Genomic DNA, 144,179 nt, shown 5'->3' on the forward strand with positions numbered 1-144,179 from the left:
ATGTTTTTTTGGACTTAGTCATTTTTCCGGCGTTTATCAGACTTTCAGATAAGGGAAATGTCAGTGAGCATTCCGATTTCAGTTCCAGAGCGATTCGCCCAATGAGTCCTTGATATTTAGTCGTTTTCAGCCAATTTTCTGGACTTTTGAAAATTTCACTTTTTTGTGAAAATATCCACTAAATGAGAGAATAATATGTGTGAGGGTACCCCAGGAGAGTTCCAAATGTGTGTGGGTAGAATATATATCCCACGAGGGTAAAATTGAAAAAAGCTTAAAAAAATTTTTTTTGGACTTAGTCATTTTTCCGGCGTTTATCTAACTTTCAGATAGGGGAAATGTCAGTGAGTGTTCCGATTTCAGTTCCAGAGCGATTCGCCCAATGAGTCCTTGATATTTAGTTGTTTTCAGCCAATATTTTGGATTTTTGAAAATTTTACTTTTTTGTGAAAATATCCACTAAATGAGGAAATAATATGTTTGAGGAAACCCCAGGAGAGTTCCAAATGTGTGTGGGTAGAATATATATCCCACGGGGGTAAAATTGAAAAAAGTTGAAAAAATTTTTTTTTGGGACTTAGTCATTTTTCCGGCGTTTATCAGACTTTCAGATAGGGGAAGTATCAGTGAGCGTTCCGATTTCAGTTCCAGAGCGATTCGCCCAATGAGTCCTTGATATTTAGTCGTTTTCAGCCAATTTTCTGGATTTTGAAAATTTCACTTTTTTGTGAAAATATCCACTAAATGAGGGAATAATATGTGTGAGGGTACCCCAGGAGAGTTCCAAATGTGTGTGGGTAGAATATATATCCTACGGGGATAAAATTGAAAAAGGTTGAAAAAATTTTTTTTTGGGACTTAGTCATTTTTCCGGCGTTTATCAGACTTTCAGATAGGGGAAATGTCAGTGAGCGTTCCGATTTCAGTTCCAGAGCGATTCGCCCAATGAGTCATTGATATTTTGTCGTTTTCAGCCAATTTTCTGGACTTTTGAAAATTTCACTTTTTTGTGAAAATATCCACTAAATGAAGGAATAATATGTGTGAGGGTACCCTAGGAGAGTTCCAAATGTGTGTGGGTAGAATATATATCCCACGGGGATAAAATTGAAAAAAGTTGAAAAAATTTTTTTTTGGGACTTAGTCATTTTTCCGGCGTTTATCAGACTTTCAGATAGGGGAAATGTCAGTGAGCGTTCCGATTTCAGTTCCAGAGCGATTTGCTCAATGAGTCCTTGATATTTAGTCGTTTTCAGCCAATCTTCTGGACTTTTGAAAATTTCACTTTTTTGTGAAAATATCCACTAAATGAGGGAATAATATGTGTGAGGGTACCCCAGGAGAGTTCCAAATGTGTGTGGGTAGAATATATATCCCACGGGGGTAAAATTGAAAAAAGTTGAAAAAAATTTTTTTTTGGACTTAGTTATTTTTCCGGCGTTTATCAGACTTTCAGATAGGGGAAATGTCAGTGAGCGTTCCGATTTCAGTTCCAGAGCGATTCGCCCAATGAGTCCTTGATATTAAGTCGTTTTCAGCCAATTTTCTGGATTTTTGAAAATTTCACTTTTTTGTGAAAATATCAACTAAATGAGGGAATAATATGTTTGAGGGTACCCCAGGAGAGTTCCAAATGTGTGTGGGTAGAATATATATCCCACGGGGGTAAAATTGAAAAAAGTTGAAAAAATGTTTTTTTGGACTTAGTCATTTTTCCGGCGTTTATCAGACTTTCAGATAAGGGAAATGTCAGTGAGCATTCCGATTTCAGTTCCAGAGCGATTCGCCCAATGAGTCCTTGATATTTAGTCGTTTTCAGCCAATTTTCTGGACTTTTGAAAATTTCACTTTTTTGTGAAAATATCCACTAAATGAGAGAATAATATGTGTGAGGGTACCCCAGGAGAGTTCCAAATGTGTGTGGGTAGAATATATATCCCACGAGGGTAAAATTGAAAAAAGCTTAAAAAAATTTTTTTTGGACTTAGTCATTTTTCCGGCGTTTATCTAACTTTCAGATAGGGGAAATGTCAGTGAGTGTTCCGATTTCAGTTCCAGAGCGATTCGCCCAATGAGTCCTTGATATTTAGTTGTTTTCAGCCAATATTTTGGATTTTTGAAAATTTTACTTTTTTGTGAAAATATCCACTAAATGAGGAAATAATATGTTTGAGGAAACCCCAGGAGAGTTCCAAATGTGTGTGGGTAGAATATATATCCCACGGGGGTAATATTGAAAAAAGTTGAAAAAATTTTTTTTTGGGACTTAGTCATTTTTCCGGCGTTTATCAGACTTTCAGATAGGGGAAGTATCAGTGAGCGTTCCGATTTCAGTTCCAGAGCGATTCGCCCAATGAGTCCTTGATATTTAGTCGTTTTCAGCCAATTTTCTGGATTTTGAAAATTTCACTTTTTTGTGAAAATATCCACTAAATGAGGGAATAATATGTGTGAGGGTACCCCAGGAGAGTTCCAAATGTGTGTGGGTAGAATATATATCCCACGGGGGTAAAATTGAAAAAAGTTGAAAAAATGTTTTTTTGGACTTAGTCATTTTTCCGGCGTTTATCTGACTTTCAGATAGGGGAAATGTCAGTGAGTGTTCCGATTTCAGTTCCAGAGCGATTCGCCCAATGAGTCCTTGATATTTAGTTGTTTTCAGCCAATATTTTGGATTTTTGAAAATTTTACTTTTTTGTGAAAATATCCACTAAATGAGGGAATAATATGTGTGAGGGTACCCCAGGAGAGTTCCAAATGTGTGTGGGTAGAATATATATCCTACGGGGATAAAATTGAAAAAGGTTGAAAAAATTTTTTTTTGGGACTTAGTCATTTTTCCGGCGTTTATCAGACTTTCAGATAGGGGAAATGTCAGTGAGCGTTCCGATTTCAGTTCCAGAGCGATTCACCCAATGAGTCATTGATATTTTGTCGTTTTCAGCCAATTTTCTGGACTTTTGAAAATTTCACTTTTTTGTGAAAATATCCACTAAATGAAGGAATAATATGTGTGAGGGTACCCTAGGAGAGTTCCAAATGTGTGTGGGTAGAATATATATCCCACGGGGGTAAAATTGAAAAAAGTTGAAAAAATGTTTTTTTGGACTTAGTCATTTTTCCGGCGTTTATCTGACTTTCTGATAGGGGAAATGTCAGTGAGTGTTCCGATTTCTTTTCCACAGCGATTCGCCCAATGAGTCTTGATATTTAGATGTTTTCAGCCAATATTTTGGATTTTTGAAAATTTTACTTTTTTGTGAAAATATCCACTAAATGAGGAAATAATATGTTTGAGGAAACCCCAGGAGAGTTCCAAATGTGTGTGGGTAGAATATATATCCCACGGGGGTAAAATTGAAAAAAGTTTTAAAACATTTTTTTTTTGGACTTAGTCATTTTGCCGACATTTATCAGACTTTCAGATAGGGGAAATGTCAGTGAGCATTCCGATTTCAATTCCAGAGCGATTCGCCCAATGAGTCCTTGATATTTAGTCATTTTCAGCCAATTTTCTGGACTTTTGAAAATTTCACTTTTTTGTGAAAATATCAACTAAATGAGGGAATAATATGTTTGAGGGTACCCCAGGAGAGTTCCAAATGTGTGTGGGTAGAATATATATCCCACGGGGGTAAAATTGAAAAAAGTTGAAAAAATGTTTTTTTGGACTTAGTCATTTTTCCGGCGTTTATCAGACTTTCAGATAAGGGAAATGTCAGTGAGCATTCCGATTTCAGTTCCAGAGCGGTTCGCCCAATGAGTCCTTGATATTTAGTCGTTTTCAGCCAATTTTCTGGACTTTTGAAAATTTCACTTTTTTGTGAAAATATCCACTAAATGAGGGAATAATATGTGTGAGGGTACCCCAGGAGAGTTCCAAATGTGTGTGGGTAGAATATATATCCCACGAGGGTAAAATTGAAAAAAGTTTAAAAAAATTTTTTTTGGACTTAGTCATTTTTCCGGCGTTTATCTGACTTTCAGATAGGGGAAATGTCAGTGAGTGTTCCGATTTCAGTTCCAGAGCGATTCGCCCAATGAGTCCTTGATATTTAGTTGTTTTCAGCCAATATTTTGGATTTTTGAAAATTTTACTTTTTTGTGAAAATATCCACTAAATGAGGAAATAATATGTTTGAGGAAACCCCAGGAGAGTTCCAAATGTGTGTGGGTAGAATATATATCCCACGGGGGTAAAATTGAAAAAAGTTGAAAAAATTTTTTTTTGGGACTTAGTCATTTTTCCGGCGTTTATCAGACTTTCACATAGGGGAAGTATCAGTGAGCGTTCCGATTTCAGTTTCAGAGCGATTCGCCCAATGAGTCCTTGATATTTAGTTGTTTTCAGCCAATATTTTGGATTTTTGAAAATTTTACTTTTTTGTGAAAATATCCACTAAATGAGGGAATAATATGTGTGAGGGTACCCCAGGAGAGTTCCAAATGTGTGTGGGTAGAATATATATCCCACGGGGATAAAATTGAAAAAAGTTGAAAAAATTTTTTTTTGGGACTTAGTCATTTTTCCGGCGTTTATCAGACTTTCAGATAGGGGAAATGTCAGTGAGCGTTCCGATTTCAGTTCCAGAGCGATTCGCCCAATGAGTCCTTGATATTTAGTTGTTTTCAGCCAATATTTTGGATTTTTGAAAATTTTACTTTTTTGTGAAAATATCCACTAAATGAGGAAATAATATGTTTGAGGAAACCCCAGGAGAGTTCCAAATGTGTGTGGGTAGAATATATATCCCACGGGGGTAAAATTGAAAAAAGTTGAAAAAATTTTTTTTTGGGACTTAGTCATTTTTCCGGCGTTTATCAGACTTTCAGATAGGGGAAGTATCAGTGAGCGTTCCGATTTCAGTTCCAGAGCGATTCGCCCAATGAGTCCTTGATATTTAGTCGTTTTCAGCCAATTTTCTGGATTTTGAAAATTTCACTTTTTTGTGAAAATATCCACTAAATGAGGGAATAATATGTGTGAGGGTACCCCAGGAGAGTTCCAAATGTGTGTGGGTAGAATATATATCCTACGGGGATAAAATTGAAAAAGGTTGAAAAAATTTTTTTTTGGGACTTAGTCATTTTTCCGGCGTTTATCAGACTTTCAGATAGGGGAAATGTCAGTGAGCGTTCCGATTTCAGTTCCAGAGCGATTCGCCCAATGAGTCATTGATATTTTGTCGTTTTCAGCCAATTTTCTGGACTTTTGAAAATTTCACTTTTTTGTGAAAATATCCACTAAATGAAGGAATAATATGTGTGAGGGTACCCTAGGAGAGTTCCAAATGTGTGTGGGTAGAATATATATCCCACGGGGGTAAAATTGAAAAAAGTTGAAAAAATGTTTTTTTGGACTTAGTCATTTTTCCGGCGTTTATCTGACTTTCTGATAGGGGAAATGTCAGTGAGTGTTCCGATTTCTTTTCCACAGCGATTCGCCCAATGAGTCTTGATATTTAGATGTTTTCAGCCAATATTTTGGATTTTTGAAAATTTTACTTTTTTGTGAAAATATCCACTAAATGAGGAAATAATATGTTTGAGGAAACCCCAGGAGAGTTCCAAATGTGTGTGGGTAGAATATATATCCCACGGGGGTAAAATTGAAAAAAGTTTTAAAACATTTTTTTTTTGGACTTAGTCATTTTGCCGACATTTATCAGACTTTCAGATAGGGGAAATGTCAGTGAGCGTTCCGATTTCAATTCCAGAGCGATTCGCCCAATGAGTCCTTGATATTTAGTCATTTTCAGCCAATTTTCTGGAATTTTGAAAATTTCACTTTTTTGTGAAAATATCAACTAAATGAGGGAATAATATGTTTGAGGGTACCCCAGGAGAGTTCCAAATGTGTGTGGGTAGAATATATATCCCACGGGGGTAAAATTGAAAAAAGTTGAAAAAATGTTTTTTTGGACTTAGTCATTTTTCCGGCGTTTATCAGACTTTCAGATAAGGGAAATGTCAGTGAGCATTCCGATTTCAGTTCCAGAGCGATTCGCCCAATGAGTCCTTGATATTTAGTCGTTTTCAGCCAATTTTCTGGACTTTTGAAAATTTCACTTTTTTGTGAAAATATCCACTAAATGAGGGAATAATATGTGTGAGGGTACCCCAGGAGAGTTCCAAATGTGTGTGGGTAGAATATATATCCCACGAGGGTAAAATTGAAAAAAGTTTAAAAAAATTTTTTTTGGACTTAGTCATTTTTCCGGCGTTTATCTGACTTTCAGATAGGGGAAATGTCAGTGAGTGTTCCGATTTCAGTTCCAGAGCGATTCGCCCAATGAGTCCTTGATATTTAGTTGTTTTCAGCCAATATTTTGGATTTTTGAAAATTTTACTTTTTTGTGAAAATATCCACTAAATGAGGAAATAATATGTTTGAGGAAACCCCAGGAGAGTTCCAAATGTGTGTGGGTAGAATATATATCCCACGGGGGTAAAATTGAAAAAAGTTGAAAAAATTTTTTTTTGGGACTTAGTCATTTTTCCGGCGTTTATCAGACTTTCACATAGGGGAAGTATCAGTGAGCGTTCCGATTTCAGTTCCAGAGCGATTCGCCCAATGAGTCATTGATATTTTGTCGTTTTCAGCCAATTTTCTGGACTTTTGAAAATTTCACTTTTTTGTGAAAATATCCACTAAATGAGGGAATAATATGTGTGAGAGTACCCCAGGAGAGTTCCAAATGTGTGTGGGTAGAATTTATATCCCACGAGGGTAAAATTGAAAAAAGTTTAAAAAAATTTTTTTTGGACTTAGTCATTTTTCCGGCGTTTATCTGACTTTCAGATAGGGGAAATGTCAGTGAGTGTTCCGATTTCAGTTCCAGAGCGATTTGCTCAATGAGTCCTTGATATTTAGTCGTTTTCAGCCAATTTTCTGGACTTTTGAAAATTTCACTTTTTTGTGAAAATATCCACTAAATGAGGGAATAATATGTGTGAGGGTACCCCAGGAGAGTTCCAAATGTGTGTGGGTAGAATATATATCCCACGGGGGTAAAATTGAAAAAAGTTGAAAAAAATTTTTTTTTGGACTTACTAATTTTTCCGGTGTTTATCAGACTTTCAGATAGGGCAAATGTCAGTGAGCGTTCCGATTTCTGTTCCAGAGCGATTCGCCCAATGAGTCCTTGATGTTTAGTCGTTTTCAGCCAATTTTCTGGATTTTTGAAAATTTCACTTTTTTGTGAAAATATCCACTAAATGAGGGAATAATATGTGTGAGGGTACCCTAGGAGAGTTCCAAATGTGTGTGGGTAGAATATATATCCCACGGGGGTCAAATTGAAAAAAGTTGAAAAAAATTTTTTTTGGGACTTAGTTATTTTTCCGGCGTTTATCAGACTTTCAGATAGGGGAAATGTCAGTGAGCGTTCCGATTTCAGTTCCAGAGCGATTCGCCCAATGAGTCCTTGATATTAAGTCGTTTTCAGCCAATTTTCTGGATTTTTGAAAATTTCACTTTTTTGTGAAAATATCCACTAAATGAGGGAATAATATGTGTGAGGGTACCCCAGGAGAGTTCCAAATGTGTGTGGGTAGAATATATATCCCACGGGGGTAAAATTGAAAAAAGTTGAAAAAATGTTTTTTTGGACTTAGTCATTTTTCCGGCGTTTATCTGACTTTCAGATAGGGGAAATGTCAGTGAGTGTTCCGATTTCAGTTCCAGAGCGATTCGCCCAATGAGTCCTTGATATTTAGTTGTTTTCAGCCAATATTTTGGATTTTTGAAAATTTTACTTTTTTGTGAAAATATCCACTAAATGAGGGAATAATATGTGTGAGGGTACCCCAGGAGAGTTCCAAATGTGTGTGGGTAGAATATATATCCAACGGGGATAAAATTGAAAAAGGTTGAAAAAATTTTTTTTTGGGACTTAGTCATTTTTCCGGCGTTTATCAGACTTTCAGATAGGGGAAATGTCAGTGAGCGTTCCGATTTCAGTTCCAGAGCGATTCGCTCAATGAGTCATTGATATTTTGTCGTTTTCAGCCAATTTTCTGGACTTTTGAAAATTTCACTTTTTTGTGAAAATATCCACTAAATGAGGGAATAATATGTGTGAGAGTACCCCAGGAGAGTTCCAAATGTGTGTGGGTAGAATTTATATCCCACGAGGGTAAAATTGAAAAAAGTTTAAAAAAATTTTTTTTGGACTTAGTCATTTTTCCGGCGTTTATCTGACTTTCAGATAGGGGAAATGTCAGTGAGTGTTCCGATTTCAGTTCCAGAGCGATTTGCACAATGAGTCCTTGATATTTAGTCGTTTTCAGCCAATTTTCTGGACTTTTGAAAATTTCACTTTTTTGTGAAAATATCCACTAAATGAGGGAATAATATGTGTGAGGGTACCCCAGGAGAGTTCCAAATGTGTGTGGGTAGAATATATATCCCACGGGGGTAAAATTGAAAAAAGTTGAAAAATTTTTTTTTTGGGACTTAGTCATTTTTCCGGCGTTTATCAGACTTTCAGATAGGGGAAGTATCAGTGAGCGTTCCGATTTCAGTTCCAGAGCGATTCGCCCAATGAGTCCTTGATATTTAGTCATTTTCAGCCAATTTTCTGGATTTTGAAAATTTCACTTTTTTGTGAAAATATCCACTAAATGAGGGAATAATATGTGTGAGGGTACCCCAGGAGAGTTCCAAATGTGTGTGGGTAGAATATATATCCCACGGGGGTAAAATTGAAAAAAGTTGAAAAAATGTTTTTTTGGACTTAGTCATTTTTCCGGCGTTTATCAGACTTTCAGATAGGGGAAATGTCAGTGAGCGTTCCGATTTCAGTTCCAGAGCGATTCGCCCAATGAGTCATTGATATTTTGTCGTTTTCAGCCAATTTTCTGGACTTTTGAAAATTTTACTTTTTTGTGAAAATATCCACTAAATGAGGGAATAATATGTGTGAGAGTACCCCAGGAGAGTTCCAAATGTGTGTGGGTAGAATTTATATCCCACGAGGGTAAAATTGAAAAAAGTTTAAAAAAATTTTTTTTGGACTTAGTCATTTTTCCGGCGTTTATCTGACTTTCAGATAGGGGAAATGTCAGTGAGTGTTCCAATTTCAGTTCCAGAGCGATTTGCACAATGAGTCCTTGATATTTAGTCGTTTTCAGCCAATTTTCTGGACTTTTGAAAATTTCACTTTTTTGTGAAAATATCCACTAAATGAGGGAATAATATGTGTGAGGGTACCCCAGGAGAGTTCCAAATGTGTGTGGGTAGAATATATATCCCACGGGGGTCAAATTGAAAAAAGTTGAAAAAAATTTTTTTGGACTTAGTCATTTTTCCGGCGTTTATCTGACTTTCAGATAGGGGAAATGTCAGTGAGCGTTCCGATTTCAGTTCCATAGTGATTCGCCCAATGAGTCCTTGATATTTAGTCGTTTTCAGCCAATTTTCTGGATTTTTGAAAATTTCACTTTTTTGTGAAAATATCCACTAAATGAGGGAATAATATGTGTGAGGGTACCCCAGGAGAGTTCCAAATGTGTGTGGGTAGAATATATATCCCACGGGGGTAAAATTGAAAAAAGTTTTAAAACATTTTTTTTTTGGACTTAGTCATTTTGCCGACAGTTATCAGACTTTCAGATAGGGGAAATGTCAGTGAGCGTTCCGATTTCAGTTCCAGAGCGATTCGCCCAATGAGTCCTTGATATTTAGTCGTTTTCAGCCAATTTTCTGGACTTTTGAAAATTTCACTTTTTTGTGAAAATATCCACTAAATGAGGGAATAATATGTGTGAGGGTGCCCCAGGAGAGTTCCAAATGTGTGTGGGTAGAATATATATCCCACGGGGGTAAAATTGAAAAAAGTTGAAAAAATGTTTTTTTGGACTTAGTCATTTTTCCGGCGTTTATCAGATTTACAGATAGGCGAAATGTCAGTGAGCGTTCCGATTTCAGTTCCAGAGCGATTCGGCCAATGATTCCTTGATATTTAGTCGTTTTCAGCCAATTTTCTGGATTTTTGAAAATTTCACTTTTTTTTGAAAATATCCACTAAATGAGGGAATAATATGTGTGAGGGTACCCCAGGAGAGTTCCAAATGTGTGTGGGTAGAATATATATCCCACGGGGGTAAAATTGAAAAAAGTTGAAAAAAATTTTTTTTTGGACTTACTAATTTTTCCGGTGTTTATCAGACTTTCAGATAGGGGAAATGTCAGAGAGCTTTCCGATTTCAGTTCCAGAGCGATTTGCCCAATGAGTCCTTGATATTTAGTTATTTTCAGCCAATATTTTGGATTTTTGAAAATTTCACTTTTTTGTGAAAATATCCACTAAATGAGGGAATAATATGTGTGAGGGTACCCCAGGAGAGTTCCAAATGTGTGTGGGTAGAATTTATATCCCACGAGGGTAAAATTGAAAAAAGTTTAAAAAAATTTTTTTTGGACTTAGTCATGTTTCCGGCGTTTATCAGACTTTCAGATAGGGCAAATGTCAGTGAGCATTCCGATTTCAGTTCCAGAGCGATTTGCCCAACGAGTCCTTGATATTTAGTTGTTTTCAGCCAATATTTTGGATTTTTGAAAATTTTACTTTTTTGTGAAAATATCCACTAAATGAGGGAATAATATGTGTGAGGGTACCCCAGGAGAGTTCCAAATGTGTGTGGGCAGAATATATATACCACGGGGGTAAAATTGAAAAAAGTTGAAAAAATGATTTTTTGGACTTAGTCATTTTTCCGGCGTTTATCTGACTTTCAGATAGGGGAAATGTCAGTGAGTGTTCCGATTTCAGTTCCAGAGCGATTCGCCCAATGAGTCCTTGATATTTAGCTGTTTTCAGCCAATATTTTGGATTTTTGAAAATTTTACTTTTTTGTGAAAATATCCACTAAATGAGGGAATAATATGTTTGAGGGTACCCCAGGAGAGTTCCAAATGTGTGTGGGTAGAATATATATCCCACAGGGGTAAAATTGAAAAAAGTTGAAAAAAATTTTTTTTTGGACTTACTAATTTTTCCGGCATTTATCAGACTTTCAGATAGGGCAAATGTCAGTGAGCGTTCCGATTTCAGTTCCATAGTGATTCGCCCAATGAGTCCTTGATATTTAGTCGTTTTCAGCCAATTTTCTGGATTTTTGAAAATTTCACTTTTTTGTGAAAATATCCACTAAATGAGGGAATAATATGTGTGCGGGCACCCCAGGAGTGTTCCAAATGTGTGTGGGTAGAATATATATCCCACGGGGGAAAAATTGAAAAAAGTTGAAAAAAATTGTTTTTTGGACTTAGTCATTTTTCCGGCATTTATCAGACTTTCAGATAGGGGAAATGTCAGTGAGCGTTCCGATTTCAGTTCCAGAGCGATTCGCCCAATGATTCCTTGATATTTAGTCGTTTTCAGCCAATTTTCTGGATTTTTGAAAATTTCACTTTTTTGTGAAAATATCCACTAAATGAGGGAATAATATGTGTGAGGGTACCCCAGGAGAGTTCCAAATGTGTGTGGGTAGAATATATATCCCACGGGGGTAAAATTGAAAAAAATTGAAAAAATGTTTTTTTGGACTTAGTCATTTTTCCGGCGTTTATCAGACTTTCAGATAGGGGAAATGTCAGTGAGCGTTGCGATTTCAGTTCCAGAGCGATTCGCCCAATGAGTCCTTGATATTTAGTCATTTTCAGCCAATTTTCTGGACTTTTGAAAATTTCACTTTTTTGTGAAAATATCCACTAAATGAGGGAATAATATGTGTGAGGGTACCCCAAGAGAGTTCCCAATGTGTGTGGCTAGAATATATATCCCACGGGGGTAAAATTGAAAAAAGTTGAAAAAAAAATTTTTTTGGACTTAGTCATTTTTCCGGCATTTATCAGACTTTCAGATAGGGGAAATGTCAGTGAGCGTTCCGATTTCAGTTCCAGAGCGATTCGCCCAATGATTCCTTGATATTTAGTCGTTTTCAGGCAATTTTCTGGATTTTTGAAAATTTCACTTTTTTGTGAAAATATCCACTAAATGAGGGAATAATATGTGTGAGGGTACCCCAGGAGAGTTCCAAATGTGTGTGGGTAGAATATATATCCCACGGGGGTAAAATTGAAAAAGTTTTAAAACATTTTTTTTTTGGACTTAGTCATTTTGCCGACAGTTATCAGACTTTCAGATAGGGGAAATGTCAGTGAGCGTTCCGATTTCAGTTCCAGAGCGATTCGCCCAATGAGTCCTTGATATTTAGTCGTTTTCAGCCAATTTTCTGGACTTTTGAAAATTTCACTTTTTTGTGAAAATATCCACTAAATGAGGGAATAATATGTGTGAGGGTGCCCCAGGAGAGTTCCAAATGTGTGTGGGTAGAATATATATCCCAAGGGGGTAAAATTGAAAAAAGTTGAAAAAATGTTTTTTTGGACTTAGTCATTTTTCCGGCGTTTATCAGATTTACAGATAGGCGAAATGTCAGTGAGCGTTCCGATTTCAGTTCCAGAGCGATTCGGCCAATGATTCCTTGATATTTAGTCATTTTCAGCCAATTTTCTGGATTTTTGAAAATTTCACTTTTTTTTGAAAATATCCACTAAATGAGGGAATAATATGTGTGAGGGTACCCCAGGAGAGTTCCAAATGTGTGTGGGTAGAATATATATCCCACGGGGGTAAAATTGAAAAAAGTTGAAAAAAATTTTTTTTTGGACTTACTAATTTTTCCGGTGTTTATCAGACTTTCAGATAGGGGAAATGTCAGAGAGCTTTCCGATTTCAGTTCCAGAGCGATTTGCCCAATGAGTCCTTGATATTTAGTTATTTTCAGCCAATATTTTGGATTTTTGAAAATTTCACTTTTTTGTGAAAATATCCACTAAATGAGGGAATAATATGTGTGAGGGTACCCCAGGAGAGTTCCAAATGTGTGTGGGTAGAATTTATATCCCACGAGGGTAAAATTGAAAAAAGTTTAAAAAAATTTTTTTTGGACTTAGTCATGTTTCCGGCGTTTATCTGACTTTCAGATAGGGGAAATGTCAGTGAGTGTTCCGATTTCAGTTCCAGAGCGATTCGCCCAATGAGTCCTTGATATTTAGCTGTTTTCAGCCAATATTTTGGATTTTTGAAAATTTTACTTTTTTGTGAAAATATCCACTAAATGAGGGAATAATATGTTTGAGGGTACCCCAGGAGAGTTCCAAATGTGTGTGGGTAGAATATATATCCCACAGGGGTAAAATTGAAAAAAGTTGAAAAAAATTTTTTTTTGGACTTACTAATTTTTCCGGCATTTATCAGACTTTCAGATAGGGCAAATGTCAGTGAGCGTTCCGATTTCAGTTCCATAGTGATTCGCCCAATGAGTCCTTGATATTTAGTCGTTTTCAGCCAATTTTCTGGATTTTTGAAAATTTCACTTTTTTGTGAAAATATCCACTAAATGAGGGAATAATATGTGTGCGGGCACCCCAGGAGTGTTCCAAATGTGTGTGGGTAGAATATATATCCCACGGGGGAAAAATTGAAAAAAGTTGAAAAAAATTTTTTTTTGGACTTACTAATTTTTCCGGTGTTTATCAGACTTTCAGATAGGGCAAATGTCAGTGAGCATTCCGATTTCAGTTGCAGAGCGATTTGCCAACGAGTCCTTGATATTTAGTTGTTTTCAGCCAATATTTTGGATTTTTGAAAATTTTACTTTATTGTGAAAATATCCACTAAATGAGGGAATAATATGTTTGAGGGTACCCCAGGAGAGTTCCAAATGTGTGTGGGTAGAATATATATCCCACGGGGGTAAAATTGAAAAAAGTTGAAAAAAATTTTTTTTTGGACTTACTAATTTTTCCGGTGTTTATCAGACTTTCAGATAGGGCAAATGTCAGTGAGCATTCCGATTTCAGTTCCAGAGCGATTTGCCCAACGAGTCCTTGATATTTAGTTGTTTTCAGCCAATATTTTGGATTTTTGAAAATTTTACTTTTTTGTGAAAATATCCACTAAATGAGGGAATATTATGTGTGAGGGTACCCCAGGAGAGTTCCAAATGTGTATGGGTAGTATATATATCCCACGGGGGTAAAATTGAAAAAATGTTTTTTTGGACTTAGTCATTTTTCCGGCGTTTATCAGACTTTCAGATAGGGGAAATGTCAGTGAGCGTTGCGATTTCAGTTCCAGAGCGATTCGCCCAATGAGTCCTTGATATTTAGTCGTTTTCAGCCAATTTTCTGGACTTTTGAAAATTTCACTTTTTTGTGAAAATATCCACTAAATGAGGGAATAATATGTGTGAGGGTACCCCAGGAGAGTTCCAAATGTTTGTGGGCAGAATATATATCCCACGGGGGTAAAATTGAAAAAAGTTGAAAAAAAATTTTTTTTGGACTTAGTCATTTTTCCGGCATTTATCAGACTTTCAGATAGGGGAAATGTCAGTGAGCGTTCCGATTTCAGTTCCAGAGCGATTCGCCCAATGATTCCTTGATATTTAGTCGTTTTCAGGCAATTTTCTGGATTTTTGAAAATTTCACTTTTTTGTGAAAATATCCACTAAATGAGGGAATAATATGTGTGAGGGTACCCCAGGAGAGTTCCAAATGTGTGTGGGTAGAATATATATCCCACGGGGATAAAATTGAAAAAAGTTGAAAAAATTTTTTTGGGGGACTTAATCATTTTTCCGGCGTTTATCGGACTTTCAGATAGGGGAAATGTCAGTGAGCATTCCGATTTCAGTTCCAGAGCGATTCGCCCAATGAGTCCTTGATATTTAGTCGTTTTCAGCCAATTTTCTGGACTTTTGAAAAGTTCACTTTTTTGTGAAAATATCCACTAAATGAGGGAATAATATGTGTGAGGGTACCCCAGGAGAGTTCCAAATGTGTGTGGGTAGAATATATATCCCACGGGGGTAAAATTGAAAAAAATTGAAAAAATGTTTTTTTGGACTTAGTCATTTTTCCGGCGTTTATCTGACTTTCAGATAGGGGAAATGTCAGTGAGTGTTCCGATTTCAGTTCCAGCGCGATTCGCCCAATGAGTCCTTGATATTTAGTTGTTTTCAGCCAATATTTTGGATTTTTGAAAATTTTACTTTTTTGTGAAAATATCCACTAAATGAGGGAATAATATGTTTGAGGGTACCCCAGGAGAGTTCCAAATGTGTGTGGGTAGAACATATATCCCACGGGGATAAAATTGAAAAAAGTTGAAAAAATTTTTTTGGGGGACTTAATCATTTTTCCGGCGTTTATCGGACTTTCAGATAGGGGAAATGTCAGTGAGCGTTCCGATTTCAGTTCCAGAGCGATTCGCCCAATGAGTCCTTGATATTTAGTCGTTTTTAGCCAATTTTCTGGACTTTTGAAAAGTTCACTTTTTTGTGAAAATATCCACTAAATGAGGGAATAATATGTGTGAGGGTACCCCAGGAGAGTTCCAAATGTGTGTGGGTAGAATATATATCCCACGGGGGTAAAATTGAAAAAAATTGAAAAAAAATTTTTTTTGGACTTAGTCATTTTTCCGGCATTTATCAGACTTTCAGATAGGGGAAATGTCAGTGAGCGTTTTGATTTCAGTTCCAGAGTGATCGCCCAATGAGTCCTTGATATTTGGTCGTTTTCAGCCAATTTTCTGGACTTTTGAAAATTTCACTTTTTTGTGAAAATATCCACTAAATGAGGGAATATGTGTGAGGGTACCCCAGGAGAGTTCCAAATGTGTGTGGGTAGAATATATATCCCACGGGGGTAAAATTGAAAAAAGTTTAAAAAATTTTTTTTTGGACTTGGTCATTTTTCCTGCATTTATCAGACTTTCAGATAGGGGAAATGTCAGTGAGTGTTCCGATTTCAGTTCCAGAGCGATTCGCTAAATGAGTCCTTGATATTTATTCGTTTTCAGCCAATATTTTGGATTTTTGAAAATTTTACTTTTTTGTGAAAATATCCACTAAATGAGGGAATAATATGTTTGAGAGTACCCCAGGAGAGTTCCAAATGTGTGTGGGTATAATATATATCCCACGGGGGTAAAATTGAAAAAAGTTAAAAAAAATATTTTTTTTGACTTAGTCATTTTTCCGGCGTTTATCAGACTTTCAGATAGGGGAAATGTCAGTGAGCGTTCCGATTTCAGTTCCAGAGCGATTCGCCCAATGAGTCCTTGATATTTAGTCGTTTTCAGGCAATTTTCTGGACTTTTGAAAAGTTCACTTTTTTGTGAAAATATCCACTAAATGAGGGAATAATATGTGTGAGGGTACCCCAGGAGAGTTCCAAATGTGTGTGGGTAGAATATATATCCCACGGGGGTAAAATTGAAAAAAATTGAAAAAATGTTTTTTTGGACTTAGTCATTTTTCCGGCGTTTATCTGACTTTCAGATAGGGGAAATGTCAGTGAGTGTTCCGATTTCAGTTCCAGCGCGATTCGCCCAATGAGTCCTTGATATTTAGTTGTTTTCAGCCAATATTTTGGATTTTTGAAAATTTTACTTTTTTGTGAAAATATCCACTAAATGAGGGAATAATATGTTTGAGGGTACCCCAGGAGAGTTCCAAATGTGTGTCGGTAAAATATATATCCCACGGGGGTAAAATTGAAAAAAGTTGAAAAAAATTTTTTTTTGCACTTAGTCATTTTTCCGGCATTTATCAGACTTTCAGATAGGGGAAATATCAGTGAGCATTCCGATTTCAGTTCCAGAGCGATTCGCCCAATGAGTCCTTGATATTTAGTTGTTTTCAGCCAATATTTTGGATTTTTGAAAATTTTACTTTTTTGTGAAAATATCCACTAAATGAGGGAATAATATGTTTGAGGGTACCCCAGGAGAGTTCCAAATGTGTGTGGGTAAAATATATATCCCACGGGGGTAAAATTGAAAAAAGTTGAAAAAAAATTTTTTTTGGACTTAGTCATTTTTCTGGCATTTATCAGACTTTCAGATAGGGGAAATGTCAGTGAGCGTTCCGATTTCAGTTCCAGAGCGATTCGCCCAATGAGTCCTTGATATTTAGTCGTTTTCAGCCAATTTTCTGGACTTTTGAAAACTTCACTTTTTTGTGAAAATATCCACTAAATGAGGGAATAATATGTGTGAGGGTACCCCAGGAGAGTTCCAAATGTGTGTGGGTAGAGTATATATCCCACGGGGGTAAAATTGAAAAAAGTTTAAAAAATTTTTTTTTGGACTTAGTCATTTTTCCGGCGTTTATCTGACTTTCAGATAGGGGAAATGTCAGTGAGTGTTCCGATTTCAGTTCCAGAGCGATTCGCCCAATGAGTCCTTGATATTTAGTTGTTTTCAGACAATATTTTGGATTTTTGAAAATTTTACTTTTTTGTGAAAATATCCACTAAATGAGGGAATAATATGTTTGAGGGTACCCCAGGAGAGTTCCAAATGTGTGTGGGTAAAATATATATCCCAAGGGGGTAAAATTGAAAAAAGTTGAAAAAAAATTTTTTTTGGACTTAGTCATTTTTCCGGCATTTATCAGACTTTCAGATAGGGGAAATGTCAGTGAGCGTTCCAATTTCAGTTCCAGAGCGATTCGCCCAATGCTTCCTTGATATTTAGTCGTTTTCAGCCAATTTTCTGGATTTTTGAAAATTTCACTTTTTTGTGAAAATATCCACTAAATGAGGGAATAATATGTGTGAGGGTACCCCAGGAGAGTTCCAAATGTGTGTGGGTAGAGTATATATCCCACGGGGGTATAATTGAAAAAAGTTTAAAAAATTTTTTTTTGGACTTAGTCATTTTTCCGGCGTTTATCTGACTTTCAGATAGGGGAAATGTCAGTGAGTGTTCCGATTTCAGTTCCAGAGCGATTCGCTAAATGAGTCCTTGATATTTATTCGTTTTCAGCCAATATTTTGGATTTTTGAAAATTTTACTTTTTTGTGAAAATATCCACTAAATGAGGGAATAATATGTTTGAGGGTACCCCAGGAGAGTTCCAAATGTGTGTGGGTATAATATATATCCCACGGGGGTAAAATTGAAAAAAGTTAAAAAAAATATTTTTTTTGACTTAGTCATTTTTCCGGCGTTTATCAGACTTTCAGATAGGGGAAATGTCAGTGAGCGTTCCGATTTCAGTTCCAGAGCGATTCGCCCAATGAGTCCTTGATATTTAGTCGTTTTCAGGCAATTTTCTGGACTTTTGAAAAGTTCACTTTTTTGTGAAAATATCCACTAAATGAGGGAATAATATGTGTGAGGGTACCCCAGGAGAGTTCCAAATGTGTGTGGGTAGAATATATATCCCACGGGGGTAAAATTGAAAAAAATTGAAAAAATGTTTTTTTGGACTTAGTCATTTTTCCGGCGTTTATCTGACTTTCAGATAGGGGAAATGTCAGTGAGTGTTCCGATTTCAGTTCCAGCGCGATTCGCCCAATGAGTCCTTGATATTTAGTTGTTTTCAGCCAATATTTTGGATTTTTGAAAATTTTACTTTTTTGTGAAAATATCCACTAAATGAGGGAATAATATGTTTGAGGGTACCCCAGGAGAGTTCCAAATGTGTGTCGGTAAAATATATATCCCACGGGGGTAAAATTGAAAAAAGTTGAAAAAAATTTTTTTTTGGACTTACTAATTTTTCCGGTGTTTATCAGACTTTCAGATAGGGCAAATGTCAGTGAGCATTCCGATTTCAGTTGCAGAGCGATTTGCCAACGAGTCCTTGATATTTAGTTGTTTTCAGCCAATATTTTGGATTTTTGAAAATTTTACTTTATTGTGAAAATATCCACTAAATGAGGGAATAATATGTTTGAGGGTACCCCAGGAGAGTTCCAAATGTGTGTGGGTAGAATATATATCCCACGGGGGTAAAATTGAAAAAAGTTGAAAAAAATTTTTTTTTGGACTTACTAATTTTTCCGGTGTTTATCAGACTTTCAGATAGGGCAAATGTCAGTGAGCATTCCGATTTCAGTTCCAGAGCGATTTGCCCAACGAGTCCTTGATATTTAGTTGTTTTCAGCCAATATTTTGGATTTTTGAAAATTTTACTTTTTTGTGAAAATATCCACTAAATGAGGGAATATTATGTGTGAGGGTACCCCAGGAGAGTTCCAAATGTGTATGGGTAGTATATATATCCCACGGGGGTAAAATTGAAAAAATGTTTTTTTGGACTTAGTCATTTTTCCGGCGTTTATCAGACTTTCAGATAGGGGAAATGTCAGTGAGCGTTGCGATTTCAGTTCCAGAGCGATTCGCCCAATGAGTCCTTGATATTTAGTCGTTTTCAGCCAATTTTCTGGACTTTTGAAAATTTCACTTTTTTGTGAAAATATCCACTAAATGAGGGAATAATATGTGTGAGGGTACCCCAGGAGAGTTCCAAATGTTTGTGGGCAGAATATATATCCCACGGGGGTAAAATTGAAAAAAGTTGAAAAAAAATTTTTTTTGGACTTAGTCATTTTTCCGGCATTTATCAGACTTTCAGATAGGGGAAATGTCAGTGAGCGTTCCGATTTCAGTTCCAGAGCGATTCGCCCAATGATTCCTTGATATTTAGTCGTTTTCAGGCAATTTTCTGGATTTTTGAAAATTTCACTTTTTTGTGAAAATATCCACTAAATGAGGGAATAATATGTGTGAGGGTACCCCAGGAGAGTTCCAAATGTGTGTGGGTAGAATATATATCCCACGGGGATAAAATTGAAAAAAGTTGAAAAAATTTTTTTGGGGGACTTAATCATTTTTCCGGCGTTTATCGGACTTTCAGATAGGGGAAATGTCAGTGAGCATTCCGATTTCAGTTCCAGAGCGATTCGCCCAATGAGTCCTTGATATTTAGTCGTTTTCAGCCAATTTTCTGGACTTTTGAAAAGTTCACTTTTTTGTGAAAATATCCACTAAATGAGGGAATAATATGTGTGAGGGTACCCCAGGAGATTTCCAAATGTGTGTGGGTAGAATATATATCCCACGGGGGTAAAATTGAAAAAAATTGAAAAAATGTTTTTTTGGACTTAGTCATTTTTCCGGCGTTTATCTGACTTTCAGATAGGGGAAATGTCAGTGAGTGTTCCGATTTCAGTTCCAGCGCGATTCGCCCAATGAGTCCTTGATATTTAGTTGTTTTCAGCCAATATTTTGGATTTTTGAAAATTTTACTTTTTTGTGAAAATATCCACTAAATGAGGGAATAATATGTTTGAGGGTACCCCAGGAGAGTTCCAAATGTGTGTGGGTAGAACATATATCCCACGGGGATAAAATTGAAAAAAGTTGAAAAAATTTTTTTGGGGGACTTAATCATTTTTCCGGCGTTTATCGGACTTTCAGATAGGGGAAATGTCAGTGAGCGTTCCGATTTCAGTTCCAGAGCGATTCGCCCAATGAGTCCTTGATATTTAGTCGTTTTTAGCCAATTTTCTGGACTTTTGAAAAGTTCACTTTTTTGTGAAAATATCCACTAAATGAGGGAATAATATGTGTGAGGGTACCCCAGGAGAGTTCCAAATGTGTGTGGGTAGAATATATATCCCACGGGGGTAAAATTGAAAAAAATTGAAAAAAAATTTTTTTTGGACTTAGTCATTTTTCCGGCATTTATCAGACTTTCAGATAGGGGAAATGTCAGTGAGCGTTCCGATTTCAGTTCCAGAGTGATCGCCCAATGAGTCCTTGATATTTGGTCGTTTTCAGCCAATTTTCTGGACTTTTGAAAATTTCACTTTTTTGTGAAAATATCCACTAAATGAGGGAATATGTGTGAGGGTACCCCAGGAGAGTTCCAAATGTGTGTGGGTAGAATATATATCCCACGGGGGTAAAATTGAAAAAAGTTTAAAAAATTTTTTTTTGGACTTGGTCATTTTTCCTGCATTTATCAGACTTTCAGATAGGGGAAATGTCAGTGAGTGTTCCGATTTCAGTTCCAGAGCGATTCGCTAAATGAGTCCTTGATATTTATTCGTTTTCAGCCAATATTTTGGATTTTTGAAAATTTTACTTTTTTGTGAAAATATCCACTAAATGAGGGAATAATATGTTTGAGGGTACCCCAGGAGAGTTCCAAATGTGTGTCGGTAAAATATATATCCCACGGGGGTAAAATTGAAAAAAGTTGAAAAAAATTTTTTTTGGACTTAGTCATTTTTCCGGCATTTATCAGACTTTCAGATAGGGGAAATATCAGTGAGCATTCCGATTTCAGTTCCAAAGCGATTCGCCCAATGAGTCGTTGATATTTAGTTGTTTTCAGACAATATTTTGGATTTTTGAAAATTTTACTTTTTTGTGAAAATATCCACTAAATGAGGGAATAATATGTTTGAGGGTACCCCAGGAGAGTTCCAAATGTGTGTGGGTAAAATATATATCCCACGGGGGTAAAATTGAAAAAAGTTGAAAAAAAATTTTTTTTGGACTTAGTCATTTTTCTGGCATTTATCAGACTTTCAGATAGGGGAAATGTCAGTGAGCGTTCCGATTTCAGTTCCAGATCGATTCGCTCAATGAGTCCTTGATATTTAGTCGTTTTCAGCCAATTTTCTGGACTTTTGAAAACTTCACTTTTTTGTGAAAATATCCACTAAATGAGGGAATAATATGTGTGAGGGTACCCCAGGAGAGTTCCAAATGTGTGTGGGTAGAGTATATATCCCACGGGGGTAAAATTGAAAAAAGTTTAAAAAATTTTTTTTTGGACTTAGTCATTTTTCCGGCGTTTATCTGACTTTCAGATAGGGGAAATGTCAGTGAGTGTTCCGATTTCAGTTCCAGAGCGATTCGCCCAATGAGTCCTTGATATTTAGTTGTTTTCAGACAATATTTTGGATTTTTGAAAATTTTACTTTTTTGTGAAAATATCCACTAAATGAGGGAATAATATGTTTGAGGGTACCCCAGGAGAGTTCCAAATGTGTGTGGGTAAAATATATATCCCAAGGGGGTAAAATTGAAAAAAGTTGAAAAAAAATTTTTTTTGGACTTAGTCATTTTTCCGGCATTTATCAGACTTTCAGATAGGGGAAATGTCAGTGAGCGTTCCAATTTCAGTTCCAGAGCGATTCGCCCAATGCTTCCTTGATATTTAGTCGTTTTCAGCCAATTTTCTGGATTTTTGAAAATTTCACTTTTTTGTGAAAATATCCACTAAATGAGGGAATAATATGTGTGAGGGTACCCCAGGAGAGTTCCAAATGTGTGTGGGTAGAGTATATATCCCACGGGGGTATAATTGAAAAAAGTTTAAAAAATTTTTTTTTGGACTTAGTCATTTTTCCGGCGTTTATCTGACTTTCAGATAGGGGAAATGTCAGTGAGTGTTCCGATTTCAGTTCCAGAGCGATTCGCCCAATGAGTCCTTGATATTTAGTTGTTTTCAGCCAATATTTTGGATTTTTGAAAATTTTACTTTTTTGTGAAAATATCCACTAAATGAGGGAATAATATGTTTGAGGAAACCCCAGGAGAGTTCCAGATATGTGTGGGTAGAATATATATCCCACGGGGGTAAAATTGAAAAAAATTGAAAAAATTTTTTTTTGGACTTGGTCATTTTTCCTGCATTTATCAGACTTTCAGATAGGGGAAATGTCAGTGAGTGTTCCGATTTCAGTTCCAGAGCGATTCGCTAAATGAGTCCTTGATATTTATTCGTTTTCAGCCAATATTTTGGATTTTTGAAAATTTTACTTTTTTATGAAAATATCCACTAAATGAGGGAATAATATGTTTGAGGGTACCCCAGGAGAGTTCCAAATGTGTGTGGGTATAATATATATCCCACGGGGGTAAAATTGAAAAAAGTTAAAAAAAATATTTTTTTTGACTTAGTCATTTTTCCGGCGTTTATCAGACTTTCAGATAGGGGAAATGTCAGTGAGCGTTCCGATTTCAGTTCCAGAGCGATTCGCCCAATGAGTCCTTGATATTTAGTCGTTTTCAGGCAATTTTCTGGACTTTTGAAAAGTTCACTTTTTTGTGAAAATATCCACTAAATGAGGGAATAATATGTGTGAGGGTACCCCAGGAGAGTTCCAAATGTGTGTGGGTAGAATATATATCCCACGGGGGTAAAATTGAAAAAAATTGAAAAAATGTTTTTTTGGACTTAGTCATTTTTCCGGCGTTTATCTGACTTTCAGATAGGGGAAATGTCAGTGAGTGTTCCGATTTCAGTTCCAGCGCGATTCGCCCAATGAGTCCTTGATATTTAGTTGTTTTCAGCCAATATTTTGGATTTTTGAAAATTTTACTTTTTTGTGAAAATATCCACTAAATGAGGGAATAATATGTTTGAGGGTACCCCAGGAGAGTTCCAAATGTGTGTCGGTAAAATATATATCCCACGGGGGTAAAATTGAAAAAAGTTGAAAAAAATTTTTTTTTGGACTTAGTCATTTTTCCGGCATTTATCAGACTTTCAGATAGGGGAAATATCAGTGAGCATTCCGATTTCAGTTCCAGAGCGATTCGCCCAATGAGTCCTTGATATTTAGTTGTTTTCAGCCAATATTTTGGATTTTTGAAAATTTTACTTTTTTGTGAAAATATCCACTAAATGAGGGAATAATATGTTTGAGGGTACCCCAGGAGAGTTCCAAATGTGTGTGGGTAAAATATATATCCCACGGGGGTAAAATTGAAAAAAGTTGAAAAAAAATTTTTTTTGGACTTAGTCATTTTTCCGGCGTTTATCTGACTTTCAGATAGGGGAAATGTCAGTGAGTGTTCCGATTTCAGTTCCAGAGCGATTCGCCCAATGAGTCCTTGATATTTAGTTGTTTTCCGACAATATTTTGGATTTTTGAAAATTTTACTTTTTTGTGAAAATATCCACTAAATGAGGGAATAATATGTTTGAGGGTACCCCAGGAGAGTTCCAAATGTGTGTGGGTAAAATATATATCCCAAGGGGGTAAAATTGAAAAAAGTTGAAAAAAAATTTTTTTTGGACTTAGTCATTTTTCCGGCATTTATCAGACTTTCAGATAGGGGAAATGTCAGTGAGCGTTCCAATTTCAGTTCCAGAGCGATTCGCCCAATGCTTCCTTGATATTTAGTCGTTTTCAGCCAATTTTCTGGATTTTTGAAAATTTCACTTTTTTGTGAAAATATCCACTAAATGAGGGAATAATATGTGTGAGGGTACCCCAGGAGAGTTCCAAATGTGTGTGGGTAGAGTATATATCCCACGGGGGTATAATTGAAAAAAGTTTAAAAAATTTTTTTTTGGACTTAGTCATTTTTCCGGCGTTTATCTGACTTTCAGATAGGGGAAATGTCAGTGAGTGTTCCGATTTCAGTTCCAGAGCGATTCGCCCAATGAGTCCTTGATATTTAGTTGTTTTCAGCCAATATTTTGGATTTTTGAAAATTTTACTTTTTTGTGAAAATATCCACTAAATGAGGGAATAATATGTTTGAGGAAACCCCAGGAGAGTTCCAGATATGTGTGGGTAGAATATATATCCCATGGGGGTAAAATTGAAAAAAATTGAAAAAATGTTTTTTTGGACTTAGTTATTTTTCCGGCGTTTATCTGACTTTCAGATAGGGGAAATGTCAGTGAGTGTTCCGATTTCAGTTCCAGAGCGATTCGCTAAATGAGTCCTTGATATTTAGTCGTTTTCAGCCAATATTTTGGATTTTTGAAAATTTTACTTTTTTGTGAAAATATCCAGTAAATGAGGGAATAATATGTTTGAGGGTGCCCCAGGAGAGTTCCAAATGTGTGTGGGTAGAATATATATCCCACGGGGATAAAATTGAAAAAAGTTGAAAAAATTTTTTGGGGGGACTTAGTCATTTTTCCGGCGTTTATCAGACTTTCAGATAGGGGAAATGTCAGTGAGCGTTGCGATTTCAGTTCCAGAGCGATTCGCCCAATGAGTCCTTGATATTTAGTCGTTTTCAGCCAATTTTCTGGACTTTTGAAAATTTCACTTTTTTGTGAAAATATCCACTAAATGAGGGAATAATATGTGTGAGGGTACCCCAGGAGAGTTCCAAATGTTTGTGGGCAGAATATATATCCCACGGGGGTAAAATTGAAAAAAGTTGAAAAAAAATTTTTTTTGGACTTAGTCATTTTTCCGGCATTTATCAGACTTTCAGATAGGGGAAATGTCAGTGAGCGTTCCGATTTCAGTTCCAGAGCGATTCGCCCAATGATTCCTTGATATTTAGTCGTTTTCAGGCAATTTTCTGGATTTTTGAAAATTTCACTTTTTTGTGAAAATATCCACTAAATGAGGGAATAATATGTGTGAGGGTACCCCAGGAGAGTTCCAAATGTGTGTGGGTAGAATATATATCCCACGGGGATAAAATTGAAAAAAGTTGAAAAAATTTTTTTGGGGGACTTAATCATTTTTCCGGCGTTTATCGGACTTTCAGATAGGGGAAATGTCAGTGAGCATTCCGATTTCAGTTCCAGAGCGATTCGCCCAATGAGTCCTTGATATTTAGTCGTTTTCAGCCAATTTTCTGGACTTTTGAAAAGTTCACTTTTTTGTGAAAATATCCACTAAATGAGGGAATATGTGTGAGGGTACCCCAGGAGAGTTCCAAATGTGTGTGGGTAGAATATATATCCCACGGGGGTAAAATTGAAAAAAGTTTAAAAAATTTTTTTTTGGACTTGGTCATTTTTCCTGCATTTATCAGACTTTCAGATAGGGGAAATGTCAGTGAGTGTTCCGATTTCAGTTCCAGAGCGATTCGCTAAATGAGTCCTTGATATTTATTCGTTTTCAGCCAATATTTTGGATTTTTGAAAATTTTACTTTTTTGTGAAAATATCCACTAAATGAGGGAATAATATGTTTGAGGGTACCCCAGGAGAGTTCCAAATGTGTGTGGGTATAATATATATCCCACGGGGGTAAAATTGAAAAAAGTTAAAAAAAAAATTTTTTTTGACTTAGTCATTTTTCCGGCGTTTATCAGACTTTCAGATAGGGGAAATGTCAGTGAGCGTTCCGATTTCAGTTCCAGAGCGATTCGCCCAATGAGTCCTTGATATTTAGTCGTTTTCAGGCAATTTTCTGGACTTTTGAAAAGTTCACTTTTTTGTGAAAATATCCACTAAATGAGGGAATAATATGTGTGAGGGTACCCCAGGAGAGTTCCAAATGTGTGTGGGTAGAATATATATCCCACGGGGGTAAAATTGAAAAAAGTTGAAAAAAATTTTTTTTTGGACTTAGTCATTTTTCCGGCATTTATCAGACTTTCAGATAGGGGAAATATCAGTGAGCATTCCGATTTCAGTTCCAGAGCGATTCGCCCAATGAGTCCTTGATATTTAGTTGTTTTCAGCCAATATTTTGGATTTTTGAAAATTTTACTTTTTTGTGAAAATATCCACTAAATGAGGGAATAATATGTTTGAGGGTACCCCAGGAGAGTTCCAAATGTGTGTGGGTAAAATATATATCCCACGGGGGTAAAATTGAAAAAAGTTGAAAAAAAATTTTTTTTGGACTTAGTCATTTTTCTGGCATTTATCAGACTTTCAGATAGGGGAAATGTCAGTGAGCGTTCCGATTTCAGTTCCAGAGCGATTCGCCCAATGAGTCCTTGATATTTAGTCGTTTTCAGCCAATTTTCTGGACTTTTGAAAACTTCACTTTTTTGTGAAAATATCCACTAAATGAGGGAATAATATGTGTGAGGGTACCCCAGGAGAGTTCCAAATGTGTGTGGGTAGAGTATATATCCCACGGGGGTAAAATTGAAAAAAGTTTAAAAAATTTTTTTTTGGACTTAGTCATTTTTCCGACGTTTATCTGACTTTCAGATAGGGGAAATGTCAGTGAGTGTTCCGATTTCAGTTCCAGAGCGATTCGCCCAATGAGTCCTTGATATTTAGTTGTTTTCAGACAATATTTTGGATTTTTGAAAATTTTACTTTTTTGTGAAAATATCCACTAAATGAGGGAATAATATGTTTGAGGGTACCCCAGGAGAGTTCCAAATGTGTGTGGGTAAAATATATATCCCAAGGGGGTAAAATTGAAAAAAGTTGAAAAAAAATTTTTTTTGGACTTAGTCATTTTTCTGGCATTTATCAGACTTTCAGATAGGGGAAATGTCAGTGAGCGTTCCAATTTCAGTTCCAGAGCGATTCGCCCAATGCTTCCTTGATATTTAGTCGTTTTCAGCCAATTTTCTGGATTTTTGAAAATTTCACTTTTTTGTGAAAATATCCACTAAATGAGGGAATAATATGTGTGAGGGTACCCCAGGAGAGTTCCAAATGTGTGTGGGTAGAGTATATATCCCACGGGGGTATAATTGAAAAAAGTTTAAAAAATTTTTTTTTGGACTTAGTCATTTTTCCGGCGTTTATCTGACTTTCAGATAGGGGAAATGTCAGTGAGTGTTCCGATTTCAGTTCCAGAGCGATTCGCTAAATGAGTCCTTGATATTTAGTCGTTTTCAGCCAATATTTTGGATTTTTGAAAATTTTACTTTTTTGTGAAAATATCCAGTAAATGAGGGATTAATATGTTTGAGGGTGCCCCAGGAGAGTTCCAAATGTGTGTGGGTAGAATATATATCCCACGGGGATAAAATTGAAAAAAGTTGAAAAAATTTTTTGGGGGGACTTAGTCATTTTTCCGGCGTTTATCAGACTTTCAGATAGGGGAAATGTCAGTGAGCGTTGCGATTTCAGTTCCAGAGCGATTCGCCCAATGAGTCCTTGATATTTAGTCGTTTTCAGCCAATTTTCTGGACTTTTGAAAATTTCACTTTTTTGTGAAAATATCCACTAAATGAGGGAATAATATGTGTGAGGGTACCCCAGGAGACTTCCAAATGTTTGTGGGCAGAATATATATCCCACGGGGGTAAAATTGAAAAAAGTTGAAAAAAAATTTTTTTTGGACTTAGTCATTTTTCCGGCATTTATCAGACTTTCAGATAGGGGAAATGTCAGTGAGCGTTCCGATTTCAGTTCCAGAGCGATTCGCCCAATGATTCCTTGATATTTAGTCGTTTTCAGGCAATTTTCTGGATTTTTGAAAATTTCACTTTTTTGTGAAAATATCCACTAAATGAGGGAATAATATGTGTGAGGGTACCCCAGGAGAGTTCCAAATGTGTGTGGGTAGAATATATATCCCACGGGGATAAAATTGAAAAAAGTTGAAAAAATTTTTTTGGGGGACTTAATCATTTTTCCGGCGTTTATCGGACTTTCAGATAGGGGAAATGTCAGTGAGCATTCCGATTTCAGTTCCAGAGCGATTCGCCCAATGAGTCCTTGATATTTAGTCGTTTTCAGCCAATTTTCTGGACTTTTGAAAAGTTCACTTTTTTGTGAAAATATCCACTAAATGAGGGAATAATATGTGTGAGGGTACCCCAGGAGAGTTCCAAATGTGTGTGGGTAGAATATATATCCCACGGGGGTAAAATTGAAAAAAGTTGAAAAAAATTTTTTTTTGGACTTAGTCATTTTTCCGGCATTTATCAGACTTTCAGATAGGGGAAATATCAGTGAGCATTCCGATTTCAGTTCCAGAGCGATTCGCCCAATGAGTCCTTGATATTTAGTTGTTTTCAGCCAATATTTTGGATTTTTGAAAATTTTACTTTTTTGTGAAAATATCCACTAAATGAGGGAATAATATGTTTGAGGGTACCCCAGGAGAGTTCCAAATGTGTGTGGGTAAAATATATATCCCACGGGGGTAAAATTGAAAAAAGTTGAAAAAAAATTTTTTTTGGACTTAGTCATTTTTCTGGCATTTATCAGACTTTCAGATAGGGGAAATGTCAGTGAGCGTTCCGATTTCAGTTCCAGAGCGATTCGCCCAATGAGTCCTTGATATTTAGTCGTTTTCAGCCAATTTTCTGGACTTTTGAAAACTTCACTTTTTTGTGAAAATATCCACTAAATGAGGGAATAATATGTGTGAGGGTACCCCAGGAGAGTTCCAAATGTGTGTGGGTAGAGTATATATCCCACGGGGGTAAAATTGAAAAAAGTTTAAAAAATTTTTTTTTGGACTTAGTCATTTTTCCGGCGTTTATCTGACTTTCAGATAGGGGAAATGTCAGTGAGTGTTCCGATTTCAGTTCCAGAGCGATTCGCCCAATGAGTCCTTGATATTTAGTTGTTTTCAGACAATATTTTGGATTTTTGAAAATTTTACTTTTTTGTGAAAATATCCACTAAATGAGGGAATAATATGTTTGAGGGTACCCCAGGAGAGTTCCAAATGTGTGTGGGTAAAATATATATCCCAAGGGGGTAAAATTGAAAAAAGTTGAAAAAAAATTTTTTTTGGACTTAGTCATTTTTCTGGCATTTATCAGACTTTCAGATAGGGGAAATGTCAGTGAGCGTTCCAATTTCAGTTCCAGAGCGATTCGCCCAATGCTTCCTTGATATTTAGTCGTTTTCAGCCAATTTTCTGGATTTTTGAAAATTTCACTTTTTTGTGAAAATATCCACTAAATGAGGGAATAATATGTGTGAGGGTACCCCAGGAGAGTTCCAAATGTGTGTGGGTAGAGTATATATCCCACGGGGGTAAAATTGAAAAAAGTTTAAAAAATTTTTTTTTGGACTTAGTCATTTTTCCGGCGTTTATCTGACTTTCAGATAGGGGAAATGTCAGTGAGTGTTCCGATTTCAGTTCCAGAGCGATTCGCCCAATGAGTCCTTGATATTTAGTTGTTTTCAGCCAATATTTTGGATTTTTGAAAATTTTACTTTTTTGTGAAAATATCCACTAAATGAGGGAATAATATGTTTGAGGAAACCCCAGGAGAGTTCCAGATATGTGTGGGTAGAATATATATCCCACGGGGGTAAAATTGAAAAAAATTGAAAAAATGTTTTTTTGGACTTAGTTATTTTTCCGGCGTTTATCTGACTTTCAGATAGGGGAAATGTCAGTGAGTGTTCCGATTTCAGTTCCAGAGCGATTCGCTAAATGAGTCCTTGATATTTAGTCGTTTTCAGCCAATATTTTGGATTTTTGAAAATTTTACTTTTTTGTGAAAATATCCAGTAAATGAGGGATTAATATGTTTGAGGGTGCCCCAGGAGAGTTCCAAATGTGTGTGGGTAGAATATATATCCCACGGGGATAAAATTGAAAAAAGTTGAAAAAATTTTTTGGGGGGACTTAGTCATTTTTCCGGCGTTTATCAGACTTTCAGATAGGGGAAATGTCAGTGAGCGTTGCGATTTCAGTTCCAGAGCGATTCGCCCAATGAGTCCTTGATATTTAGTCGTTTTCAGCCAATTTTCTGGACTTTTGAAAATTTCACTTTTTTGTGAAAATATCCACTAAATGAGGGAATAATATGTGTGAGGGTACCCCAGGAGAGTTCCAAATGTTTGTGGGCAGAATATATATCCCACGGGGGTAAAATTGAAAAAAGTTGAAAAAAAATTTTTTTTGGACTTAGTCATTTTTCCGGCATTTATCAGACTTTCAGATAGGGGAAATGTCAGTGAGCGTTCCGATTTCAGTTCCAGAGCGATTCGCCCAATGATTCCTTGATATTTAGTCGTTTTCAGGCAATTTTCTGGATTTTTGAAAATTTCACTTTTTTGTGAAAATATCCACTAAATGAGGGAATAATATGTGTGAGGGTACCCCAGGAGAGTTCCAAATGTGTGTGGGTAGAATATATATCCCACGGGGATAAAATTGAAAAAAGTTGAAAAAATTTTTTTGGGGGACTTAATCATTTTTCCGGCGTTTATCTGACTTTCAGATAGGGGAAATGTCAGTGAGTGTTCCGATTTCAGTTCCAGCGCGATTCGCCCAATGAGTCCTTGATATTTAGTTGTTTTCAGCCAATATTTTGGATTTTTGAAAATTTTACTTTTTTGTGAAAATATCCACTAAATGAGGGAATATGTGTGAGGGTACCCCAGGAGAGTTCCAAATGTGTGTGGGTAGAATATATATCCCACGGGGGTAAAATTGAAAAAAGTTTAAAAAATTTTTTTTTGGACTTGGTCATTTTTCCTGCATTTATCAGACTTTCAGATAGGGGAAATGTCAGTGAGTGTTCCGATTTCAGTTCCAGAGCGATTCGCTAAATGAGTCCTTGATATTTATTCGTTTTCAGCCAATATTTTGGATTTTTGAAAATTTTACTTTTTTGTGAAAATATCCACTAAATGAGGGAATAATATGTTTGAGGGTACCCCAGGAGCGTTCCAAATGTGTGTGGGTATAATATATATCCCACGGGGGTAAAATTGAAAAAAGTGAAAAAAAAAAATTTTTTTGACTTAGTCATTTTTCCGGCGTTTATCAGACTTTCAGATAGGGGAAATGTCAGTGAGCGTTCCGATTTCAGTTCCAGAGCGATGCGCCCAATGAGTCCTTGATATTTAGTCGTTTTCAGGCAATTTTCTGGACTTTTGAAAAGTTCACTTTTTTGTGAAAATATCCACTAAATGAGGGAATAATATGTGTGAGGGTACCCCAGGAGAGTTCCAAATGTGTGTGGGTAGAATATATATCCCACGGGGGTAAAATTGAAAAAAATTGAAAAAATGTTTTTTTGGACTTAGTCATTTTTCCGGCGTTTATCTGACTTTCAGATAGGGGAAATGTCAGTGAGCGTTCCGATTTCAGTTCCAGAGCGATTCGCCCAATGATTCCTTGATATTTAGTTGTTTTCAGCCAATATTTTGGATTTTTGAAAATTTTACTTTTTTGTGAAAATATCCACTAAATGAGGGAATAATATGTTTGAGGGTACCCCAGGAGAGTTCCAAATGTGTGTGGGTAAAATATATATCCCACGGGGGTAAAATTGAAAAAAGTTGAAAAAAATTTTTTTTTGGACTTAGTCATTTTTCCGGCATTTATCAGACTTTCAGATAGGTGAAATGTCAGTGAGCATTCCGATTTCAGTTCCAGAGCGATTCGCCCAATGAGTCCTTGATATTTAGTCGTTTTCAGCCAATTTTCTGGACTTTTGAAAATTTCACTTTTTTGTGAAAATATCCACTAAATGAGGGAATATGTGTGAGGGTACCCCAGGAGAGTTCCAAATGTGTGTGGGTAGAATATATATCCCACGGGGGTAAAATTGAAAAAAGTTTAAAAAATTTTTTTTTGGACTTGGTCATTTTTCCTGCATTTATCAGACTTTCAGATAGGGGAAATGTCAGTGAGTGTTCCGATTTCAGTTCCAGAGCGATTCGCTAAATGAGTCCTTGATATTTATTCGTTTTCAGCCAATATTTTGGATTTTTGAAAATTTTACTTTTTTGTGAAAATATCCACTAAATGAGGGAATAATATGTTTGAGGGTACCCCAGGAGAGTTCCAAATGTGTGTGGGTATAATATATATCCCACGGGGGTAAAATTGAAAAAAGTTAAAAAAAAAAATTTTTTTGACTTAGTCATTTTTCCGGCGTTTATCAGACTTTCAGATAGGGGAAATGTCAGTGAGCGTTCCGATTTCAGTTCCAGAGCGATTCGCCCAATGAGTCCTTGATATTTAGTCGTTTTCAGGCAATTTTCTGGACTTTTGAAAAGTTCACTTTTTTGTGAAAATATCCACTAAATGAGGGAATAATATGTGTGAGGGTACCCCAGGAGAGTTCCAAATGTGTGTGGGTAGAATATATATCCCACGGGGGTAAAATTGAAAAAAATTGAAAAAATGTTTTTTTGGACTTAGTCATTTTTCCGGCGTTTATCTGACTTTCAGATAGGGGAAATGTCAGTGAGCGTTCCGATTTCAGTTCCAGAGCGATTCGCCAAATGATTCCTTGATATTTAGTTTTCAGCCAATATTTTGGATTTTTGAAAATTTCACTTTTTTGTGAAAATATCCACTAAATGAGGGAATAATATGTGTGAGGGTACCCCAGGAGAGTTCCAAATGTGTGTGGGTAGAGTATATATCCCACGGGGGTATAATTGAAAAAAGTTTAAAAAATTTTTTTTTGGACTTAGTCATTTTTCCGGCTTTTATCTGACTTTCAGATAGGGGAAATGTCAGTGAGTGTTCCGATTTCAGTTCCAGAGCGATTCGCCCAATGAGTCCTTGATATTTAGTTGTTTTCAGCCAATATTTTGGATTTTTGAAAATTTTACTTTTTTGTGAAAATATCCACTAAATGAGGGAATAATATGTTTGAGGGTACCCCAGGAGAGTTCCAAATGTGTGTCGGTAAAATATATATCCCACGGGGGTAAAATTGAAAAAAGTTGAAAAAAATTTTTTTTTGGACTTAGTCATTTTTCCGGCATTTATCAGACTTTCAGATAGGGGAAATGTCAGTGAGCATTCCGATTTCAGTTCCAGAGCGATTCGCCCAATGAGTCCTTGATATTTAGTTGTTTTCAGCCAATATTTTGGATTTTTGAAAATTTTACTTTTTTGTGAAAATATCCACTAAATGAGGGAATAATATGTTTGAGGGTACCCCAGGAGAGTTCCAAATGTGTGTGGGTAAAATATATATCCCACGGGGGTAAAATTGAAAAAAGTTGAAAAAAAATTTTTTTTGGACTTAGTCATTTTTCTGGCATTTATCAGACTTTCAGATAGGGGAAATGTCAGTGAGCGTTCCGATTTCAGTTCCAGAGCGATTCGCCCAATGAGTCCTTGATATTTAGTCGTTTTCAGCCAATTTTCTGGACTTTTGAAAACTTCACTTTTTTGTGAAAATATCCACTAAATGAGGGAATAATATGTGTGAGGGTACCCCAGGAGAGTTCCAAATGTGTGTGGGTAGAATATATATCCCACGGGGATAAAATTGAAAAAAGTTGAAAAAATTTTTTTGGGGGACTTAATCATTTTTCCGGCGTTTATCGTACTTTCAGATAGGGGAAATGTCAGTGAGCATTCCGATTTCAGTTCCAGAGCGATTCGCCCAATGAGTCCTTGATATTTAGTCGTTTTCAGCCAATTTTCTGGACTTTTGAAAAGTTCACTTTTTTGTGAAAATATCCACTAAATGAGGGAATAATATGTGTGAGGGTACCCCAGGAGAGTTCCAAATGTGTGTGGGTAGAATATATATCCCACGGGGGTAAAATTGAAAAAAATTGAAAAAATGTTTTTTTGGACTTAGTCATTTTTCCGGCGTTTATCTGACTTTCAGATAGGGGAAATGTCAGTGAGTGTTCCGATTTCAGTTCCAGCGCGATTCGCCCAATGAGTCCTTGATATTTAGTTGTTTTCAGCCAATATTTTGGATTTTTGAAAATTTTACTTTTTTGTGAAAATATCCACTAAATGAGGGAATATGTGTGAGGGTACCCCAGGAGAGTTCCAAATGTGTGTGGGTAGAATATATATCCCACGGGGGTAAAATTGAAAAAAGTTTAAAAAATTTTTTTTTGGACTTGGTCATTTTTCCTGCATTTATCAGACTTTCAGATAGGGGAAATGTCAGTGAGTGTTCCGATTTCAGTTCCAGAGCGATTCGCTAAATGAGTCCTTGATATTTATTCGTTTTCAGCCAATATTTTGGATTTTTGAAAATTTTACTTTTTTGTGAAAATATCCACTAAATGAGGGAATAATATGTTTGAGGGTACCCCAGGAGAGTTCCAAATGTGTGTGGGTATAATATATATCCCACGGGGGTAAAATTGAAAAAAGTTAAAAAAAAAAATTTTTTTGACTTAGTCATTTTTCCGGCGTTTATCAGACTTTCAGATAGGGGAAATGTCAGTGAGCGTTCCGATTTCAGTTCCAGAGCGATTCGCCCAATGAGTCCTTGATATTTAGTCGTTTTCAGCCAATTTTCTGGACTTTTGAAAACTTCACTTTTTTGTGAAAATATCCACTAAATGAGGGAATAATATGTGTGAGGGTACCCCAGGAGAGTTCCAAATGTGTGTGGGTAGAATATATATCCCACGGGGATAAAATTGAAAAAAGTTGAAAAAATTTTTTTGGGGGACTTAATCATTTTTCCGGCGTTTATCGGACTTTCAGATAGGGGAAATGTCAGTGAGCATTCCGATTTCAGTTCCAGAGCGATTCGCCCAATGAGTCCTTGATATTTAGTCGTTTTCAGCCAATTTTCTGGACTTTTGAAAAGTTCACTTTTTTGTGAAAATATCCACTAAATGAGGGAATAATATGTGTGAGGGTACCCCAGGAGAGTTCCAAATGTGTGTGGGTAGAATATATATCCCACGGGGGTAAAATTGAAAAAAATTGAAAAAATGTTTTTTTGGACTTAGTCATTTTTCCGGCGTTTATCTGACTTTCAGATAGGGGAAATGTCAGTGAGTGTTCCGATTTCAGTTCCAGCGCGATTCGCCCAATGAGTCCTTGATATTTAGTTGTTTTCAGCCAATATTTTGGATTTTTGAAAATTTTACTTTTTTGTGAAAATATCCACTAAATGAGGGAATATGTGTGAGGGTACCCCAGGAGAGTTCCAAATGTGTGTGGGTAGAATATATATCCCACGGGGGTAAAATTGAAAAAAGTTTAAAAAATTTTTTTTTGGACTTGGTCATTTTTCCTGCATTTATCAGACTTTCAGATAGGGGAAATGTCAGTGAGTGTTCCGATTTCAGTTCCAGAGCGATTCGCTAAATGAGTCCTTGATATTTATTCGTTTTCAGCCAATATTTTGGATTTTTGAAAATTTTACTTTTTTGTGAAAATATCCACTAAATGAGGGAATAATATGTTTGAGGGTACCCCAGGAGAGTTCCAAATGTGTGTGGGTATAATATATATCCCACGGGGGTAAAATTGAAAAAAGTTAAAAAAAAAAATTTTTTTGACTTAGTCATTTTTCCGGCGTTTATCAGACTTTCAGATAGGGGAAATGTCAGTGAGCGTTCCGATTTCAGTTCCAGAGCGATTCGCCCAATGAGTCCTTGATATTTAGTCGTTTTCAGGCAATTTTCTGGACTTTTGAAAAGTTCACTTTTTTGTGAAAATATCCACTAAATGAGGGAATAATATGTGTGAGGGTACCCCAGGAGAGTTCCAAATGTGTGTGGGTAGAATATATATCCCACGGGGGTAAAATTGAAAAAAATTGAAAAAATGTTTTTTTGGACTTAGTCATTTTTCCGGCGTTTATCTGACTTTCAGATAGGGGAAATGTCAGTGAGCGTTCCGATTTCAGTTCCAGAGCGATTCGCCCAATGATTCCTTGATATTTAGTTGTTTTCAGCCAATATTTTGGATTTTTGAAAATTTTACTTTTTTGTGAAAATATCCACTAAATGAGGGAATAATATGTTTGAGGGTACCCCAGGAGAGTTCCAAATGTGTGTGGGTAAAATATATATCCCACGGGGGTAAAATTGAAAAAAGTTGAAAAAAATTTTTTTTTGGACTTAGTCATTTTTCCGGCATTTATCAGACTTTCAGATAGGGGAAATGTCAGTGAGCATTCCGATTTCAGTTCCAGAGCGATTCGCCCAATGAGTCCTTGATATTTAGTCGTTTTCAGCCAATTTTCTGGACTTTTGAAAATTTCACTTTTTTGTGAAAATATCCACTAAATGAGGGAATATGTGTGAGGGTACCCCAGGAGAGTTCCAAATGTGTGTGGGTAGAATATATATCCCACGGGGGTAAAATTGAAAAAAGTTTAAAAAATTTTTTTTTGGACTTGGTCATTTTTCCTGCATTTATCAGACTTTCAGATAGGGGAAATGTCAGTGAGTGTTCCGATTTCAGTTCCAGAGCGATTCGCTAAATGAGTCCTTGATATTTATTCGTTTTCAGCCAATATTTTGGATTTTTGAAAATTTTACTTTTTTGTGAAAATATCCACTAAATGAGGGAATAATATGTTTGAGGGTACCCCAGGAGAGTTCCAAATGTGTGTGGGTATAATATATATCCCACGGGGGTAAAATTGAAAAAAGTTAAAAAAAAAATTTTTTTTGACTTAGTCATTTTTCCGGCGTTTATCAGACTTTCAGATAGGGGAAATGTCAGTGAGCGTTCCGATTTCAGTTCCAGAGCGATTCGCCCAATGAGTCCTTGATATTTAGTCGTTTTCAGGCAATTTTCTGGACTTTTGAAAAGTTCACTTTTTTGTGAAAATATCCACTAAATGAGGGAATAATATGTGTGAGGGTACCCCAGGAGAGTTCCAAATGTGTGTGGGTAGAATATATATCCCACGGGGGTAAAATTGAAAAAAATTGAAAAAATGTTTTTTTGGACTTAGTCATTTTTCCGGCGTTTATCTGACTTTCAGATAGGGGAAATGTCAGTGAGCGTTCCGATTTCAGTTCCAGAGCGATTCGCCCAATGATTCCTTGATATTTAGTTGTTTTCAGCCAATATTTTGGATTTTTGAAAATTTTACTTTTTTGTGAAAATATCCACTAAATGAGGGAATAATATGTTTGAGGGTACCCCAGGAGAGTTCCAAATGTGTGTGGGTAAAATATATATCCCACGGGGGTAAAATTGAAAAAAGTTGAAAAAAATTTTGTTTTGGACTTAGTCATTTTTCCGGCATTTATCAGACTTTCAGATAGGGGAAATGTCAGTGAGCATTCCGATTTCAGTTCCAGAGCGATTCGCCCAATGAGTCCTTGATATTTAGTTGTTTTCAGCCAATATTTTGGATTTTTGAAAATTTTACTTTTTTGTGAAAATATCCACTAAATGAGGGAATAATATGTTTGAGGGTACCCCAGGAGAGTTCCAAATGTGTGTGGGTAAAATATATATCCCACGGGGGTAAAATTGAAAAAAGTTGAAAAAAAATTTTTTTTGGACTTAGTCATTTTTCTGGCATTTATCAGACTTTCAGATAGGGGAAATGTCAGTGAGCGTTCCGATTTCAGTTCCAGAGCGATTCGCCCAATGAGTCCTTGATATTTAGTCGTTTTCAGCCAATTTTCTGGACTTTTGAAAACTTCACTTTTTTGTGAAAATATCCACTAAATGAGGGAATAATATGTGTGAGGGTACCCCAGGAGAGTTCCAAATGTGTGTGGGTAGAGTATATATCCCACGGGGGTAAAATTGAAAAAAGTTTAAAAAATTTTTTTTTGGACTTAGTCATTTTTCCGGCGTTTATCGGACTTTCAGATAGGGGAAATGTCAGTGAGCATTCCGATTTCAGTTCCAGAGCGATTCGCCCAATGAGTCCTTGATATTTAGTCGTTTTCAGCCAATTTTCTGGACTTTTGAAAAGTTCACTTTTTTGTGAAAATATCCACTAAATGAGGGAATAATATGTGTGAGGGTACCCCAGGAGAGTTCCAAATGTGTGTGGGTAGAATATATATCCCACGGGGGTAAAATTGAAAAAAGTTTAAAAAATTTTTTTTGGACTTAGTCATTTTTCTGGCATTTATCAGACTTTCAGATAGGGGAAATGTCAGTGAGCGTTCCGATTTCATTTCCAGAGCGATTCGCCCAATGAGTCCTTGATATTTAGTCGTTTTCAGCCAATTTTCTGGATTTTTGAAAATTTCACTTTTTTGTGAAAATATCCACTAAATGAGGGAATAATATGTGTGAGGGTACCCCAGGAGAGTTCCAAATGTTTGTGGGCAGAATATATATCCCACGGGGGTAAAATTGAAAAAAGTTGAAAAAAAATTTTTTTTGGACTTAGTCATTTTTCCGGCATTTATCAGACTTTCAGATAGGGGAAATGTCAGTGATCGTTCCGATTTCAGTTCCAGAGCGATTCGCCCAATGATTCCTTGATATTTAGTCGTTTTCAGGCAATTTTCTGGATTTTTGAAAATTTCACTTTTTTGTGAAAATATCCACTAAATGAGGGAATAATATGTGTGAGGGTACCCCAGGAGAGTTCCAAATGTGTGTGGGTAGAATATATATCCCACGGGGATAAAATTGAAAAAAGTTGAAAAAATTTTTTTGGGGGACTTAATCATTTTTCCGGCGTTTATCGGACTTTCAGATAGGGGAAATGTCAGTGAGCATTCCGATTTCAGTTCCAGAGCGATTCGCCCAATGAGTCCTTGATATTTAGTCGTTTTCAGGCAATTTTCTGGACTTTTGAAAAGTTCACTTTTTTGTGAAAATATCCACTAAATGAGGGAGTAATATGTGTGAGGGTACCCCAGGAGAGTTCCAAATGTGTGTGGGTAGAATATATATCCCACGGGGGTAAAATTGAAAAAAATTGAAAAAATGTTTTTTTGGACTTAGTCATTTTTCCGGCGTTTATCTGACTTTCAGATAGGGGAAATGTCAGTGAGCGTTCCGATTTCAGTTCCAGAGCGATTCGCCCAATGATTCCTTGATATTTAGTTGTTTTCAGCCAATATTTTGGATTTTTGAAAATTTTACTTTTTTGTGAAAATATCCACTAAATGAGGGAATAATATGTTTGAGGGTACCCCAGGAGAGTTCCAAATGTGTGTGGGTAAAATATATATCCCACGGGGGTAAAATTGAAAAAAGTTGAAAAAAATTTTGTTTTGGACTTAGTCATTTTTCCGGCATTTATCAGACTTTCAGGTAGGGGAAATGTCAGTGAGCATTCCGATTTCAGTTCCAGAGCGATTCGCCCAATGAGTCCTTGATATTTAGTCGTTTTCAGCCAATTTTCTGGACTTTTGAAAATTTCACTTTTTTGTGAAAATATCCACTAAATGAGGGAATATGTGTGAGGGTACCCCAGGAGAGTTCCAAATGTGTGTGGGTAGAATATATATCCCACGGGGGTAAAATTGAAAAAAGTTTAAAAAATTTTTTTTTGGACTTGGTCATTTTTCCTGCATTTATCAGACTTTCAGATAGGGGAAATGTCAGTGAGTGTTCCGATTTCAGTTCCAGAGCGATTCGCTAAATGAGTCCTTGATATTTATTCGTTTTCAGCCAATATTTTGGATTTTTGAAAATTTTACTTTTTTGTGAAAATATCCACTAAATGAGGGAATAATATGTTTGAGGGTACCCCAGGAGAGTTCCAAATGTGTGTGGGTATAATATATATCCCACGGGGGTAAAATTGAAAAAAGTTAAAAAAAAAAATTTTTTTGACTTAGTCATTTTTCCGGCGTTTATCAGACTTTCAGATAGGGGAAATGTCAGTGAGCGTTCCGATTTCAGTTCCAGAGCGATTCGCCCAATGAGTCCTTGATATTTAGTCGTTTTCAGGCAATTTTCTGGACTTTTGAAAAGTTCACTTTTTTGTGAAAATATCCACTAAATGAGGGAATAATATGTGTGAGGGTACCCCAGGAGAGTTCCAAATGTGTGTGGGTAGAATATATATCCCACGGGGGTAAAATTGAAAAAAATTGAAAAAATGTTTTTTTGGACTTAGTCATTTTTCCGGCGTTTATCTGACTTTCAGATAGGGGAAATGTCAGTGAGCGTTCCGATTTCAGTTCCAGAGCGATTCGCCCAATGATTCCTTGATATTTAGTTGTTTTCAGCCAATATTTTGGATTTTTGAAAATTTTACTTTTTTGTGAAAATATCCACTAAATGAGGGAATAATATGTTTGAGGGTACCCCAGGAGAGTTCCAAATGTGTGTGGGTAAAATATATATCCCACGGGGGTAAAATTGAAAAAAGTTGAAAAAAATTTTGTTTTGGACTTAGTCATTTTTCCGGCATTTATCAGACTTTCAGATAGGGGAAATGTCAGTGAGCATTCCGATTTCAGTTCCAGAGCGATTCGCCCAATGAGTCCTTGATATTTAGTTGTTTTCAGCCAATATTTTGGATTTTTGAAAATTTTACTTTTTTGTGAAAATATCCACTAAATGAGGGAATAATATGTTTGAGGGTACCCCAGGAGAGTTCCAAATGTGTGTGGGTAAAATATATATCCCACGGGGGTAAAATTGAAAAAAGTTGAAAAAAAATTTTTTTTGGACTTAGTCATTTTTCTGGCATTTATCAGACTTTCAGATAGGGGAAATGTCAGTGAGCGTTCCGATTTCAGTTCCAGAGCGATTCGCCCAATGAGTCCTTGATATTTAGTCGTTTTCAGCCAATTTTCTGGACTTTTGAAAACTTCACTTTTTTGTGAAAATATCCACTAAATGAGGGAATAATATGTGTGAGGGTACCCCAGGAGAGTTCCAAATGTGTGTGGGTAGAGTATATATCCCACGGGGGTAAAATTGAAAAAAGTTTAAAAAATTTTTTTTTGGACTTAGTCATTTTTCCGGCGTTTATCGGACTTTCAGATAGGGGAAATGTCAGTGAGCATTCCGATTTCAGTTCCAGAGCGATTCGCCCAATGAGTCCTTGATATTTAGTCGTTTTCAGCCAATTTTCTGGACTTTTGAAAAGTTCACTTTTTTGTGAAAATATCCACTAAATGAGGGAATAATATGTGTGAGGGTACCCCAGGAGAGTTCCAAATGTGTGTGGGTAGAATATATATCCCACGGGGGTAAAATTGAAAAAAGTTTAAAAAATTTTTTTTGGACTTAGTCATTTTTCTGGCATTTATCAGACTTTCAGATAGGGGAAATGTCAGTGAGCGTTCCGATTTCATTTCCAGAGCGATTCGCCCAATGAGTCCTTGATATTTAGTCGTTTTCAGGCAATTTTCTGGACTTTTGAAAAGTTCACTTTTTTGTGAAAATATCCACTAAATGAGGGAATAATATGTGTGAGGGTACCCCAGGAGAGTTCCAAATGTGTGTGGGTAGAATATATATCCCACGGGGGTAAAATTGAAAAAAATTGAAAAAATGTTTTTTTGGACTTAGTCATTTTTCCGGCGTTTATCTGACTTTCAGATAGGGGAAATGTCAGTGAGCGTTCCGATTTCAGTTCCAGAGCGATTCGCCCAATGATTCCTTGATATTTAGTTGTTTTCAGCCAATATTTTGGATTTTTGAAAATTTTACTTTTTTGTGAAAATATCCACTAAATGAGGGAATAATATGTTTGAGGGTACCCCAGGAGAGTTCCAAATGTGTGTGGGTAAAATATATATCCCACGGGGGTAAAATTGAAAAAAGTTGAAAAAAATTTTGTTTTGGACTTAGTCATTTTTCCGGCATTTATCAGACTTTCAGATAGGGGAAATGTCAGTGAGCATTCCGATTTCAGTTCCAGAGCGATTCGCCCAATGAGTCCTTGATATTTAGTCGTTTTCAGCCAATTTTCTGGATTTTTGAAAATTTCACTTTTTTGTGAAAATATCCACTAAATGAGGGAATAATATGTGTGAGGGTACCCCAGGAGAGTTCCAAATGTGTGTGGGTAGAGTATATATCCCACGGGGGTATAATTGAAAAAAGTTTAAAAAATTTTTTTTTGGACTTAGTCATTTTTCCGGCTTTTATCTGACTTTCAGATAGGGGAAATGTCAGTGAGTGTTCCGATTTCAGTTCCAGAGCGATTCGCCCAATGAGTCCTTGATATTTAGTTGTTTTCAGCCAATATTTTGGATTTTTGAAAATTTTACTTTTTTGTGAAAATATCCACTAAATGAGGGAATAATATGTTTGAGGGTACCCCAGGAGAGTTCCAAATGTGTGTCGGTAAAATATATATCCCACGGGGGTAAAATTGAAAAAAGTTGAAAAAAATTTTTTTTTGGACTTAGTCATTTTTCCGGCATTTATCAGACTTTCAGATAGGGGAAATGTCAGTGAGCATTCCGATTTCAGTTCCAGAGCGATTCGCCCAATGAGTCCTTGATATTTAGTTGTTTTCAGCCAATATTTTGGATTTTTGAAAATTTTACTTTTTTGTGAAAATATCCACTAAATGAGGGAATAATATGTTTGAGGGTACCCCAGGAGAGTTCCAAATGTGTGTGGGTAAAATATATATCCCACGGGGGTAAAATTGAAAAAAGTTGAAAAAAAATTTTTTTTGGACTTAGTCATTTTTCTGGCATTTATCAGACTTTCAGATAGGGGAAATGTCAGTGAGCGTTCCGATTTCAGTTCCAGAGCGATTCGCCCAATGAGTCCTTGATATTTAGTCGTTTTCAGCCAATTTTCTGGATTTTTGAAAATTTCACTTTTTTGTGAAAATATCCACTAAATGAGGGAATAATATGTGTGAGGGTACCCCAGGAGAGTTCCAAATGTTTGTGGGCAGAATATATATCCCACGGGGGTAAAATTGAAAAAAGTTGAAAAAAAATTTTTTTTGGACTTAGTCATTTTTCCGGCATTTATCAGACTTTCAGATAGGGGAAATGTCAGTGATCGTTCCGATTTCAGTTCCAGAGCGATTCGCCCAATGATTCCTTGATATTTAGTCGTTTTCAGGCAATTTTCTGGATTTTTGAAAATTTCACTTTTTTGTGAAAATATCCACTAAATGAGGGAATAATATGTTTGAGGGTACCACAGGAGAGTTCCAAATGTGTGTGGGTAGAATATATATCCCACGGGGATAAAATTGAAAAAAGTTGAAAAAATTTTTTTGGGGGACTTAATCATTTTTCCGGCGTTTATCGGACTTTCAGATAGGGGAAATGTCAGTGAGCATTCCGATTTCAGTTCCAGAGCGATTCGCCCAATGAGTCCTTGATATTTAGTCGTTTTCAGCCAATTTTCTGGACTTTTGAAAAGTTCACTTTTTTGTGAAAATATCCACTAAATGAGGGAATAATATGTGTGAGGGTACCCCAGGAGAGTTCCAAATGTGTGTGGGTAGAACATATATCCCACGGGGATAAAATTGAAAAAAGTTGAAAAAATTTTTTTGGGGGACTTAATCATTTTTCCGGCGTTTATCGGACTTTCAGATAGGGGAAATGTCAGTTAGCGTTCCGATTTCAGTTCCAGAGCGATTCGCCCAATGAGTCCTTGATATTTAGTCGTTTTTAGCCAATTTTCTGGATTTTTGAAAATTTCACTTTTTTGTGAAAATATCCACTAAATGAGGGAATAATATGTTTGAGGAAACCCCAGGAGAGTTCCAGATATGTGTGGGTAGAATATATATCCCATGGGGGTAAAATTGAAAAAAATTGAAAAAATGTTTTTTTGGACTTAGTTATTTTTCCGGCGTTTATCTGACTTTCAGATAGGGGAAATGTCAGTGAGTGTTCCGATTTCAGTTCCAGAGCGATTCTCCCAATGAGTCCTTGATATTTAGTCGTTTTCAGCCAATATTTTGGATTTTTGAAAATTTTACTTTTTTGTGAAAATATCCACTAAATGAGGGAATAATATGTTTGAGGGTACCCCAGGAGAGTTCCAAATGTGTGTGGGTAAAATATATATCCCACGGGGGTAAAATTGAAAAAAGTTGAAAAAAAATTTTTTTTGGACTTAGTCATTTTTCCGGCATTTATCAGACTTTCAGATAGGGGAAATGTCAGTGAGCGTTCCAATTTCAGTTCCAGAGCGATTCGCCCAATGATTCCTTGATATTTAGTCGTTTTCAGGCAATTTTCTGGATTTTTGAAAATTTCACTTTTTTGTGAAAATATCAACTAAATGAGGGAATAATATGTGTGAGGGTACCCCAGGAGAGTTCCAAATGTGTGTGGGTAGAATATATATCCCACGGGGATAAAATTGAAAAAAGTTGAAAAAATTTTTTTGGGGGACTTAATCATTTTTCCGGCGTTTATCGGACTTTCAGATAGGGGAAATGTCAGTGAGCATTCCGATTTCAGTTCCAGAGCGATTCGCCCAATGAGTCCTTGATATTTAGTCGTTTTCAGCCAATTTTCTGGACTTTTGAAAAGTTCACTTTTTTGTGAAAATATCCACTAAATGAGGGAATAATATGTGTGAGGGTACCCCAGGAGAGTTCCAAATGTGTGTGGGTAGAATATATATCCCACGGGGGTAAAATTGAAAAAAATTGAAAAAATGTTTTTTTGGACTTGGTCATTTTTCCGGCATTTATCAGACTTTCAGATAGGGGAAATGTCAGTGAGTGTTCCGATTTCAGTTCCAGAGCGATTCGCTAAATGAGTCCTTGATATTTATTCGTTTTCAGCCAATATTTTGGATTTTTGAAAATTTTACTTTTTGTGAAAATATCCACTAAATGAGGGAATAATATGTTTGAGGGTACCCCAGGAGAGTTCCAAATGTGTGTGGGTAAAATATATATCCCACGGGGGTAAAATTGAAAAAAAATTTTTTTTGGACTTAGTCATTTTTCTGGCATTTATCAGACTTTCAGATAGGGGAAATGTCAGTGAGCGTTCCGATTTCAGTTCCAGAGCGATTCGCCCAATGAGTCCTTGATATTTAGTTGTTTTCAGCCAATATTTTGGATTTTTGAAAATTTTACTTTTTTGTGAAAATATCCACTAAATGAGGGAATAATATGTTTGAGGGTACCCCAGGAGAGTTCCAAATGTGTGTCGGTAAAATATATATCCCACGGGGGTAAAATTGAAAAAAGTTGAAAAAAATTTTTTTTTGGACTTAGTCATTTTTCTGGCATTTATCAGACTTTCAGATAGGGGAAATGTCAGTGAGCATTCCGATTTCAGTTCCAGAGCGATTCGCCCAATGAGTCCTTGATATTTAGTCGTTTTCAGCCAATTTTCTGGACTTTTGAAAAGTTCACTTTTTTGTGAAAATATCCACTAAATGAGGGAATAATATGTGAGAGGGTACCCCAGGAGAGTTCCAAATGTGTGTGGGTAGAATATATATCCCACGGGGGTAAAATTGAAAAAAATTGAAAAAATGTTTTTTTGGACTTAGTCATTTTTCCGGCGTTTATCTGACTTTCAGATAGGGGAAATGTCAGTGAGTGTTCCGATTTCAGTTCCAGCGCGATTCGCCCAATGAGTCCTTGATATTTAGTTGTTTTCAGCCAATATTTTGGATTTTTGAAAATTTTACTTTTTTGTGAAAATGTCCACTAAATGAGGGAATAATATGTTTGAGGGTACCCCAGGAGAGTTCCAAATGTGTGTGGGTAAAATATATATCCCACGGGGGTAAAATTGAAAAAAGTTGAAAAAAAATTTTTTTTGGACTTAGTCATTTTTCTGGCATTTATCAGACTTTCAGATAGGGGAAATGTCAGTGAGCGTTCCGATTTCAGTTCCAGAGCGATTCGCCCAATGAGTCCTTGATATTTAGTCGTTTTCAGCCAATTTTCTGGACTTTTGAAAACTTCACTTTTTTGTGAAAATATCCACTAAATGAGGGAATAATATGTGTGAGGGTACCCCAGGAGAGTTCCAAATGTGTGTGGGTAGAGTATATATCCCACGGGGGTAAAATTGAAAAAAGTTTAAAAAATTTTTTTTTGGACTTAGTCATTTTTCCGGCGTTTATCTGACTTTCAGATAGGGGAAATGTCAGTGAATGTTCCGATTTCAGTTCCAGAGCGATTCGCCCAATGAGTCATTGATATTTAGTTGTTTTCAGCCAATATTTTGGATTTTTGAAAATTTTACTTTTTTGTGAAAATATCCACTAAATGAGGGAATAATATGTTTGAGGGTACCCCAGGAGAGTTCCAAATGTGTGTGGGTAAAATATATATCCCACGGGGGTAAAATTGAAAAAAGTTGAAAAAAAATTTTTTTTGGACTTAGTCATTTTTCCGGCATTTATCAGACTTTCAGATAGGGGAAATGTTAGTGAGCGTTCCAATTTCAGTTCCAGAGCGATTCGCCCAATGATTCCTTGATATTTAGTCGTTTTCAGCCAATTTTCTGGATTTTTGAAAATTTCACTTTTTTGTGAAAATATCCACTAAATGAGGGAATAATATGTGTGAGGGTACCCCAGGAGAGTTCCAAATGTGTGTGGGTAAAATATATATCCCACGGGGGTAAAATTGAAAAAAGTTGAAAAAAAATTTTTTTTGGACTTAGTCATTTTTCCGGCATTTATCAGACTTTCAGATAGGGGAAATGTCAGTGAGCGTTCCAATTTCAGTTCCAGAGCGATTCGCCCAATGATTCCTTGATATTTAGTCGTTTTCAGGCAATTTTCTGGATTTTTGAAAATTTCACTTTTTTGTGAAAATATCAACTAAATGAGGGAATAATATGTGTGAGGGTACCCCAGGAGAGTTCCAAATGTGTGTGGGTAGAATATATATCCCACGGGGATAAAATTGAAAAAAGTTGAAAAAATTTTTTTGGGGGACTTAATCATTTTTCCGGCGTTTATCGGACTTTCAGATAGGGGAAATGTCAGTGAGCATTCCGATTTCAGTTCCAGAGCGATTCGCCCAATGAGTCCTTGATATTTAGTCGTTTTCAGCCAATTTTCTGGACTTTTGAAAAGTTCACTTTTTTGTGAAAATATCCACTAAATGAGGGAATAATATGTGTGAGGGTACCCCAGGAGAGTTCCAAATGTGTGTGGGTAGAATATATATCCCACGGGGGTAAAATTGAAAAAAATTGAAAAAATGTTTTTTTGGACTTGGTCATTTTTCCGGCATTTATCAGACTTTCAGATAGGGGAAATGTCAGTGAGTGTTCCGATTTCAGTTCCAGAGCGATTCGCTAAATGAGTCCTTGATATTTATTCGTTTTCAGCCAATATTTTGGATTTTTGAAAATTTTACTTTTTGTGAAAATATCCACTAAATGAGGGAATAATATGTTTGAGGGTACCCCAGGAGAGTTCCAAATGTGTGTGGGTAAAATATATATCCCACGGGGGTAAAATTGAAAAAAAATTTTTTTTGGACTTAGTCATTTTTCTGGCATTTATCAGACTTTCAGATAGGGGAAATGTCAGTGAGCGTTCCGATTTCAGTTCCAGAGCGATTCGCCCAATGAGTCCTTGATATTTAGTTGTTTTCAGCCAATATTTTGGATTTTTGAAAATTTTACTTTTTTGTGAAAATATCCACTAAATGAGGGAATAATATGTTTGAGGGTACCCCAGGAGAGTTCCAAATGTGTGTCGGTAAAATATATATCCCACGGGGGTAAAATTGAAAAAAGTTGAAAAAAATTTTTTTTTGGACTTAGTCATTTTTCTGGCATTTATCAGACTTTCAGATAGGGGAAATGGCAGTGAGCATTCCGATTTCAGTTCCAGAGCGATTCGCCCAATGAGTCCTTGATATTTAGTCGTTTTCAGCCAATTTTCTGGACTTTTGAAAAGTTCACTTTTTTGTGAAAATATCCACTAAATGAGGGAATAATATGTGTGAGGGTACCCCAGGAGAGTTCCAAATGTGTGTGGGTAGAATATATATCCCACGGGGGTAAAATTGAAAAAAATTGAAAAAATGTTTTTTTGGACTTAGTCATTTTTCCGGCGTTTATCTGACTTTCAGATAGGGGAAATGTCAGTGAGTGTTCCGATTTCAGTTCCAGCGCGATTCGCCCAATGAGTCCTTGATATTTAGTTGTTTTCAGCCAATATTTTGGATTTTTGAAAATTTTACTTTTTTGTGAAAATGTCCACTAAATGAGGGAATAATATGTTTGAGGGTACCCCAGGAGAGTTCCAAATGTGTGTGGGTAAAATATATATCCCACGGGGGTAAAATTGAAAAAAGTTGAAAAAAAATTTTTTTTGGACTTAGTCATTTTTCTGGCATTTATCAGACTTTCAGATAGGGGAAATGTCAGTGAGCGTTCCGATTTCAGTTCCAGAGCGATTCGCCCAATGAGTCCTTGATATTTAGTCGTTTTCAGCCAATTTTCTGGACTTTTGAAAACTTCACTTTTTTGTGAAAATATCCACTAAATGAGGGAATAATATGTGTGAGGGTACCCCAGGAGAGTTCCAAATGTGTGTGGGTAGAGTATATATCCCACGGGGGTAAAATTGAAAAAAGTTTAAAAAATTTTTTTTTGGACTTAGTCATTTTTCCGGCGTTTATCTGACTTTCAGATAGGGGAAATGTCAGTGAATGTTCCGATTTCAGTTCCAGAGCGATTCGCCCAATGAGTCCTTGATATTTAGTTGTTTTCAGCCAATATTTTGGATTTTTGAAAATTTTACTTTTTTGTGAAAATATCCACTAAATGAGGGAATAATATGTTTGAGGGTACCCCAGGAGAGTTCCAAATGTGTGTGGGTAAAATATATATCCCACGGGGGTAAAATTGAAAAAAGTTGAAAAAAAATTTTTTTTGGACTTAGTCATTTTTCCGGCATTTATCAGACTTTCAGATAGGGGAAATGTCAGTGAGCGTTCCAATTTCAGTTCCAGAGCGATTCGCCCAATGATTCCTTGATATTTAGTCGTTTTCAGCCAATTTTCTGGATTTTTGAAAATTTCACTTTTTTGTGAAAATATCCACTAAATGAGGGAATAATATGTGTGAGGGTACCCCAGGAGAGTTCCAAATGTGTGTGGGTAGAATATATATCCCACGGGGGTAAAATTGAAAAAAATTGAAAAAATGTTTTTTTGGACTTAGTCATTTTTCCGGCGTTTATCTGACTTTCAGATAGGGGAAATGTCAGTGAGTGTTCCGATTTCAGTTCCAGCGCGATTCGCCCAATGAGTCCTTGATATTTAGTTGTTTTCAGCCAATATTTTGGATTTTTGAAAATTTCACTTTTTTGTGAAAATATCCACTAAATGAGGGAATATGTGTGAGGGTACCCCAGGAGAGTTCCAAATGTGTGTGGGTAGAATATATATCCCACGGGGGTAAAATTGAAAAAAGTTAAAAAAATTTTTTTTTGGACTTGGTCATTTTTCCGGCATTTATCAGACTTTCAGATAGGGGAAATGTCAGTGAGTGTTCCGATTTCAGTTCCAGAGCGATTCGCTAAATGAGTCCTTGATATTTATTCGTTTTCAGCCAATATTTTGGATTTTTGAAAATTTTACTTTTTTGTGAAAATATCCACTAAATGAGGGAATAATATGTTTGAGGGTACCCCAGGAGAGTTCCAAATGTGTGTGGGTAAAATATATATCCCACGGGGGTAAAATTGAAAAAAAATTTTTTTGGACTTAGTCATTTTTCTGGCATTTATCAGACTTTCAGATAGGGGAAATGTCAGTGAGCGTTCCGATTTCAGTTCCAGAGCGATTCGCCCAATGAGTCCTTGATATTTAGTTGTTTTCAGCCAATATTTTGGATTTTTGAAAATTTTACTTTTTTGTGAAAATATCCACTAAATGAGGGAATAATATGTTTGAGGGTACCCCAGGAGAGTTCCAAATGTGTGTCGGTAAAATATATATCCCACGGGGGTAAAATTGAAAAAAGTTGAAAAAAATTTTTTTTTGGACTTAGTCATTTTTCTGGCATTTATCAGACTTTCAGATAGGGGAAATGTCAGTGAGCGTTCCGATTTCAGTTCCAGAGCGATTCGCCCAATGAGTCCTTGATATTTAGTCGTTTTCAGCCAATTTTCTGGACTTTTGAAAACTTCACTTTTTTGTGAAAATATCCACTAAATGAGGGAATAATATGTGTGAGGGTACCCCAGGAGAGTTCCAAATGTGTGTGGGTAGAGTATATATCCCACGGGGGTAAAATTGAAAAAAGTTTAAAAAATTTTTTTTTGGACTTAGTCATTTTTCCGGCGTTTATCTGACTTTCAGATAGGGGAAATGTCAGTGAATGTTCCGATTTCAGTTCCAGAGCGATTCGCCCAATGAGTCCTTGATATTTAGTTGTTTTCAGCCAATATTTTGGATTTTTGAAAATTTTACTTTTTTGTGAAAATATCCACTAAATGAGGGAATAATATGTTTGAGGGTACCCCAGGAGAGTTCCAAATGTGTGTCGGTAAAATATATATCCCACGGGGGTAAAATTGAAAAAAGTTGAAAAAAATTTTTTTTTGGACTTAGTCATTTTTCTGGCATTTATCAGACTTTCAGATAGGGGAAATGGCAGTGAGCATTCCGATTTCAGTTCCAGAGCGATTCGCCCAATGAGTCCTTGATATTTAGTCGTTTTCAGCCAATTTTCTGGACTTTTGAAAAGTTCACTTTTTTGTGAAAATATCCACTAAATGAGGGAATAATATGTGTGAGGGTACCCCAGGAGAGTTCCAAATGTGTGTGGGTAGAATATATATCCCACGGGGGTAAAATTGAAAAAAATTGAAAAAATGTTTTTTTGGACTTAGTCATTTTTCCGGCGTTTATCTGACTTTCAGATAGGGGAAATGTCAGTGAGTGTTCCGATTTCAGTTCCAGCGCGATTCGCCCAATGAGTCCTTGATATTTAGTTGTTTTCAGCCAATATTTTGGATTTTTGAAAATTTTACTTTTTTGTGAAAATGTCCACTAAATGAGGGAATAATATGTTTGAGGGTACCCCAGGAGAGTTCCAAATGTGTGTGGGTAAAATATATATCCCACGGGGGTAAAATTGAAAAAAGTTGAAAAAAAATTTTTTTTGGACTTAGTCATTTTTCTGGCATTTATCAGACTTTCAGATAGGGGAAATGTCAGTGAGCGTTCCGATTTCAGTTCCAGAGCGATTCGCCCAATGAGTCCTTGATATTTAGTCGTTTTCAGCCAATTTTCTGGACTTTTGAAAACTTCACTTTTTTGTGAAAATATCCACTAAATGAGGGAATAATATGTGTGAGGGTACCCCAGGAGAGTTCCAAATGTGTGTGGGTAGAGTATATATCCCACGGGGGTAAAATTGAAAAAAGTTTAAAAAATTTTTTTTTGGACTTAGTCATTTTTCCGGCGTTTATCTGACTTTCAGATAGGGGAAATGTCAGTGAATGTTCCGATTTCAGTTCCAGAGCGATTCGCCCAATGAGTCCTTGATATTTAGTTGTTTTCAGCCAATATTTTGGATTTTTGAAAATTTTACTTTTTTGTGAAAATATCCACTAAATGAGGGAATAATATGTTTGAGGGTACCCCAGGAGAGTTCCAAATGTGTGTGGGTAAAATATATATCCCACGGGGGTAAAATTGAAAAAAGTTGAAAAAAAATTTGTTTTGGACTTAGTCATTTTTCCGGCATTTATCAGACTTTCAGATAGGGGAAATGTCAGTGAGCGTTCCAATTTCAGTTCCAGAGCGATTCGCCCAATGATTCCTTGATATTTAGTCGTTTTCAGCCAATTTTCTGGATTTTTGAAAATTTCACTTTTTTGTGAAAATATCCACTAAATGAGGGAATAATATGTGTGAGGGTACCCCAGGAGAGTTCCAAATGTGTGTGGGTAGAATATATATCCCACGGGGGTAAAATTGAAAAAAATTGAAAAAATGTTTTTTTGGACTTAGTCATTTTTCCGGCGTTTATCTGACTTTCAGATAGGGGAAATGTCAGTGAGTGTTCCGATTTCAGTTCCAGCGCGATTCGCCCAATGAGTCCTTGATATTTAGTTGTTTTCAGCCAATATTTTGGATTTTTGAAAATTTCACTTTTTTGTGAAAATATCCACTAAATGAGGGAATATGTGTGAGGGTACCCCAGGAGAGTTCCAAATGTGTGTGGGTAGAATATATATCCCACGGGGGTAAAATTGAAAAAAGTTAAAAAAATTTTTTTTTGGACTTGGTCATTTTTCCGGCATTTATCAGACTTTCAGATAGGGGAAATGTCAGTGAGTGTTCCGAGTTCAGTTCCAGAGCGATTCGCTAAATGAGTCCTTGATATTTATTCGTTTTCAGCCAATATTTTGGATTTTTGAAAATTTTACTTTTTTGTGAAAATATCCACTAAATGAGGGAATAATATGTTTGAGGGTACCCCAGGAGAGTTCCAAATGTGTGTGGGTAAAATATATATCCCACGGGGGTAAAATTGAAAAAAAATTTTTTTGGACTTAGTCATTTTTCTGGCATTTATCAGACTTTCAGATAGGGGAAATGTCAGTGAGCGTTCCGATTTCAGTTCCAGAGCGATTCGCCCAATGAGTCCTTGATATTTAGTTGTTTTCAGCCAATATTTTGGATTTTTGAAAATTTTACTTTTTTGTGAAAATATCCACTAAATGAGGGAATAATATGTTTGAGGGTACCCCAGGAGAGTTCCAAATGTGTGTCGGTAAAATATATATCCCACGGGGGTAAAATTGAAAAAAGTTGAAAAAAATTTTTTTTTGGACTTAGTCATTTTTCTGGCATTTATCAGACTTTCAGATAGGGGAAATGTCAGTGAGCGTTCCGATTTCAGTTCCAGAGCGATTCGCCCAATGAGTCCTTGATATTTAGTCGTTTTCAGCCAATTTTCTGGACTTTTGAAAACTTCACTTTTTTGTGAAAATATCCACTAAATGAGGGAATAATATGTGTGAGGGTACCCCAGGAGAGTTCCAAATGTGTGTGGGTAGAGTATATATCCCACGGGGGTAAAATTGAAAAAAGTTTAAAAAATTTTTTTTTGGACTTAGTCATTTTTCCGGCGTTTATCTGACTTTCAGATAGGGGAAATGTCAGTGAATGTTCCGATTTCAGTTCCAGAGCGATTCGCCCAATGAGTCCTTGATATTTAGTTGTTTTCAGCCAATATTTTGGATTTTTGAAAATTTTACTTTTTTGTGAAAATATCCACTAAATGAGGGAATAATATGTTTGAGGGTACCCCAGGAGAGTTCCAAATGTGTGTGGGTAAAATATATATCCCATGGGGGTAAAATTGAAAAAAGTTGAAAAAAAATTTTTTTTGGACTTAGTGATTTTTCCGGCATTTATCAGACTTTCAGATAGGGGAAATGTCAGTGAGCGTTCCAATTTCAGTTCCAGAGTGATTCGCCCAATGATTCCTTGATATTTAGTCGTTTTCAGCCAATTCTCTGGATTTTTGAAAATTTCACTTTTTTGTGAAAATATCCACTAAATGAGGGAATAATATGTGTGAGGGTACCCCAGGAGAGTTCCAAATGTGTGTGGGTAGAATATATATCCCACGGGGATAAAATTGAAAAAAGTTGAAAAAATTTTTTTGGGGGACTTAATCATTTTTCCGGCGTTTATCGGACTTTCAGATGGGGGAAATGTCAGTGAGCATTCCGATTTCAGTTCCAGAGCGATTCGCCCAATGAGTCCTTGATATTTAGTCGTTTTCAGCCAATTTTCTGGACTTTTGAAAAGTTCACTTTTTTGTGAAAATATCCACTAAATGAGGGAATAATATGTGTGAGGGTACCCCAGGAGAGTTCCAAATGTGTGTGGGTAGAATATATATCCCACGGGGGTAAAATTGAAAAAAATTGAAAAAATGTTTTTTTGGACTTAGTCATTTTTCCGGCGTTTATCTGACTTTCAGATAGGGGAAATGTCAGTGAGTGTTCCGATTTCAGTTCCAGCGCGATTCGCCCAATGAGTCCTTGATATTTAGTTGTTTTCAGCCAATATTTTGGATTTTTGAAAATTTCACTTTTTTGTGAAAATATCCACTAAATGAGAGAATATGTGTGAGGGTACCCCAGGAGAGTTCCAAATGTGTGTGGGTAGAATATATATCCCACGGGGGTAAAATTGAAAAAAGTTTAAAAAATTTTTTTTTGGACTTGGTCATTTTTCCGGCATTTATCAGACTTTCAGATAGGGGAAATGTCAGTGAGTGTTCCGATTTCAGTTCCAGAGCGATTCGCTAAATGAGTCCTTGATATTTATTCGTTTTCAGCCAATATTTTGGATTTTTGAAAATTTTACTTTTTTGTGAAAATATCCACTAAATGAGGGAATAATATGTTTGAGGGTACCCCAGGAGAGTTCCAAATGTGTGTGGGTAAAATATATATCCCACGGGGGTAAAATTGAAAAAAAATTTTTTTTGGACTTAGTCATTTTTCTGGCATTTATCAGACTTTCAGATAGGGGAAATGTCAGTGAGCGTTCCGATTTCAGTTTCTGAGCGATTCGCCCAATGAGTCCTTGATATTTAGTTGTTTTCAGCCAATATTTTGGATTTTTGAAAATTTTACTTTTTTGTGAAAATATCCACTAAATGAGGGAATAATATGTTTGAGGGTACCCCAGGAGAGTTCCAAATGTGTGTCGGTAAAATATATATCCCACGGGGGTAAAATTGAAAAAAGTTGAAAAAAATTTTTTTTTGGACTTAGTCATTTTTCTGGCATTTATCAGACTTTCAGATAGGGGAAATGTCAGTGAGCGTTCCGATTTCAGTTCCAGAGCGATTCGCCCAATGAGTCCTTGATATTTAGTCGTTTTCAGCCAATTTTCTGGACTTTTGAAAACTTCACTTTTTTGTGAAAATATCCACTAAATGAGGGAATAATATGTGTGAGGGTACCCCAGGAGAGTTCCAAATGTGTGTGGGTAGAGTATATATCCCACGGGGGTAAAATTGAAAAAAGTTTAAAAAATTTTTTTTTGGACTTAGTCATTTTTCCGGCGTTTATCTGACTTTCAGATAGGGGAAATGTCAGTGAATGTTCCGATTTCAGTTCCAGAGCGATTCGCCCAATGAGTCCTTGATATTTAGTTGTTTTCAGCCAATATTTTGGATTTTTGAAAATTTTACTTTTTTGTGAAAATATCCACTAAATGAGGGAATAATATGTTTGAGGGTACCCCAGGAGAGTTCCAAATGTGTGTGGGTAAAATATATATCCCACGGGGGTAAAATTGAAAAAAGTTGAAAAAAAATTTTTTTTGGACTTAGTCATTTTTCCGGCATTTATCAGACTTTCAGATAGGGGAAATGTCAGTGAGCGTTCCAATTTCAGTTCCAGAGCGATTCGCCCAATGATTCCTTGATATTTAGTCGTTTTCAGCCAATATTTTGGATTTTTGAAAATTTTACTTTTTTGTGAAAATATCCACTAAATGAGGGAATAATATGTTTGAGGAAACCCCAGGAGAGTTCCAGATATGTGTGGGTAGAATATATATCCCACGGGGGTAAAATTGAAAAAAGTTTAAAAAATTTTTTTTTGGACTTAGTCATTTTTCCGGCGTTTATCTGACTTTCAGATAGGGGAAATGTCAGTGAGTGTTCCGATTTCAGTTCCAGAGCGATTCGCCCAATGAGTCCTTGATATTTAGTTGTTTTCAGCCAATATTTTGGATTTTTGAAAATTTTACTTTTTTGTGAAAATATCCACTAAATGAGGGAATAATATGTTTGAGGGTACCCCAGGAGAGTTCCAAATGTGTGTGGGTAAAATATATATCCCACGAGGGTAAAATTGAAAAAAGTTGAAAAAAAATTTTTTTGGGACTTAGTCATTTTTCCGGCATTTATCAGACTTTCAGATAGGGGAAATGTCAGTGAGCGTTCCAATTTCAGTTCCAGAGCGATTCGCCCAATGATTCCTTGATATTTAGTCGTTTTCAGCCAATTTTCTGGATTTTTGAAAATTTCACTTTTTTGTGAAAATATCCACTAAATGAGGGAATAATATGTGTGAGGGTACCCCAGGAGAGTTCCAAATGTGTGTGGGTAGAATATATATCCCACGGGGATAAAATTGAAAAAAGTTGAAAAAATTTTTTGGGGGGACTTAATCATTTTTCCGGCGTTTATCGGACTTTCAGATAGGGGAAATGTCAGTGAGCATTCCGATTTCAGTTCCAGAGCGATTCGCCCAATGAGTCCTTGATATTTAGTCGTTTTCAGCCAATTTTCTGGACTTTTGAAAAGTTCACTTTTTTGTGAAAATATCCACTAAATGAGGGAATAATATGTGTGAGGGTACCCCAGGAGAGTTCCAAATGTGTGTGGGTAGAATATATATCCCACGGGGGTAAAATTGAAAAAAATTGAAAAAATGTTTTTTTGGACTTAGTCATTTTTCCGGCGTTTATCTGACTTTCAGATAAGGGAAATGTCAGTGAGTGTTCCGATTTCAGTTCCAGCGCGATTCGCCCAATGAGTCCTTGATATTTAGTTGTTTTCAGCCAATATTTTGGATTTTTGAAAATTTTACTTTTTTGTGAAAATGTCCACTAAATGAGGGAATAATATGTTTGAGGGTACCCCAGGAGAGTTCCAAATGTGTGTGGGTAGAATATATATCCCACGGGGATAAAATTGAAAAAAGTTGAAAAATTTTTTTTGGGGGACTTAATCATTTTTCTGGCGTTTATCGGACTTTCAGATAGGGGAAATGTCAGTGAGCGTTCCGATTTCAGTTCCAGAGCGATTCGCCCAATGAGTCCTTGATATTTAGTCGTTTTCAGCCAATTTTCTGGACTTTTGAAAAGTTCACTTTTTTGTGAAAATATCCACTAAATGAGGGAATAATATGTGTGAGGGTACCCCAGGAGAGTTCCAAATGTGTGTGGGTAGAATATATATCTTACGGGGGTAAAATTGAAAAAAATTGAAAAAATGTTTTTTTGGACTTAGTCATTTTTCCGGCGTTTATCTGACTTTCAGATAGGGGAAATGTCAGTGAGTGTTCCGATTTCAGTTCCAGCGCGATTCGCCCAATGATTCCTTGATATTTAGTCGTTTCCAGCCAATTTTCTGGATTTTTGAAAATTTCACTTTTTTGTGAAAATATCCACTAAATGAGGGAATAATATGTGTGAGGGTACCCCAGGAGAGTTCCAAATGTGTGTGGGTAGAATATATATCCCACGGGGATAAAATTGAAAAAAGTTGAAAAAATTTTTTTGGGGGACTTAATCATTTTTCCGGCGTTTATCGGACTTTCAGATAGGGGAAATGTCAGTGAGCGTTCCGATTTCAGTTCCAGAGCGATTCGCCCAATGAGTCCTTGATATTTAGTCGTTTTCAGCCAATTTTCTGGACTTTTGAAAAGTTCACTTTTTTGTGAAAATATCCACTAAATGAGGGAATAATATGTGTGAGGGTACCCCAGGAGAGTTCCAAATGTGTGTGGGTAGAATATATATCCCACGGGGGTAAAATTGAAAAAAGTTTAAAACATTTTTTTTTGGACTTAGTCATTTTTCCGGCGTTTATCTGACTTTCAGATAGGGGAAATGTCAGTGAGTGTTCCGATTTCAGTTCCAGCGTGATTCGCCCAATGAGTCCTTGATATTTAGTTGTTTTCAGCCAATATTTTGGATTATTGAAAATTTTACTTTTTTGTGAAAATATCCACTAAATGAGGGAATAATATGTTTGAGGGTACCCCAGGAGAGTTCCAAATGTGTGTGGGTAAAATATATATCCCACGGGGGTAAAATTGAAAAAAGTTGAAAAAAAATTTTTTTTGGACTTAGTCATTTTTCTGGCATTTATCAGACTTTCAGATAGGGGAAATGTCAGTGAGCGTTCCGATTTCAGTTCCAGAGCGATTCGCCCAATGAGTCCTTGATATTTAGTCGTTTTCAGCCAATTTTCTGGACTTTTGAAAATTTCACTTTTTTGTGAAAATATCCACTAAATGAGGGAATATGTGTGAGGGTACCCCAGGAGAGTTCCAAATGTGTGTGGGTAGAATATATATCCCACGGGGATAAAATTGAAAAAAGTTGAAAAATTTTTTTTGGGGGACTTAATCATTTTTCCGGCGTTTATCGGACTTTCAGATAGGGGAAATGTCAGTGAGCGTTCCGATTTCAGTTCCAGAGCGATTCGCCCAATGAGTCCTTGATATTTAGTCATTTTCAGCCAATTTTCTGGACTTTTGAAAAGTTCACTTTTTTGTGAAAATATCCACTAAATGAGGGAATAATATGTGTGAGGGTACCCCAGGAGAGTTCCAAATGTGTGTGGGTAGAATATATATCCCACGGGGGTAAAATTGAAAAAAGTTTAAAAAATTTTTTTTTGGACTTAGTCATTTTTCCGGCGTTTATCTGACTTTCAGATAGGGGAAATGTCAGTGAGTGTTCCGATTTCAGTTCCAAAGCGATTCGCTAAATGAGTCCTTGATATTTATTCGTTTTCAGCCAATATTTTGGATTTTTGAAAATTTTACTTTTTTGTGAAAATATCCACTAAATGAGGGAATAATATGTTTGAGGGTACCCCAGGAGAGTTCCAAATGTGTGTGGGTAGAATATATATCCCACGGGGGTAAAATTGAAAAAAGTTTAAAAAAAAATTTTTTTGGACTTAGTCATTTTTCCGGCGTTTATCAGACTTTCAGATAGGGGAAATGTCAGTGAGCGTTCCGATTTCAGTTCCAGAGCGATTCGCCCAATGAGTCCTTGATATTTAGTCGTTTTCAGCCAATTTTCTGGACTTTTGAAAAGTTCACTTTTTTGTGAAAATATCCACTAAATGAGGGAATAATATGTGTGAGGGTACCCCAGGAGAGTTCCAAATGTGTGTGGGTAGAATATATATCCCACGGGGGTAAAAATGAAAAAAATTGAAAAAATGTTTTTTTGGACTTAGTCATTTTTCCGGCGTTTATCTGACTTTCAGATAGAGGAAATGTCAGTGAGTGTTCCGATTTCAGTTCCAGCGTGATTCGCCCAATGATTCCTTGATATTTAGTCGTTTTCAGCCAATTTTCTGGATTTTTGAAAATTTCACTTTTTTGTGAAAATATCCACTAAATGAGGGAATAATATGTGTGAGGGTACCCCAGGAGAGTTCCAAATGTGTGTGGGTAGAATATATATCCCACGGGGATAAAATTGAAAAAAGTTGAAAAAATATTTTTGGGGGACTTAATCATTTTTCCAGCGTTTATCGGACTTTCAGATAGGGGAAATGTCAGTGAGCGTTCCGATTTCAGTTCCAGAGCGATTCGCCCAATGAGTCCTTGATATTTCGTCGTTTTCAGCCAATTTTCTGGACTTTTGAAAATTTCACTTTTTTGTGAAAATATCCACTAAATGAGGGAATAATATGTGTGAGGGTACCCCAGGAGAGTTCCAAATGTGTGTGGGTAGAATATATATCCCACGGGGGTAAAATTGAAAAAAGTTGAAAAATTTTTTTTTTGGACTTAGTCATTTTTCCAGCGTTTATCTGACTTTCAGATAGGGGAAATGTCAGTGAGTGTTTCGATTTCAGTTCCAGAGCGATTCGCCCAATGACTCCTTGATATTTAGTTGTTTTCAGCCAATATTTTGGATTTTTGAAAATTTTACTTTTTTGTGAAAATATCCACTAAATGAGGGAATAATATGTTTGAGGGTACCCCAGGATAGTTCCAAATGTGTGTGGGTAGAATATATATCCCACGGGGGTAAAATTGAAAAAAGTTAAAAAAAAAATTTTTTTGGACTTAGTCATTTTTCCGGCATTTATCAGACTTTCAGATAGGGGAAATGTCTGTGAGCGTTCCGATTTCAGTTCCAGAGCGTTTCACCCAATGATTCCTTGATATTTAGTCGTTTTCAGCCAATTTTCTGGATTTTTGGAAATTTCACTTTTTTGTGAAAATATCCACTAAATGAGGGAATAATATGTGTGAGGGTACCCCAGGAGAGTTCCAAATGTGTGTGGGTAGAATATATATCCCACGGGGGTAAAATTGAAAAAAGTTGAAAAAAAAATTTTTTTGGACTTAGTCATTTTTCCGGCATTTATCAGACTTTCAGATAGGGGAAATGTCAGTGAGCATTCCGATTTCAGTTCCAGAGTGATTCGCCCAATGATTCCTTGATGTTTAGTCGTTTTCAGCCAATTTTCTGGATTTTTGAAAATTTCACTTTTTTGTGAAAATATCCACTAAATGAGGGAATAATATGTGTGAGGGTACCCCAGGAGAGTTCCAAATGTGTGTGGGTAAAATATATATCCCAAGGGGGGTAAATTTGAAAAAGGTTTTAAAACATTTTTTTTGGGATTTAGTCATTTTTCCAGCGTTTATCTGACTTTCAGATAGGGGAAATGTCAGTGAGCGTTCCGATTTCAGTTCCAGAGCTATTCGCCCAATGAGTACTTGATAGTTATTCGTTCTCAGCCAATTTTCTGGATTTTTGAAAATTTCACTTTTTTGTGAAAATATCCACTAAATGAGGGAATAATATGTGTGAGGGTACCCCAGGAGAGTTTCAAGTGTGTGTGGGTAGAATATATATCCCACGGGGGTAAAATTGAAAAAAGTTGAAAAATTGTTTTTTTGGACTTAGTCATTTTTCCGGCGTTTATCTGACTTTCAGATAGGTGAAATGTCAGTGAGTGTTCCGATTTCAGTTCCAGAGCGATTCGCCCAATGATTCCTTGATATTTAGTTGTTTTCAGCCAATATTATGGATTTTTGAAAATTTTATTTTTTTGTGAAAATATCCACTAAATGAGGGAATAATATGTTTGAGGGTAACCCAGGAGAGTTCCAAATGTGTGTGGGTAGAATATATATCCCACGGGGGTAAAATTGAAAAAAGTTGAAAAAAATTTTTTTTTGGACTTACTAATTTTTCCGGTGTTTATCAGACTTTCAGATAGGGCAAATGTCAGTGAGCGTTCCGATTTCAGTTCCAGAGTGATTCGCCCAATGAGTCCTTGATATTTAGTTGTTTTTAGCCAATATTTTGGATTTTTGAAAATTTTACTTTTTTGTGAAAATATCCACTAAATGAGGGAATAATATGTTTGAGGGTACCATAGGAGAGTTCCAAATGTGTGTGGGTAGAATATATATCCCACGGGGGGTAAATTTGAAAAAGGTTTTAAAACATTTTTTTTTGGTTTAAGTCATTTTTCCAGCGTTTATCTGACTTTCAGATAGGGGAAATGTCAGTGAGCGTTCCGATTTCAGTTCCAGAGCGATTCGCCCAATGAGTACTTGATAGTTATTCGTTTTCAGCCAATTTTCTGGATTTTTGAAAATTTTACTTTTTTGTGAAAATATCCACTAAATGAGGGAATAATATGTGTGAGGGTACCCCAGGAGAGTTCCAAATGTGTGTGGGTAGAATATATATCCCACGGGGGTAAAATTGAAAAAAGTTAAAAAAAAAAATTTTTTGGACTTAGTCATTTTTCCGGCATTTATCAGACTTTCAGATAGGGGAATTGTCTGTGAGCGTTCCGATTTCAGTTCCAGAGCGATTCGCCCAATGAGTCATTGATATTTAGTCGTTTTCAGCCAATTTTCTGGACTTTTGAAAATTTCACTTTTTTGTGAAAATATCCACTAAATGAGGGAATAATATGTGTGAGGGTACCCCAGGAGAGTTCCAAATGTGTGTGGGTAGAATATATATCCCATGGGGGTAAAATTAAAAAAAGTTGAAAAAAATTTTTTTTGGGACTTAGTCATTTTTCCGGCGTTTATCAGACTTTCAGATAGGGCAAATGTCATTGAGCGTTCCGATTGCAGATCCAGAGCGATTCGCCCAATGAGTCCTTGATATTTAGTTGTTTTCAGCCAATATTTTGGATTTTTGAAAATTTAACTTTTTTGTGAAAATATCCACTAAATGAGGGAATAATATGTGTGAGGGTACCCCAGGAGAGTTCCAAATGTGTGTGGGTAGAATATATATCCCACGGGGGTAAAATTGAAAAAAGTTGAAAAAAAAACTTTTTTGGACTTAGTCATTTTTCCGGCGTTTATCTGACTTTCAGATAGGGGAAATGTCAGTGAGTGTTCCGATTTCAGTTCCAGAGCGATTTGCCCAAAGAATCCTTGATATTTAGTCGTTTTCAGCCAATTTTCTGGATTTTTGAAAATTTCACTTTTTTCTGAAAATATCCACTAAATGAGGGAATAATATGTTTGAGGGTAACCCAGGAGAGTTCCAAATGTGTGTGGGTAGAATATATATCCCACGGGGGTAAAATTGAAAAAAGTTGAAAAAAAAATTTTTTTGGACTTAGTCATTTTTCCGGCATTTATCAGATTTTCATATAGGGGAAATGTCAGTGAGCGTTCCGATTTCAGTTCCAGAGCGATTTGCCCAATGATTCCTTGATATTTAGTCGTTTTCAGCCAATTTTCTGGATTTTTGAAAATTTCACTTTTTTGTGAAAATATCCACTAAATGAGGGAATAATATGTTTGAGGGTACCCCAGGAGAGTTCCAAATGTGTGTGGGTAGAATATATATCCCACGGGGGTAAAATTGAAAAAAGTTAAAAAAAAATTTTTTTTGGACTTAGTCATTTTTCCGGCATTTATCAGACTTTCACATAGGGGAAATGTCAGTGAGCGTTCCGATTTCAGTTCCAGAGCGATTCGCCCAATGATTCCTTGATATATAGTCGTTTTCAGCCAATTTTCTGGATTTTTGAAAATTTCACTTTTTTGTGAAAATATCCACTAAATGAGGGAGTAATATGTGTGAGGGTACCCCAGGAGAGTTCCAAATGTGTGTGGGTAGAATATATATCCCACGGGGGTAAAATTGAAAAAAGTTGAAAAAAATTTTTTTTTGGACTTATTAATTTTTCCGGTGTTTATCAGACTTTCAGATAGGGCAAATGTCAGTGAGCGTTCCGATTTCAGATCCAGAGCGATTCGCCCAATGAGTCCTTGATATTTAGTTGTTTTCAGCCAATATTTTGGGTTTTTGAAAATTTAACTTTTTTGTGAAAATATCCACTAAATGAGGGAATAATATGTGTGAGGGTACCCCAGGAGAGTTCCAAATGTGTGTGGGTAAAATATATATCCCACGGGGGGTAAATTTGAAAAAGGTTTTAAAACATTTTTTTTGGACTTAGTCATTTTTCCGGCGTTTATCTGACTTTCAGATAGGGGAAATGTCAGTGAGTGTTCCGATTTCAGTTCCAGAGCGATTTGCCCAAAGAGTCCTTGATATTTCGTCGTTTTCAGCCAATTTTCTGGATTTTTGAAAATTTCACTTTTTTGTGAAAATATCCACTAAATGAGGGAATAATATGTTTGAGGGTACCCCAGGAGAGTTCCAAATGTGTGTGGGTAGAATATATATCCCACGGGGGTAAAATTGAAAAAAGTTCAGAAAAAATTTTTTTTGGACTTAGTCAGTTTTTCCGGCATTTATCAGACTTTCAGATAGGGAAAATGTCAGTGAGCGTTCCGATTTCAGTTCCAGAGTGATTCGCCCAATGATTCCTTGATATTTAGTCGTTTTCAGCCAATTTTCTGGATTTTTGAAAATTTCACTTTTTTGTGAAAATATCCAGTAAATGAGGGAATAATATGTGTGAGGGTACCCCAGGAGAGTTCCAAATGTGTGTGGGTAGAATATATATCTCACGGGGGTAAAATTGAAAAAGGATTTAAAACATTTTTTTTTGGATTTAGTCATTGTTCCGGCGTTTATCTGACTTTCAGATAGGGGAAATGTCAGTGAGCGTTCCGATTTCAGTTCCAGAGCGATTCGCCCAATGAGTACTTGATAGTTAGTCGTTTTCAGCCAATTTTCTGGATTTTTGAAAATTTCACTTTTTTGTGAAAATATCCACTAAATGAGGGAATAATATGTGTGAGGGTACCCCAGGAGAGTTCCAAATGTGTGTGGGTAGAATATATATCCCACGGGGGTAAAATTGAAAAAAGTTGAAAAAAAAACTTTTTTGGACTTAGTCATTTTTCCGGCGTTTATCTGACTTTCAGATAGGGGAAATGTCAGTGAGTGTTCCGATTTCAGTTCCAGAGCGATTTGCCCAAAGAGTCCTTGATATTTCGTCGTTTTCAGCCAATTTTCTGGATTTTTGAAAATTTCACTTTTTTGTGAAAATATCCACTAAATGAGGGAGTAATATGTGTGAGGGTACCCCAGGAGAGTTCCAAATGTGTGTGGGTAGAATATATATCCCACGGGGGTAAAATTGAAAAAAGTTGAAAAAAAATTTTTTTGGGACTTAGTCATTTTTCCGGCATTTATCAGATTTTCATATAGGGGAAATGTCAGTGAGCGTTCCGATTTCAGTTCCAGAGCGATTTGCCCAATGATTCCTTGATATTTAGTCGTTTTCAGCCAATTTTCTGGATTTTTGAAAATTTCATTTTTTTGTGAAAATATCCACTAAATGAGGGAATAATATGTGTGAGGGTACCCCAGTAGAGTTCCAAATGTGTGTGGGTAGAATATATATCCCACGGGGGTAAAATTGAAAAAAGTTGAAAAAAAGTTTTTTTGGACTTAGTCATTTTTCCGGCGTTTATCTGACTTTCAGATAGGGGAAATGTCAGTGAGTGTTCCGATTTCAGTTCCAGAGCGATTCGCCCAATAAGTCCTTGATATTTAGTTGTTTTCAGCCAATATTTTGGATTTTTGAAAATTTTACTTTTTTGTGAAAATATCCACTAAATGAGGGAATAATATGTTTGAGGGTACCCCCGGAGAGTTCCAAATGTGTGTGGGTAGAATATATATCCCACGGGGGTAAAATTGAAAAAAGTTGAAAAAAAAATTTTTTTGGACTTAGTCATTTTTCCGGCGTTTATCTGACTTTCAGATAGGGGAAATGTCAGTGAGTGTTCCGATTTCAGTTCCAGAGCGATTTGCCCAAAGAGTCCTTGATATTTAGTCGTTTTCAGCCAATTTTCTGGATTTTTGAAAATTTCACTTTTTTCTGAAAATATCGACTAAATGAGGGAATAATATGTTTGAGGGTACCCCAGGAGAGTTCCAAATGTGTGTGGGTAGAATATATATCCCACGGGAGTAAAATTGAAAAAAGTTGAAAAAAAATTTTTTTTGGACTTAGTCATTTTTCCGGCATTTATCAGACTTTCACATAGGGGAAATGTCAGTGAGCGTTCCGATTTCAGTTCCAGAGCGATTCGCCCAATGATTCCTTGATATTTCGTCGTTTTCAGCCAATTTTCTGGATTTTTGAAAATTTCATTTTTTTGTGAAAAGATCCACTAAATGAGGGAATAATATGTGTGAGGGTACCCCAGGAGAGTTCCAAATGTGTGTGGGTAGAATATATATCCCACGGGGGTAAAATTGAAAAAAGTTGAAAAAATGTTTTTTTGGACTTAGTCATTTTTCCGGCGTTTATCTGACTTTCAGATAGGGGAAATGTCAGTGAGCGTTCCGATTTCAGTTCCAGAGCGATTCGCCCAATGAGTCCTTGATATTTAGTCGTTTTCAGCCAATTTTCTGGATTTTTGAAAATTTCACTTTTTTGTGAAAATATCCACTAAATGAGGGAATAATATGTGTGAGGGTACCCCAGGAGAGTTCCAAATGTGTGTGGGTAGAATATATATCCCACGGGGGTAAAATTGAAAAAAGTTGAAAAAAAATTTTTTTTGGACTTACTAATTTTTCCGGTGTTTATCAGACTTTCAGATAGGGAAAATGTCAGTGAGCGTTCCGATTTCAGTTCCAGAGCGATTCGCCCAATGAGTCCTTGATATTTAGTCGTTTTCAGCCAATTTTCTGGATTTTTGAAAATTTCACTTTTTTGTGAAAATATCCACTAAATGAGGGAATAATATGTGTGAGGGTACCCCAGGAGAGTTCCAAATGTGTGTGGGAAGAATATATATCCCACGGGGGTAAAATTGAAAAAAGTTGAAAAATTTTTTTTTGGACTTAGTTATTTTCCGGCGTTTATCTGACTTTCAGATAGGGGAAATGTCAGTGAGTGTTCCGATTTCAGTTCCAGAGCGATTCGCCCAATGAGTCCTTGATATTTAGTTGTTTTCAGTCAATATTTTGGATTTTTGAAAATTTTACTTTTTTGTGAAAATATCCACTAAATGAGGGAATAATATGTGTGAGGGTACCCCAGGAGAGTTCCAAATGTGTGTGGGTAGAATATATATCCCACGGGGGTAAAATTGAAAAAAGTTGAAAAAAAATTTTTTTTGTACTTACTAATTTTTCCTGTGTTTATCAGACTTTCAGATAGGGCAAATGTCAGTGAGCGTTCCGATTTCAGTTCCAGAGCGATTCGCCCAATGAGTCCTTGATATTTAGTTGTTTTCAGCCAATATTTTGGATTTTTGAAAATTTTACTTTTTTGTGAAAATATCCACTAAATGAGGGAATAATATGTGTGATGGTACCCCAGGAGAGTTCCAAATGTGTGTGGGTAGAATATATATCCCACGGGGGTAAAATTGAAAAAAGTTTTAAAACATTTTTTTTTGGACTTAGTCATTTTGCCGGCATTTATCAGACTTTCAGATAGGGGAAATGTCAGTGAGCGTTCCGATTTCAGTTCCAGGGCGATTCGCCCAATGAGTCCTTGATATTTAGTCGTTTTCAGCCAATTTTCTGGATTTTTGAAAATTTCACTTTTTTGTGAAAATATCCACTAAATGAGGAAATAATATGTGTGAGGGTACCCCAGGAAAGTTCCAAATGTGTGTGGGTAGAATATATATCCCACGGGGGTAAAATTGAAAAAAGTTTAAAAAATTTTTTTTTGGACTTGGTCATTTTTCCGGCATTTATCAGACTTTGAGATAGGGGAAATGTCAGTGAGCGTTCCGATTTCAGTTCCAGAGCGATTCGCCCAATGAGTCCTTGATGTTTAGTCGTTTTCAGCGAATTTTCTGGATTTTTGAAAATTTTACTTTTTTGTGAAAATATCCACTAAATGAAGGAATAATATGTGTGATGGTACCCCAGGAGAGTTCCAAATGTGTGTGGGTAGAATATATATCCCACGGGGGTGAAATTGAAAAAAGTGGAAATAAAAATTTTTTTTTGGACTAAGTCATTTTTCCGGCGTTTATTAGACTTTGAGATAGGGCAAATGTCAGTGAGCCTTCCGATTTCAGTTCCAGAGCGATTCGCCCAATGATTCCTTGATATTTAGTTGTTTTCAGCCAATATTTTGGATTTTTGAAAATTTAACTTATTTGTGAAAATATCCACTAAATGAGGGAATAATATGTGTGAGGGTACCCCAAGAGAGTTCCAAATGTGTGTGGGTAGAATATATATCCCACGGGGGTAAAATTGAAAAAAGTTGAAAAATTTTTTTTTTTTGCACCTAGTCATTTTTCCGGCGTTTATCAGACTTTCAGATAGGGGAAATGTCAGTGAGCGTTCCGATTTCAGTTCCAGAGCGATTCGCCGAATGAGTCCTTGATATTTAGTCATTTTCAGCCAATTTTCTGGATTTTTGAAAATTTCACTTTTTTGTGAAAATATCCACTAAATGAGGGAATAATATGTGTGAAGGTACCCCAGGAGAGTTCCAAATGTGTGTGTATAGAATATATATCCCACGGGGGTAAAATTGAAAAAAGTTTTAAAACATTTTTTTTTCGACTTAGTCATTTTGCCGGCATTTATCAGACTTTCAGATAGGGGAAATGTCAGTGAGCGTTCCGATTTCAGTTCCAGAGCGATTCGCCCAATGAGTCCTTGATATTTAGTCGTTTTCAGCCAATATTTTTGATTTTTAAAAATTTTACTTTTTTGTGAAAATGTCCACTAAATGAGGGAATAATATGTGTGAGGGTACCCCAGGAGAGTTCCAAATGTGTGTGGGTAGAATATATATCCCACGGGGGTAAAATTGAAAAAAGTTGAAAAAAAATTTTTTTTGTACTTACTAATTTTTCCTGTGTTTATCAGACTTTCAGATAGGGCAAATGTCAGTGAGCGTTCCGATTTCAGTTCCAGAGCGATTCGCCCAATGAGTCCTTGATATTTAGTTGTTTTCAGCCAATATTTTGGATTTTTGAAAATTTTACTTTTTTGTGAAAATATCCACTAAATGAGGGAATAATATGTGTGATGGTACCCCAGGAGAGTTCCAAATGTGTGTGGGTAGAATATATATCCCACGGGGGTAAAATTGAAAAAAGTTTTAAAACATTTTTTTTTGGACTTAGTCATTTTGCCGGCATTTATCAGACTTTCAGATAGGGGAAATGTCAGTGAGCGTTCCGATTTCAGTTCCAGAGCGATTCGCCCAATGAGTCCTTGATATTTAGTCGTTTTCAGCCAATTTTCTGGATTTTTGAAAATTTCACTTTTTTGTGAAAATATCCACTAAACGAAGGAATAATATGTGTGAGGGTACCCCAGGAGAGTTCCAAATGTGTGTGAGTAGAATATATATCCCACGGGGGTAAAATTGAAAAAAGTGGAAATAAAAATTTTTTTTTGGACTAAGTAATTTTTCCGGTGTTTATCAGACTTTCAGATAGGGGAAATGTCAGTGAGCGTTCCGATTTCAGTTCCAGAGTGATTCGCCCAATGAGTCCTTCATATTTATTCGTTTTCAGGCAATTTTCTGGATTTTTGAAAATTTCACTTTTTTGTGAAAATATCCACTAAATGAAGGAATGATATGTGTGAGGGTACCCCAGGAGAGTTCCAAATGTGTGTGGGTAGAATATATGTCCCACAGGGTAACATTGAAAAAAGTTGAAAAAAATTTTTTTTTGGGACTAAGTCATTTTTCCGACGTTTATCAGACTTTGAGATAGGGCAAATGTCAGTGAGAGTTCCGATTTCAGTTCCAGAGCGATTCAGACAATGAGTCCTTGATATTTAGTCGATTTCAGCCAATATTTTGGATTTGTGAAAATATCCACTAAATGAGGGAATAATATGTGTGAGGGTACCCCAGGAGAGTTCCAAATGTGTGTGGATAGAATATATATCCCACGGGGAACAATTCAAAAAAGTTGAAAAAAAATTTTTTTTGGACTTAGTCATTTTTCCGGTGTTTATCAGACTTTCAGATAGGACAAATGTCAGTGAGCCTTCCGATTTCAGTTCCAGAGCGATTCGCCCAATGAGTCCTTGATATTTAGTTGTTTTCAGCCAATATTTTGGATTTTTGAAAATTTAACTTTTTTGTGAAAATATCCACTAAATGAGGGAATAATATGTGTGAGGGTACCCCAAGAGAGTTCCAAATGTGTGTGGGTAGAATATATATCCCACGGGGGTAAAATTGAAAAAAGTTGAAAAATTTTTTTTTTTTGCACCTAGTCATTTTTCCGGCGTTTATCAGACTTTCAGATAGGGGAAATGTCAGTGAGCGTTCCGATTTCAGTTCCAGAGCGATTCGCCGAATGAGTCCTTGATATTTAGTCATTTTCAGCCAATTTTCTGGATTTTTGAAAATTTCACTTTTTTGTGAAAATATCCACTAAATGAGGGAATAATATGTGTGAAGGTACCCCAGGAGAGTTCCAAATGTGTGTGTATAGAATATATATCCCACGGGGGTAAAATTGAAAAAAGTTTTAAAAAATTTTTTTTGGGACTTAGTCATTTTTCCGGCACTTATCAGACTTTCAGATAGGGGAAATGTCAGTGAGCGTTCCGATTTCAGTTCCAGAGCGATTCGCCCAATGAGTCCTTGATATTTAGTCGTTTTCAGCCAATTTTCTGGATTTTTGAAAATTTCACTTTTTTGTGAAAATATCCACTAAACGAAGGAATAATATGTGTGAGGGTACCCCAGGAGAGTTCCAAATGTGTGTGAGTAGAATATATATCCCACGGGGGTAAAATTGAAAAAAGTGGAAATAAAAATTTTTTTTTGGACTAAGTAATTTTTCCGGTGTTTATCAGACTTTCAGATAGGGGAAATGTCAGTGAGCGTTCCGATTTCAGTTCCAGAGTGATTCGACCAATGAGTCCTTCATATTTATTCGTTTTCAGGCAATTTTCTGGATTTTTGAAAATTTCACTTTTTTGTGAAAATATCCACTAAATGAGGGAATAATATGTGTGAGGGTACCCCAGGAGAGTTCCAAATGTGTGTGGATAGAATATATATCCCACGGGGGAACAATTCAAAAAAGTTGAAAAAAAATTTTTTTTGGACTTAGTCATTTTTCCGGTGTTTATCAGACTTTCAGATAGGACAAATGTCAGTGAGCGTTCCGATTTCAGCTCCAGAGCGATTCACCCAATGAGTCCTTGATATTTAGTCGTTTTCAGCCAATATTTTGGATTTTTGAAAATTTTACTTTTTTGTGAAAATGTCCACTAAATGAGGGAATAATATGTGTGAGGGTACCCCAGGAGAGTTCCAAATGTGTGTGGGTAGAATATATATCCCACGGGGGTAAAATTGAAAAAAGTTGAAATAAAAATTTTTTTTTGGACTAAGTCATTTTTCCGGCGTTTATCAGACTTTGAGATAGGGCAAATGAAAGTGAGCGTTCCGATTTCAGCTCCAGAGCGATTCGCCGAATGAGTCCTTGATATTTAGTCGTTTTCAGCCAATATTTTGGATTTTTGAAAATTTCACTTTTTTGTGAAAATATCCACTAAATGAGGGAATAATATGTGTGAGGGTACCCCAGGAGAGTTCCAAATGTGTGTGGATAGAATATATATCCCACGGGGGTACAATTCAAAAAAGTTGAAAAAATGCTTTTTTGGATTAAGTCATTTTTCCGGCGTTTATCAGACTTTCAGATAGGGGAAATGTCAGGGAGCATTCCGATTTCAGTTCCACAGCGATTCGCCCAATGAGTCCTTCATATTTAGTCGTTTTCAGCCAATTTTCTGGATTTTTGAAAATTTCACTTTTTTGTGAAAATATCCACTAAATGAAGGAATGATATGTGTGAGGGTACCCCAGGAGAGTTCCAAATGTGTGTGGGTAGAATATATATCCCACGGGGGTAAAATTGAAAAAAGTGGAAATAAAATATTTTTTTTGGACTTAGTCATTTTTCCGGTGTTTATCAGACTTTGAGATAGGGCAAATGTCAGTGAGCGTTCCGATTTCAGTTCCAGAGCGATTCGCCGAATGAGTCCTTGATATTTAGTCGTTTTCAGCCAATATTTTGGATTTTTGAAAATTTCACTTTTTTATGAAAATATCCACTAAATGAGGGAATAATATGTGTGAGGGTACCCCAGGACAGTTCCAAATGTGTGTGGGTAGAATATATGTCCCACAGGGTAAGATTGAAAAAAGTTTAAAAAAATTTTTTTTTGGACTTAGTCATTTTTCCGGTGTTTATCAGACTTTGAGATAGGACAAATGTCAGTCAGCGTTCCTATTTCAGTTCCAGAGCGATTCGCCCAATGAGTCCTTGATATTTAGTCGTTTTCAGCCAATTGTCTGGATTTTTGAAAATTTCACTTTTTTGTGAAAATATCCACTAAATGAGGGAATAATATGTGTGATGGTACCCCAGGAGAGTTCCAAATGTGTGTGTGTAGAATATATATCCCACGGGGGTAAAATTGAAAAAAATTTTTTTTTGGACTTAGTCATTTTTCCGGTGTTTATCAGACTTTGAGATAGGACAAGTGTCAGTGAGCATTCCGATTTCAGTTCCAGAGCGATTCGCCCAATGAGTACTTGATATTTAGTCGTTTTCAGCCAATATTTTGGATTTTTGAAAATTTTACTTTTTTGTGAAAATATCCACTAAATGAAGGAATAATATGTGTGAGGGTACCCCAGGAGAGTTCCAAATGTGTGTGGGTAGAATATATATCCCACGGGGGTAAAATTGAAAAAAGTTTTAAAAAATTTTTTTTTGGACTTAGTCATTTTTCCGGCACTTATCAGACTTTCAGATAGGGAAAATGTGAGTGAGCGTTCCGATTTCAGGTCCAGAGTGATTCAGCCAATGAGTCCTTGATATTTAGTCGATTTCAGCCAATATTTTGGATTTTTGAAAATTTCACTTTTTTGTGAAAATATCCACTAAATGAGGGAATAATATGTGTGAGGGTACCCCAGGAGAGTTCCAAATGTGTGTGGGTAGAATATATATCCCACGGGGGTAAAATTGAAAAAAGTTGAAAAAAAATTTTTTTTGGACTTACACATTTTTCCAGCGTTTATCAGACTTTCATATGGGGGAAATGTCAGTGAGCGTTCCGATTTCAGTTCCAGATCGATTCGCCCAATGAGTCCTTGATATTTAGTCATTTTCAGCCAATTTTCTGGATTTTTGAAAATTTCACTTTTTTGTGAAAATATCCACTAAATGAAGGAATAATATGTGTGAGGGTACCCCAGGAGAGTTCCAAATGTGTGTGGGTAGAATATATGTCCCACAGGGTAAGATTGAAAAAAGTTGAAAAAAAATGTTTTTTGGACTTAGTCATTTCTCCGGCGTTTATCAGACTTTCAGATAGGGCAAATGTCAGTGAGCGTTCCGATTTCAGTTCCAGAGTGATTCAGCCAATGAGTCCTTGATATTTAGTCGATTTCAGCCAATATTTTGGATTTTTGAAAATTTCACTTTTTTGTGAAAATATCCACTAAATGAAGGAATAATATGTGTGAGGGTACCCCAGGAGAGTTCCAAATGTGTGTGGGTAGAATATATGTCCCACAGGGTAAGATTGAAAAAAGTTTAAAAAAATTTTTTTTTGGACTTAGTCATTTTTCTGGCATTTATCAGACTTTCAGATAGGGGAAATGTCAGTGAGCGTTCCGATTTCAGTTCCAGAGCGATTCGCCCAATGAGTCCTTCATATTTAGTCGTTTTCAGCCAATTGTCTGGATTTTTGAAAATTTCACTTTTTTGTGAAAATATCCACTAAATGAAGGAATAATATGTGTGAGGGTACCCCAGGAGAGTTCCAAATGTGTGTGGGTAGAATATATGTCCCACAGGGTAAGATTGAAAAAAGTTGAAAAAAAATTTTTTTTGGACTTAGTCATTTCTCCGGCGTTTATCAGACTTTCAGATAGGGCAAATGTCAGTGAGCGTTCCGATTTCAGTTCCAGAGTGATTCAGCCAATGAGTCCTTGATATTTAGTCGATTTCAGCCAATATTTTGGATTTTTGAAAATTTCACTTTTTTGTGAAAATATCCACTAAATGAGGGAATAATATGTGTGAGGGTTCCCCAGGAGAGTTCCAAATGTGTGTGGGTAGAATATATATCCCACGGGGGTAAAATTAAAAAAAGTTGAAATAAAAATTTTTTTTTGGACTAAGTCATTTTTCCGGCGTTTATCAGACTTTCAGATAGGGCAAATGTCAGTGAGCGTTCCGATTTCAGGTCCAGAGCGATTCGCCCAATCGGTCCTTGATATTTAGTCGTTTTCAGCCAATTTTCTGGATTTTTGAAAATTTCACTTTTTTGTGAAAATATCCACTAAATGAGGGAATAATATGTGTGAGGGTACCCCAGGAGAGTTCCAAATGTGTGTGGGTAGAATATATATCCCACGGGGGTAAAATTGAAAAAAGTTGAAAAAAAATTTTTTTTGGACTTACACATTTTTCCAGCGTTTATCAGACTTTCAGATAGGGGAAATGTCAGTGAGCGTTCCGATTTCAGTTCCAGAGCGATTCGCCCAATGAGTCCTTGATATTTAGTCGTTTTCAGCCAATTTTCTGGATTTTTGAAAATTTCACTTTTTTGTGAAAATATCCACTAAATGAGGGAATAATATATGTGAGGGTACCCAAGGAGAGTTCCAAATGTGTGTGGGTAGAATATATATCCCACGGGGGTAAAATTGAAAAAAGTTGAAAAAAAATTTTTTTTGGACTTACACATTTTTCCGGCGTTTATCAGACTTTCAGATAGGGGAAATGTCAGTGAGCGTTCCGATTTCAGTTCCAGATCGATTCGCCCAATGAGTCCTTGATATTTAGTCGTTTTCAGCCAATTGTCTGGATTTTTGAAAATTTCACTTTTTTGTGAAAATATCCACTAAATGAGGGAATAATATGTGTGATGGTACCCCAGGAGAGTTCCAAATGTGTGTGTGTAGAATATATATCCCACGGGGGTAAAATTGAAAAAAGTTGAAAAAAATTTTTTTTTGGACTTAGTCATTTTTCCGGTGTTTATCAGACTTTGAGATAGGACAAATGTCAGTGAGCGTTCCGATTTCAGTTCCAGAGTGATTCAGCCAATGAGTCCTTGATATTTAGTCGATTTCAGCCAATATTTTGGATTTTTGAAAATTTCACTTTTTTGTGAAAATATCCACTAAATGAAGGAATAATATGTGTGAGGGTACCCCAGGAGAGTTCCAAATGTGTGTGGGTAGAATATATGTCCCACAGGGTAAGATTGAAAAAAGTTTAAAAAAATTTTTTTTTGGACTTAGTCATTTTTCTGGCATTTATCAGACTTTCAGATAGGGGAAATGTCAGTGAGCGTTCCGATTTCAGTTCCAGAGCGATTCGCCCAATGAGTCCTTCATATTTAGTCGTTTTCAGCCAATTGTCTGGATTTTTGAAAATTTCACTTTTTTGTGAAAATATCCACTAAATGAAGGAATAATATGTGTGAGGGTACCCCAGGAGAGTTCCAAATGTGTGTGGGTAGAATATATGTCCCACAGGGTAAGATTGAAAAAAGTTGAAAAAAATTTTTTTTTGGACTTAGTCATTTCTCCGGCGTTTATCAGACTTTCAGATAGGGCAAATGTCAGTGAGCGTTCCGATTTCAGTTCCAGAGTGATTCAGCCAATGAGTCCTTGATATTTAGTCGATTTCAGCCAATATTTTGGATTTTTGAAAATTTCACTTTTTTGTGAAAATATCCACTAAATGAGGGAATAATATGTGTGAGGGTTCCCCAGGAGAGTTCCAAATGTGTGTGGGTAGAATATATATCCCACGGGGGTAAAATTAAAAAAAGTTGAAATAAAAATTTTTTTTTGGACTAAGTCATTTTTCCGGCGTTTATCAGACTTTCAGATAGGGCAAATGTCAGTGAGCGTTCCGATTTCAGGTCCAGAGCGATTCGCCCAATCGGTCCTTGATATTTAGTCGTTTTCAGCCAATTTTCTGGATTTTTGAAAATTTCACTTTTTTGTGAAAATATCCACTAAATGAGGGAATAATATGTGTGAGGGTACCCCAGGAGAGTTCCAAATGTGTGTGGGTAGAATATATATCCCACGGGGGTAAAATTGAAAAAAGTTGAAAAAAAATTTTTTTTGGACTTACACATTTTTCCAGCGTTTATCAGACTTTCAGATAGGGGAAATGTCAGTGAGCGTTCCGATTTCAGTTCCAGAGCGATTCGCCCAATGAGTCCTTGATATTTAGTCGTTTTCAGCCAATTTTCTGGATTTTTGAAAATTTCACTTTTTTGTGAAAATATCCACTAAATGAGGGAATAATATATGTGAGGGTACCCAAGGAGAGTTCCAAATGTGTGTGGGTAGAATATATATCCCACGGGGGTAAAATTGAAAAAAGTTGAAAAAAAATTTTTTTTGGACTTACACATTTTTCCGGCGTTTATCAGACTTTCAGATAGGGGAAATGTCAGTGAGCGTTCCGATTTCAGTTCCAGATCGATTCGCCCAATGAGTCCTTGATATTTAGTCGTTTTCAGCCAATTGTCTGGATTTTTGAAAATTTCACTTTTTTGTGAAAATATCCACTAAATGAGGGAATAATATGTGTGATGGTACCCCAGGAGAGTTCCAAATGTGTGTGTGTAGAATATATATCCCACGGGGGTAAAATTGAAAAAAGTTGAAAAAAATTTTTTTTTGGACTTAGTCATTTTTCCGGTGTTTATCAGACTTTGAGATAGGACAAATGTCAGTGAGCGTTCCGATTTCAGTTCCAGAGCGATTCGCCCAATGAGTCCTTGATATTTAGTCGTTTTCAGCCAATATTTTGGATTTTTGAAAATTTTACTTTTTTGTGAAAATATCCACTAAATGAAGGAATAATATGTGTGAGGGTACCCCAGGAGAGTTCCAAATGTGTGTGGGTAGAGTATATATCCTACGGGTGTAAAATTGAAAAAAGTTTAATAAAATTTTTTTTTGGACTTCGTCATATTTCCGCCGTTTATCAGAATTTCAGATAGGGGAAATGTCAGTGAGCGTTCCGATTTCAGTTCCAGAGCGATTCTCCGAATGAGTCCTTGATATTTAGTCGTTTTCAGCTAATATTTTGGATTTTTGAAAATTTCACTTTTTTGTGAAAATATCCACTAAATGAGGGAATAATATGTGTGAGGGTACCCCATGAGAGTTCCAAATGTGTGTGGGTAGAATATATATCCCACGGGGGTAAAATTGAAAAAAGTTTTAAAAAATTTTTTTTTGGACTTAGTCATTTTTCCGGCACTTATCAGACTTTCAGATAGGGAAAATGTCAGTGAGCGTTCCGATTTCAGTTCCAGAGTGATTCAGCCAATGAGTCCTTGATATTTAGTCGATTTCAGCCAATATTTTGGATTTTTGAAAATTTCACTTTTTTGTGAAAATATCCACTAAATGAGGGAATAATATGTGTGAGGGTACCCCAGGAGAGTTCCAAATGTGTGTGGGTAGAATATATATCCCACGGGGGTAAAATTGAAAAAAGTTGAAATAAAAATTTTTTTTTGGACTAAGTCATTTTTCCGGCGTTTATCAGACTTTCAGATAGGGCAAATGTCAGTGAGCGTTCCGATTTCAGGTCCAGAGCGATTCGCCCAATCGGTCCTTGATATTTAGTCGTTTTCAGCCAATTTTCTGGATTTTTGAAAATTTCACTTTTTTGTGAAAATATCCACTAAATGAGGGAATAATATGTGTGAGGGTACCCCAGGAGAGTTCCAAATGTGTGTGGGTAGAATATATATCCCACGGGGGTAAAATTGAAAAAAGTTGAAAAAAAATTTTTTTTGGACTTACACATTTTTCCAGCGTTTATCAGACTTTCAGATAGGGGAAATGTCAGTGAGCGTTCCGATTTCAGTTCCAGATCGATTCGCCCAATGAGTCCTTGATATTTAGTCGTTTTCAGCCAATTTTCTGGATTTTTGAAAATTTCACTTTTTTGTGAAAATATCCACTAAATGAAGGAATAATATGTGTGAGGGTACCCCAGGAGAGTTCCAAATGTGTGTGGGTAGAATATATGTCCCACAGGGTAAGATTGAAAAAAGTTTAAAAAAATTTTTTTTTGGACTTAGTCATTTTTCTGGCATTTATCAGACTTTCAGATAGGGGAAATGTCAGTGAGCATTCCGATTTCAGTTCCAGAGCGATTCGCCCAATGAGTCCTTCATATTTAGTCGTTTTCAGCCAATTTTCTGGATTTTTGAAAATTTCACTTTTTTGTGAAAATATCCACTAAATGAAGGAATAATATGTGTGAGGGTACCCCAGGAGAGTTCCAAATGTGTGTGGGTAGAATATATGTCCCACAGGGTAAGATTGAAAAAAGTTGAAAAAAAATTTTTTTTGGACTTAGTCATTTCTCCGGCGTTTATCAGACTTTCAGATAGGGCAAATGTCAGTGAGCGTTCCGATTTCAGTTCCAGAGTGATTCAGCCAATGAGTCCTTGATATTTAGTCGATTTCAGCCAATATTTTGGATTTTTGAAAATTTCACTTTTTTGTGAAAATATCCACTAAATGAGGGAATAATATGTGTGAGGGTACCCCAGGAGAGTTCCAAATGTGTGTGGGTAGAATATATATCCCACGGTGGTAAAATTGAAAAAAGTTGAAATAAAAATTTTTTTTTGGACTGTCATTTTTCCGGCGTTTATCAGACTTTCAGATAGGGCAAATGTCAGTGAGCGTTCCGATTTCAGGTCCAGAGCGATTCGCCCAATCGATCCTTGATATTTAGTCGTTTTCAGCCAATTTTCTGGATTTTTGAAAATTTCACTTTTTTGTGAAAATATCCACTAAATGAGGGAATAAGATGTGTGAGGGTACCCCAGGAGAGTTCCAAATGTATGTGGTTAGAATATATATCCCACGGGGGTAAAATTGAAAAAAGTTTTAAAAAATTTTTTTTGGACTTAGTCATTTTTCCGGCGTTTATCAGACTTTCAGATAGGGGAAATGTCAGTGAGCGTTCCGATTTCAGTTCCAGATCGATTCGCCCAATGAGTCCTTGATATTTAGTCGTTTTCAGCCAATTTTCTGGATTTTTGAAAATTTCACTTTTTTGTGAAAATAACCACTCAACGAAGGAATAATATGTGTGAGGGTACCCCAGGAGAGTTCCAAATGTGTGTGGGTAGAATATATATCCCACAGGGGTAAAATTGAAAAAAGTTTAAAAAAAATTTTTTTTGGACTTAGTCATTTTTCTGGCATTTATCAGACTTTCAGATAGGGGAAATGTCAGTGAGCGTTCCGATTTCAGTTCCAGAGCGATTCGCCCAATGAGTCCTTGATATTTAGTCGTTTTCAGCCAATTTTCTGGATTTTTGAAAATTTCACTTTTTTGTGAAAATATCCACTAAACGAAGGAATAATATGTGTGAGGGTACCCCAGGAGAGTTCCAAATGTGTGTGGGTAGAATATATATCCCACGGGGGTAAAATTGAAAAAAGTTTAAAAAATTTTTTTTTGGACTAAGTCATTTTTCCGGCATTTATCAGACTTTCAGATAGGGCAAATGTCAGTGAGCGTTCCGATTTCAGTTCCAGAGCGTTTCAGCCAATGAGTCCTTGAAATTTAGTCGATTTCAGCCAATATTTTGGATTTTTGAAAATTTCACTTTTTTTGTGAAAATATCCACTAAATGAGGGAATAATATGTGTGAGGGTACCTCAGGAGAGTTCCAAATGTGTGTGTATAGAATATATATCCCACGGGGGTAAAATTGAAAAAAGTTTAAAACATTTTTTTTTTGGACTTAGTCATTTTTCCAGTGTTTATCAGACTTTCAGATAGGGCAAATGTCAGTGAGCGTACCGATTTCAGTTCCAGAGCGATTCGCCCAATGAGTACTTGATATTTAGTCGTTTTCAGCCAATTTTCTGGATTTTTGAAAATTTCACTTTTTTGTGAAAACATCCACTAAATGAAGGAATAATATGTGTGAGGGTACCCCAGGAGAGTTCCAGATGTGTGTGGGTAGAATTTATATCCCACGGGGGTAAAATTGAAAAAAGTTGAAATAAAAATTTTTTTTTGGACTGTCATTTTTCCGGCGTTTATCAGACTTTCAGATAGGGCAAATGTCAGTGAGCATTCCCATTTCAGTTCTAGAGCGATTCGCCCAATGAGTCCTTGATATTTAGTCGTTTTCAGCCAATTTTCTGGATTTTTTAAAATTTTACTTTTTTGTGAAAATATCCACTAAATGAGGGAATAATATGTGTGAGGGTACCCAAGGAGAGTTCCAAATGTGTGTGGATAGAATATATATCCCACGGGGGTAAAATTGAAAAAAGTTGAAAGATTTTTTTTTTGGACTTAGTCATTTTTCCGGCATTTATCAGACTTTCAGAAAGGGGAAATGTCAGTGAGCGTTCCGATTTCAGTTCCAGAGCGATTCGCCCAATGAGTCCATCATATTTAGTCGTTTTCAGCCTATTTTCTGGATTTTTGAAAATTTCACTTTTTTGTGAAAATATCCACTAAATGAAGGAATAATATGTGTGAGGTTACTCCAGGAGAGTTCCAAATGTGTGTGGGTAGAATTTATATCCCACGAGGGTAAAATTGAAAAAAGTTTAAAAAAATTTTTTTTTGGACTTAGTCATTTTTCTGGCATTTATCAGACTTTCAGATAGGGGAAATGTCAGTGAGCGTTCCGATTTCAGTTCCACAGCGATTCGCCCAATGAGTCCTTCATATTTAGTCGTTTTCAGCCAATTTTCTGGATTTTTGAAAATTTCACTTTTTTTGTGAAAATATCCACTAAATGAAGGAATAATATGTGTGAGGGTACCCCAGGAGAGTTCCAAATGTGTGTCGGTAGAATATATGTCCCACAGGGTAAGATTGAAAAAAAGTTGAAAAAATTTTTGTTTTGGACTTAGTCATTTCTCCGGCGTTTATCAGACTTTCAGATAGGGGAAATGTCAGTGAGCGTTCCGATTTCAGTTCCAGAGCGATTCGCCCAATGAGTCCTTGATATTTAGTCGTTTTCAGCCAATTTTCTGGATTTTTGAAAATTTCACTTTTTTGTGAAAATATCCACTAAACGAAGGAATAATATGTGTGAGGGTACCCCAGGAGAGTTCCAAATGTGTGTGGGTTGAATATATATCCCACGGGGGTAAAATTGAAAAAAGTTAAAAAAAATTTTTTTGGGACTTACACATTTTCCAGCGTTTATCAGACTTTCAGTTAGGGGAAATGTCAGTGAGCGTTCGGATTTCAGTTCCAGATCGATTCGCCCAATGAGTCCTTGATATTTAGTCGTTTTCAGCCAATTTTCTGGATTTTTGAAAATTTCACTTTTTTGTGAAAATATCCACTAAATGAAGGAATAATATGTGTGAGGGTACCCCAGGAGAGTTCCAAATGTGTGTGGGTAGAATATATGTCCCACAGGGTAAGATTGAAAAAAGTTGAAAAAAATTTTTTTTTGGACTTAGTCATTTTTCTGGCATTTATCAGACTTTCAGATAGGGGAAATGTCAGTGAGCGTTCCGATTTCAGTTCCACAGCGATTCGCCCAATGAGTCCTTCATATTTAGTCGTTTTCAGCCAATTTTCTGGATTTTTGAAAATTTCACTTTTTTTGTGAAAATATCCACTAAATGAAGGAATAATATGTGTGAGGGTACCCCAGGAGAGTTCCAAATGTGTGTGGGTAGAATATATGTCCCACAGGGTAAGATTGAAAAAAGTTGAAAAAATTTTTCTTTTGGACTTAGTCATTTCTCCGGCGTTTATCAGACTTTCAGATAGGGGAAATGTCAGTGAGCGTTCCGATTTCAGTTCCAGATCGATTCGCCCAATGAGTCCTTGATATTTAGTCGATTTCAGCCAATATTTTGGATTTTTGAAAATTTCACTTCTTTGTGAAAATATCCACTAAATGAGGGAATAATATGTGTGAGGGTACCACAGGAGAGTTCCAAATGTGTGTGTATAGAATATATATCCCACGGGGGTAAAATTGAAAAAAGTTTTAAAAAATTTTTTTTGGACTTAGTCATTTTTCCGGCGTTTATCAGACTTTCAGATAGGGGAAATGTCAGTGAGCGTTCCGATTTCAGTTCCAGATCGATTCGCCCAATGAGTCCTTGATATTTAGTCATTTTCAGCCAATTTTCTGGATTTTTGAAAATTTCACTTTTTTGTGAAAATATCCACTAAATGAAGGAATAATATGTGTGAGGGTACCCCAGGAGAGTTCCAAATGTGTGTGGGTAGAATATATGTCCCACAGGGTAAGATTGAAAAAAGTTTAAAAAATGTTTTTTTGGACTTAGTCATTTTTCCAGTGTTTATCAGACTTTCAGATAGGGCAAATGTCAGTGAGCGTACCGATTTCAGTTCCAGAGCGATTCGACCAATGAGTACTTGATATTTAGTCGTTTTCAGCCAATTTTCTGGATTTTTGAAAATTTCACTTTTTTTGTGAAAATATCCACTAAATGAAGGAATAATATGTGTGAGGGTACCCCAGGAGAGTTCCAGATGTGTGTGGGTAGAATTTATATCCCACGGGGGTAAAATTGAAAAAAGTTGAAAGATTTTTTTTTTTGGACTTAGTCATTTTTCCGGCATTTATCAGACTTTCAGATAGGGGAAATGTCAGTGAGCGTTCCGATTTCAGTTCCAGAGCGATTCGCCAAATGAGTCCTTGATATTTATTCGTTTTCAGCCAATATTTTGGATTTTTGAAAATTTCACTTTTTTGTGAAAATATCCACTAAATGAGGGAATAATATGTGTGAGGGTACCCCAGGAGAGTTCCAAATGTGTGTGGGTAGAATATATATCCCACGGGGGTAAAATTGAAAAAAGTTTTAAAAAATTTTTTTTGGGACTTAGTCATTTTTCCGGCGTTTATCAGACTTTCAGATAGGGCAAATGTCAGTGAGCATTCCGATTTCAGTTCTAGAGCGATTCGCCCAATGAGTCCTTGATATTTAGTCGTTTTCAGCCAATTTTCTGGATTTTTGAAAATTTAACTTTTTTGTGAAAATATCCACTAAATGAAGGAATAATATGTGTGAGGGTACCCCAGGTGAGTTCCAAATGTGTGTGGGTAGAATATATGTCCCACAGGGTAAGATTGAAAAAAGTTGAAAAAAATTTTTTTTTGGACTGTCATTTTTCCGGCGTTTATCAGACTTTCAGATAGGTGAAATGTCAGTGAGCATTCCGATTTCAGTTCCACAGCGATTCGCCCAATGAGTCCTTGATATTTAGCTGTTTTCAGCCAATTTTCTGGACTTTTGAAAATTTCACTTTTTTGTGAAAATATCCACTAAATGAGGGAATAATATGTGTGAGGGTACCCCAGGAGAGTTCCAAATGTGTGTGGGTAGAATATATATCCCACGGGGGTAAAATTGAAAAAAGTTGAAATAAAATTTTTTTTTTGGACTGTCATTTTTCCGGCGTTTATCAGACTTTGAGATAGGGCAAATGTCAGTGAGCGTTCCGATTTCAGTTCCAGAGCGATTCGCCGAATGAGTCCTTGATATTTAGTCATTTTCAGCCAATATTTTGGATTTTTGAAAATTTCACTTTTTTGTGAAAATATCCACTAAATGAGGGAATAATATGTGTGAGGGTACCCCAGGAGAGTTCCAAATGTGTGTGGGTAGAATATATCCCACGGGGGTAAAATTGAAAAAAGTTAAAAAAATTTTTTTTTTGGACTTAGTCATTTTTCCAGTGTTTATCAGACTTTCAGATAGGGCAAATGTCAGTGAGCGTTCCGATTTCAGTTCCAGAGCGATTCGCCCAATGAGTCCTTGATATTTAGTCATTTTCAGCCAATTTTCTGGATTTTTGAAAATTTCACTTTTTTGTGAAAATATCCACTAAATGAAGGAATAATATGTGTGAGGGTACCCCAGGTGAGTTCCAGATGTGTGTGGGTAGAATATATATCCCACGGGGGTAAAATTGAAAAAAGTTTAAATAAAAATTTTTTTTTGGACGCAGTCATTTTTCCGGCATTTATCAGACTTTGAGATAGGGCAAATGTCAGTGAGCATTCCCATTTCAGTTCTAGAGCGATTCGCCCAATGAGTCCTTCATATTTAGTCGTTTTCAGCCAATTTTCTGGATTTTTTAAAATTTTACTTTTTTTGTGAAAATATCCACTAAATGAGGGAATAATATGTGTGAGGGTACCCAAGGAGAGTTCCAAATCTGTGTGGGTAGAATATATATCCCACGGTGGTAAAATTGAAAAAAGTTTTAAAAATTTTTTTTTTGGACTTATTCATTTTTCCGGTGTTTATCAGACTTTCAGATAGGGCAAATGTCAGTGAGCGTTCCGATTTCAGTTCCAGATCGATTCGCCCAATGAGTCCTTGATATTTAGTCGTTTTCAGCCAATTTTCTGGATTTTTGAAAATTTCACTCTTTTGTGAAAATAACCACTCAACGAAGGAATAATATGTGTGAGGGTACCCCAGGAGAGTTCCAAATGTTTGTGGGTAGAATTTATATCCCACGGGGGTAAAATTGAAAAAAGTTTAAAACATTTTTTTTTTGGACTTAGTCATTTTTCCAGTGTTTATCAGACTTTCAGATAGGGCAAATGTCAGTGAGCGTACCGATTTCAGTTCCAGAGCGATTCGACCAATGAGTACTTGATATTTAGTGTTTTCAGCCAATTTTCTGGATTTTTGAAAATTTCACTTTTTTCTGAAAATATCCACTAAATGAAGGAATAATATATGTGAGGGTACCCCAGGAGAGTTCCAGATGTGTGTGGGTAGAATTTATATCCCACGGGGGTAAAATTGAAAAAAGTTGAAAGAAAAATTTTTTTTTGGACTGTCATTTTTCCGGCGTTTATCAGACTTTCAGATAGGGGAAATGTCAGTGAGCGTTCCGATTTCAGTTCCAGAGCCATTCAGCGAATGAGTCCTTGATATTTAGTCGTTTTCAGCCAATATTTTGGATTTTTGAAAATTTCACTTTTTTGTGAAAATATCCACTAAATGAGGGAATAATATGTGTGAGGGTACCCCAGGAGAGTTCCAGATGTGTGTGGGTAGAATATATATCCCACGGGGGTAAAATTGAAAAAAGTTGAAATAAAATTTTTTTTTGGACTGTCATTTTTCCGGCGTTTATCAGACTTTCAGATAGGTGAAATGTCAGTGAGCATTCCGATTTCAGTTCCACAGCGATTCGCCCAATGAGTCCTTGATATTTAGCTGTTTTCAGCCAATTTTCTGGACTTTTGAAAATTTCACTTTTTTGTGAAAATATCCACTAAATGAGGGAATAATATGTGTGAGGGTACCCCAGGAGAGTTCCAAATGTGTGTGGGTAGAATATATATCCCACGGGGGTAAAATTGAAAAAAGTTGAAATAAAATTTTTTTTTTGGACTGTCATTTTTCCGGCGTTTATCAGACTTTGAGATAGGGCAAATGTCAGTGAGCGTTCCGATTTCAGTTCCAGAGCGATTCGCCGAATGAGTCCTTGATATTTAGTCATTTTCAGCCAATATTTTGGACTTTTGAAAATTTCACTTTTTTGTGAAAATATCCACTAAATGAGGGAATAATATGTGTGAGGGTACCCCAGGAGAGTTCCAAATGTGTGTGGGTAGAATATATCCCACGGGGGTAAAATTGAAAAAAGTTAAAAAAATTTTTTTTTTGGACTTAGTCATTTTTCCAGTGTTTATCAGACTTTCAGATAGGGCAAATGTCAGTGAGCGTTCCGATTTCAGTTCCAGAGCGATTCGCCCAATGAGTCCTTGATATTTAGTCATTTTCAGCCAATTTTCTGGATTTTTGAAAATTTCACTTTTTTGTGAAAATATCCACTAAATGAAGGAATAATATGTGTGAGGGTACCCCAGGTGAGTTCCAGATGTGTGTGGGTAGAATATATATCCCACGGGGGTAAAATTGAAAAAAGTTTAAATAAAAATTTTTTTTTGGACGCAGTCATTTTTCCGGCATTTATCAGACTTTGAGATAGGGCAAATGTCAGTGAGCATTCCCATTTCAGTTCTAGAGCGATTCGCCCAATGAGTCCTTCATATTTAGTCGTTTTCAGCCAATTTTCTGGATTTTTTAAAATTTTACTTTTTTTGTGAAAATATCCACTAAATGAGGGAATAATATGTGTGAGGGTACCCAAGGAGAGTTCCAAATCTGTGTGGGTAGAATATATATCCCACGGTGGTAAAATTGAAAAAAGTTTTAAAAATTTTTTTTTTGGACTTATTCATTTTTCCGGTGTTTATCAGACTTTCAGATAGGGCAAATGTCAGTGAGCGTTCCGATTTCAGTTCCAGATCGATTCGCCCAATGAGTCCTTGATATTTAGTCGTTTTCAGCCAATTTTCTGGATTTTTGAAAATTTCACTCTTTTGTGAAAATAACCACTCAACGAAGGAATAATATGTGTGAGGGTACCCCAGGAGAGTTCCAAATGTTTGTGGGTAGAATTTATATCCCACGGGGGTAAAATTGAAAAAAGTTTAAAACATTTTTTTTTTGGACTTAGTCATTTTTCCAGTGTTTATCAGACTTTCAGATAGGGCAAATGTCAGTGAGCGTACCGATTTCAGTTCCACAGCGATTCGACCAATGAGTACTTGATATTTAGTGTTTTCAGCCAATTTTCTGGATTTTTGAAAATTTCACTTTTTTCTGAAAATATCCACTAAATGAAGGAATAATATATGTGAGGGTACCCCAGGAGAGTTCCAGATGTGTGTGGGTAGAATTTATATCCCACGGGGGTAAAATTGAAAAAAGTTGAAAGAAAAATTTTTTTTTGGACTGTCATTTTTCCGGCGTTTATCAGACTTTCAGATAGGGGAAATGTCAGTGAGCGTTCCGATTTCAGTTCCAGAGCCATTCAGCGAATGAGTCCTTGATATTTAGTCGTTTTCAGCCAATATTTTGGATTTTTGAAAATTTCACTTTTTTGTGAAAATATCCACTAAATGAGGGAATAATATGTGTGAGGGTACCCCAGGAGAGTTCCAGATGTGTGTGGGTAGAATATATATCCCACGGGGGTAAAATTGAAAAAAGTTGAAATAAAATTTTTTTTTGGACTGTCATTTTTCCGGCGTTTATCAGACTTTCAGATAGGTGAAATGTCAGTGAGCATTCCGATTTCAGTTCCACAGCGATTCGCCCAATGAGTCCTTGATATTTAGCTGTTTTCAGCCAATTTTCTGGACTTTTGAAAATTTCACTTTTTTGTGAAAATATCCACTAAATGAGGGAATAATATGTGTGAGGGTACCCCAGGAGAGTTCCAAATGTGTGTGGGTAGAATATATATCCCACGGGGGTAAAATTGAAAAAAGTTGAAATAAATTTTTTTTTTTGGACTAAGTCATTTTTCCGGCGTTTATCAGACTTTGAGATAGGGCAAATGTCAGTGAGCGTTCCGATTTCAGTTCCAGAGCGATTCGCCGAATGAGTCCTTGATATTTAGTCATTTTCAGCCAATATTTTGGATTTTTGAAAATTTCACTTTTTTGTGAAAATATCCACTAAATGAGGGAATAATATGTGTGAGGGTACCCCAGGAGAGTTCCAAATGTGTGTGGGTAGAATATATCCCACGGGGGTAAAATTGAAAAAAGTTAAAAAAAATTTTTTTTTGGACTTAGTCATTTTTCCAGTGTTTATCAGACTTTCAGATAGGGCAAATGTCAGAGAGCGTTCCGATTTCAGTTCCAGAGCGATTCGCCCAATGAGTCCTTGATATTTAGTCATTTTCAGCCAATTTTCTGGATTTTTGAAAATTTCACTTTTTTGTGAAAATATCCACTAAATGAAGGAATAATATGTGTGAGGGTACCCACAGGAGAGTTCCAAATGTGTGTGGATAGAATATATATCCCACGGGGGTAAAATTGAAAAAAGTTGAAAGATTTTTTTTTTTGGACTTAGTCATTTTTCCGGCATTTATCAGACTTTCAGAAAGGGGAAATGTCAGTGAGCGTTCCGATTTCAGGTCCAGAGCGATTCGCCCAATGAGTCCTTGATATTTAGTCATTTTCAGCCAATTTTCTGGATTTTTGAAAATTTCACTTTTTTGTGAAAATATCCACTAAATGAAGGAATAATATGTGTGAGGGTACCCCAGGTGAGTTCCAGATGTGTGTGGGTAGAATATATATCCCACGGGGGTAAAATTGAAAAAAGTTTAAATAAAAATTTTTTTTTGGACGCAGTCATTTTTCCGGCATTTATCAGACTTTGAGATAGGGCAAATGTCAGTGAGCATTCCCATTTCAGTTCTAGAGCGATTCGCCCAATGAGTCCTTCATATTTAGTCGTTTTCAGCCAATTTTCTGGATTTTTTAAAATTTTACTTTTTTTGTGAAAATATCCACTAAATGAGGGAATAATATGTGTGAGGGTACCCAAGGAGAGTTCCAAATGTGTGTGGGTAGAATATATATCCCACGGTGGTAAAATTGAAAAAAGTTTTAAAAATTTTTTTTTTGGACTTATTCATTTTTCCGGTGTTTATCAGACTTTCAGATAGGGCAAATGTCAGTGAGCATTCCGATTTCAGTTCCACAGCGATTCTCCCAATGAGTCCTTGATATTTAGTTGTTTTCAGCCAATTTTCTGGATTTTTGAAAATTTCACTTTTTTGTGAAAATATCCACTAAATGAGGGAATAATATGTGTGAGGGTACCCCAGGAGAATTCCAAATGTGTGTGGGTAGAATATATATCCCACGGGGGTAAAATTGAAAAAAGTTGAAATAAAAATTTTTTTTTGGACTAAGTCATTTTTCCGGCGTTTATCAGACTTTGAGATAGGGCAAATGTCAGTGAGCGTTCTGATTTCAGTTCCAGAGCGATTTGCCGAATGAGTCCTTGATATTTAGTCATTTTCAGCCAATATTTTGGATTTTTGAAAATTTCACTTTTTTGTGAAAATATCCACTAAATGAGGGAATAATATGTGTGAGGGTACCCCAGGAGAGTTCCAAATGTGTGTGGGTAGAATATATCCCACGGGGGTAAAATTGAAAAAAGTTAAAAAAATTTTTTTTTTGGACTTAGTCATTTTTCCAGTGTTTATCAGACTTTCAGATAGGGCAAATGTCAGTGAGCGTTCCGATTTCAGTTCCAGAGCGATTCGCCCAATGAGTCCTTGATATTTAGTCATTTTCAGCCAATTTTCTGGATTTTTGAAAATTTCACTTTTTTGTGAAAATATCCACTAAATGAAGGAATAATATGTGTGAGGGTACCCACAGGAGAGTTCCAAATGTGTGTGGATAGAATATATATCCCACGGGGGTAAAATTGAAAAAAGTTGAAATAAAAATTTTTTTTGGACTAAGTCATTTTTCCGGCGTTTATCAGACTTTGAGATAGGGCAAATGTCAGTGAGCATTCCGATTTCAGTTCTAGAGCGATTCGCCCAATGAGTCCTTGATATTTAGTCGTTTATAGCCAATTTTCTGAACTCTTGAAAATTTCACTTTTTTGTGAAAATATCCACTAAATGAGGGAATAATATGTGCGAGGGTACCCCAGGAGAGTTCCAAATGTGTGTGGGTAAAATTGAAAAAAGTTGAAAAAATTTTTTTTTTGGACTTAGTCATTTTTCCGGCGTTTATCAGACTTTCAGATAGGGCAAATGTCAGTGAGCATTCCGATTTCAGTACTAGAGCGATTCGCCCAATGAGTCCTTGATATATAGTCGTTTTCAGCCAATTTTCTGGATTTTTTAAAATTTTAATTTTTTGTGAAATTATCCACTAAATGAGGGAATAATATGTGTGAGGGTACCCCAGGAGAGTTCTAAATGTGTGTGGGTAGAATATATATCCCACGGGGGTAAAATTGAAAATAGTTTTAAAAAATTTTTTTGGGACTTACTCATTTTTCCGGCGTTTATCAGACTTTCAGATAGGGTAAATGTCTGTGAGCGTTCCGATTTCAGTTCCAGAGCGATTCGCCCAATGAGTCCTTGATATTTAGTCGTTTTCAGCCAATTTTCTGAACTCTTGAAAATTTCACTTTTTTGTGAAAATATCCACTAAATGAGGGAATAATATGTGCGAGGGTACCCCAGGAGAGTTCCAAATGTGTGTGGGTAAAATTGAAAAAAGTTGAAAAAATTTTTTTTTTTGGACTTAGTCATTTTTCCGGCATTTATCAGACTTTCAGATAGGGGAAATGTCAGTGAGCGTTCCGATTTCAGTTCCAGAGCCATTCAGCGAATGAGTCCTTGATATTTAGTCGTTTTCAGCCAATATTTTGGATTTTTGAAAATTTCACTTTTTTGTGAAAATATCCACTAAATGAGGGAATAATATGTGTGAGGGTACCCCAGGAGAGTTCCAAATGTGTGTGGATAGAATATATATCCCACGGGGGTAAAATTGAAAAAAGTTGAAAGATTTTTTTTTTTGGACTTAGTCATTTTTCCGGCATTTATCAGACTTTCAGAAAGGGGAAATGTCAGTGAGCGTTCCGATTTCAGGTCCAGAGCGATTCGCCCAATGAGTCCTTGATATTTAGTCATTTTCAGCCAATATTTTGGATTTTTGAAAATTTCACTTTTTTGTGAAAATATCCACTAAATGAGGGAATAATATGTGTGAGGGTACCCCAGGAGAGTTCCAAATGTGTATGGGTAGAATATATATCCCAAGGGGGTAAAATTGAAAAAAGTTGAAAAAAATTTTTTTTTGGACTTAGTCATTTTTCCGGCGTTTATCATACTTTCAGATAGGGCAAATGTCAGTGAGCATTCCCATTTCAGTTCTAGAGCGATTCGCCCAATGAGTCCTTGATATGTAGTCGTTTTCAGCCAATTTTCTGGATTTTTTAAAATTTAACTTTTTTGTGAAAATATCCACTAAATGAGGGAATAATATGTGTGAGGGTACCCAAGGAGAGTTCCAAATGTGTGTGGATAGAATATATATCCCACGGGGGTAAAATTGAAAAAAGTTGAAAGATTTTTTTTTTTGGACTTAGTCATTTTTCCGGCATTTATCAGACTTTCAGATAGGGGAAATGTCAGTGAGCGTTCCGATTTCAGTTCCAGAGCGATTCGCCAAATGAGTCCTTGATATTTATTCGTTTTCAGCCAATATTTTGGATTTTTGAAAATTTCACTTTTTTGTGAAAATATCCACTAAATGAGGGAATAATATGTGTGAGGGTACCCCAGGAGAGTTCCAAATGTGTGTGGGTAGAATATATATCCCACGGGGGTAAAATTGAAAAAAGTTGTAAAAAATTTTTTTTTGGACTTAGTCATTTTTCCGGCGTTTATCAGACTTTCAGATAGGGCAAATGTCAGTGAGCATTCCGATTTCAGTTCTAGAACGATTCGCCCAATGAGTCCTTGATATTTAGTCGTTTTCAGCCAATTTTCTGGATTTTTGAAAATTTCACTTTTTTGTGAAAATATCCACTAAATGAAGGAATAATATGTGTGAGCGTACCCCAGGAGAGTTCCAGATGTGTGTGGGTAGAATATATATCCCACGGGGGTAAAATTGAAAAAAGTTGAAATAAATTTTTTTTTTTGGACTTAGTCATTTTTCCAGTGTTTATCAGACTTTCAGATAGGGCAAATGTCAGTGAGCGTTCCGATTTCAGGTCCAGAGCGATTCGCCCAATGAGTCCTTGATATTTAGTCATTTTCAGCCAATTTTCTGGATTTTTGAAAATTTCACTTTTTTGTGAAAATATCCACTAAATGAAGGAATAATATGTGTGAGGGTACCCCAGGTGAGTTCCAGATGTGTGTGGGTAGAATATATATCCCACGGGGGTAAAATTGAAAAAAGTTTAAATAAAAATTTTTTTTTGGACGCAGTCATTTTTCCGGCATTTATCAGACTTTGAGATAGGGCAAATGTCAGTGAGCATTCCCATTTCAGTTCTAGAGCGATTCGCCCAATGAGTCCTTCATATTTAGTCGTTTTCAGCCAATTTTCTGGATTTTTTAAAATTTTACTTTTTTTGTGAAAATATCCACTAAATGAGGGAATAATATGTGTGAGGGTACCCAAGGAGAGTTCCAAATGTGTGTGGGTAGAATATATATCCCACGGTGGTAAAATTGAAAAAAGTTTTAAAAATTTTTTTTTTGGACTTATTCATTTTTCCGGTGTTTATCAGACTTTCAGATAGGGCAAATGTCAGTGAGCATTCCGATTTCAGTTCCACAGCGATTCTCCCAATGAGTCCTTGATATTTAGTTGTTTTCAGCCAATTTTCTGGATTTTTGAAAATTTCACTTTTTTGTGAAAATATCCACTAAATGAGGGAATAATATGTGTGAGGGTACCCCAGGAGAGTTCCAAATGTGTGTGGGTAGAATATATATCCCACGGGGGTAAAATTGAAAAAAGTTGAAATAAAAAATTTTTTTTGGACTAAGTCATTTTTCCGGCGTTTATCAGACTTTGAGATAGGGCAAATGTCAGTGAGCGTTCTGATTTCAGTTCCAGAGCGATTTGCCGAATGAGTCCTTGATATTTAGTCATTTTCAGCCAATATTTTGGATTTTTGAAAATTTCACTTTTTTGTGAAAATATCCACTAAATGAGGGAATAATATGTGTGAGGGTACCCCAGGAGAGTTCCAAATGTGTGTGGGTAGAATATATCCCACGGGGGTAAAATTGAAAAAAGTTAAAAAAATTTTTTTTTTGGACTTAGTCATTTTTCCAGTGTTTATCAGACTTTCAGATAGGGCAAATGTCAGTGAGCGTTCCGATTTCAGTTCCAGAGCGATTCGCCCAATGAGTCCTTGATATTTAGTCATTTTCAGCCAATTTTCTGGATTTTTGAAAATTTCACTTTTTTGTGAAAATATCCACTAAATGAAGGAATAATATGTGTGAGGGTACCCACAGGAGAGTTCCAAATGTGTGTGGATAGAATATATATCCCACGGGGGTAAAATTGAAAAAAGTTGAAATAAAAATTTTTTTTGGACTAAGTCATTTTTCCGGCGTTTATCAGACTTTGAGATAGGGCAAATGTCAGTGAGCATTCCGATTTCAGTTCTAGAGCGATTCGCCCAATGAGTCCTTGATATTTAGTCGTTTTCAGCCAATTTTCTGAACTCTTGAAAATTTCACTTTTTTGTGAAAATATCCACTAAATGAGGGAATAATATGTGCGAGGGTACCCCAGGAGAGTTCCAAATGTGTGTGGGTAAAATTGAAAAAAGTTGAAAAAAATTTTTTTTTGGACTTAGTCATTTTTCCGGCGTTTATCAGACTTTCAGATAGGGCAAATGTCAGTGAGCATTCCGATTTCAGTACTAGAGCGATTCGCCCAATGAGTCCTTGATATTTAGTCGTTCTCAGCCAATATTTTGGATTTTTGAAAATTTTACTTTTTTGTGAAAATATCCACTAAATGAGGGAATAATATGTGTGAGGGTACCCCAGGAGGGTTCCAAATGTGTGTGGGTAGAATATATATCCCACGGGGGTAAAATTTAAAAGAGTTGAAATAAAAATTTTTTTTGGGACTAAGTCATTTTTCCGGCGTTTATCAAACTTTGAGATAGGACAAATGTCAGTGAGCGTTCCGATTTCAGTTCCAGAACGATTCGCCCAATGAGTCCTTGATATTTAGTCGTTCTCAGCCAATATTTTGGATTTTTGAAAATTTTACTTTTTTGTGAAAATATCCACTAAATGAGGGAATAATATGTGTGAGGGTACCCCAGGAGAGTTCTAAATGTGTGTGGGTAGAATATATATCCCACGGGGGTAAAATTGAAAAAAGTTTTAAAAATTTTTTTTTGGACTTAGTCATTTTTCCGGCATTTATCAGAGTTTCAGATAGGGGAAATGTCAGTGAGCGTTCCGATTTCAGGTCCAGAGCGATTCGCCCAATGAGTCCTTGATATTTAGTCGTTTTCAGCCAATTTTCTGAATTTTTGAAAATTTCACTTTTTTGTGAAAATATCCACTAAATGAGGGAATAATATGTGCGAGGGTACCCCAGGAGAGTTCCAAATGTGTGTGGGTAAAATTGAAAAAAGTTGAAAAAATTTTTTTTTTTGGACTTAGTCATTTTTCCGGCATTTATCAGACTTTCAGAAAGGGGAAATGTCAGTGAGCGTTCCGATTTCAGGTCCAGAGCGATTCGCCCAATGAGTCCTTGATATTTAGTCGTTTTCAGCCAATTTTCTGTATTTTTGAAAATTTCACTTTTTTGTGAAAATATCCACTAAATGAGGGAATAATATGTGTGAGGGTACCCACAGGAGAGTTCCAAATGTGTGTGGATAGAATATATATCCCACGGGGGTAAAATTGAAAAAAAGTTGAAAGATTTTTTTTTTTGGACTTAGTCATTTTTCCGGCATTTATCAGACTTTCAGAAAGGGGAAATGTCAGTGAGCGTTCCGATTTCAGGTCCAGAGCGATTCGCCCAATGAGTCCTTGATATTTAGTCGTTTTCAGCCAATTTTCTGTATTTTTGAAAATTTCACTTTTTTGTGAAAATATCCACTAAATGAGGGAATAATATGTGTGAGGGTACCCCAAGAGAGTTCCAAATGTGTGTGGGTAGAATATATATCCCACGGTGGTAAAATTGAAAAAAGTTTAAAAAAATTTTTTTTTGGACTTAGTCATTTTTCCGGCGTTTATCAGACTTTCAGATAGGGCAAATGTCAGTGAGCATTCCAATTTCAGTTCCAGAGTGATTCGCCCAATGATTCCTTGATATTTAGTCGTTTTCAGCCAATTTTCTGAACTTTTTGAAAATTTCACTTTTTTATGAAAATATCCACTAAATGAGGGAATAATATGTGCGAGGGTACCCCAAGAGAGTTCCAAATGTGTGTGGGTAAAATTGAAAAAAGTTGAAAAAATTTTTTTTTTGGACTTACTCATTTTTCCGGCGTTTATCAGACTTTCACATAGGGGAAATGTCAGTGAGCGTTCCGATTTCAGGTCCAGAGCGATTCGCCCAATGAGACCTTGATATTTAGTCATTTTCAGCCAATTTTCTGGATTTTTGAAAATTTCACTTTTTTGTGAAAATATCCACTAAATGAGGGAATAATATGTTTGAGGGTACCCCAGGAGAGTTCCAAATGTGTGTGGGTAGAATATATATCCCACGGGGCTAAAATTGAAAAAAGTAGAAAAAAATTTTTTTTTTGACTTACTCATTTTTCCGGCGTTTATCAGACTTTCAGATAGGGGAAATGTCAGTGAGCGTTCCGATTTCAGTTCCAGAGCGATTCGCCCAATGAGTTCTTGATATTAAGTCGTTTTCAGCCAATATTTTGGATTTTTCAAAATTTCACTTTTTTGTGAAAATATCCACTAAATGAGGGAATAATATGTGTGAGGGTACCCCAGGAGAGTTCCAAATGTGTGTCGGTAGAATATATATCCCACGGGGGTAAAATTGAAATAAGTTTAAAAAATTATTTTTTTGGACTTAGTCATTTTTCCGGCGTTTATCAGACTTTCAGATAGGGGAAATGTCAGTGAGCGTTCCGATTTCAGTTCCAGAGCGATTCGCCCAATGATTCCTTGATATTTAGTCGTTTTCAGCCAATTTCCTGAACTCTTGAAAATTTCACTTTTTTGTGAAAATATCCACTAAATGAGGGAATAATATGTGTGAGGGTACCCCAGGAGAGTTCCAAATGTGTGTGGGTATAATATATATCCCACGGGTGTAAAATTGAAAAAAGTTGAAATAAAAATTTTTTTTTGGACTAAGTCATTTTTCCGGCGTTTATCAGACTTTGAGATAGGGCAAATGTCAGTGAGCGTTCCGATTTCAGTTCCAGAGCGATTCGCCGAATGAGTCCTTGATATTTAGTCGTTTTCAGCCAATTTTCTGAATTTTTGAAAATTTCACTTTTTTGTGAAAATATCCACTAAATGAGGGAATAATATGTGTGAGGGTACCCCAGGAGAGTTCCAAATGTGTGTCGGTAGAATATATATCCCACGGGGGTAAAATTGAAAAAAGTAGAAAAAAATTTTTTTTTGGACTTACTCATTTTTCCGGCGTTTATCAGACTTTCAGATAGGGGAAATGTCAGTGAGCGTTCCGATTTCAGTTCCAGAGCGATACGCCAAATGAGTCCTTGATATTTAGTCGTTTTCAGCCAATTTTCTGAACTTTTGAAAATTTCACTTTTTTGTGAAAATATCCACTAAATGAGGGAATAATATGTGTGAGGGTACCCCAGGAGACTTCCAATTGTGTGTGTATAGAATATATATCCCAGGTGGTAAATTTGAAAAAAGTTGAAAAAATTTTTTTTTTTGGACTTAGTCATTTTTCCGGCGTTTATCAGACTTTCAGATAGGGCAAATGTCAGTGAGCGTTCCGATTTCCGTTCCAGAGCGATTCACCCAATGAGTTCTTGATATTTAGTCGTTTTCAGCCAATATTTTGGATTTTTGAAAATTTCACTTTTTTGTGAAAATATGCACTAAATGAGGGAATAATATGTGTGAGGGTACCCCAGGAGAGTTCCAAATGTGTGTCGGTAGAATATATATCCCACCGGGGTAAAATTGAAATAAGTTTAAAAAATTATTTTTTTGGACTTAGTCATTTTTCCGGCGTTTATCAGACTTTCAGATAGGGGAAATGTCAGTGAGCATTCCGATTTCAGTTCCAGAGAGATTCGCCCAATGATTCCTTGATATTTAGTCGTTTTCAGCCAATTTTCTGGATTTTTGAAAATTTCACTTTTTTGTGAAAATATCCACTAAATGAGGGAATAATATGTGTGAGGGTACCCCAGGAGAGTTCCAAATGTGTGTGTATAGAATATATATCCCACGGGGGTAAAATTGAAAAAAGTTTAACATTTTTTTTTTCTGGAATTAGTCATTTTTCCGGCGTTTATCACACTTTCAGATAGGGGAAATGTCAGTGAGCGTTCCGATTTCAGTTCCAGAGCGATTCGCCCAATGAGTCCTTGATATTTAGTCGTTTTCAGCCAATTTTCTGGACTTTTGAATATTTCACTTTTTTGTGAAAATATCCACTAAATAATGGAATAATATGTGTGAGGGTATCCCAGGAGAGTTCAAAAGGTGTGTGGGTAGAATATATATCCCACGGGGGTAAAATTGAAAAAAGTTTAACATTTTTTTTTTTTGGAATTAGTCATTTTTCCGGCGTTTATCATACTTTCAGATAGGGGAAATGTCAGTGAGCGTTCCGATTTCAGTTCCAGAGCGATTCTCCCAATGAGTCCTTGATATTTAGTCGTTTTCAGCCAATATTTTGGATTTTTGAAAATTTCACTTTTTTGTGAAAATATCCACTAAATGAGGGAATAATATGTGTGAGGGTACCCCAGGAGAGTTCCAAATGTGTGTGGGTAAAATATATATCCCACGGGGGTAAAATTGAAAAAAGTTGAAAACAATTTTTTTTTGGACTTAGTAATTTTTCCGGCGTTTATCAGACTTTCAGATAGGGCAAATGTCAGTGAGCATTCCGATTTCAGTTCCAGAGCGATTCGCCCAATGAGTCCTTGATATTTAGTCGTTTTCAGCCAATTTTCTGGATTTTTGAAAATTTCACTTTTTGGTGAAAATATCCACTAAATGAGGGAATAATATGTGTGAGGGTATCCCAGGAGAGTTCAAAATGTGTGTGGGTGGAATATATATCCCACAGGGGTAAAATTGAAAAAAGTTTAACATTTTTTTTTTTGGACTTAGTCATTTTTCCGGCGTTTATCTGACTTTCAGATAGGGGAAATGTCAGTGAGCCTTCCGATTTCAGTTCCAGAGCGTTTCGCCCAATGAGTCCTTGATATTTAGTCGTTTTCAGCCAATATTTTGGATTTTTGAAAATTTCACTTTTTTGTGAAAATATCCACTAAATGAGGGAATAATATGTGTGAGGGTACCCAGGAGAGTTCCAAATGTGTGTGGGTAGAATATATATCCCACGGGGGTAAAATTTAAAAAAGTTGAAAAAATTTTTTTTTTGGACTTAGTTATTTTTCCGGCATTTATCAGCCTTTCAGATAGGGGAAATGTCAGTGAGCGTTCCGATTTCAGTTCCAGAGCGATTCGCCCAATGAGTCCTTGATATTTAGTCGTTTTCAGCCAATTTTCTGGATTTTTGAAAATTTCACTTTTTTGTGAAAATATTCACTAAATGATGGAATAATAAGTGTGAGGGTACCCCAGGAGAGTTCAAAATGTGTGTGGGTAGAATATATATCCCACGGGGGTAAAATTGAAAAAAGTTGAAAAAATATTTTTTGGGACTTAGTCATTTTTCCGGAGTTTATCAGACTTTCAGATAGGGCAAATGTCAGTGAGCGTTCCGATTCCAGTTCCAGTGCGATTCGCCCAATGAGTCCTTGATATTTAGTCGTTTTCAGAGAATATTTTGGATTTTTGAAAATTTCACTTTTTTGTGAAAATATCCACTAAATGAGGGAATAATATGTGTGAGGGTACCCCAGGAGAGTTCCAAATGTGTGTGGATAGAATATATATCCCACGGGGGTAAAATTGAAAAAAGTTTAACATTTTTTTTTTTTGGAATTAGTCATTTTTCCGGCATTTATCATACTTTCAGATAGGGCAAATGTCAGTGAGCGTTCCGATTTCAGTTCCAGAGCAATTCTCCCAATGAGTCCTTGATATTTATTCGTTTTCAGCCAATTTTCTGGATTTTTGAAAATTTCACTTTTTTGTGAAAATATCCACTAAATGAGGGAATAATATGTGTGACGGTACCCCAGGAGAGTTCAAAATGTGTGGGGGTAGAATATATATCCCACGGGGGTAAAATTGAAAAAAGTTGAAAATATTTTTTTTTTGGACTAAGTCATTTTTCCGGCGTTTATCAGACTTCTAGATAGGGGAAATGTCAGTGAGCATTCCGATTTCAGTTCCAGAGCGATTCGCCCAATGAGTCCTTGATATTTATTCGTTTTCAGCCAATTTTCTGGATTTTTGAAAATTTTACATTTATGTGAAAATATCCACTAAATGAGGGAATAATATGTGTGAGGGTACCCCAGGGGAGTTCCAAATGTGTGTGGGTAGAATATATATCCCACGGGGGTAAAATTGAAAAAAGTTGAAAATATTTTTTTTTTTACTTAGTCATTTTTCTGGCATTTATCAGACTTTCAGATAGGGGAAATGTCAGTGAGCATTCCGATTTCAGTTCCAGAGCGATTCTCCCAATGAGTCCTTGATATTTATTCGTTTTCAGCCAATTTTCTGGATTTTTGAAAATTTCACTTTTTTGTGAAAATATCCACTAAATGAGGGAATAATATGTGTGAGGGTACCCCAGGAGAGTTCTAAATGTGTGGGGGTAGAATATATATCCCACGGGGGTAAAATTGAAAAAAGTTGAAAATATTTTTTTTTTGGACTAAGTCATTTTTCCGGCGTTTATCAGACTTCTAGATAGGGGAAATGTCAGTGAGCATTCCGATTTCAGTTCCAGAGCGATTCGCCCAATGAGTCCTTGATATTTATTCGTTTTCAGCCAATTTTCTGGATTTTTGAAAATTTTACATTTATGTGAAAATATCCACTAAATGAGGGAATAATATGTGTGAGGGTACACCAGGGGAGTTCCAAATGTGTGTGGGTAGAATATATATCCCACGGGGGTAAAATTGAAAAAAGTTGAAAATATATTTTTTTTTACTTAGTCATTTTTCTGGCATTTATCAGACTTTCAGATAGGGGAAATGTCAGTGAGCATTCCGATCTCAGTTCCAGAGCGATTCGCCCAATGATTCCTTGATATTTAGTCGTTTTCAGCCAATTTTCTGGATTTTTGAAAATTTCACTTTTTGGTGAAAATATCCACTAAATGAGGGAATAATATGTGTGAGGGTATCCCAGGAGAGTTCAAAATGTGTGTGGGTAGAATATATATCCCACGGGGGTAAAATTGAAAAAAGTTTAACATTTTTTTTTTTGGAATTAGTCATTTTTCCGGCCTTTATCATACTTTCAGATAGGGGAAATGTCAGTGAGCGTTCCGATTTCAGTTCCAGAGCGATTCGCCCAATGAGTCCTTGATGTTTAGTTGTTTTCAGCCAATATTTTGGATTTTTGAAAATTTCACTTTTTTGTGAAAATATCCACTAAATGAGGGAATAATATGTGTGAGGGTACCCCAGGAGAGTTCCAAATGTGTGTGGGTAGAATATATATCCCACAGGGGTAAAATTGAAAAAAGTTGAAAATATTTTTTTTTTGGACTTAGTCATTTTTCCGGCGTTTATCAGACTTTCAGATAGGAGAAATGTCAGTGAGCATTCCAATTTCAGTTCCAGAGTGATTCGCCCAATGATTCCTTGATATTTAGTCGTTTTCAGCCAATTTTCTGGATTTTTGAAAATTTCACTTTTTTGTGAAAATATCCACTAAATGAGGGAATAATATGTGTGAGGGTACCCCAGAAGAGTTCAAAATGTGTGTGGGTGGAATATATATCCCACGGGGGTAAAATTGAAAAAAGTTGAAAAAATATTTTTTGGGACTTAGTCATTTTTCCGGCGTTTATCAGACTTTCAGATAGGGCAAATGTCAGTGAGCATTCCGATTTGAGTTCCAGAGCGATTTGCCCAATGAGTCCTTGATATTTAGTCGTTTTCAGCAAATATTTTGGATTTTTGAAAATTTCACTTTTTTGTGAAAATATCCACTAAATGAGGGAATAATATGTGTGAGGGTACCCCAGGAGAGTTCCAAATGTGTGTGGGTAGAATATATATCCCACGGGGGTAAAATTGAAAAAAGTTGAAAATATATTTTTTTTTACTTAGTCATTTTTCCGGCATTTATCAGACTTTCAGATAGGGGAAATGTCAGTGAGCATTCCGATTTCAGTTCCAGAGCGATTCGCCCAATGATTCCTTGATATTTAGTCGTTTTCAGCCAATTTTCTGGATTTTTGAAAATTTCACTTTTTGGTGAAAATATCCACTAAATGAGGGAATAATATGTGTGAGGGTACCCCAGGAGAGTTCCAAATGTGTGTGGGTAGAATATATATCCCACGGGGGTAAAATTTAAAAAAGTTTAATAAATTTTTTTTGGACTTAGCCATTTTTCCGGCGTTTATCAGCCTTTCAGATAGGGCAAATGTCAGTGAGCGTTCCGATTTCAGTTCCAGAGCGATTCGCCCAATGAGTCCTTGATATTTAGTCGTTTTCAGCCAATTTTCTGGATTTTTGAAAATTTCACTTTTTTGTGAAAATATCCACTAAATGAGGGAATAATGTGTGTGAGGGTACCCCAGGAGAGTTCCAAATGTGTGTGGGTAGAATATATATCCTACGGGGGTAAAATTGAAAAAAGTTGAAAACATTTTTTTTTTAACTTAGTCATTTTTCCGGCGTTTATCAGACTTTCAGATAGGGGAAATGTCAGTGAGCGTTCCGATTTCAGTTCCAGAGCGATTCGCCCAATGAGTCCGTGATATTTAGTCGTTTTCAGCCAATATTTTGAATTTTTGAAAATTTCACTTTTTTGTGAAAATATCCACTAAATGAGGGAATAATATGTGTGAGGGTACCCCAGGAGAGTTCCAAATGTGCGTGGGTAGAAATATATATGCCACGGGGGTAAAATTGAAAAAAGTTGAAATAACATTTTTTTTGGACCTAGTCATTTTTCCGGTGTTTATCAGACTTTCAGATAGGGCAAATGTCAGTGAGCGTTCCGATTTCAGTTCCAGAGCGATTCGCCCAATGAGTCCTTGATATTTAGTCGTTTTCAGCCAATTTTCTGGATTTTTGAAAATTTCACTTTTTTGTGAAAATATCCACTAAATGAGGGAATAATATGTGTGAGGGTACCCCAGGAGAGTTCCAAATGTGTGTGGGTAGAATATATATCCTACGGGGGTAAAATTGAAAAAAGTTGAAAACATTTTTTCTTTAACTTAGTCATTTTTCCGGCGTTTATCAGACTTTCAGATAGGGGAAATGTCAGTGAGCGTTCCGATTTCAGTTGCAGAGCGATTCGCCCAATGAGTCCTTGATATTTAGTCGTTTTCAGCCAATTTTATGGATTTTTGAAAATTTCACTTTTTTGTGAAAATATCCACTAAATGAGGGAATAATATGTGTGAGGGTACCCCAGGAGAGTTCCAAATGTGTGTGGGTAGAATATATATCCCACGGGGGTAAAATTTAAAAAAGTTTAAAAATTTTTTTTTGGACTTAGCCATTTTTCCGGCGTTTATCAGACTTTCAGATAGGGCAAATGTCAGTGAGCGTTCCGATTTCAGTTCCAGAGCGATTCGCCAATGAGTCCTTCATATTTAGTCGTTTTCAGCCAATTTTCTGGATTTTTGAAAATTTCACTTTTTTGTGAAAATATCCACTAAATGAGGGAATAATATGTGTGAGGGTACCCCAGGAGAGTTCCAAATGTGTGTGGGTAGAATATATATCCCACGAGGGTAAAATTGAAAAAAGTTTAAAAAAATTTTTTTTTGGACTAATTCATTTTTCCGGCGTTTATCAGACTTTCAGATAAGGCAAATGTCAGTGAGCATTCCCATTTCAGTTCCAGAGCGATTCGCCGGATGAGTCTTTTATATTTTTTCGTTTTTAGCCATTATTTTGGATTTTTGAAAATGTCACTTTTTTATTGAAATATCCACTAAATGAGGGAATAATATGTGTGAGGGTACCCCAGGAGAGTTCCAAATGTTTGTGGGTAGAATTTATATCCCACGGGGGTAAAATTGAAAAAAGTTGAAAAAAATTTTTTTTTGGACTTAGCCATTTTTCCGGCGTTTATCAGACTTTCAGATAGGGGAAATGTCAGTGAGCATTCCGATTTCAGTTCCAGAGCGATTCGCCCAATGAGTCCGTGATATTTAGTCGTTTTCAGCCAATATTTTGAATTTTTGAAAATTTCACTTTTTTGTGAAAATATCCACTAAATGAGGGAATAATATGTGTGAGGGTACCCCAGGAGAGTTCCAAATGTGCGTGGGTAGAAATATATATGCCACGGGGGTAAAATTGAAAAAAGTTGAAATAACATTTTTTTTGGACCTAGTCATTTTTCCGGTGTTTATCAGACTTTCAGATAGGGCAAATGTCAGTGAGCGTTCCGATTTCAGTTCCAGAGCGATTCGCCCAATGAGTCCTTGATATTTAGTCGTTTTCAGCCAATTTTCTGGATTTTTGAAAATTTCACTTTTTTGTGAAAATATCCACTAAATGAGGGAATAATATGTGTGAGGGTACCCCAGGAGAGTTCCAAATGTGTGTGGGTAGAATATATATCCTACGGGGGTAAAATTGAAAAAAGTTGAAAACATTTTTTCTTTAACTTAGTCATTTTTCCGGCGTTTATCAGACTTTCAGATAGGGCAAATGTCAGTGAGCGTTCCGATTTCAGTTCCAGAGCGATTCGCCCAATGAGTCCTTGATATTTAGTCGTTTTCAGCCAATTTTATGGATTTTTGAAAATTTCACTTTTTTGTGAAAATATCCACTAAATGAGGGAATAATATGTGTGAGGGTACCCCAGGAGAGTTCCAAATGTGTGTGGGTAGAATATATATCCCACGGGGGAAAAATTGAAAAAAGTTGAAAAAAATTTTTTTTTCGACTTAGTCATTTTTCCGGCGTTTATCAGACTTTCAGATAGGAAAAATGTCAGTGAGCGTTCCGATTTCAGTTCCAGAGCGATTCGCCCAATGATTCCTTGATATTTAGTCGTTTTCAGCCAATTTTATGGATTTTTGAAAATTTGACTTTTTTGTGAAAATATCCACTAAATGAGGGAATAATATGTGTGAGGGTACCCCAGGAGAGTTCCAAATGTGTGTCGGTAGAATATATATCCTACAGGGGTAAAATTGAAAAAAGTTGAAAAAATTTTTTTTTCAACTTAGTCATTTTTCCGGCGTTTATCAGACTTTCAGATAGGGCAAATGTCAGTGAGCATTCCGATTTCAGTTCCAGAGCGATTCGCCCAATGAGTCCTTGATATTTAGTCGTTTTTAGCCAATTTTCTGGATTTTTGAAAATTTAACTTTTTTGTGAAAATATCCACTAAATGAGGGAATGATATGTGTGAGGGTACCCCAGGAGAGTTCCAAATGTGTGTGGGTAGAATATATATCCCACGGGGGTAAAATTGAAAAAGTTTAAAAATTTATTTTTGGACTTAGCCATTTTTCCGGCGTTTATCAGACTTTCAGATAGGGCAAATGTCAGTGAGCGTTCCGATTTCAGTTCCAGAGCGATTCGCAAGATGAGTCCTTGATATTTAGTTGTTTTCAGCCAATATATTGAATTTTTGAAAATTTCACTTTTTTGTGAAAATATCCACTAAATGAGGTAATAATATGTGTGAGAGTACCCCAGGAGAGTTCCAAATGTGTGTGGGTAGAATATATATCCCACGGGGGTAAAATTGAAAAAAGTTTAAAAAATTTTTTTTGGACTTAGCCATTTTTCCGGCGTTTATCAGACTTTCAGATAGGGCAAATGTCAGTGAGCGTTCCGATTTCAGTTCCAGAGCGATTCGCCCAATGAGTCCTTGATATTTAGTCGTTTTCAGCCAATTTTCTGGATTTTTGAAAATTTCACTTTTTTGTGAAAATATCCACTAAATGAGGGAATAATATGTGTGAGGGTACCCCAGGAGAGTTCCAAATGTGTGTGGGTAGAATATATATATAATACGGGGGTAAAATTGAAAAAAGTTGAAAATATTTTTTTTTTAACTTAGTCATTTTTCCGGCGTTTATCAGACTTTCAGATAGGGGAAATGTCAGTGAGCGTTCCGATTTCAGTTCCAGAGCGATTCGCCCAATGAGTCCTTGATATTTAGTCGTTTTCAGCCAATTTTCTGGATTTTTGAAAATTTCACTTTTTTGTGAAAATATCCACTAAATGAGGGAATAATATGTGTGAGAGTACCCCAGGAGAGTTCCAAATGTGTGTGGGTAGAATATATATCCTACGGGGGAAAAATTGAAAAAAGTTGAAAAAAAATTTTTTTTGGACTTAGTCATTTTTCCGGCGTTTTTCAGACTTTCAGATAGAACAAATGTCAGTGAGCGTTCCGATTTCAGTTCCAGAGCGATTCGCCCAATGAGTCTTTGATATTTAGTCGTTTTCAGCCAATTTTCTGGATTTTTGAAAATTTCACTTTTTTGTGAAAATATCCACTAAATGAGGGAATAATATGTGTGAGGGTACCCCAAGAGAGATCCAAATGTGTGTGGGTAGAATATATATCCCACGAGGGTAAAATTGAAAAAAGTTTAAAAAAAATTTTTTTTGGACTTAGTCATTTTTCCGGTGTTTATCAGACTTTCAGATAGGGGAAATGTCAGTGAGCGTTCCGATTTCAGTTCCAGAGCGATTCGCCCAATGAGTCCTTAATATTTAGACGTTTTCAGCCAATTTTCTGGATTTTTGAAAATTTTACTTTTTTGTGAAAATATCCACTAAATGAGGGACTAATATGTGTGACGGTACCCCAGGAGAATTCCAAATGTGTGTGGGTAGAATATATATCCCACGGGGGTGAAATTGAAAAAAGTTGAAAAAAAATTTTTTTGGGACTAATTCATTTTTCCGGCGTTTATCAGACTTTCAGATAAGGCAAATGTCAGTGAGCGTTCTGATTTCAGTTCCAGAGCGATTCGCCGGATGAGTCTTTGATATTTTTTCGTTTTTAGCCATTATTTTGGATTTTTGAAAATGTCACTTTTTTATTGAAATATCCACTAAATGAGGGAATAATATGTGTGAGGGTACCCCAGGAGAGTTCCAAATGTGTGTGGGTAGAATATATATCCCACGAGGGTAAAATTGAAAAAAGTTGAAAAAAAATTTTTTTTGGACTTAGTCATTTTTCCGGCGTTTATCAGACTTTCAAATAGTGGAAATGTCAGTGAGCATTCCGATTTCAGTTCCAGAGCGATTCGCCCAATGAGTCCTTAATATTTAGACGTTTTCAGCCAATTTTCTGGATTTTTGAAAATTTTACTTTTTTGTGAAAATATCCACTAAATGAGGGAATAATATGTGTGAGGGTACCCCAGGAGAGTTACAAATGTTTGTGGGTAGAATATATATCCCACGGGGGTAAAATTGAAAAAAGTTGAAAAAAAATTTTTTTTGGACTTAGTCATTTTTCCGGTGTTTATCAGACTTTCAGATAGGGCAAATGTCAGTGAGCGTTCCGATTTCAGTTCCAGAGCGATTCGCCCATTGAGTCCTTGATATTTAGTCGTTTTCAGCCAATTTTCTGGATTTTTGAAAATTTCACTTTTTTGTGAAAATATCCACTAAATGAGGGAATAATATATGTGAGGGTACCCCAGAAGAGTTCCAAATGTGTGTGGGTAGAATATATATCCTAGGGGGGTAAAATTGAAAAAAGTTGAAATAACATTTTTTTTGGACTTAGTCATTTTTCCGGTGTTTATCAGACTTTCAGATAGGGCAAATGTCAGAGAGCTTTCCGATTTCAGTTCCAGAGCGATTCGCAAGATGAGTCCTTGATATTTAGTTGTTTTCAGCCAATATATTGAATTTTTGAAAATGTCACTTTTTTGTGAAAATATCCACTAAATGAGGGAATAATATGTGTGAGGGTACCCCAGGAGAGTTCCAAATGTGTGTGGGTAGAATATATATCCCACGGGGGTAAAATTGAAAAAAGTTTAAAAATTTTTTTTTGGACTTAGCCATTTTTCCGGCGTTTATCAGACTTTCAGATAGGGCAAATGTCAGTGAGCGTTCCGATTTCAGTTCCAGAGCGATTCGCCCAATGAATCTTTGATATTTAGTCGTTTTCAGCCAATTTTGTGGATTTTTGAAAATTTCACTTTTTTGTGAAAATATCCACTAAATGAGGGAATAATATGTGTGAGGGTACCCCAGGAGAGTTCCAAATGTGTGTGGGTAGAATTTATATCCCACGAGGGTAAAATTGAAAAAAGTTGAAAAAAAATTTTTTTTGGACTTAGTCATTTTTCCGGTGTTTATCAGACTTTCAGATAGGGCAAATGTCAGTGAGCGTTCCGATTTCAGTTCCAGAGCGATTCGCCCATTGAGTCCTTGATATTTAGTCGTTTTCAGCCAATTTTCTGGATTTTTGAAAATTTCACTTTTTTGTGAAAATATCCACTAAATGAGGGAATAATATATGTGAGGGTACCCCAGGAGAGTTCCAAATGTGTGTGGGTAGAATATATATCCTAGGGGGGTAAAATTGAAAAAAGTTGAAATAACATTTTTTTTGGACTTAGTCATTTTTCCGGTGTTTATCAGACTTTCAGATAGGGCAAATGTCAGTGAGCGTTCCGATTTCAGTTCCAGAGCGATTCGCAAGATGAGTCCTTGATATTTTGTTGTTTTCAGCCAATATATTGAATTTTTGAAAATGTCACTTTTTTGTGAAAATATCCACTAAATGAGGGAATAATATGTGTGAGAGTACCCCAGGAGAGTTCCAAATGTGTGTGGGTAGAATATATATCCCACGGGGGTAAAATTGAAAAAAGTTTAAAAATTTTTTTTTGGACTTAGCCATTTTTCCGGCGTTTATCAGACTTTCAGATAGGGCAAATGTCAGTGAGCGTTCCGATTTCAGTTCCAGAGAGATTCGCCCCATGAGTCCTTGATATTTAGTCGTTTTCAGCCAAGATTTTGAATTTTTTAAAATTTCACTTTTTTGTGAAAATATCCACTAAATGAGGGAATAATATGTGTGAGGGTACCCCAGGAGAGTTCCAAATTTGTGTGGGTAGAATATATATCCCACGGGGGAAAAATTGAAAAAAGTTTAAAAAAATTTTTTTTTGAACTTAGTCATTTTTCCGGCGTTTATCAGACTTTCAGATAGGACAAATGTCAGTGAGCGTTCCGATTTCAGTTCCAGAGCGATTCGCCCAATGAGTCCTTGATATTTAGTCGTTTTCAGCCAATTTTCCGGATTTTTGAAAATTTCACTTTTTTGTGAAAATATCCACTAAATGAGGGAATAATATGTGTGAGGGTACCCCAGGAGAGTTCCAAATGTGTGTGGGTAGAATATATATCATACGGGGGTAAAATTGAAAAAAGTTGAAAACATTTTTTTTTTAACTTAGTCATTTTTCCGGCGTTTATCAGACTTTCAGATAGGGGAAATGTCAGTGAGCGTTCCGATTTCAGTTCCAGAGCGATTCGCCCAATGAATCTTTGATATTTAGTCGTTTTCAGCCAATTTTGTGGATTTTTGAAAATTTCACTTTTTTGTGAAAATATCCACTAAATGAGGGAATAATATGTGTGAGGGTACCCCAGGAGAGTTCCAAATGTGTTTGGGTAGAATATATATCCCACGAGGGTAAAATTGAAAAAAGTTGAAAAAAATTTTTTTTGGACTTAGTCATTTTTCCGGTGTTTATCAGACTTTCAGATAGGGCAAATGTCAGTGAGCGTTCCGATTTCAGTTCCAGAGCGATTCGCCCATTGAGTCCTTGATATTTAGTCGTTTTCAGCCAATTTTCTGGATTTTTGAAAATTTCACTTTTTTGTGAAAATATCCACTAAATGAGGGAATAATATATGTGAGGGTACCCCAGGAGAGTTCCAAATGTGTGTGGGTAGAATATATATCCTAGGGGGGTAAAATTGAAAAAAGTTGAAATAACATTTTTTTTGGACTTAGTCATTTTTCCGGTGTTTATCAGACTTTCAGATAGGGCAAATGTCAGTGAGCGTTCCGATTTCAGTTCCAGAGCGATTCGCAAGATGAGTCCTTGATATTTATTTGTTTTCAGCCAATATATTGAATTTTTGAAAATGTCACTTTTTTGTGAAAATATCCACTAAATGAGGGAATAATATGTGTGAGAGTACCCCAGGAGAGTTCCAAATGTGTGTGGGTAGAATATATATCCCACGGGGGTAAAATTGAAAAAAGTTTAAAAATTTTTTTTTGGACTTAGCCATTTTTCCGGCGTTTATCAGACTTTCAGATAGGGCAAATGTCAGTGAGCGTTCCGATTTCAGTTCCAGAGCGATTCGCCCCATGAGTCATTGATATTTAGTCGTTTTCAGCCAAGATTTTGAATTTTTTAAAATTTCACTTTTTTGTGAAAATATCCACTAAATGAGGGAATAATATGTGTGAGGGTACCCCAGGAGAGTTCCAAATGTGTGTCGGTAGAATATATATCCTACAGGGGTAAAATTGAAAAAAGTTGAAAAAATTTTTTTTTGAACTTAGTCATTTTTCCGGCGTTTATCAGACTTTCAGATAGGGCAAATGTCAGTGAGCATTCCGATTTCAGTTCCAGAGCGTTTCGCCCAATGAGTCCTTGATATTTAGTCGTTTTTAGCCAATTTTCTGGATTTTTGAAAATTTAACTTTTTTGTGAAAATATCCACTAAATGAGGGAATGATATGTGTGAGGGTACCCCAGGAGAGTTCCAAATGTGTGTGGGTAGAATATATATCATACGGGGGTAAAATTGAAAAAAGTTGAAAACATTTTTTTTTTAACTTAGTCATTTTTCCGGCGTTTATCAGACTTTCAGATAGGGGAAATGTCAGTGAGCGTTCCGATTTCAGTTCCAGAGCGATTCGCCCAATGAATCTTTGATATTTAGTCGTTTTCAGCCAATTTTGTGGATTTTTGAAAATTTAACTTTTTTGTGAAAATATCCACTAAATGAGGGAATAATATGTGTGAGGGTACCCCAGGAGAGTTCCAAATGTGTGTGGGTAGAATATATATCCTAGGGGGGTAAAATTGAAAAAAGTTGAAAACATTTTTTTTTTAACTTAGTTATTTTTCCGACGTTTATCAGACTTTCAGATAGGGGAAATGTCAGTGAGCGTTCCGATTTCAGTTCCAGAGCGATTCGCCCAATGAGTCCTTGATATTTAGTAGTTTTTAGCCAATTTTCAGGATTTTTGAAAATTTCACTTTTTTGTGAAAATATCCACTAAATGAGGGAATAATATGTGTGAGGGTACCCCAAGAGAGTTCCAAATGTGTGTGGGTAGAAATATATATCCCACGGGGGTAAAATTGAAAAAAGTTGAAATAACATTTTTTTTGGACTTAGTCATTTTTCCGGTGTTTATCAGTCTTTCAGATAAGGCAAATGTCAGTGAGCGTTGCGATTTCAGTTCCAGAGCGATTCGCCAGATGAGTCCTTGATATTTTTTCGTTTTTAGCCATTATTTTGGATTTTTGAAAATGTCACTTTTTTATTGAAATATCCACTAAATGAGGGAATAATATGTGTGAGGGTACCCCAGGAGAGTTCCAAATGTTTGTGGGTAGAATTTATATCCCACGGGGGTAAAATTGAAAAAAGTTGAAAACATTTTTTTTTTAACTTAGTCATTTTTCCGGCGTTTCTCAGACTTTCAGATAGGGGAAATGTCAGTGAGCGTTCCGATTTCAGTTCCAGAGCGACTCGCCTAATGAGTCCTTGATATTTAGTAGTTTTTAGCCAATTTTCTGCATTTTTGAAAATTTCACTTTTTTGTGAAAATATCCACTAAATGAGGGAATAATATGTGTGAGGGTACCCCAGGAGAGTTCCAAATGTGTATGGGTAGAATATATATCCCACGGGGGTAAAATTGAAAAAAGTTTAAAAAATTTTTTTTGGACTTAGCCATTTTTCCGGCGTTTATCAGACTTTCAGATAGGGCAAATGTCAGTGAGCGTTCCGATTTCAGTTCCAGAGCAATTCGCCCAATGAGTCCTTGATATTTAGTCGTTTTCAGCCAATATTTTGAATTTTTGAAAATTTCACTTTTTTGTGAAAATATCCACTAAATGAGGGAATAATATGTGTGAGGGTACCCCAGGAGAGTTCCAAATGTGTGTGGGTAGAATATATATCCCACGGGGGAAAAATTAAAAAAAGTTTAAAAAATTTTTTTTTTTGGATTTATCATACTTTCAGATAGGACAAATGTCAGTGAGCGTTCCTCTTTCAGTTCCAGAGCGATTTGCCGGATGAGTCCTTGATATTTTGTCGTTTTCAGGCAATTTTCTGAATTTTTGAAAATTTCACCTTTTTGTGAAAATATCCACTAAATGAGGGAATAATATGTGTGAGGGTACCCCAGGAGAGTTCCAAATGTGTGGGGGTAGAATATATATCCCACGGGAGAAAAATGAAAAAAAGTTGAAAAAAATTTTTTTTTGGACTTAGTCATTTTTCCGGCGTTTATCAGACTTTCAGATAGGACAAATGTTAGTGAACATTCCGATTTCAGTTCCAGAGCGATTCTCCCAATGAGTCCTTGATATTTAGTAGTTTTCAGCCAATTTTCTGGATTTTTGAAAATTTCACTTTTTTGTGAAAATATCCACTAAATGAGGGAATAATATGTGTGAGGGTACCCCAGGAGAGTACCAAATGTGTGTGGGTAGAAAATATATCCCACGGGGGTAAAATTGAAAAAAGTTTAAAAATTTTTTTTTGGACTTAGCCATTTTTCCGGCATTTATCAGACTTTCAGATAGGACAAATATTAGTGCACGTTCCGATTTCAGTTCCAGAGCGATTCGCCCAATGAGTCCTCGATATTTAGTCGTTTTCAGCCAATTTTCTGGATTTTTGAAAATTTCACTTTTTTGTGAAAATATCCACTAAATGAGGGAATAATATGTGTGCGGGTACCCCAGGAGAGTTCCAAATGTGTGTCGGTAGAATATATATCCCACGGGGGTAAAATTGAAAAAAGTTGAAATAACATTTTTATTGGACTTAGTCATTTTTCCGGCGTTTCTCAGACTTTCAGATAGGGGACATGTCAGTGAGCGTTCCGATTTCAGTTCCAGAGCAATTCGCCCAATGAGTCCTTGATATTTTGTCGTTTTCAGGCAATTTTCTGAATTTTTGAAAATTTCACCTTTTTGTGAAAATATCCACTAAATGAGGGAATAATATGTGTGAGGGTACCCCAGGAGAGTTCCAAATGTGTGTGGGTAGAAAATATATCCCACGGGGGTAAAATTGAAAAAAGTTTAAAATTTTTTTTTTTGGAATTAGTCATTTTTCCGGCGTTTATCATACTTTCAGATAGGGGAAATGTCAGTGAGCGTTCCGATTTCAGTTCCAGAGCAATTCGCCCAATGAGTCCTTGATATTTAGTCGTTTTCAGCCAATTTTCTGCATTTTTGAAAATTTCACTTTTTTGTGAAAATATCCACTAAATGAGGGAATAATATGTGTGAGGGTACCCCAGGAGAATTCCATATGTGTGTGGGTAGAATATATATCCAACGGGGGTAAAATTGCAAAAAGTTGAAAAAAAATTTTTTTTGGACTTAGTCATTTTTCCGGCGTTTATCAGACTTTCAGATAGGGGAAATGTCAGTGAGTGTTCCGATTTCAGTTCCAGAGCGATTCGCTCAATGAGTCCTTGCTATTTAGTCGTTTTCAGCCATGTTTCTGGATTTTTGAAAATTTCACTTTTTTGTGAAAATATCCACTAAATGAGGGAATAATATGTGTGAGGGTACCCAGGAGAGTTCCAAATGTGTGTGGGTAGAATATATATCCTAGGGGGGTAAAATTGAAAAAAGTTGAAAACATTTTTTTTTTAACTTAGTCATTTTTCCGGCGTTTATCAGACATTCAGATAGGGGAAATGTCAGTGAGCATTCCGATTTCAGTTCCAGAGCGATTCGCCCAATGAATCTTTGATATTTAGTCGTTTTCAGCCAATTTTCTGGATTTTTGAAAATTTCACTTTTTTGTGAAAATATCCACTAAATGAGAGAATAATATGTGTGAGGGTGCCCCAGGAGAGTTCCAAATGTGTGTGGGTAGAATATATATCCCACGGGGGTAAAATTGAAAAAAGTTGAAAAAAAAATTTTTTTTTGACTTAGTCATTTTTCCGGCGTTTATCAGACTTCCAGATAGGGGAAATGTCAGTGTGCATTCCGATTTCAGTTCCAGAGCGATTCGCCCAATGAGTCCTTGACATTTAGTCGTTTTCAGCCAATTTTCTGGATTTTTGAAAATTTCACTTTTTTGTGAAAATATCCACTAAATGAGGGAATAATATGTGTGTGGGTACCCCAGGAGAGTTCCAAATGTGTGTGGGTAGAATATATATCCCACGGGGGTAAAATTGAAAAAAGTTGAAAAAAATATTTTTTTGGACTTAGTCATTTTTCCAGCGTTTCTCAGACTTTCAGATAGGGCAAATGTCAGTGAGCATTCCGATTTCAGTTCCAGAGCCATTCGCCCATTGAGTCCTTGATATTTAGTCGTTTTCAGCCAATTTTCTGGATTTTTGAAAATTTCACTTTTTTGTGAAAATATCCACTAAATGAGGGAATACTATGTGTGAGGGTACCCCAGGAGAGTTCCAAATGTGTGTGGGTAGAATATATATCCCACGGGGGTAAAATTGAAAAAAGTTGAAAAAATATTTTTTTTGGACTTAGTCATTTTTCCCGAGTTTATCAGACTTTCAGATAGCGCAAATGTCAGTGAGCGTTCCGATTTCAGTTCCAGAGCGATTCGCCCAATGAGTCCGTGATATTTAGTCGTTTTCAGCCAATTTTCTGGATTTTTGAAAATTTCACTTTTTTGTGAAAATATCCAATAAATGAGGGAATAATATGTGTGAGGGTACCCCAGAAGAGTTCCAAATGTGTGTGGGTAGAATATATATCCCACGGGGGTAAAATTGAAAAAAGTTGAAAAAATATTTTTTCTGGACTTAGTCATTTTTCCTGCGTTTATCAGACTTTCAGATAGGGCAAATGTCAGTGAGCGTACCGATTTCAGTTCCAGAGCGATTCGCCCAATGAGTCCTTGATATTTAGTCGTTTTCAGCCAATTTTCTGGATTTTTGAAAATTTCACTTTTTTGTGAAAATATCCATTAAATGAGGGAATAATATGTGTGAGGGTACCCCAGGAGAGTTTCAAATGTGTGTGGGTAGAATATATGTCCCACGGGGGTAAAATTGAAAAAAGTTGAGAAAAATTTTTTTGGGGACTTAGTCATTTTTCCGGCGTTTATCAGAATTTCAGATAGGGCAAATGTAAGTGAGTGTTCCGATTTCAGTTCCAGAGCGATTCGCTCAATGAGTCCTTGATATTTAGTCGTTTTCAGCCAATTTTCTGGATTTTTGAAAATTTCACTTTTTTGTGAAAATATCCACTAAATGAGGGAATAATATGTGTGTGGGTACCCCAGGAGAGTTCCAAATGTGTGTGGGTAGAATATATATCCCACGGGGGTAAAATTGAAAAAAGTTGAAAAAAATATTTTTTTGGACTTAGTCATTTTTCCAGCGTTTCTCAGACTTTCAGATAGGGCAAATGTCAGTGAGCATTCCGATTTCAGTTCCAGAGCCATTCGCCCATTGAGTCCTTGATATTTAGTCGTTTTCAGCCAATTTTCTGGATTTTTGAAAATTTCACTTTTTTGTGAAAATATCCACTAAATGAGGGAATAATATGTGTGAGGGTACCCCAGGAGAGTTCCAAATGTGTGTGGGTAGAATATACATCCCACGGGGTTAAAATTGAAAAAAGTTGAACAAATTTTTTTTTGGGACTTAGTCATTTTTCCGGCGTTTATCAGACTTTCAGATAGGGCAAATGTCAGTGAGCGTTCCGATTTCAGTTCCAGAGCGATTCGCCCAATGAGTCCGTGATATTTAGTCGTTTTCAGCCAATTTTCTGGATTTTTGAAAATTTCACTTTTTTGTGAAAATATCCACTAAATGAGGGAATACTATGTGTGAGGGTACCCCAGGAGAGTTCCAATTGTGTGTGGGTAGAATATATATCCCACGGGGGTAAAATTGAAAAAAGTTGAAAAAATATTTTTTTTGGACTTAGTCATTTTTCCCAAGTTTATCAGACTTTCAGATAGCGCAAATGTCAGTGAGCGTTCCGATTTCAGTTCCAGAGCGATTCGCCCAATGAGTCCTTGATATTTAGTCGTTTTCAGCCAATTTTCTGGATTTTTGAAAATTTCACTTTTTTGTGAAAATATCCACTAAATGAGGGAATAATATGTGTGAGGGTACCCCAGGAGAGTTCCAAATGTGTGTGGGTAGAATATATATCCCACGGGGGTAAAATTGAAAAAAGTTGAAAAAAATATTTTTTTGGACTTAGTCATTTTTCCAGCGTTTCTCAGACTTTCAGATAGCGCAAATGTCAGTGAGCATTCTGATTTCAGTTCCAGAGCCATTCGCCCATTGAGTCCTTGATATTTAGTCGTTTTCAGCCAATTTTCTGGATTTTTGAAAATTTCACTTTTTTGTGAAAATATCCACTAAATGAGGGAATAATATGTGTGAGGGTACCCCAGGAGAGTTCCAAATGTGTGTGGGTAGAATATACATCCCACGGGGTTAAAATTGAAAAAAGTTGAAAAAATTTTTTTTTGGGACTTAGTCATTTTTCCGGCGTTTATCAGAATTTCAGATAGGGCAAATGTCAGTGAGTGTTCCGATTTCAGTTCCAGAGCGATTCGCTCAATGAGTCCTTGATATTTAGTCGTTTTCAGCCAATTTTCTGGATTTTTGAAAATTTCACTTTTTTGTGAAAATATACACTAAATGAGAAAATAATTTGTGTGAGGCTACCCCAGGAGAGATCCAAATGTATGTGGGTAGAATATATATCCCACGGGGGTAAAATTTAAAAAAGTTTAAAAAAATTTTTTTTGGGACTTAGTCATTTTTCCCGAGTTTATCAGACTTTCAGAGAGCGCAAATGTCAGTGAGCGTTCCGATTTCAGTTCCAGAGCGATTCCCCCAATGAGTCCTTGATATTTAGTCGTTTTCAGCCAATTTTCTGGATTTTTGAAAATTTCACTTTTTTGTGAAAATATCCACTAAATGAGGGAATAATATGTGTGAGGGTACCCCAGGAGAGTTCCAAATGTATGTGGGTAGAATATATATCCCACGGGGGTAAAATTGAAAAAAGTTGAAAAAATATTTTTTTTGGACTTAGTCATTTTTCCGGCGTTTATCAGACTTTCAGATAGGCCAAATGTCAGTGAGCGTTCTGATTTCAGTTCCAGAGCCATTCGCCCATTGAGTCCTTGATATTTAGTCGTTTTCAGCCAATTTTCTGGATTTTTGAAAATTTCGATTTTTTGTGAAAATATCCACTAAATGAGGGAATAATATGTGTGTGGGTACCCCAGGTGAGTTCCAAATGTGTGTGGGTAGAATATATATCCCACGGGGGTAAAATTGAAAAAAGTTGAAAAAATATTTTTTTGGGACTTAGTCATTTTTCCGCCGTTTATCAGACTTTCAGATAGGGCAAATGTCAGTGAGCGTTCCGATTTCGGCTCCAGAGCGATTCGCCCAATGAGTCCTTGATATTTAGTCGTTTTCAGCCAATATTTTGGATTTTCGAAAATTTCACTTTTTTGTGAAAATATCCACTAAATGAGGGAATAATATGTGTGAGGGTACCCCAGGAGAGTTCCAAATGTGTGTGGATAGAATATATATCCCACGGGGGTAAAATTGAAAAAAGTTGAAAAAAATTTTTTTTTGGACTTACTCATTTTTCCGGCGTTTATCAGACTTTCAGATAGGGCAAATGTCAGTGAGTGTTCCAATTTCAGTTCCAGAGCGATTTGCCGAATGAGTCCTTGATGTTTAGTTGTTTTCAGCCAATATTTTGGATTTTTGAAAATTTCACTTTTTTGTGAAAATATCCACTAAATGAGGGAATAATATGTGTGAGGGTACCCCAGAAGAGTTCCAAATGTGGGTGGGTAGAATATATATCCCACGGGGGTAAAATTGAAAAAAGTTGAAAAAATATTTTTTTTGGACTTAGTCATTTTTCCTGCGTTTATCAGACTTTCAGATAGGGCAAATGTCAGTGAGCGTACCGATTTCAGTTCCAGAGCGATTCGCCCAATGAGTCCTTGATATTTAGTCGTTTTCAGCCAATTTTCTGGATTTTTGAAAATTTCACTTTTTTGTGAAAATATCCATTAAATGAGGGAATAATATGTGTGAGGGTACCCCAGGAGAGTTCCAAATGTGTGTGGGTAGAATATATATCCCACGGGGGTAAAATTGAAAAAAGTTGAAAAAAATATTTTTTTGGACTTAGTCATTTTTCCAGCGTTTCTCAGACTTTCAGAGAGCGCAAATGTCAGTGAGCATTCCGATTTCAGTTCCAGAGCGATTCCCCCAAAGAGTCCTTGATATTTAGTCGTTTTCAGCCAATTTTCAGGATTTTTGAAAATTTCACTTTTTTGTGAAAATATCCACTAAATGAGGGAATAATATGTGTGAGGGTACCCCAGGAGAGTTCCAAATGTATGTGGGTAGAATATATATCCCACGGGGGTAAAATTGAAAAAAGTTGAAAAAATATTTTTTTTGGACTTAGTCATTTTTCCGGCGTTTATCAGACTTTCAGATAGGCCAAATGTCAGTGAGCGTTCTGATTTCAGTTCCAGAGCCATTCGCCCATTGAGTCCTTGATATTTAGTCGTTTTCAGCCAATTTTCTGGATTTTTGAAAATTTCACTTTTTTTGTGAAAATATCCACTAAATGATGGAATAATATGTGTGAGGGTGCCCCAGGAGAGTTCCAAATGTGTGTGGGTAGAATATATATCCCACGGGGGTAAAATTGAAAAAAGGTGAAAATTTTTTTTTTGGACTTAGTCATTTTTCCAGCGTTTATCAGACTTTCAGATATGGGAAATGTCAGTGAGCGTTCCGATTTCAGATCCAGAGCGATTCGCCCAATGAGTCCTTGATATTTAGTCGTTTTCAGCCAATTTTCTGAATTTTTGAAAATTTCACATTTTTTTGTAAATATCCACTAAATGAGGGAATAATATGTGTGAGGGTACACCAGGAGAGTTCCAAATGTGTGTGGGTAGAATATATATCCCACGGGGGTAAAATTGAAAAAAGTTGAAAAAAAAATTTTTTTTGGACTTAGTCATTTTTCCGGCGTTTATCAGACTTCCAGATAGGGGAAATGTCAGTGTGCATTCCGATTTCAGTTCCAGAGCGATTCGCCCAATGAGTCCTTGATATTTAGTCGTTTTCAGCCAATTTTCTGGATTTTTGAAAATTTCGCTTTTTTGTGAAAATATCCACTAAATGAGGGAATAATATGTGTGTGGGTACCCCAGGAGAGTTCCAAATGTGTGTGGGTAGAATATATATCCCACGGGGGTAAAATTGAAAAAAGTTGAAAAAATATTTTTTTGGGACTTACTCATTTTTCCGGCGTTTATCAGACTTTCAGATAGGGCAAATGTCAGTGAGTGTTCCAATTTCAGTTCCAGAGCGATTTGCCGAATGAGTCCTTGATGTTTAGTTGTTTTCAGCCAATATTTTGGATTTTTGAAAATTTCACTTTTTTGTGAAAATATCCACTAAATGAGGGAACAATATGTGTGAGGGTACCCCAGAAGAGTTCCAAATGTGTGTGGGTAGAATATATATCCCACGGGGGTAAAATTGAAAAAAGTTGAAAAAATATTTTTTTTGGACTTAGTCATTTTTCCTGCGTTTATCAGACTTTCAGATAGGGCAAATGTCAGTGAGCGTACCGATTTCAGTTCCAGAGCGATTCGCCCAATGAGTCCTTGATATTTAGTCGTTTTCAGACAATTTTCTGGATTTTTGAAAATTTCACTTTTTTGTGAAAATATCCATTAAATGAGGGAATAATATGTGTGAGGGTACCCCAGGAGAGTTTCAAATGTGTGTGGGTAGAATATATGTCCCACGGGGGTAAAATTGAAAAAAGTTGAGAAACATTTTTTTGGGGACTTAGTCATTTTTCCGGCGTTTATCAGAATTTCAGATAGGGCAAATGTCAGTGAGTGTTCCGATTTCAGTTCCAGAGCGATTCGCTCAATGAGTCCTTGATATTTAGTCGTTTTCAGCCAATTTTCTGGATTTTTGAAAATTTCACTTTTTTGTGAAAATATCCACTAAATGAGGGAATAATATGTGTGAGGGTACCCCAGGAGAGTTCCAAATGTGTGTGGGTAGAATATACATCCCACGGGGTTAAAATTGAAAAAAGTTGAAAAAATTTTTTTTTGGGACTTAGTCATTTTTCCGGCGTTTATCAGAATTTCAGATAGGGCAAATGTCAGTGAGTGTTCCGATTTCAGTTCCAGAGCGATTCGCTCAATGAGTCCTTGATATTTAGTCGTTTTCAGCCAATTTTCTGGATTTTTGAAAATTTCACTTTTTTGTGAAAATATACACTAAATGAGAAAATAATTTGTGTGAGGCTACCCCAGGAGAGATCCAAATGTATGTGGGTAGAATATATATCCCACGGGGGTAAAATTTAAAAAAGTTTAAAAAAATTTTTTTTGGGACTTAGTCATTTTTCCCGAGTTTATCAGACTTTCAGAGAGCGCAAATGTCAGTGAGCGTTCCGATTTCAGTTCCAGAGCGATTCCCCCAATGAGTCCTTGATATTTAGTCGTTTTCAGCCAATTTTCTGGATTTTTGAAAATTTCACTTTTTTGTGAAAATATCCACTAAATGAGGGAATAATATGTGTGAGGGTACCCCAGGAGAGTTCCAAATGTATGTGGGTAGAATATATATCCCACGGGGGTAAAATTGAAAAAAGTTGAAAAAATATTTTTTTTGGACTTAGTCATTTTTCCGGCGTTTATCAGACTTTCAGATAGGCCAAATGTCAGTGAGCGTTCTGATTTCAGTTCCAGAGCCATTCGCCCATTGAGTCCTTGATATTTAGTCGTTTTCAGCCAATTTTCTGGATTTTTGAAAATTTCGATTTTTTGTGAAAATATCCACTAAATGAGGGAATAATATGTGTGTGGGTACCCCAGGTGAGTTCCAAATGTGTGTGGGTAGAATATATATCCCACGGGGGTAAAATTGAAAAAAGTTGAAAAAATATTTTTTTGGGACTTAGTCATTTTTCCGCCGTTTATCAGACTTTCAGATAGGGCAAATGTCAGTGAGCGTTCCGATTTCGGCTCCAGAGCGATTCGCCCAATGAGTCCTTGATATTTAGTCGTTTTCAGCCAATATTTTGGATTTTCGAAAATTTCACTTTTTTGTGAAAATATCCACTAAATGAGGGAATAATATGTGTGAGGGTACCCCAGGAGAGTTCCAAATGTGTGTGGATAGAATATATATCCCACGGGGGTAAAATTGAAAAAAGTTGAAAAAAATTTTTTTTTGGACTTACTCATTTTTCCGGCGTTTATCAGACTTTCAGATAGGGCAAATGTCAGTGAGTGTTCCAATTTCAGTTCCAGAGCGATTTGCCGAATGAGTCCTTGATGTTTAGTTGTTTTCAGCCAATATTTTGGATTTTTGAAAATTTCACTTTTTTGTGAAAATATCCACTAAATGAGGGAATAATATGTGTGAGGGTACCCCAGAAGAGTTCCAAATGTGGGTGGGTAGAATATATATCCCACGGGGGTAAAATTGAAAAAAGTTGAAAAAATATTTTTTTTGGACTTAGTCATTTTTCCTGCGTTTATCAGACTTTCAGATAGGGCAAATGTCAGTGAGCGTACCGATTTCAGTTCCAGAGCGATTCGCCCAATGAGTCCTTGATATTTAGTCGTTTTCAGCCAATTTTCTGGATTTTTGAAAATTTCACTTTTTTGTGAAAATATCCATTAAATGAGGGAATAATATGTGTGAGGGTACCCCAGGAGAGTTCCAAATGTGTGTGGGTAGAATATATATCCCACGGGGGTAAAATTGAAAAAAGTTGAAAAAAATATTTTTTTGGACTTAGTCATTTTTCCAGCGTTTCTCAGACTTTCAGAGAGCGCAAATGTCAGTGAGCATTCCGATTTCAGTTCCAGAGCGATTCCCCCAAAGAGTCCTTGATATTTAGTCGTTTTCAGCCAATTTTCAGGATTTTTGAAAATTTCACTTTTTTGTGAAAATATCCACTAAATGAGGGAATAATATGTGTGAGGGTACCCCAGGAGAGTTCCAAATGTATGTGGGTAGAATATATATCCCACGGGGGTAAAATTGAAAAAAGTTGAAAAAATATTTTTTTTGGACTTAGTCATTTTTCCGGCGTTTATCAGACTTTCAGATAGGCCAAATGTCAGTGAGCGTTCTGATTTCAGTTCCAGAGCCATTCGCCCATTGAGTCCTTGATATTTAGTCGTTTTCAGCCAATTTTCTGGATTTTTGAAAATTTCACTTTTTTTGTGAAAATATCCACTAAATGATGGAATAATATGTGTGAGGGTGCCCCAGGAGAGTTCCAAATGTGTGTGGGTAGAATATATATCCCACGGGGGTAAAATTGAAAAAAGGTGAAAATTTTTTTTTTGGACTTAGTCATTTTTCCAGCGTTTATCAGACTTTCAGATATGGGAAATGTCAGTGAGCGTTCCGATTTCAGATCCAGAGCGATTCGCCCAATGAGTCCTTGATATTTAGTCGTTTTCAGCCAATTTTCTGAATTTTTGAAAATTTCACATTTTTTTGTAAATATCCACTAAATGAGGGAATAATATGTGTGAGGGTACACCAGGAGAGTTCCAAATGTGTGTGGGTAGAATATATATCCCACGGGGGTAAAATTGAAAAAAGTTGAAAAAAAAATTTTTTTTGGACTTAGTCATTTTTCCGGCGTTTATCAGACTTCCAGATAGGGGAAATGTCAGTGTGCATTCCGATTTCAGTTCCAGAGCGATTCGCCCAATGAGTCCTTGATATTTAGTCGTTTTCAGCCAATTTTCTGGATTTTTGAAAATTTCGCTTTTTTGTGAAAATATCCACTAAATGAGGGAATAATATGTGTGTGGGTACCCCAGGAGAGTTCCAAATGTGTGTGGGTAGAATATATATCCCACGGGGGTAAAATTGAAAAAAGTTGAAAAAATATTTTTTTGGGACTTACTCATTTTTCCGGCGTTTATCAGACTTTCAGATAGGGCAAATGTCAGTGAGTGTTCCAATTTCAGTTCCAGAGCGATTTGCCGAATGAGTCCTTGATGTTTAGTTGTTTTCAGCCAATATTTTGGATTTTTGAAAATTTCACTTTTTTGTGAAAATATCCACTAAATGAGGGAACAATATGTGTGAGGGTACCCCAGAAGAGTTCCAAATGTGTGTGGGTAGAATATATATCCCACGGGGGTAAAATTGAAAAAAGTTGAAAAAATATTTTTTTTGGACTTAGTCATTTTTCCTGCGTTTATCAGACTTTCAGATAGGGCAAATGTCAGTGAGCGTACCGATTTCAGTTCCAGAGCGATTCGCCCAATGAGTCCTTGATATTTAGTCGTTTTCAGACAATTTTCTGGATTTTTGAAAATTTCACTTTTTTGTGAAAATATCCATTAAATGAGGGAATAATATGTGTGAGGGTACCCCAGGAGAGTTTCAAATGTGTGTGGGTAGAATATATGTCCCACGGGGGTAAAATTGAAAAAAGTTGAGAAACATTTTTTTGGGGACTTAGTCATTTTTCCGGCGTTTATCAGAATTTCAGATAGGGCAAATGTCAGTGAGTGTTCCGATTTCAGTTCCAGAGCGATTCGCTCAATGAGTCCTTGATATTTAGTCGTTTTCAGCCAATTTTCTGGATTTTTGAAAATTTCACTTTTTTATGAAAATATACACTAAATGAGGGAATAATTTGTGTGAGGCTACCCCAGGAGAGATCCAAATGTATGTGGGTAGAATATATATCCCACGGGGGTAAAATTGAAAAAAGTTTAAAAAAAATTTTTTTGGGACTTAGTCATTTTTCCCGAGTTTATCAGACTTTCAGAGAGCGCAAATGTCAGTGAGCGTTCCGATTTCAGTTCCAGAGCGATTCCCCCAATGAGTCCTTGATATTTAGTCGTTTTCAGCCAATTTTCTGGATTTTTGAAAATTTCACTTTTTTGTGAAAATATCCACTAAATGAGGGAATAATATGTGTGAGGGTACCCCAGGAGAGTTCCAAATGTATGTGGGTAGAATATATATCCCACGGGGGTAAAATTGAAAAAAGTTGAAAAAATATTTTTTTGGGACTTAGTCATTTTTCCGCCGTTTATCAGACTTTCAGATAGGGCAAATGTCAGTGAGCGTTCCGATTTCTGCTCCAGAGCGATTCGCCCAATGAGTCCTTGATATTTAGTCGTTTTCAGCCAATATTTTGGATTTTCGAAAATTTCACTTTTTTGTGAAAATATCCACTAAATGAGGGAATAATATGTGTGAGGGTACCCCAGGAGAGTTCCAAATGTGTGTGGATAGAATATATATCCCACGGGGGTAAAATTGAAAAAAGTTGAAAAAAATTTTTTTTTGGACTTACTCATTTTTCCGGCGTTTATCAGACTTTCAGATAGGGCAAATGTCAGTGAGTGTTCCAATTTCAGTTCCAGAGCGATTCGCCCAATGAGTCCTTGATATTTAGTCGTTTTCAGACAATTTTCTGGATTTTTGAAAATTTCACTTTTTTGTGAAAATATCCATTAAATGAGGGAATAATATGTGTGAGGGTACCCCAGGAGAGTTCCAAATGTGTGTGGGTAGAATATATATCCCACGGGGGTAAAATTGAAAAAAGTTGAAAAAAATATTTTTTTGGACTTAGTCATTTTTCCAGCGTTTCTCAGACTTTCAGAGAGCGCAAATGTCAGTGAGCATTCCGATTTCAGTTCCAGAGCGATTCCCCCAAAGAGTCCTTGATATTTAGTCGTTTTCAGCAAATTTTCTGGATTTTTGAAAATTTCACTTTTTTGTGAAAATATCCACTAAATGAGGGAATAATATGTGTGAGGGTACCCCAGGAGAGTTCCAAATGTATGTGGGTAGAATATATATCCCACGGGGGTAAAATTGAAAAAAGTTGAAAAAATATTTTTTTTGGACTTAGTCATTTTTCCGGCGTTTATCAGACTTTCAGATAGGCCAAATGTCAGTGAGCGTTCTGATTTCAGTTCCAGAGCCATTCGCCCATTGAGTCCTTGATATTTAGTCGTTTTCAGCCAATTTTCTGGATTTTTGAAAATTTCACTTTTTTTGTGAAAATATCCACTAAATGATGGAATAATATGTGTGAGGGTGCCCCAGGAGAGTTCCAAATGTGTGTGGGTAGAATATATATCCCACGGGGGTAAAATTGAAAAAAGGTGAAAATTTTTTTTTTGGACTTAGTCATTTTTCCAGCGTTTATCAGACTTTCAGATATGGGAAATGTCAGTGAGCGTTCCGATTTCAGATCCAGAGCGATTCGCCCAATGAGTCCTTGATATTTAGTCGTTTTCAGCCAATTTTCTGAATTTTTGAAAATTTCACATTTTTTTGTAAATATCCACTAAATGAGGGAATAATATGTGTGAGGGTACACCAGGAGAGTTCCAAATGTGTGTGGGTAGAATATATATCCCACGGGGGTAAAATTGAAAAAAGTTGAAAAAAAAATTTTTTTTGGACTTAGTCATTTTTCCGGCGTTTATCAGACTTCCAGATAGGGGAAATGTCAGTGTGCATTCCGATTTCAGTTCCAGAGCGATTCGCCCAATGAGTCCTTGATATTTAGTCGTTTTCAGCCAATTTTCTGGATTTTTGAAAATTTCGCTTTTTTGTGAAAATATCCACTAAATGAGGGAATAATATGTGTGTGGGTACCCCAGGAGAGTTCCAAATGTGTGTGGGTAGAATATATATCCCACGGGGGTAAAATTGAAAAAAGTTGAAAAAATATTTTTTTGGGACTTACTCATTTTTCCGGCGTTTATCAGACTTTCAGATAGGGCAAATGTCAGTGAGTGTTCCAAATTCAGTTCCAGAGCGATTTGCCGAATGAGTCCTTGATGTTTAGTTGTTTTCAGCCAATATTTTGGATTTTTGAAAATTTCACTTTTTTGTGAAAATATCCACTAAATGAGGGAACAATATGTGTGAGGGTACCCCAGAAGAGTTCCAAATGTGTGTGGGTAGAATATATATCCCACGGGGGTAAAATTGAAAAAAGTTGAAAAAATATTTTTTTTGGACTTAGTCATTTTTCCTGCGTTTATCAGACTTTCAGATAGGGCAAATGTCAGTGAGCGTACCGATTTCAGTTCCAGAGCGATTCGCCCAATGAGTCCTTGATATTTAGTCGTTTTCAGACAATTTTCTGGATTTTTGAAAATTTCACTTTTTTGTGAAAATATCCATTAAATGAGGGAATAATATGTGTGAGGGTACCCCAGGAGAGTTTCAAATGTGTGTGGGTAGAATATATGTCCCACGGGGGTAAAATTGAAAAAAGTTGAGAAACATTTTTTTGGGGACTTAGTCATTTTTCCGGCGTTTATCAGAATTTCAGATAGGGCAAATGTCAGTGAGTGTTCCGATTTCAGTTCCAGAGCGATTCGCTCAATGAGTCCTTGATATTTAGTCGTTTTCAGCCAATTTTCTGGATTTTTGAAAATTTCACTTTTTTATGAAAATATACACTAAATGAGGGAATAATTTGTGTGAGGCTACCCCAGGAGAGATCCAAATGTATGTGGGTAGAATATATATCCCACGGGGGTAAAATTGAAAAAAGTTTAAAAAAAATTTTTTTGGGACTTAGTCATTTTTCCCGAGTTTATCAGACTTTCAGAGAGCGCAAATGTCAGTGAGCGTTCCGATTTCAGTTCCAGAGCGATTCCCCCAATGAGTCCTTGATATTTAGTCGTTTTCAGCCAATTTTCTGGATTTTTGAAAATTTCACTTTTTTGTGAAAATATCCACTAAATGAGGGAATAATATGTGTGAGGGTACCCCAGGAGAGTTCCAAATGTATGTGGGTAGAATATATATCCCACGGGGGTAAAATTGAAAAAAGTTGAAAAAATATTTTTTTGGGACTTAGTCATTTTTCCGCCGTTTATCAGACTTTCAGATAGGGCAAATGTCAGTGAGCGTTCCGATTTCTGCTCCAGAGCGATTCGCCCAATGAGTCCTTGATATTTAGTCGTTTTCAGCCAATATTTTGGATTTTCGAAAATTTCACTTTTTTGTGAAAATATCCACTAAATGAGGGAATAATATGTGTGAGGGTACCCCAGGAGAGTTCCAAATGTGTGTGGATAGAATATATATCCCACGGGGGTAAAATTGAAAAAAGTTGAAAAAAATTTTTTTTTGGACTTACTCATTTTTCCGGCGTTTATCAGACTTTCAGATAGGGCAAATGTCAGTGAGTGTTCCAATTTCAGTTCCAGAGCGATTTGCCGAATGAGTCCTTGATATTTAGTCGTTTTCAGACAATTTTCTGGATTTTTGAAAATTTCACTTTTTTGTGAAAATATCCATTAAATGAGGGAATAATATGTGTGAGGGTACCCCAGGAGAGTTTCAAATGTGTGTGGGTAGAATATATGTCCCACGGGGGTAAAATTGAAAAAAGTTGAGAAAAATTTTTTTGGGGACTTAGTCATTTTTCCGGCGTTTATCACAATTTCAGATAGGGCAAATGTCAGTGAGTGTTCCGATTTCAGTTCCAGAGCGATTCGCTCAATGAGTCCTTGATATTTAGTCGTTTTCAGCCAATTTTCTGGATTTTTGAAAATTTCACTTTTTTGTGAAAATATACACTAAATGAGGGAATAATTTGTGTGAGGCTACCCCAGGAGAGATCCAAATGTATGTGGTAGAATATATATCCCACGGGGGTAAAATTGAAAAAAGTTTAAAAAAAATTTTTTTGGGACTTAGTCATTTTTCCCGAGTTTATCAGACTTTCAGAGAGCGCAAATGTCAGTGAGCGTTCCGATTTCAGTTCCAGAGCGATTCCCCCAATGAGTCCTTGATATTTAGTCGTTTTCAGCCAATTTTCTGGATTTTTGAAAATTTCACTTTTTTGTGAAAATATCCACTAAATGAGGGAATAATATGTGTGAGGGTACCCCAGGAGAGTTCCAAATGTATGTGGGTAGAATATATATCCCACGGGGGTAAAATTGAAAAAAGTTGAAAAAATATTTTTTTTGGACTTAGTCATTTTTCCGGCGTTTATCAGACTTTCAGATAGGCCAAATGTCAGTGAGCGTTCTGATTTCAGTTCCAGAGCCATTCGCCCATTGAGTCCTTGATATTTAGTCGTTTTCAGCCAATTTTCTGGATTTTTGAAAATTTCACTTTTTTTGTGAAAATATCCACTAAATGATGGAATAATATGTGTGAGGGTGCCCCAGGAGAGTTCCAAATGTGTGTGGGTAGAATATATATCCCACGGGGGTAAAATCGAAAAAAGGTGAAAATTTTTTTTTTGGACTTAGTCATTTTTCCAGCGTTTATCAGACTTTCAGATATGGGAAATGTCAGTGAGCGTTCCGATTTCAGATCCAGAGCGATTCGCCCAATGAGTCCTTGATATTTAGTCGTTTTCAGCCAATTTTCTGAATTTTTGATAATTTCACATTTTTTTGTAAATATCCACTAAATGAGGGAATAATATGTGTGAGGGTACACCAGGAGAGTTCCAAATGTGTGTGGGTAGAATATATATCCCACGGGGGTAAAATTGAAAAAAGTTGAAAAAAAAATTTTTTTTGGACTTAGTCATTTTTCCGGCGTTTATCAGACTTCCAGATAGGGGAAATGTCAGTGTGCATTCCGATTTCAGTTCCAGAGCGATTCGCCCAATGAGTCCTTGATATTTAGTCGTTTTCAGCCAATTTTCTGGATTTTTGAAAATTTCGCTTTTTTGTGAAAATATCCACTAAATGAGGGAATAATATGTGTGTGGGTACCCCAGGAGAGTTCCAAATGTGTGTGGGTAGAATATATATCCCACGGGGGTAAAATTGAAAAAAGTTGAAAAAATATTTTTTTGGGACTTAGTCATTTTTCCGCCGTTTATCAGACTTTCAGATAGGGCAAATGTCAGTGAGCGTTCCGATTTCTGCTCCAGAGCGATTCGCCCAATGAGTCCTTGATATTTAGTAGTTTTCAGCCAATATTTTGGATTTTCGAAAATTTCACTTTTTTGTGAAAATATCCACTAAATGAGGGAATAATATGTGTGAGGGTACCCCAGGAGAGTTCCAAATGTGTGTGGATAGAATATATATCCCACGGGGGTAAAATTGAAAAAAGTTGAAAAAAATTTTTTTTTGGACTTACTCATTTTTCCGGCGTTTATCAGACTTTCAGATAGGGCAAATGTCAGTGAGTGTTCCAATTTCAGTTCCAGAGCGATTTGCCGAATGAGTCCTTGATGTTTAGTTGTTTTCAGCCAATATTTTAGATTTTTGAAAATTTCACTTTTTTGTGAAAATATCCACTAAATGAGGGAATAATATGTGTGAGGGTACCCCAGGAGAGTTCCAAATGTGTGTGGGTAGAATATATATCCCACGGGGGTAAAATTGAAAAAAGTTGAAAAAAATTTTTTTTTTTGGAATTAGTCTTTTTTCCGGTATTTATCAGACTTTCAGATAGGGGAAATGTCAGTGTGCATTCCGATTTCAGTTCCAGAGTGATTCGCCCAATGAGTCCTTGATATTTAGTCGTTTTCAGCCAATTTTCTGGATTTTTGAAAATTTCACTTTTTTGTGAAAATATCCACTAAATGAGGGAATAATATGTGTGTGGGTACCCCAGGAGAGTTCCAAATGTGTGTGGGTAGAATATATATCCCATGGGGGTAAAATTGAAAAAAGTTTAACATTTTTTTTTTTTGAATTAGTCATTTTTCCGGTGTTTATCATACTTTCAGATAGGGGAAATGTCAATGAGCATTCCGATTTCAGTTCCAGAGCTTTTCGCCCAATGAGTCCTTGATATTTAGTCGTTTTCAGGCAATTTTCTGGATTTTTGAAAATTTCACTTTTTTGTGAAAATATCCACTAAATGAGGGAATAATATGTGTGTGGGTACCCCAGGAGAGTTCCAAATGTGTGTGGGTAGAATATATATCCCACGGGGGTAAAATTGAAAAAAGTTGAAAAAAATTTTTTTTTTTTGGAATTAGTCTTTTTTCCGGTATTTATCAGACTTTCAGATAGGGGAAATGTCAGTGAGCTTTCCGATTTCAGTTCCAGAGTGATTCACCGCATGAGTCCTTGATATTTTGTCGTTTTCAGCGAAATTTCTGAATTTTTGAAAATTTCACATTTTTTTGTAAATATCCACTAAATGAGGGAATAATATGTGTGAGGGTACCCCAGGAGAGTTCCAAATGTGTGTGGGTAGAATTCAATGGGGGTAAAATTGAAAAAAGTTTAAAAAAAATTTTTTTGGACTTAGTCATTTTTCCTGCTTTTATCAGACTTTCAGATAGGGGAAATGGCAGTGAGCGCTCCGATTTCAGTTCCAGATCGATTCGCCCAATGAGGCTATGATATTTTGTCGTTTTCAGACATTATTTTGGATTTTTGAAAATTTCACTTTTTGGTGAAAATATCCACTAAATGAGGGAATAATATGTGTGAGGGTACCCAGGAGAGGTCCAAATGTGTGTGGGTAGAATATATATACCACAGGGGTAAAATTGAAAAAAATAAAAAAATATTTTTTTTTGGACTTAGTCATTTTTCCTGCGTTTACCAGACTTTCAGATAGGGGAAATGTCAGTGAGCATTCCGATTTCAGTTCCAGAGCGATTCGCCCAATGAGTCCTTGATATTTAGTCGTTTTCAGCCAATTTTCTGAATTTTTGAAAATTTCACATTTTTTTGTAAATATCCACTAAATGAGGGAATAATATGTGTGAGGGTACACCAGGAGAGTTCCAAATGTGTGTGGGTAGAATATATATCCCACGGGGGTAAAATTGAAAAAAGTTGAAAAAAAAATTTTTTTGGGACTTAGTCATTTTTCCGGCGTTTATCAGACTTCCAGATAGGGGAAATGTCAGTGTGCATTCCGATTTCAGTTCCAGAGCGATTCGCCCAATGAGTCCTTGATATTTAGTCGTTTTCAGCCAATTTTCTGGATTTTTGAAAATTTCGCTTTTTTGTGAAAATATCCACTAAATGAGGGAATAATATGTGTGTGGGTACCCCAGGAGAGTTCCAAATGTGTGTGGGTAGAATATATATCCCACGGGGGTAAAATTGAAAAAAGTTGAAAAAATATTTTTTTGGGACTTACTCATTTTTCCGGCGTTTATCAGACTTTCAGAGAGGGCAAATGTCAGTGAGTGTTCCAATTTCAGTTCCAGAGCGATTTGCCGAATGAGTCCTTGATGTTTAGTTGTTTTCAGCCAATATTTTGGATTTTTGAAAATTTCACTTTTTTGTGAAAATATCCACTAAATGAGGGAATAATATGTGTGAGGGTACCCCAGAAGAGTTCCAAATGTGTGTGGGTAGAATATATATCCCACGGGGGTAAAATTGAAAAAAGTTGAAAAAATATTTTTTTTGGACTTAGTCATTTTTCCTGCGTTTATCAGACTTTCAGATAGGGCAAATGTCAGTGAGCGTACCGATTTCAGTTCCAGAGCGATTCGCCCAATGAGTCCTTGATATTTAGTCGTTTTCAGACAATTTTCTGGATTTTTGAAAATTTCACTTTTTTGTGAAAATATCCATTAAATGAGGGAATAATATGTGTGAGGGTACCCCAGGAGAGTTTCAAATGTGTGTGGGTAGAATATATGTCCCACGGGGGTAAAATTGAAAAAAGTTGAGAAAAATTTTTTTGGGGACTTAGTCATTTTTCCGGCGTTTATCACAATTTCAGATAGGGCAAATGTCAGTGAGTGTTCCGATTTCAGTTCCAGAGCGATTCGCTCAATGAGTCCTTGATATTTAGTCGTTTTCAGCCAATTTTCTGGATTTTTGAAAATTTCACTTTTTTGTGAAAATATACACTAAATGAGGGAATAATTTGTGTGAGTCTACCCCAGGAGAGATCCAAATGTATGTGGTAGAATATATATCCCACGGGGGTAAAATTGAAAAAAGTTTAAAAAAAATTTTTTTGGGACTTAGTCATTTTTCCCGAGTTTATCAGACTTTCAGAGAGCGCAAATGTCAGTGAGCGTTCCGATTTCAGTTCCAGAGCGATTCCCCCAATGAGTCCTTGATATTTAGTCGTTTTCAGCCAATTTTCTGGATTTTTGAAAATTTCACTTTTTTGTGAAAATATCCACTAAATGAGGGAATAATATGTGTGAGGGTACCCCAGGAGAGTTCCAAATGTATGTGGGTAGAATATATATCCCACGGGGGTAAAATTGAAAAAAGTTGAAAAAATATTTTTTTTGGACTTAGTCATTTTTCCGGCGTTTATCAGACTTTCAGATAGGCCAAATGTCAGTGAGCGTTCTGATTTCAGTTCCAGAGCCATTCGCCCATTGAGTCCTTGATATTTAGTCGTTTTCAGCCAATTTTCTGGATTTTTGAAAATTTCACTTTTTTTGTGAAAATATCCACTAAATGATGGAATAATATGTGTGAGGGTGCCCCAGGAGAGTTCCAAATGTGTGTGGGTAGAATATATATCCCACGGGGGTAAAATCGAAAAAAGGTGAAAATTTTTTTTTTGGACTTAGTCATTTTTCCAGCGTTTATCAGACTTTCAGATATGGGAAATGTCAGTGAGCGTTCCGATTTCAGATCCAGAGCGATTCGCCCAATGAGTCCTTGATATTTAGTCGTTTTCAGCCAATTTTCTGAATTTTTGATAATTTCACATTTTTTTGTAAATATCCACTAAATGAGGGAATAATATGTGTGAGGGTACACCAGGAGAGTTCCAAATGTGTGTGGGTAGAATATATATCCCACGGGGGTAAAATTGAAAAAAGTTGAAAAAAAAATTTTTTTTGGACTTAGTCATTTTTCCGGCGTTTATCAGACTTCCAGATAGGGGAAATGTCAGTGTGCATTCCGATTTCAGTTCCAGAGCGATTCGCCCAATGAGTCCTTGATATTTAGTCGTTTTCAGCCAATTTTCTGGATTTTTGAAAATTTCGCTTTTTTGTGAAAATATCCACTAAATGAGGGAATAATATGTGTGTGGGTACCCCAGGAGAGTTCCAAATGTGTGTGGGTAGAATATATATCCCACGGGGGTAAAATTGAAAAAAGTTGAAAAAATATTTTTTTGGGACTTAGTCATTTTTCCGCCGTTTATCAGACTTTCAGATAGGGCAAATGTCAGTGAGTGTTCCAATTTCAGTTCCAGAGCGATTTGCCGAATGAGTCCTTGATGTTTAGTTGTTTTCAGCCAATATTTTGGATTTTTGAAAATTTCACTTTTTTGTGAAAATATCCACTAAATGAGGGAATAATATGTGTGAGGGTACCCCAGGAGAGTTCCAAATGTGTGTGGGTAGAATATATATCCCACGGGGGTAAAATTGAAAAAAGTTGAAAAAAATTTTTTTTTTTGGAATTAGTCTTTTTTCCGGTATTTATCAGACTTTCAGATAGGGGAGATGTCAGTGTGCATTCCGATTTCAGTTCCAGAGTGATTCGCCCAATGAGTCCTTGATATTTAGTCGTTTTCAGCCAATTTTCTGGATTTTTGAAAATTTCTCTTTTTTGTGAAAATATCCACTAAATGAGGGAATAATATGTGTGAGGGTACCCCAGGTGAGTTCAAAATGTGTGTGGGTAGAATATATATCCCACAGGGGTAAAATTGAAAAAAGTTGAAAAAATTTTTTTTTTGGACTTAGTCATTTCTCCAGCGTTTATCAGACTTTCAGATAGGGGAAATGTCAGTCAGCGCTCTGATTTCAGTTCCAGATCGATTCGCCCAATGACGCCATGATATTTTGCCGTTTTCAGCCAATATTTTAGATTTTTGAAAATTTCACTTTTTTGTGAAAATATCCACTAAATGAGGGAATAATATGTGTGAGGGTACCCCAGGAGAGTTCCAAATGTGTGTGGGTAGAATTTATATCCCACAGGGGTAAAATTGAAAAAAGTAAAAAAATATATATTTTTTTGACTTAGTCATTTTTCCTGCGTTTATCAGACTTTCAGATAGGGGAAATGTCAGTGAGCGTTCCGATTTCAGTTCCAGAGCGATTCGCCCAATGAGTCCTTGATATTTAGACGTTTTCAGTCAACTTTCTGGATTTTTGAAAATATCACTTTTTTTGTGAAAATATCCACTAAATGAGGGAATAATATGTGTGAGGGTACCCCAGGAGAGTTCCAAATGTGTGTGGTAGAATATATATCCCACGGGGGTAAAATTGATAAAATATTTTTTTGGGATTAGTCATTTTTCCAGCGTTTATCAGACTTTCAGATAGGGCAAATGTCAGTGAGCGTTCCGATTTCAGTTCCATAGCGATTCGCTCAATGAGTCCTTGATATTTCGTCGTTTTCAGTCAACTTTCTGGATTTTTGAAAATTTCACTTTTTTGTGAAAATATCCACTAAATGAGGGAATAATATGTGTGAGGGTACCCCAGGAGAGTTCAAAATGTGTGTGGGTAGAATATATATCCCACAGGGGTAAAATTGAAAAAAGTTGAAAAAAATTTTTTTTTGGACTTAGTCATTTCTCCAGCGTTTATCAGACTTTCAGATAGGGGAAATGTCAGTGAGCGCTCCGGTTTCAGTTCCAGATCGATTCGCCCAATGACGCCATGATATTTTGCCGTTTTCAGCCAATATTTTAGATTTTTGAAAATTTCACTTTTTTGTGAAAATATCCACTAAATGAGGGAATAATATGTGTGAGGGTACCCCAGGAGAGTTCCAAATGTGTGTGGGTAGAATATATATCCCACAGGGGTAAAATTGAAAAAAGTAAAAAAATATATATTTTTTTGACTTAGTCATTTTTCCTGCGTTTATCAGACTTTCAGATAGGGGAAATGTCAGTGAGCGTTCCGATTTCAGTTCCAGAGCGATTCGCCCAATGAGTCCTTGATATTTAGTCGTTTTCAGTCAACTTTCTGGATTTTTGAAAATTTCACTTTTTTTGTGAAAATATCCACTAAATGAGGGAATAATATGTGTGAGGGTACCCCAGGAGAGTTCCAAATGTGTGTGGTAGAATATATATCCCACGGGGGTAAAATTGATAAAATATTTTTTTGGGATTAGTCATTTTTCCAGCGTTTATCAGACTTTCAGATAGGGCAAATGTCAGTGAGCGTTCCGATTTCAGTTCCATAGCGATTCGCTCAATGAGTCCTTGATATTTAGTCGTTTTCAGTCAACTTTCTAGATTTTTGAAAATTTCACTTTTTTGTGAAAATATCCACTAAATGAGGGAACAATATGTGTGAGGGTACCCCAGGAGAGTTCAAAATGTGTGTGGGTAGAATATATGTCCCACAGGGGTAAAATTGAAAAAAGTTGAAAAAAATTTTTTTTTGGACTTAGTAATTTTTCCAGCGTTTATCAGACTTTCAGATAGGGGAAATGTCAGTGAGCGCTCCGATTTCAGTTCCAGATCGATTCGCCCAATGACGCCATGATATTTTGCCGTTTTCAGCCAATATTTTAGATTTTTGAAAATTTCACTTTTTTGTGAAAATATCCACTAAATGAGGGAATAATATGTGTGAGGGTACCCCAGGAGAGTTCCAAATGTGTGTGGGTAGAATATATATCCCACAGGGGTAAAATTGAAAAAAGTAAAAAAATATATATTTTTTTGACTTAGTCATTTTTCCTGCGTTTATCAGACTTTCAGATAGGGGAAATGTCAGTGAGCGTTCCGATTTCAGTTCCAGAGCGATTCGCCCAATGAGTCCTTGATATTTAGTCGTTTTCAGTCAACTTTCTGGATTTTTGAAAATTTCACTTTTTTGTGAAAATATCCACTAAATGAGGGAATAATATGTGTGAGGGTACCCCAGGAGAGTTCCAAATGTGTGTGGTAGAATATATATCCCACGGGGGTAAAATTGAAAAAATATTTTTTTGGGATTAGTCATTTTTCCGACGTTTATCAGACTTTCAGATAGGGCAAATGTCAGTGAGCGTTCCGATTTCAATTCCAGAGAGATTCGCCCAATGAGTCCTTGATATTTAGTCGTTTTCAGCCAATATTTTGGATTTTTGAAAATTTCACTTTTTTGTGAAAATATCCACTAAATGAGGGAATAATATGTGTGAGGGTACCCCAGTAGAGTTCCAAATGTGTGTGGGTAGAATATATATCCCACGGGGGTAAAATTTAAAAAAGTTGAAAAAAATTTTTTTTGGACTTAGTCATTTTTCCAGCGTTTATCAGACTTTCAGATAGGGCAAATGTCAGTGAGCGTTCCGATTTCAGTTCCATAGCGATTCGCTCAATGAGTCCTTGATATTTAGTCGTTTTCAGTCAACTTTCTGGATTTTTGAAAATTTCACTTTTTTGTGAAAATATCCACTAAATGAGGGAACAATATGTGTGAGGGTACCCCAGGAGAGTTCAAAATGTGTGTGGGTAGAATATATGTCCCACAGGGGTAAAATTGAAAAAAGTTGAAAAAAATTTTTTTTTGGACTTAGTAATTTTTCCAGCGTTTATCAGACTTTCAGATAGGGCAAATGTCAGTGAGCGTTCCGATTTCATTTCCAGAGCGATTCGCCCAATGAGTCCATGATATTTTGTCGTTTTCAGCCAATATTTTGGATTTTTGAAAATGTCACTTTTTTGTGAAAATATCCACTAAATGAGGGAATAAAATGTGTGAGGGTACTACAGGAGATTCCAAATGTGTGTGGGTAGAATATATATCTCACGGGGTAAAATTGAAAAAAGTTGAAAACATTTTTTTTCTTGGACTTAGTCATTTTTCCGGAGTTTATCAGACTTTCAGATAGGGGAAATGTCAGTGAGCGTTCCGATTTCAGTTCCACAGCGATTCGCCCAATGAGTCCTTGATATTTAGTCGTTTTCAGCCAATTTTCTGGATTTTTGAAAATTTAACTTTTTTGTGAAAATATCCACTAAATGAGGGAATAATATGTGTGAGGGTACCCCAGGAGAGTTCCAAATGTGTGTGGGTAGAATATATATCCCACGGGGTAAAATTGAAAAAAGCTGAAAACATTTTTTTTCTTGGACTTAGTCATTTTTCCGGCGTTTATCAGACTTTCAGATAGGGCAAATGACAGTGAGCGTTTCGATTTCAGTTTCAGAGCGCTTCGCCGAATGAGTCCTATATATTTAGTCGTTTTCAGCCAATTTTCTGGATTTTTGAAAATTTCCATTTTGTGAAAATGTCCACTAAATGAGGCAATAATATGTGTGAGGGTACCCCAGGAGAGTTCCAAATGTGTGTGGGTAGAATATATATCCCACGGGGGTAAAACTGAAAAAAGTTGAAAACATTTTTTTTTTGGACTTAGTCATTTTTCTGGTGTTTATCAGACTTTCAGATAGGGCAAATGTCAGTGAGCATTACGATTTCAGTTCCAGAACGATTTGCCCAATGAGTCCTAGATATTTAATCGTTTTCAGCCAATTTTCTGGATTTTTGAAAATTTCACTTTTTTGTGAAAATATCCACTAAATGAGGGAATAATATGTTAGAGGGTACCCCAGGAGAGTTCCAAATGTGTGTGGTAGAATATATATCCCACGGGGGTAAAATTGAAAAATGTTGAAAAAAAATTTTTTTTTGGTCTTAGTCATTTTTCCGGCGTTTATCAGACTTTCAGATAGGGCAAGTGTCAGTGAGCGTTCCGATTTCAGTTCCACAGCGATTCGCCCAATGAGTGCTTGATATTTAATCGTTTTCAGCCAATATTTTGGATTTTTGAAAATTTCACTTTTTTTGTGAAAATATCCACTAAATGAGGGAATAATATGTGTGATGGTACCCCAGGAGAGTTCCAAATGTGTGTGGGTAGAATATATATCCCACGGGGGTAAAATTGAAAAATGTTGAAAAAAAATTTTTTTTTGGTCTTAGTCATTTTTCCGGCGTTTATCAGACTTTCAGATAGTGGACATGTCAGTGAGCGTTCCGATTTCAGTTCCAGAGCGATTCGCCCAATGAGTCCTTGATATTTAGTCGTTTTCAGCCAATTTTCTGGATTTTTGAAAATTTCACTTTTATATGAAAATATCCACTAAATGAGGGAATAATATGTGTGAGGGTACTACAGGAGAGTTCCAAATGTGTGTGGGTAGAATATATATCCCACGGGGGTAAAATTGAAAAATGTTTAAAAAAATTTTTTTTTGGTCTTAGTCATTTTTCCGGCGTTTATCAGACTTTCAGATAGGGGAAATGTCAGTGAGCGTTCCGATTTCAGTTCCAGAGCGATTCGCCCATTGAGTCCTTGATATTTAGTCGTTTTCAGCCAATTTTCTGGATTTTTGAAAATTTAACTTTTTTGTGAAAATATCCACTAAATGAGGGAATATGTGTGAGGGTACTCCAGGAGACATCCAAATGTGTGTGGGTAGAATATATATCCCACGGGGTAAAATTGAAAAAAGTTGAAAACATTTTTTTTCTTGGACTTAGTCATTTTTCCGGCGTTTATCAGACTTTCAGATAGGGCAAATGTCAGTGAGCGTTCCGATTTCAGTTCCAGAGCGCTTCGCCGAATGAGTCCTATATATTTAGTCGTTTTCAGCCAATTTTCTGGATTTTTGAAAATTTCCATTTTGTGAAAATGTCCACTAAATGAGGCAATAATATGTGTGAGGGTACTCCAGGAGAGTTCCAAATGTGTGTGGTTAGAATATATATCCCACGGGGGTAAAATTTAAAAATGTTTAAATAAATATTTTTTTGGTCTTAGTCATTTTTCCGGCGTTTATCAAACTTTCAGATAGGGGAAATGTCAGTGAGCGTTCTGATTTCAGTTCCAGAGCGATTCGCCCAATGAGTCCTTGATATTTAGTCGTTTTCAGCCAATATTTTGGATTTTTGAAAATTTCTCTTGTTTGTGAAAATATCCACTAAATGAGGAAATAATATGTGTGAGGGTACCCCAGGAGAGTTTCAAATGTGTGTGGGTAGAATATATATCCCACGGGGGAAAAAATTGTAAAAAGTTGAAAAAATTTTTTTTTTGGACTTTGTCATTTTTCCAGCATTTATCAGACTTTCAGATAGGGCAAATGTCAGTGAGCATTCCGGTTTCAGTACCAGAGCGATTCGCTCAATGAGTCCTTGATATTTAGTCGTTTTCAGCCAATTTTCTGGATTTTTGAAAATTTCACTTTTTTGTGAAAATATCCACTAAATGAGGGAATAATATGTGTGAGGGTACCCCAGGAGAGTTCCAAATGTGTGTGGGTAGAATATATATCCCACGGGGGTAAAATTGAAAAAAGTTGAAAACATTTTTTTTTGGACTTAGTCATTTTTCTGGTGTTTATCAGACTTTCAGATAGGGCAAATGTCAGTGAACGTTCCGATTTCAGTTCCAGAGCGATTCGCCGAATGAGTCCTATATATTTAGTCGTTTTCAGCCAATTTTCTGGATTTTTGAAAATTTCACTTTTTTGTGAAAATGTCCACTAAATGAGGTAATAATATGTGTGAGGGTACTACAGCAGAGTTCCAAATGTGTGTGGGTAGAATATATATCCCACGGGGGTAAAATTTAAAAAAGTTGAAAAAATTATTTTTTGGACTTAGTCATTTTTCTGGTGTTTATCAGACTTTCAGATAGGGCAAATGTCAGTGAGCATTACGATTTCAGTTCCAGAACGATTTGCCCAATGAGTCCTAGATATTTAATCGTTTTCAGCCAATTTTCTGGATTTTTGAAAATTTCACTTTTTTGTGAAAATATCCACTAAATGAGGGAATAATATGTTAGAGGGTACCCCAGGAGAGTTCCAAATGTGTGTGGTAGAATATATATCCCACGGGGGTAAAATTGAAAAATGTTGAAAAAAAATTTTTTTTTGGTCTTAGTCATTTTTCCGGCGTTTATCAGACTTTCAGATAGGGCAAGTGTCAGTGAGCGTTCCGATTTCAGTTCCACAGCGATTCGCCCAATGAGTCCTTGATATTTAATCGTTTTCAGCCAATATTTTGGATTTTTGAAAATTTCACTTGTTTGTGAAAATATCCACTAAATGAGGGAATAATATGTGTGATGGTACCCCAGGAGAGTTCCAAATGTGTGTGGGTAGAATATATATCCCACGGGGGTAAAATTGAAAAATGTTGAAAAAAAATTTTTTTTTGGTCTTAGTCATTTTTCCGGCGTTTATCAGACTTTCAGATAGTGGACATGTCAGTGAGCGTTCCGATTTCAGTTCCAGAGCGATTCGCCCAATGAGTCCTTGATATTTAGTCGTTTTCAGCCAATTTTCTGGATTTTTGAAAATTTCACTTTTATATGAAAATATCCACTAAATGAGGGAATAATATGTGTGAGGGTACTACAGGAGAGTTCCAAATGTGTGTGGGTAGAATATATATCCCACGGGGGTAAAATTGAAAAATGTTTAAAAAAATTTTTTTTTGGTCTTAGTCATTTTTCCGGCGTTTATCAGACTTTCAGATAGGGGAAATGTCAGTGAGCGTTCCGATTTCAGTTCCAGAGCGATTCGCCCATTGAGTCCTTGATATTTAGTCGTTTTCAGCCAATTTTCTGGATTTTTGAAAATTTAACTTTTTTGTGAAAATATCCACTAAATGAGGGAATATGTGTGAGGGTACTCCAGGAGACATCCAAATGTGTGTGGGTAGAATATATATCCCACGGGGTAAAATTGAAAAAAGTTGAAAACATTTTTTTTCTTGGACTTAGTCATTTTTCCGGCGTTTATCAGACTTTCAGATAGGGCAAATGTCAGTGAGCGTTCCGATTTCAGTTCCAGAGCGCTTCGCCGAATGAGTCCTATATATTTAGTCGTTTTCAGCCAATTTTCTGGATTTTTGAAAATTTCCATTTTGTGAAAATGTCCACTAAATGAGGCAATAATATGTGTGAGGGTACTCCAGGAGAGTTCCAAATGTGTGTGGTTAGAATATATATCCCACGGGGGTAAAATTTAAAAATGTTTAAATAAATATTTTTTTGGTCTTAGTCATTTTTCCGGCGTTTATCAAACTTTCAGATAGGGGAAATGTCAGTGAGCGTTCTGATTTCAGTTCCAGAGCGATTCGCCCAATGAGTCCTTGATATTTAGTCGTTTTCAGCCAATATTTTGGATTTTTGAAAATTTCTCTTGTTTGTGAAAATATCCACTAAATGAGGAAATAATATGTGTGAGGGTACCCCAGGAGAGTTTCAAATGTGTGTGGGTAGAATATATATCCCACGGGGGAAAAATTGTAAAAAGTTGAAAAAATTTTTTTTTTGGACTTTGTCATTTTTCCAGCATTTATCAGACTTTCAGATAGGGCAAATGTCAGTGAGCATTCCGGTTTCAGTACCAGAGCGATTCGCTCAATGAGTCCTTGATATTTAGTCGTTTTCAGCCAATTTTCTGGATTTTTGAAAATTTCACTTTTTTGTGAAAATATCCACTAAATGAGGGAATAATATGTGTGAGGGTACCCCAGGAGAGTTCCAAATGTGTGTGGGTAGAATATATATCCCACGGGGGTAAAATTGAAAAAAGTTGAAAACATTTTTTTTTGGACTTAGTCATTTTTCTGGTGTTTATCAGACTTTCAGATAGGGCAAATGTCAGTGAACGTTCCGATTTCAGTTCCAGAGCGATTCGCCGAATGAGTCCTATATATTTAGTCGTTTTCAGCCAATTTTCTGGATTTTTGAAAATTTCACTTTTTTGTGAAAATGTCCACTAAATGAGGTAATAATATGTGTGAGGGTACTACAGCAGAGTTCCAAATGTGTGTGGGTAGAATATATATCCCACGGGGGTAAAATTTAAAAAAGTTGAAAAAATTATTTTTTGGACTTAGTCATTTTTCTGGTGTTTATCAGACTTTCAGATAGGGCAAATGTCAGTGAGCGTTACGATTTCAGTTCCAGAGTGATTCGCCCAATGAGTCCTATATATTTAGTCGTTTTCAGCCAATTTTCTGGATTTTTGAAAAGGTCACTTTTTTGTGAAAATATCCACTAAATGAGGGAATAATATGTGTGAGGGTACCCCAGGAGAGTTCCAAATGTGTGTGGGTAGAATATATATCCCACAGGGGTAAAATTGAAAAAAGTTGAAAAAAATCTTTTTTTTTTGGAATTAGTCATTTTTCCGGCATTTATCAGACTTTCAGAGAGGGCAAATGTCAGTGAGCATTCCGATTTCAGTTCCAGAGCGATTCGCCCAATGAGTCTTTTATATTTAGTCGTTTTCAGCCAATTTTCTGGATTTTTGAAAATTTCACTTTTTTGTGAAAATATCCACTAAATGAGGGAATAATATGTGTGAGGGTACCCCAGGAGAGTTCCAAATGTGTGTGGGTAGAATATATATCCAACGGGGGTAAAATTGAAAAAAGTTGAAAACAATTTTTTTTGGACTTAGTCATTTTTCCTGCGTTTATCAGACTTTCAGATAGGGGAAATGTCAGTGAGCGTTCCGATTTCAGTTCCAGAGCCATTCGCCCAATGAGTCCTTGATATTTAATCGTTTTCAGCCAATTTTCTGGATTTTTGAAAATTTCACTTTTTTGTGAAAATATCCACTAAATGAGGGAATAATATGTTAGAGGGTACCCCAGGAGAGTTCCAAATGTGTGTGGTAGAATATATATCCCACGGGGGTAAAATTGAAAAATGTTGAAAAAAAATTTTTTTTTGGTCTTAGTCATTTTTCCGGCGTTTATCAGACTTTCAGATAGGGCAAGTGTCAGTGAGCGTTCCGATTTCAGTTCCACAGCGATTCGCCCAATGAGTCCTTGATATTTAATCGTTTTCAGCCAATATTTTGGATTTTTGAAAATTTCACTTGTTTGTGAAAATATCCACTAAATGAGGGAATAATATGTGTGATGGTACCCCAGGAGAGTTCCAAATGTGTGTGGGTAGAATATATATCCCACGGGGGTAAAATTGAAAAATGTTGAAAAAAAATTTTTTTTTGGTCTTAGTCATTTTTCCGGCGTTTATCAGACTTTCAGATAGTGGACATGTCAGTGAGCGTTCCGATTTCAGTTCCAGAGCGATTCGCCCAATGAGTCCTTGATATTTAGTCGTTTTCAGCCAATTTTCTGGATTTTTGAAAATTTCACTTTTATATGAAAATATCCACTAAATGAGGGAATAATATGTGTGAGGGTACTACAGGAGAGTTCCAAATGTGTGTGGGTAGAATATATATCCCACGGGGGTAAAATTGAAAAATGTTTAAAAAAATTTTTTTTTGGTCTTAGTCATTTTTCCGGCGTTTATCAGACTTTCAGATAGGGGAAATGTCAGTGAGCGTTCCGATTTCAGTTCCAGAGCGATTCGCCCATTGAGTCCTTGATATTTAGTCGTTTTCAGCCAATTTTCTGGATTTTTGAAAATTTAACTTTTTTGTGAAAATATCCACTAAATGAGGGAATATGTGTGAGGGTACTCCAGGAGACATCCAAATGTGTGTGGGTAGAATATATATCCCACGGGGTAAAATTGAAAAAAGTTGAAAACATTTTTTTTCTTGGACTTAGTCATTTTTCCGGCGTTTATCAGACTTTCAGATAGGGCAAATGTCAGTGAGCGTTCCGATTTCAGTTCCAGAGCGCTTCGCCGAATGAGTCCTATATATTTAGTCGTTTTCAGCCAATTTTCTGGATTTTTGAAAATTTCCATTTTGTGAAAATGTCCACTAAATGAGGCAATAATATGTGTGAGGGTACTCCAGGAGAGTTCCAAATGTGTGTGGTTAGAATATATATCCCACGGGGGTAAAATTTAAAAATGTTTAAATAAATATTTTTTTGGTCTTAGTCATTTTTCCGGCGTTTATCAAACTTTCAGATAGGGGAAATGTCAGTGAGCGTTCTGATTTCAGTTCCAGAGCGATTCGCCCAATGAGTCCTTGATATTTAGTCGTTTTCAGCCAATATTTTGGATTTTTGAAAATTTCTCTTGTTTGTGAAAATATCCACTAAATGAGGAAATAATATGTGTGAGGGTACCCCAGGAGAGTTTCAAATGTGTGTGGGTAGAATATATATCCCACGGGGGAAAAATTGTAAAAAGTTGAAAAAATTTTTTTTTTGGACTTTGTCATTTTTCCAGCATTTATCAGACTTTCAGATAGGGCAAATGTCAGTGAGCATTCCGGTTTCAGTACCAGAGCGATTCGCTCAATGAGTCCTTGATATTTAGTCGTTTTCAGCCAATTTTCTGGATTTTTGAAAATTTCACTTTTTTGTGAAAATATCCACTAAATGAGGGAATAATATGTGTGAGGGTACCCCAGGAGAGTTCCAAATGTGTGTGGGTAGAATATATATCCCACGGGGGTAAAATTGAAAAAAGTTGAAAACATTTTTTTTTGGACTTAGTCATTTTTCTGGTGTTTATCAGACTTTCAGATAGGGCAAATGTCAGTGAACGTTCCGATTTCAGTTCCAGAGCGATTCGCCGAATGAGTCCTATATATTTAGTCGTTTTCAGCCAATTTTCTGGATTTTTGAAAATTTCACTTTTTTGTGAAAATGTCCACTAAATGAGGTAATAATATGTGTGAGGGTACTACAGCAGAGTTCCAAATGTGTGTGGGTAGAATATATATCCCACGGGGGTAAAATTTAAAAAAGTTGAAAAAAATATTTTTTGGACTTAGTCATTTTTCTGGTGTTTATCAGACTTTCAGATAGGGCAAATGTCAGTGAGCGTTACGATTTCAGTTCCAGAGTGATTCGCCCAATGAGTCCTATATATTTAGTCGTTTTCAGCCAATTTTCTGGATTTTTGAAAAGGTCACTTTTTTGTGAAAATATCCACTAAATGAGGGAATAATATGTGTGAGGGTACCCCAGGAGAGTTCCAAATGTGTGTGGGTAGAATATATATCCCACAGGGGTAAAATTGAAAAAAGATGAAAAAATTTTTTTTTTGGACTTAGTCATTTCTCCAGCGTTTATCAGACTTTCAGATAGGGGAAATGTCAGTCAGCGCTCCGATTTCAGTTGCAGATCGATTCGCCCAATGACGCCATGATATTTTGCCGTTTTCAGCCAATATTTTAGATTTTTGAAAATTTCACTTTTTTGTGAAAATATCCACTAAATGAGGGAATAATATGTGTGAGGGTACCCCAGGAGAGTTCCAAATGTGTGTGTGTAGAATTTATATCCCACAGGGGTAAAATTGAAAAAAGTAAAAAAAAATATATATTTTTTTGACTTAGTCATTTTTCCTGCGTTTATCAGACTTTCAGATAGGGGAAATGTCAGTGAGTGTTCCGATTTCAGTTCCAGAGCGATTCGCCCAATGAGTCCTTGATATTTAGTCGTTTTCAGTCAACTTTCTGGATTTTTGAAAATTTCACTTTTTTTGTGAAAATATCCACTAAATGAGGGAATAATATGTGTGAGGGTACCCCAGGAGAGTTCCAAATGTGTGTGGTAGAATATATATCCCACGGGGGTAAAATTGATAAAATATTTTTTTGGGATTAGTCATTTTTCCAGCGTTTATCAGACTTTCAGATAGGGCAAATGTCAGTGAGCGTTCCGATTTCAGTTCCATAGCGATTCGCTTAATGAGTCCTTGATATTTCGTCGTTTTCAGTCAACTTTCTGGATTTTTGAAAATTTCACTTTTTTGTGAAAATATCCACTAAATGAGGGAATAATATGTGTGAGGGTACCCCAGGAGAGTTCCAAATGTGTGTGGTAGAATATATATCCCACGGGGGTAAAATTGAAAAAAGTTGAAAAAAAATTTTTTTGGACTTAGTCATTTTTCCAGCGTTTATCAGACTTTCAGATAGGGCAAATGTCAGTGAGCGTTCCGATTTCAGTTCCATAGCGATTCGATCAATGAGTCCTTGATATTTAGTCGTTTACAGTCAACTTTCTGGATTTTTGAAAATTTCACTTTTTTGTGAAAATATACACTAAATGAGGGAATAATATGTGTGAGGGTACCCCAGGTGAGTTCAAAATGTGTGTGGGTAGAATATATATCCCACA

Source organism: Phyllobates terribilis, unplaced genomic scaffold (assembly GCF_046119375.1).
Source record: "Phyllobates terribilis strain yellow unplaced genomic scaffold, ASM4611937v1 Scaffold_12__6_contigs__length_324123572, whole genome shotgun sequence".
NCBI classification, from domain to species: Eukaryota; Metazoa; Chordata; class Amphibia; order Anura; family Dendrobatidae; genus Phyllobates; species Phyllobates terribilis.